This window comes from Brienomyrus brachyistius, chromosome 17 (genome assembly GCF_023856365.1).
Source record: "Brienomyrus brachyistius isolate T26 chromosome 17, BBRACH_0.4, whole genome shotgun sequence".
Lineage (NCBI taxonomy): Eukaryota > Metazoa > Chordata > Actinopteri > Osteoglossiformes > Mormyridae > Brienomyrus > Brienomyrus brachyistius.
The window spans coordinates 17,296,982-17,441,160 of record NC_064549.1 but is presented as its reverse complement, the minus strand read 5'-3'; the positions used below and the strand labels follow the sequence as shown (position 1 = coordinate 17,441,160).

The window sequence follows — 144,179 nt, the reverse complement described above, 5'->3', positions numbered from 1 at the left end:
GAGACTCAAACCTGGGTCCCAGAGGTGTGAGGCAACAGTGCTAACCACTGCACCACCATGCCGCCCCTTTATTTATATATATATATATATATATATAAGCAAACCAAACCAGCCATGACAGAGGCAACACTGACTGCGTGCCAACAGTGAGCTTGGGACACAGCAGTGGGAGAGTCTGACAGCACAACAGGCACCAAAAGGAGGAATGTGAAAAAATACAACTTAGACTGTACCTTCAGCTAAATGAAAGCCGCGCATCAAGGGATAAAAATAAATCGATTAGCTGTTTAGCTGTAAAACACATCCACTTATGTACGATCATACCAAATTTGTTGTAATAACAACAGTTGGCACAGTATTATATATAATATTAACATTACAGTGCAGAACAATGTGACTGCTTAACATTACCATCAAATGCTGAAAATAAATAATATATAATATTAATATATGATGAATAATGAGCATAAGATTTATACTTGTACTTACCCATGAATACACCAAGAATTTTCAACCCTTTTTCTCTGCAGTTCTTATACCCAACCAGCAAAAGGAAATAAAACCTCCATATGTCATTTGCTTCAGTCTTATTCGTGACGTTGAAAAACCAAGTAATTAACGGAATCCTCTTAATGCACAGTAGGTGGCTTTCAATGTGCGTGGATGACATCCAACAAAATCCATTCTGTCTTTGTATAATTTGCTTTTATTTAGCTTTTTTTATATAACATTTTATATACCGTCATATAATTTCACATCACCATCTGCTGTGTACTGAATATGACTGGAATGACAATAAAGCCGTATTGGAGTTGCTTGCATCTGCATGCTCAGTCCTCCTTTACCATAGCAGTGTCCCATTTGAGGGGCTGCGTCCTTCTAAAGCTGCATTCAAAGGTCGAATGCGTCACAGCGGCGTGACAGATCTGTCCCATTTTGAAGGATCCTCCTGAGTCCTTCTTTTCCCAAGCCGCAAAGGATCCATTGCCCACCTGTCTAAAGATTGATTGTGTGGATTTTTATAAGGACGCAGCCTACAAAGGCTATGCACCACATCCTTTGCAGCCCCTGAATTGGGACACAGCTCATGACTGCCAATGCACCAATGTGGCATGTAATTGCGTATTACTACTAAACCCCTCTCAGTGGTCTGACGCTCCCTGCCAAATTCCAGGTTTGCCTGGACCACACACCATCCCTGGCCAGTACATGCATTTATTGATGTCATATCAGCATGTTTTTGAGTTACAGGAGGAAATCTCTGGGATACTAGCACAACATGCACATTCCGCATGCCCAGAGCAGGGGCGGCAAATGAACCCCCAGCACTAAATGTATGATGCAGCAGTACTACTCATTTAACCATTGTGCTGTGAACTGTTTGGTCATTAGATACAATTGCAAAATATATCTCCCAATTAAGCTACCACTGACAAGCCACTGAAAACTGAAAGTATAAGCTGTAACACTGTTAGTTGAAGCCAGGGGGAGATATAGGCCAGAGGAAGACAGAATACAACATACCTGTACACACATTGATACAATTAGAGTGCCATGTCCATTTTTGGGAATTATAAAAAAATTATGTTAAAAAGTATTTAGTACCGAAATACTGATTATAGCCCTACAGTCCTTAATGTATTCAGATTTTTATTCTGACTCAGTAATCAAAATGTGTAACTTATTTTGAATACTTTTTGAGTACTTTTCAAATACTTTCAGAAATTAATATTGTCAACTGAAAATGCACCTTTAAATATCACAAGAAACAGAAGCTCTGTTCTTAATGTTCATCAAAAACAAGGGAAACGCATCCCTTCTTTGCATAATCCTGAGCCAAAATGAATTTTAGACATAATGTTTAACTGAAAATGTTTGATAAATTGATAAAAGATTTTTAAATCTTAAAATACATTTTTGTATGCTATTTTGTTACATAGCCAGTGAACTAAGAGTGTGTTTTGGCAATTTCACATTCTTGAGTTGTCCTTCTTATAAGAAACAAACTTAAAAAATAAAATTATCTTAAAAATATTATACAGTATTCACATGGCAGACTTGCTTAACTAACCTGCCAACTAAATTCACTAAAATATATTCTTCAAATGTAATTGCTATTGATTACTGGACACAAGAGAACAAACACTCATATGGGCTTCTAAACAGTGTCATGTGATCAGATGAGTCTCGATTTCTTCTGCAACATTCAGATGATAGGGTCAGAAATTCATGTAAAAAACAGCATGGGGGGGCCCGAGCCACCTCATCTGACTCCTCTCCATGCGGAGGAGCAGCGGCTCTACACTGAGCCCCTCCTAAATGACCAAGCTTCTCACTCTATTCCTAAGGGAGAGCCCAGCCACCCTGCGGAGGAAACCCATTTCGACCGCTTGTATTCGTGACCTCATTCTTTCGGTCACTACCCATAGCTCATGACCATATGGAGGGGGTCCTTCCCCAAGTGGAGGAGTTTAAGTATCTCGGATAACATGTCATATCATAAAGTTCATATCATCTCAGACTGGTTTCTTGCACATGACAACAAGTTCACTGAACTCAAATGACCTCCAGTCACCAGATCTCAATCCGATAGAGCACTTATGGGATGTGATAGAATGGGAGACTCTCATCATGAAGGTGCAGGTGAGAGATCAGCAGCAACGGCATGACACTATCATGTCAACATGCACCAAAGTCCCTGATAAATGTGTTAAACACCTTGTTGAACCTTTTCCATGAAGAAGAATTAAGGTAGTTCTGAAGACAAAAGGGGGTCCAACCTCATACTATCAAGGCAAACCTAATCAAGTGACCAGAAAGTGTATTTCGCTGTTATAGCATAGTTATGGCAATTGTTCAGACTAAAGTGTCCATCACTCATCCAGTCGCACTGGGGAGCAATGGGGAGTTGAATACTTTGGTCCAGGCAGGACTTTTGTAATTGAAAAGCATAACTGGCACCTTTTTGAGTTTGTCTTTAATTTGAAATGGTCCCGATATCAGCAACAGCAAAACGGCATGATGATTACTGCTGCACCTGATCTCCCAGACCCGCACAGTGGAAATGTTGCACACAGGAGGGAAAATGTAGGGTCAGAAACAGATCTATTATTTAAAAAAAAAACAACTTCACATTGGAAAAACATAGACAGTGGTACCTCAGTTCTTGAACTCATTAGAACTCCATCCATCTGGAGCCTATCCCGGAAGCAATGGGTATGAAGCAGGGAACAACCCAGGATAGGGGCCAGCCCATTGCAGAGCACACTCACACACCATTCACTCACACATGCACTTCTATGGGCAATATAGCAACTCCAATTAGCCTCAGCATGTTTTTAGATTGTGGGGGGAAACCGGAGTACCCAAAGGAAACCCCACAACGACATGGGGAGAACATGCAAACCCCGCACACATGTAGCCCAGGGGGAGATTCGAACCTGGGTTCCAGAGGCAACAGTGCTAACCACGGCACCACCATGCCACCCCCTCATTAGAACTCAAATTTCTTAAAAGTCATACCAACCAGTTAAAAAAAATTACCTAGAACTCAATCTGAATCTCAGAAGTTGAACCGTGAACGCCGACCTAAGATAACTTGTTTTAGCGGGGAAATGAATCACGCGGCACGTCTCTCAGCGGAAACAAAGGTTAATGCTTCAGTCTCAGCCTCGCTGTGATAGCATCATTTGTTGGTTTTTTTATTTTACTTTTTTTATTGAAAATATCAGGTAATCATTGCTCATCAAAAAGTTACGCAATAGTTGTACAAATGTTACAACCTAAAAGTTTGCGATTTACGAACAAATTAACAAATGCAGAGTAATAATAAAAATAAACAATGGCCCACATAACATAGTCTAGTGTTGGGACATGGCTTGGGGTTGTTACGATCTGCCGAGTCGGGAGCAGGGAAGCAGCGACAGGACTGAAATTACTAATCTGCAGGATAGTAAGGGTCTTATAATAGTAAACGACATTGATATAGCAAATGAGTTCAATGATAGTTTTGCACGGGTATTCACTGTTGAGGACCTTAGTAATTTACCAGTTATTACCTATCCAGCATTGTCTATAGCTAATATATATATAACTGAAGCAGATGTTTTGCAAAGCCTAGCTAAGCTCAAAATAAATAAATCACAGGGCCCTGATGGCATCTTACCTATAGTGTTAAAAGAGATGAGGGATATTATTTGCCGACCCTTAACTTTACTGTTTCAAAAATCCTTATCTGAAGGTGTGGTACCTTCTGATTGGAAGCACGCCTTCATAACGCCTATTTTCAAAAAAGGGGATAGAAGTAATTTGTCTAACTATAGGCCAATCAGTCTAACTTGTATAACTGGTAAAGTTATGGAGGCTATAATCAAAGAGAAAATGATAGATTACCTGGACTCCAATAACATTTTGCGGGATAGCCAGCATGGATTTAGGAGAGGTAGATCCTGTTTAACAAATCTGTTGGAGTTTTTTGAGGAAGCTACTCAGGAAGTTGATGATAAGAAGGCCTATGATGTCATCTACTTAGATTTCCAAAAGGCTTTTGATGTTGTCCCCCACAAGAGGCTCCTACTTAAACTCAAAGCGACTGGTATTTTAGGTACCGTAGCGACCTGGATTGATAACTGGTTAACAGATAGGAAACAGCGAGTAGTTATAAGAGGCACAATGTCACAGTGGGCTTGCGTTCATAGTGGGGTACCGCAGGGTTCGATTTTAGGACCACTATTGTTCCTAATTTACATAAATGATATGGATACCAATATATACAGTAAACTGGTGAAATTTGCAGATGACACCAAGGTGGGTGGTGTAGCAGATACTAAATTAGTGGCTCAGCAGCTACAGCGGGATCTTGATTTAATTAGTGACTGGGCCGATACCTGGCAGATGAAATTTAACGTCGATAAATGTAAGGTACTCCATCTAGGGAGCAGAAATATAAAGTACAGGTATTTCATGGGTGTCACTGAAATAAAGGTAGCTGATCATGAGGAAGACCTTGGTGTGTATGTTGATGCTTCCATGTCCCATTCTTGCCAGTGTGGGGAAGCAATAAAAAAGGCCAATAGGATGTTGGGGTATATCTCCAGGTGTGTGGAGTTTAAGTCAAGGGAGGTAATGCTAAGATTATACAATTCCTTGGTGAGACCTCACCTAGAATATTGTGTGCAAGTTTGGTCACCATATCTTAAAAAGGACATTGTGGCCTTAGAAAAGGTGCAGCGTAGGGCCACAAAAATGATTCCTGGTCTTAGAGGAATGTCATACGAGGAACGGTTACTTGAGCTAAATCTGTTCAGTCTCAAGCAAAGGAGATTGAGGGGGGACATGATCCAGGTATATAAGATTCTAACAGGTTTGGATGCTGTTCAACCAAATAGTTACTTCAGCATTAGTTTAAATACACGAACTCGTGGCCATAGGTGGAAATTAGCGGGAGAACATTTCAAGCTGGATTTAAGGAAGCACTTCTTTACGCAGCGTGTAGTCAGAGTATGGAATAGCCTTCCTGATAATGTAGTGCAAGCTGAATCCTTGGGTTCCTTTAAATCAGAGCTAGATAAGATTTTAACGACTCTGAGCTATTAGTTTAGTTCTCCCCAAGCGAGCTTGATGGGCCGAATGGCCTCCTCTCGTTTGTATAGTTCTTATGTTCTTATGTTCTTATGTTCTTGACTCAAGCAATCGGGAAACACGGGGTTTAACTGAGAACAGGCAGAACACAATGACCGGACTGGGGAAACAAACTGAAATGCGGACTAAATACAGAGGACTAATAACAACAACCAGAAAAAGCTGATCACATGGGGATTCCACACGAGATTAACGAGGGGGCGTGGCACATGGAAGGAGCGGACGATGGGGGCAGGACAGGGGTAGTGTTGGGGTACATTCTTAATCGTTTTGGAAGCCATTAAGAAAAAAAATATCCTGTTTTATCCTGTTCATTTTGTGTTTAAACCTTAAAAAAATATTTAGGCATAATTTTCTGGGCCTGGGAACCAATTAATTGGTTTTCCATTATTTCTTATGGAGAAAATTCGATCAGAACCTAAACTTTTTAGGATTCGAACCCGAGTTCTGAACGGATTAAGTTTGAATTCATGATTTTTAGGAGATATCATTTAAAAATATTCAGTATTCAAATTTTATAAAGTAGCTGTATTCATGAATATAACTTTTAAAAAGTACCACGAGCTGAATCTCAAATACTTACTCTTGTATTCTGAACACATAACACCAGTGCTGGTATTCTGGTGCAACCCTGGTCATGTCTTACCTGCATACTCACGCTGCTACTAGCTGGTGCATAAAAAAATTGGCTCACTATATTCAGTACACTGCGTGTCACTTTGGACAAAAGCATCTAATAAATAGCAGTTTTACCTAAAAAAAATAAATAAATTTAGTCAGTTAGAAGCTCAATAACTGAAATGAGATTTGAGATGTGGGTAATAGCTACACTGAATTTGAAAACACTCAAATATTGAAGACACTCAAAATATTTTTAGTTTACTGCTCATAAGAAGCATATTCTGATGTGAACCTTGCCTCGCAGTGACAGCTTTCTATCAGACATAGTTGATTTGCATAAAGCTGGAAATGGTTAGAAAATCACCTCAAACAATTTAGATATTCGTCAGTCTACATATAGACAAATAGTCTATAAATGGAGACAATTTAGAACGGTGATTACTCTCCCTAGTACCACGTCAACTGCACACTCTACAGTTTTACTGGGAAAATGTTCTGTGGACTGCAGAATTGCTTGACAAGAACATGCAGCATTACATATGATGTATAAAGGGCACCGCATACAAACATGAAAACATCATCTCCACAGTGAAGTACGGTGGAGGGAGCATCCCGATTTTGGGCTGCTTTGCTGCTTCTGGGCCTGGACAGCTTGTCATCATCAAGGGGAAAATTCATTCCCAACATTATCAAGGTGTCCTACAGGATAGTATCGGGGATTGTCTGCCAGCTGAAGCTCAGTGAAAACTGGGTGATGCAGGAGGCCAATGTCCTGAAACATCAAAGTAAATGTAAGTATTCCTATAGAGAGCAAGTTGGGGGAGACATAAAGAGAATTTCCCCACAAAGACCAACAAAGTACCAATTACTATTATCATTATTATAATAATAATAATAATTATTATTATTATTATTAAAGGTAGTCCGAAACTCCTGAATCTTGTGCACGTTCGATCTGCAGTTCCCCGTTACTGATACCAAAGGAGGTTTGACCAGTTATTAAGAACATAAGAAATTTACAAACGAGAGGAGGCCATTCAGCCCATCAAGCCCATTTGGGGAGAACTTAACTAATAGCTCAGAGTTGTTAAAATCTTGTCTAGCTCTGATTTAAAGGAACCCAGGGTTTTAGCCTGCACTACTTGAACAGGAAGACTATTCCATACTCTAACTACACGCCGTGCAAAGAAGTGTGTTCTCAAATTCAGTTTAAAATGGTGGATTGGCTCAGCTGATGGGAGAGAAAGTCGACCAGGCCTGGCAGGCCCAAGAGTATAGTGAGGGTCTGCCGGGAACGTCTGGCGGAATCCCCTGTCAGGAGAAGCTTCAACTCCTACCTCCGGCAGAACTTCACCCATATCCTGGGGGAGGCGGGGGACATTGAGTCCGAATGTGCCATGTTCTGCACCTCTATTGTGGAGCTGGCTGACCGGAGCTGTGACCGGACTTTGAGGAGGTTCTGATCCACCATCAGGAAAAACGGGAAAGGCAGGAAAGCAGTGCAGCATCAACACTGTTTATGGTGGGGAGGGGACACTGCTGACCTCAGTTCAGGACGTTTTGGGGCCGTGGAGGGAATACTTCGAAGACCTTTTCTCCGAAGGGTGGCTGGGCTCTCCCTTAGAGAGTGAAGAGCTCGGTCATTCGAGAGAGACTCAGAGTAGAGCCGCTGCTCCTCCACATTGAGAGGAGCCAGATGAGGTAGCTCGGACATCTGCTTAGGATGCCTCCTGGATGCCTCCCTGGTGTGGTGTTCGGGGCATGTCCCACTGGGAGGAGGCCCTGTGGAAGACCCAGGACACGCTGGAGGGACTATGTCCCCAGAGGAGCTGGAAGAAGTGGCCAAGGAGAGGGAAGTCTGGGTTTCCCTGCTGAAACTGCTGCCCCCGCGACCTGACCTTGGATAAGCAGAAGATGATGGATGGATGGATGGATGTTCTCCCACTCATTTCCACCTATGGCCATGAGTTCTAGTATTTAAACTAATATTGAAGTAGCCATTTGACTGAATAGCATACAGACCTGTTAGAATCTTTTACACCTGGATCATGTCCCTCCTTAGTCTCCTTTGCTAGAGGCTGAACAGATTCAGCTCAGCTAACCTCTCCTCATAAGACATTCCTCTAAGACCAGGAATCATTCTTGTAGCCCTACATTGCACCCTTTCCAAGGCAGCGATGTCCTTTTTAAGGTATGGTGACCAAACCTGCACACAATATTCTAGGTGGGGTCTTACCAAGGAATTGTATAATCATTGCATCACCTCCCTTGACTTAAACTCCACACACTTAGAGATGTAACTTAACATCCTATTGGCCTTTTTTATTGCTTCCCCACACTGGTGAGAGTGGGACAAGGAAGCATCAATATACACACTGAGGTTTTTCTCATAATCAGCTACCTTTATTTCAGTGGAAAATATCTGTGCTTTATATTTCTGCTCCTTGCATGGATTACTTTACATTTATCTACATAAAATTTCATCTGCCAGGTATCAGCCCAGTCGCTAATTAAATCAAGATCCTGTTGTAGCCTCTGTGCTGCTAGTTTAGTATCTGCTACACCACCCACCTTGGTGTCATCTGTAAATGTAACCAGTTTACTGTATGTATTGGTGTCAGTATCATTAATGTAAATTTGGAACAGTAGTGGTCCTAAAACTGAACCCTGCTGTACCCCACTATGAACACAGGCCCACTGTGACATTGTGCCTTAATACTGTAACTACCCGTTACTTCCTGTTTGTTAACCAGTTGCTCTGGTTCACTTATTTATTTGAAAATTTGAGCAATGTAATGTATATGTACAAAAACAATAAAATAATTTGTGTGTTATTAGTTAAAACATACATATTTGTTTATTATTATATTAGAAATGTGTCAAATCAAATTTTCGGACAAATTAATGCAGAAAATCAAGTAATTCTAAAGGCTGTACATAGACTTTCTTGCAACTGTAAATTTGCTATTTTTAGTCAATTTTATGCATTTGAAGAGTAAAAGTTAAATGTGACATTAATCCAATGAATAAATAAATAAATAGCTGAATAACTTGACTTTTTTTGACATTGTTTGTAATGTTACGTTTAACCCAGGGCTGTGTTACAGCTATCCCTGACTATGGGGTAAATTGTAACATTTCACTCCATATCTTCTAAATCATTTTCTGTTTGTTTGTGATACAGAGATAATCCTGTGCCGCTTAATAGAAGACATGTGTAGATAGTTTGTATCAAATTCTGAATGCGATTCCATAAAATAGAGTAAGATAAAATGTATTGATCCCAGAGAGACATTCTTGTGCATTAAACATAAATGAGTAGAATAAAATTCACTTTACAACAAAATTAGTATTCATTGCTCCCATAGATTCTGACTGACCATGTTTGTTGGGTCTCAAATCAATAATTTTTTTCCAATATTTCCATGCAACTTAGACCAAAAATACACTCAGCTGTTTTAGTGTCATTTAGAGCAATGTGTTGAGTGTCTCAGTTCAAACTTTACAATGAACAGGACTATAAAGCATTTAAAGTGGTCTATAAATAGTTCCCCAAAGCATGTGTTTAGTATTGCATCTGCTACGTGTATTACCCCTTTCAGTCACCTTAAATGACCATTAAGCCAGGACTGGAACTTCTTTCCTCTTAAAGTACTAAAGTATACCTTTTCTGTATTACCTTTATAGCATAAGGCTAACCGTTAAGTATCTCGTCAGGCATGTGCTACTTAGATACATTCTTCAGCAGGATGACCATAGCCTTTTGTCTAAAAGTCAGCAAAGCATAGTTTTATATTAATCTCATTGTTGTCGAAAGGATCCCAATATTCTGTTTACTGTATTCTTAATTCGATCTGCAGATTTGTGCTGTGGTGGGCAGCATGGTGGAGCAGTGGTTAGCACTGTTGCCTTGCACCTTTCTTGCCAGGGTTTGAGCCTCTGCCGTGGCTCTGTCTGTGTGAGTTTGCACATCCCCCCTGTGTTTTGCTGAGGTCAGTTGGAGTTGTCAAATTGCCCATAGTGTGTGAGTGTGCCCTGTGATGGGCTGTAGCTTCTGGCATAGGCTTGGTGCCCCCTGCCCCTTCTGGGATAGGCTTTGGACCGCCCTCTGCAATCTTCAGACATGCAGCTAGGCTCACTGGCTTCTTTATAGTGCCCTGCGATGGGCTGGCATCCTGTCCACGGTGTAGTCCTGCCTTGTCCTCCGTGCTGCACTAGCGAGCTCACTGAACTCTTGACTATATTTGTGCATCTGAAGTGCTAGTGAAATACATGTATTTGAGTGTATTTAGTTCTGAAAGTATTATTTTTAATTTTGTTTGTCTTAGTCAAATTCCATGTCCATGAATCGTATTTAAATGTGTTCATGCTCTAAACATTTATTGGTGATAAGTTTCAAGAGACTTCTCAGAAATATAGTGTGCTACAAGTGTACTACTTATCTATAATGTCTGTCAAGGAGGTGGAAACTAAAAGATCCAAATGCAGGAATGCTTTTTTTTACCAGTCTTAAGCTTTTTGATTTATCTTGATACAAAGGTATATTTAATTACCTTGTTAGACGCTGATGTTTCTATGTGAATGTCTTACTATTTTTCCGTGCACTAAAGCAGAGCCTCACATATGGTTTAAACCACAACTCATTCATGTCCCTGACATGAGTGAGGGCAGTGTGTGGCCCTGTGAGCTTTGCCTCTGTACCTGTGATTTGAAGGTTGTTGGTTCAAGCCCAGCCTTGGCATGTTTGTAGGTCTTTGAGTAAGGCCCTTAACCCCCCAGCTCCCACCTACAGAGACTGAGTGTGGGGGCGCGTAATGAGAACCTCCCAACAAGGATCAATAAAGTATCAATTATTATCTTACACCTGCCATGTCGGGAAAATTGAAAAAGAGCTATTAAAAAGTGTGGCAGTATGTTTTTTTACATCTTGTTTTTTTCAAAAAGTATTCATTTTAGTCTTGAAAGGACTTTGACGTGAGAACAGGAGTTATACTGATTTTTTTCTTTATTTTTTTAAGTTATTGATCGTTTCTGTACTAGCTACCTGGCAGTTAATGTTGTTTTGGACAGGCAACTGAATAAAAACTTATTAATAATCAAATATATCACCTGATAGCAAAATTTCTATATCAGAATGTCAATTTTGGATATACACAATACAGGGAAAATTATTATTTTGGGCGGGCTATGTGAGAAATATGAGGAAGGACATTACGATTCTGTTGTAGGTGAGATTCATGTTTTAGATCTTTTCACTTATGGGTTTTATAATATAATGTCACTCTCACTCCATCCCAGACTTCAGATTTAGCCTCATGGAGTCACCAGTGATCCCCCTCATTCAAACACTATGTGGGCTGTTTGAGTTTCTGATTATATGCACCCCTGTTGCATTATGGGTCATACACTTCCTCTTGCAACTGGTTGCGTTTCTCCTCCTTAAAATAAGGCCCATGCGTTTTATCATTACGCATTTTACCCCAACGCTCTCCTCGCAGCTTATATACTGTACCTTTCCAGTTTCCACAGCTCTCCACTCAGATCTGGGAATAGGTTTGGGGAATCAAAATCTGCAACCGGATCTTCATTTAACAGCATCTTATCTGTGTGACACTGACTATCATAAATGTACAGTGAATTTTAATATATGAATTTTTAAATCTATTTTTATTATTATGGACTCACGTGTATATTTCAGCAATGATGGGGGGGTTGGCTTTTTGAAGTTAACAGACTCTGTTAAATTGCAATCAAAACAGTAGGATTCCCCCCAATATCTGTATGAAACTTGTATCCAAAACTATAAAAAATGGATGCATGGATAAAAGCAGAAACCAGAAACCGATGACGTTAGGGGTTATTCCCATGATTTATACACATGCTTCCAGATTTGGCAGGAGTGTGAGTCAGCGACACAATGCTGCTTCACAAGTGACACTGCATAGGAAGGCTGAGGCCAGTTTGGCAGGCTTTTATTTACCATTTTAAGAAAATAAAGAACAATACAAGAAAAAAAGCCATTCAAAGAGAACCCAAAAATGTAAACTACGTCAAAAGTGAGAGTCAGTTTGATTAATCACAAGTTAGATGAAAAAAGTGCTTAAAACATGCTGTAATGTTTTTGACTATATGAAACAGATACTCCTACTGATGATTCTGTATGCTTTTGTTGACTGCCATAATGCACTTATTTCTTCTCCTCGATGGTGGGCTTGGTCACTGTTACAGGAATGTTGACCTCAGCTGCCTGGATTGCTAGCTTGGGTAAGGGCACTTCCACTGTCAGCATGCCCTCAGGAGACAGGGATGATACAACCTTCTCAACATCAACGCCAGGGGGTAATCTAACGCCAGAAGAGAGGATCATAAACCATTCCTGGATACTGTTCTTATAACCAGTGTAGACTGTCAATGACATGATAAGCTAACCAAAGAAAAATGTGGGTCAGTATTGGTCCAAAGACTCCCCCAGAGGCAAGTCAAGCTGAATGACCATATAAAGTCAAGTGTGTACTGTTGATAGGCTCCAGCTCCAGCTTACATCAGATGAATGGAATCTGTCTTTCTACCTCATAGCTCTTTTGAGGTTCGCTGCTTTAGACAGCAATCTCATAACATGCTCCTAGTCTTAGGTAAGCCCTGTGTATGCTAATTTGAACAGCCGAAAAGAAAGGCTTATTGTATACTTTTGGCCAGTGTTTCTCAGCCCTGTCTTCGGGGACCCCATAGTCCACATTTTTGCTTCCTCTCAGCTCATGATTGGGACCATGGACATGGAATAATCTGAAGAACAACCTAAAATTAGCCAAATTTATTTCCATTGATTAATTTATGGGCATCATAAAGAATTTGGCAAAGGAGACAGGTAGTTGTTTTTTTTGCGAGGTGAGTGTGTTTCAATGACTCTAATGTGTGGATTTTTATGTCATATTGTATATGCTGTATTTTTAACACGGCTTGGCCAGGTCTCTCTTGTAAAGAAAATTTTTTATCTCAGTGGGACTTCCTGGTAAAATAGAGGTAAAAATACATATATAAAACTGGATGGGAGCAAAAATGTGGACTATCTGGGAGTCTCTGAGGACCAGGTTGGCTAGGAGAGGTACTTACGTGTATTTCCTGGTGAAGCATCTGGAAATAAATCCATGCTCATCCCTTCTCTCCTCATGCTTCCCTGTAGATAAGGTACAATGGCACGGCTTCCATCAGCACAGTATGCAATATACTCAAGATCAGCAGCGATATGTGTGTATGTGTGCAACCAGCTTCCCTGCTCTTTGGGTAATGTCCCTCCCAACTGGCTCTTGCACAGTCCCATCAGCTGATGCAGAAATGCAGCCCCTGGTAACGCTTTTGTTTGCTTTGACTACTGGCCCCATCAAGAGTGACATTACTGACCTCTGCCACCTGAGGCTTTGAGCTAATCTCTTGCCTTCTCTACTAAGCTCCTGTGAGCCCCATGGAAACCTTAAGCACAAAGAGGTTGAACAAGAATGATATAGTCCAGCAGTTTTATATTTAGTTCAGTTTCCATATTTGTATCAGCTTTCATTTGAAAAGCACTATGACTTGTTTTCTCTCTGCCATCCATTTAAGTATACATCTAAAGCTGCCATACCTTCACAGTTGTTAAACACAGTGTTCGGTAATTGGTATGAAGTGGGTTATATGTGAATTACAATATGAATTCACTTCACATGCTGTATATGAGAGGATTTCAGGAACAGTGAATTGTTGGACTTTTGACAGTCATCAGAAATCCTTTACAGTAGCAGTGAATGAGTTGCCGGCTGCCAGTTAAATTGCTCTGCTTTAAACCCAGTGTATGCAGGAGGATTGTGTTAGATAGCAAGAGAAGTGAAGTCACATCTATACCAATACATAGTGTGTCATCACCTTCTCGCCAGTGTATTTGAAGTGGTTATGCAGAACAAATGGCAGAACAACTGGCTTATGAACCTTATTAGGTACACCTGCCTCCCAAAAAGAGTCTCTGGGCCTCAGATAATTGCATCATATGAAAACCATTTCCGTATACAAAGTATACAGTGTGGGAATAGGTCCATTACTAATCTGCAGGAAAACCTTGTCATGAGAATGATCAGAAGCACACAGATCAGCATGGAATACCAGAGTACATGACAGCATGCAGAACACTGAAAACAACTTTCAGACTATACAAGAAAAGTAACACTGTCTACTCACCGGTGATCTCCAGCACCCCATCCTTGGTCTTCACAACCAGTTCCTCAGGGGAAAAGTGGTTGACGTCCAGGCTAACTTTCCACTGGTCCTGTGACTGCTTGACCTCAGAGATGCCACTGCTGAGTTGACGGGACAGGGCACGAGAATAGGGGGACAACAGCAGCGGAGATGTGGGGTGACTTGGAGGATAGAAGGGGCTGAGAGGACCAGGAGAAGCCCCTACCTCAGAGGTGGAGGCTTGGGGACGGAGATAGCCAGGCCAGTGTGTGCTGGGCCACTGGTGCCAGTCCTCAGGGATGGCAGGCAAACCAAAAGACTGGTCAAAGAGGCGGCTTCCGTGGTGCCAGTCCCGGAATGGGTCCCAGCTCGGGTGACGCAGGAACGAGAGGGGCACGTGTCTCTCAGACATGATGGTGAAAGGACTTCCTCAGCCTCTGGCGACTCTGGTGATTGCCCCTCATTCGCTTGCTTTTTATACTTTTCCACAGCCCTCCCTAACTATTTATGGAAGGGTCGAGTCTAACTATTCATGGTGTATGTACTACTGGAATGGAACGCGACTGAAAAGGCCACTCCAGCGCAGCAGCTTGACAAATCTCTGTCTTGGCTCTAGTGCTACAGAAGGAGTCCAAGTCTCTGTCAGCCACAGCTTCTCACAGCTGTACTGTAACACAAAGAAGGTTACATGGCTAAATGGAAAGTAGCATTTGTTTTTCATAAGCACTGCGATGGGAGTGCAGCAGCAGAATGTAAGAACTTAATTTGGAAGAAGGCAATGAGTCTTAAGATGTTTTTGCCCACAAACATGACTACTCATCTGGGTTGCCCTGCAGAGTCCTTTCCATGCATCAAATGCAACTGACCACCACTGGTTGATTGTTCTGGCTCTATTTTCATCAGTTGCCAAAAACACACAGTAAGATAACACAGTTATATCACTTGATCATTGACCTTTTGCCTATGGTGTGCTGGTACACTAATGAGCAGGTTGTTTGTTATGGACAATCCAATACTTGCACAGAAATGGTGGGACTTGTAGTTGTGTAGAAGCAACTCAGTTGGAAAGATTCGACCCCTGACCAGGAAGCCGACATTTTGCATAAAGGTAAGGCTTAGTATATCTATCTCATAATCTTGCTATCTCCTGTAAAAGCCTGGAAGAGAGGTGATGTTCCTTTATTCCCAAAGCAGGTGCCCTCTACCATAGTAATGATACTGTTTTTTGTAATTGTTTCATCTCATTATAACCATTTTGGAGGTTAGTATACAAATGTCTGCATATACAAGCAGTCCTCTGGTTAAGATTGTTCAATGTACAGACAATTCATACCTGTGAACTTTATGGACTGCCATTAAGTCTATTGCACTAAAAATTCAAGTTAAATATAATGGCGTGTAATAACAAAAGCACGCATTACTTTGTGAAACTTGTGAAAACATTGTGCGCTTTCAGCAGTTTGTCAGTTCAAGGTACAGTGGAGTACTATACAGTATGTAGTTACTTTTATTAGTACTTTATTATTATTGTTATCATTATTATTATTATTACTTTTATTTTGTACTGTATTATTCTTTTTCCAACTTACCTACAAATTCGACTCCAAGACAGACTTAGGGAAGGGATCTTGTTCGTAACCTGGGGACTGTCGGTACATACTATTTATACAGGCCTGCATGCTGAATGAGAATATAAGAATGTAATTTGCAAGAAGGTAATGTGCCTTCACATATTTGTGGCCATGAAGACGTCCTCCATATGAACAGGTTTGCTCATCTAAATTCTATGAATATCAGCACAGGTAATGCGTTCAGAATGTAAAATACACATCCTTTTTTCCTTTTTTGTATATTTCATTTTGTACAAGTGCATTATCATGCTAATAATAACACCAGGCTGAAACACTCAACTTTGGCAGCTTGGAATTCATCTGACATATTGTATTTCTATTATACTGTAGCTCAAAGGTGACTCTTGGCTCCAGTGTTACAACGGCATGCAAGGTGAGAATCATTCATCCAGGTGAAAAAACATTTGCAAAAAACATAACAAACACATTTACTGTAACATCATTACATTAAATGTAACATGACTAAGATGAGCCTCATTTTTAAATAGACATTTTCAGTATAATTTAATTTTAGCTTAGTACTATTTACGGTATAGGGAGTGGCGCGGTGGTTAGCATTGTTACCTCACTCTTCTGGGACTTGGGTTCAAGTCTCCGCCAGGGTTCCATGTGTCTGGAATTTGCTTGTTCCCCCTGTATACTTGTGGGGTTTCCTCTGGGTGCTCAGGTTTCCCCCCACAGTCCTAGAACATGCTGAGGCTAATTGGAGTTATCAAACTGCCCAAAGGTGTGAATGTGCCATGGGTTGGCATCCCATCCTGCGTGGGTCCCTGCCTTGTGACCATTGGCTCCAGGACTCCCCCCCTCCCCCAGAACACTAAATAGGGCAAGTGGTTTCAGAAAACGGATGGGTGTTCAAATAGCATTTTCTACAGACCAGTAGGGGGTGCAATTGCACCCCCAGTAATATTCACCTATATTATAGCTACTACTACAGTGAATTTATTAATGCTTTTTTGTTCGCAATCATAAAAATATGAGAAGGTATGAAAAATTGACAGTGATGCTGTGATTGTGGAGTTTGTAAGATGGAAAAAATAGGGGCGTAATATTTGATGGTTATCAGGGAACATGAGTAAATGCTCTTATTTTATATATATATAAATTTTATAATATTTATATATTTTATGCAGTCTAGTCTAAAAATGAATTCTTGCAATGTTCCATTGATAAGATACAAAACATGTTCACAGTCTTATCAGTCATGCAACAGCTATTACCATGGCAACATACTTGCAGCGCAGTTCCATTTCTTTGTTATAGAAGTAATAATGTCTGTTTATTGAATGGAAAGGGTGATGGATATCTTTTTTAGAGCAGGAGTCCAAATTGGTGTTTTGTTCTTTTTTGGAAATTGCTTGTTTTTTATATTATAATTGTAAATAACTTTTACTATTATTAATTCTCCAGGGCATAATTTTAGTTAGAGCATTATGACGTCAAATTTGGAGGTGTTGATTCTCATCCCTGTGTGTGTTTGACGCCTTGGTCAGATAAGGCCAGCAGCATAACATCATCTGCAAGTAGCAGGGATATCAAATTCGGCCCCCAAGCTGGACACCCTTCCAGGCGTTGCTGTACCTTGATGACCTGTCCATGAAAATCATCAACGACACAAGACACACCCATGCTAGAGGGCATCATCCACTCTGCATGGCTTTTATTTTGTGCCAAGGATGTGAACAAAAAAGCCGCATAACATTTCAGCACCTCCCACAGGGGCTGTTTAGCACACATTAGCACAGAGGGACGGTATGTGCTGGGGCACACATTCATAAACCTTCTCCAAGTGTACAGCATGGGCATTACTGGGTTGGCATTTGTGTCAGAGCACTTGAGGGGTCTCCAGGGGGATTGTGCCAATGTGCCTGATGGGCAACTGATCCGTTTGTGTTGGCACTGCCCATCCCGTGTCCACCCATAGCCATACATACTCTTTACATGTATGCACAGTATATATACTTTGACAATGAATATTATATACTTCAGTGAGAATATACAGATGAGGAGGCATCCTGGGATTGCTGCGAGAGATTGCTGGGATACTGCGAGAGAGTGGTGTTGAGCTGCGGCGATTGTTTTGGGATTGTTTGTGATTGTTTTTGGGGTGTTTGGAACGTATTTTCTGAGTGTTTGTGTGCTTTAATTGTTTAGTGGGTGGCTGTGTTATTTCTATTTATTGTTCTTATTTTGGTCGGCGTGAGTGCTTGTCTGTCCTGTCTGTTTATTAACAGCGCGATTGTTACGGGCAGTGAGCTGCGTTTTCTGTTCGCGTTTAACTCCATAAAAAACACCGGCGGGGCGAAATAGCTAATAATATCTAACGTCGGTAACGTTACTCAGCGCCAGAAAAGGACAGTTGCTCCTGAGCTTTGCTCGGTCGCCAGTCGGGGCCGGGAGGACATTTTCCACTTTTTTCCCCGCTCCGGCAGTAGCCTGCTGTGAGGGGGTTTTTGTGGTTTTTCGACCTCCCAAGAGCAATTTCGATTTCGTTTTGTTTTTAGTTCATACTTGGTTCAGGCAGAAGTTCTTTTGGTAAGTAGTAGTAAATTTATCGGATTTAAAATTTTAAATAAAAATAATAATTAAGTTCCGTTTCAACCCAAGTAACTTATTTTAGTGTACTCGGCACTTTATTGCATTTAACGGTACGCTAATTAATCTTTAAAGTTAAATACGCTATATAAATTTACTGGGCTGGGAGTACGGGGTCATAGTGAGTTAGTTAATTATGGGGCCGGCTCAGTGTGGCGTTTGCAACATGTTTGCCCTTCTGGACGTTAGTGTCCAGTCGGACTTCATCTGCGAGCGATGTAAGCTAGTGGACTCGCTCATGGTCAAGGTTCGCGACCTTGAGGAGCAACTGGCTCTCATCCAATGCAACAGTGAGTTAGAGGAGCAAGTTAATACGCCTTTTAGGGAGAAGGTGTGTACGCCACTAGCCGGGAGGGGGGAGAATGAAGAGCAGAGAGGTCGAGAGAGCTGGGTGACCGTAGGTCGTAGACGCAGGAAAGGGCGTACACACGTTGCAGAGGCGGCATCACCTGAGGTGACTGTGTCGAACAGGTTTCAGGTTCTTCCAGCTTTAGAGCCGGAACGGACTGGGGAGGCAGGTGGGCCCTTGGGCACTGAGGAGCCCCCTCCCCCCAGGAAGAGGGAGGTTGTGGTAGTGGGGGATTCCATTATTAGGGGAGTAGACAGTTATGTGTGCACGCGTGATAGAGGGTCCCGTACGGTGTCTTGCCTGCCTGGTGCCCAGGTAGGAGACCTTCCAGATCGTGTGGATAAGCTTTTGGCCCCAGCTGGGGTGGATCCAGTTGTCGTGGTGCATGTTGGCACCAACGACATAGGCAAGGGTAGAAGGGCTGTTCTGCAGGATAAATTTATAGAAGTCGCCAATAAGCTTAGAAGCAGAACGTCCACGGTGGTATTCTCTGAAATACTCCCCGTGCCACGTGCAAGTCAGGCTAAGTTAGCTGAGATAAGGAAATTAAATGCGTGGCTAAAAGGATGGTGTAGGAAAGAGGGGTTTAGGTTTATGGGGCATTGGAGGACCTTCTGGAACAGGTGGGACCTGTTCAAGCCGGATGGGTTGCACCTGAACCAGAGGGGAACCAGTGTATTGGGGAGGCGTATGTGTAGAGTCGTTGAGGAATGTTTAAACTAGGGACTGGGGGGGCAGGGAGGTTAGTTAACTATGTCAGTGGGGGGAAACGGAAAGCCCCAAATAATCATATTGTAAGTGGGCACCGTAATAGGCCTACCCTTTGTTGTCTGTATTTAAACGCCAGAAGTATTAGGAATAAAATTCATGATTTAGAGGCTTTTATCTCATCGGACTCTTATGATATTATAGGAATAACTGAAACGTGGTTGAGTGAAAAGGATGGACAAGAATATAATATGGATGGTTACACGTTGTTCCGTAAGGATCGTATAGGAAAAAAGGGAGGTGGTGTTGCAGTATATGTAAAGGAAAACTTGCAGGCAAGGGAACTTACTGATATAAATAAAACTACGGAAGCAATATGGGTAAAATTAGATGCTAAAAACTCAAATAGCCTAATTGTCGGTGTTTGTTACAGAACACCTAATATAGCTGCTGAGGAAAGCAGATTGTTATACAGTGAGATTAGGACTATGAGCAATAAAAATGATGTGGTAGTTATGGGTGATTTTAATCTACCAGGAATGCAGTGGGACATTGTCACTGGCTCTTCAGAAAATGAACTGGAAATGGTGGAATTAGTACAGGATTGTTTTTTTACTCAGTTTGTTAACACCCCTACCAGGGGAGATGCCATTCTTGATCTTGTTCTCTCTAATAACCAGGACAGGATTGGTAAATTAGACGTTTTAGAACCACTTGACAGTAGCGATCATAACATGGTCAAATTTGAGGTTAAGTTTAGTGTTCGAAGAGCTAAGTCCAAATCAAAAATATATAATGTTAGGAAGGCTGACTTTAAGTGTATGAGACTAAAACTAGAAACTGTGAACTGGATGGAGTTAAATAACAAAACTGTTGAAGAGGCCTGGGAATTTTTTAAAAGCACATTATTGCAAGTGCAAGAGGACTTCATACCTGTTTCCAGCAAGAATAAATCTAGGAAATTGCAACCTAGGTGGTTTACTAGGGAAATAAAGCATAAAGTAAGGAGGAAAAGGGCTTTGTTCCAGCAATGGAAAATAACTGATGATGACAGAATTAAGCAGGAATATCTAAGTCTACAGGCTGAGTTAAAAAATGATATTAGACGAGCTAAAAGAAATGTCGAAAGGATGGTTGCATTGGAAGCTAAGGATGACGTTAAAAGTTTCTTCCAGTATTTTAACTCTAAAAGAGCTCTAAAACCTGAAATTACTAATCTGCAGGATAGTAAGGGTCTTATAATAGTAAACGACATTGATATAGCAAATGAGTTCAATGATAGTTTTGCACGGGTATTCACTGTTGAGGACCTTAGTAATTTACCAGTTATTACCTATCCAGCATTGTCTATAGCTAATATATATATAACTGAAGCAGATGTTTTGCAAAGCCTAGCTAAGCTCAAAATAAATAAATCACAGGGCCCTGATGGCATCTTACCTGTAGTGTTAAAAGAGATGAGGGATATTATTTGCCGACCCTTAACTTTACTGTTTCAAAAATCCTTATCTGAAGGTGTGGTACCTTCTGATTGGAAGCACGCCTTCATAACGCCTATTTTCAAAAAAGGGTATAGAAGTAATTTGTCTAACTATAGGCCAATCAGTCTAACTTGTATAACTGGTAAAGTTATGGAGGCTTTAATCAAAGAGAAAATGATAGATTACCTGGACTCCAATAACATTTTGCGGGATAGCCAGCATGGATTTAGGAGAGGTAGATCCTGTTTAACAAATCTGTTGGAGTTTTTTGAGGAAGCTACTCAGGAAGTTGATGATAAGAAGGCCTATGATGTCATCTACTTAGATTTCCAAAAGGCTTTTGATGTTGTCCCCCACAAGAGGCTCCTACTTAAACTCAAAGCGACTGGTATTTTAGGTACCGTAGCGACCTGGATTGATAACTGGTTAACAGATAGGAAACAGCGAGTAGTTATAAGAGGCACAATGTCACAGTGGGCTTGCGTTCATAGTGGGGTACCGCAGGGTTCGATTTTAGGACCACTATTGTTCCTAATTTACATAAATGATATGGATACCAATATATACAGTAAACTGGTGAAATTTGCAGATGACACCAAGGTGGGTGGTGTAGCAGATACTGAATTAGTGGCTCAGCAGCTACAGCGGGATCTTGATTTAATTAGTAACTGGGCCTATACCTGGCAGATGAAATTTAACGTCGATAAATGTAAGGTACTCCATCTAGGGAGCAGAAATATAAAGTACAGGTATTTCATGGGTGTCACTGAAATAAAGGTAGCTGATCATGAGAAAGACCTTGGTGTGTATGTTGATGCTTCCATGTCCCATTCTCGCCAGTGTGGGGAAGCAATAAAAAAGGCCAATAGGATGTTGGGGTATATCTCCAGGTGTGTGGAGTTTAAGTCAAGGGAGGTAATGCTAAGATTATACAATTCCTTGGTGAGACCTCACCTAGAATATTGTGTGCAGGTTTGGTCACCATATCTTAAAAAGGACATTGTGGCCTTAGAAAAGGTGCAGCGTAGGGCCACAAAAATGATTCCTGGTCTTAGAGGAATGTCATACGAGGAACGGTTACTTGAGCTAAATCTGTTCAGTCTCAAGCAAAGGAGATTGAGGGGGGACATGATCCAGGTATATAAGATTCTAACAGGTTTGGATGCTGTTCAACCAAATAGTTACTTCAGCATTAGTTTAAATACACGAACTCGTGGCCATAGGTGGAAATTAGCGGGAGAACATTTCAAGCTGGATTTAAGGAAGCACTTCTTTACGCAGCGTGTAGTCAGAGTATGGAATAGCCTTCCTGATAATGTAGTGCAAGCTGAATCCTTGGGTTCCTTTAAATCAGAGCTAGATAAGATTTTAACGACTCTGAGCTATTAGTTTAGTTCTCCCCAAGCGAGCTTGATGGGCCGAATGGCCTCCTCTCGTTTGTATAGTTCTTATGTTCTTATGTTCTTATGTAGCCACTTGAATTTTCCCCTGCTTCCATGATGGCGCCTTGGCTGGTCCTTGGCTGGCCCCTGCTGGGTTCTGGGTGGGACCTTGACTATAATGAGATCCCCCACGATTATGTAATGAACAAGGGGGCCGGCATGATCAGCCCCTTGCCTCTCTCTGTGTAAAGTACTTGCAATGATTTATCCGTCCACCAGGGAGAGCAGTGATTATGAAAGCTGAAGTGACTTACCTGAAATCAGGTACAATACCTGATTTCAGGTGTCTTTTCACTACAAGAAATGAAAATCTAAGCAAGTATAATTTTCTTATATTTAGACAAAATTCCAGTTTCATTAATAAACTGACTACACTGCAATAAATGGCCTGTGAAATTCAAGAAATTGTTTCTGTTGTGAGGCAAAGATGGCCTAAAACTAGCAAAATGTGTTTTAGTCAGTTTATTGATGAAATTAGAATTTTGTATTTGTATTTTATTTATTGTTTTCATATTTTCTATTTTGCATGAAAGTTCACCATAGCTCAAAATGTGTTTTGATGAATGAGAATGTGTTTCGAGTTTTGCAAAAAGGGTGACTGAGATCTGCAAATTGTGTCTAACTAGGTGAGCATGGTTTAAAGTTTTGCAGAGTGACTGATTCAATAAATTACTTTTGGTAATTGGCATTCAGTTTTGTTCCCAAAATGATTTTTAATATTTCAGCAATTCAGAAAAACTGAATATTTCACTTATCTAAACAAGATTTATCCCAAAGTGCTACAAATAATTTTATTCAACACAAATTCAGCACCAATAATCTGAGATAAATTTGAATGTGATTATTCTATTTTGTTAAAATCTACTTTAAACATACACTTTTCAAAAACCTATTTTCAGTGGTGCTGACAAATTGTAAAAAATCACATTATAAACATTTCTAGCCAAGACTTTTGAGCTCTGAAGCTTATAGACATAGGAGCTGGCTACACAAAGGTAAATGAGACATTCAAAGAATTGTATGAGGTTTGATTACTAAAGTGTTATAACTTTGAAGTGACTTTGGAGTCACCACACCTTTGCATACTGTCAATGGCCCATCAGTCTGGAATGTCTGTCACTGCTCCTCACACTAATCAGTTTGGAAAGGCAGTGTGAATTTTACCTTTTTTTTTCAATTGCTAAGACAGATACTGCAATACTGAAGTTGCTTTCTCAAAACTCTTCATACAGTCACCACAACATTAGCTTACTGTATGTGGGCTAAACTGTTAAGCATTTTGTTTTGCTTTCATACAAAATGCAATCAATAACTAAATGCTTCAAAAATCATGGATTCCTGTCTCACTCACAACATAAAATTTTCAGAGGCCATTTTGCACAGTAGTACATACTGCTAGTAAAAAAGTCAAAACTGAAATATGTCATTTTGCTAAATTATTATCAAGACCCTTTCTAAAATAGATGGTAAAAAGATATATCCTACCCCTCCTGTTAGATTGTATTGGATCCTGTTAGATTATCCTGTTAGATTCACAATAGATTGTATGCTCTCCTGTAGATGGCAGTGCCACTCTGTTGTTAATACTGAAAAACACAAAAATTATTGTCATTCTTTAAACAATGGATTTCATTCTTTGCAATTCTTTTAACAAATTAAGTTCTGTCTCCTTCTTGTACAGATGAGATGCTAAGCTTTCACTGGTCTCCGTGCATAATCACATGAAATTCAGAAGAACATTCAGTGATCAGGCCTGATAAACTACCATCATTTTAGCTTTAATCTGGTACAGATTAATCACAGTACTTTGAGACCGCATCTATAACTACACATCCACTTATGCAGATCTTTTCCTTGCAAATGATAAAACCATTTTTAGCTGACACAAGAAATAATTAAAAAAGACATGTTTGATCATTTTCACCACTGCTCTGTGCTGAATTATTGACTTTATTTGTCCACAGGTACAGTACTAACATGTCAGGGTCAGCTCCTCTTCTCCCAGTCTTTCGTGTCCCTTCCCTGTTTGGCCAGCAGGCGTTGCTGACCATCCTATCCCTCCTGTTGTCTGCCTTTGTCTCCTGTGTTTGCCTTTGGTCTTTGTTAGCTGCATGGCTCAACTCGTTGTGCCATGCAGCTGCCTATGAACTCTTCTGTTGTGTGTTCTAATCCTGCCTCCTCTGTTTTTTGTAGATTTTGTTTCCTTGTGCTTCAAGAAAAGCAAATTTTAATGTCCTCTCCAATTCTGAGACATATAGCCCCACAGTGACAAAAGGGAACATCCACCATCAAACAGTTGGAATGGGCAAAAACTCTGCTGAACATTTAAGTAACCCAAATTAATTTAATATAAATTGTAAAAATAATGTTTGTAGTATTTGGCAAATGAAATGAATTACGTTTGAATAAGTTCAAAATTAACAAATAATAATGAAGATAAAAAGTCAATGAATTTCTCAATTTGTTTTACTGTTTAACCATCTTAAAATCAATGAATGTGTATTTATTTTCTTTTAGAAATTTGTTTAATTTTTAAATATATATATATTTTTTATTTCAGTTCAGACTTTCCAGTGGCTCATGATTTTATACATGCTATATATGCAAAGCCAGACACATATCAGTCTCTGCTTCTCTCTCCTCAGGCTGCAGACTTCATGACACACTGGGAGCGCGACGCTGCGCCATAGCTGACAGGGGGCATTGATGCCGAACAGCGAGAGGGAGTAATGCCCAGCAATGTAACTCACCAGAGGGAATACAAGACCATTCCATGTTGCTTGGGCCTCTTTCCAGGGATAGATATATGACAATGTGTGTTCATGTTCTTTTTAGCTAGTGGGTGTAGAGGTCCCCTGGACTCCTGATGTGTGAGTTTACAGACAGGGCTATGATGTTTTTCTGTTGTGTTGATGTGAATACTGATAGCTCTGCAGGGCTGCTGAGATATGCACATAAAGGTACAGTATACACTATGCATGTATTATAAATTATAATATTCTGTTATCCTGACCAGGTTAAAGTAAGTGGTTAGTTGATGGATGGATGGATGGATGGATGGAAGGGTGGATGGATGGATGGAATGGTGGATGGATGGTTACTGTTGAGCTACATATCTGACCAATTTTTGAGACAAAAGTTTATGATAAAATTAGAATCAGGTCAAAATCTTTGACCAACATCAACATCATCCCATTGCTGCTCTTTATGGAGTCAGCATGTTTGTCTCTCTGTTAGCATCTCTTTTGAGAGGTAGTATGTTCCTCCTGCGTTGCATAGTCTCATCCAGTCCAAGCATGTGCTATTAGGTAATTGGCATCTCTAAATAACCCATAGTGTATGCATGTGTGCTCTGAATGGACATGCCACCAGTCAGGGTGTATGTATCTCATGCCGCCTGGAATAGGTTCCAGACCCCCTAGTTATCATGTGATAAGTATCTTTGCAGCTGCTCCCTGCATTCTGGTGCCCTTTATAGACACCACGCTCATTATGACCCTGCATTCAATAATCAGTTAAAGAATATGGCTACATGGATAACTGGATACATTTATTGTTATGGAATAAATAAAGCTTCGAAACACAGAGCAGCTGTGGTCAGGAATTCCACGGGGGAGAAAAGTGGTGAGGACCTTTTGAGCAGCTGGTGGTGTGTGCATTCTCAGAGCTTGGTAGTCTTACATTACATTTTGTATGAGATATTAAGCTATGTTATATTAGACAATGAATTTTTGAGACAAACGTAAATCATTAAACCATCAAAGAGAGGGTTTACACATCAATTACAAATATTATTACAGTAGATGATCTGGGCCTATTTCATTAGGTCCATCACCCTCTTCATATTAACAAACTGCTCCAAAAAAATAATTTAAGCTGAAAAAGGGGTATCAAGTGAGTAAATAATAGGGACATAGAACAGCTGTGTGCAAAAAGAGCATCTCAGAACATACATCTCCTCCCTGTCATTGTGGTCTGTCAAGAAAACTGCAGCAGTATGACAACAGAGCTCCAATCCATTCAGGTTAAAATGAGAAGTGGCTTGAGTGGGCAGGTATTCACCAATTCTGGTCAAAGGAGTGGAAAAACACTGATTCGTCTGATGAATCCCAGTTCCTGTTGTTTCATGCTGAAGGATAGAGACAGATTTGCCATAGACAGCATGATTCCATGTTTCCACATGTGATTGTGTGGAGAATGTTTTCTGGAAACCTATTGAGTCTCTCCATATGAAATGACATACGCTGCATTCAACAGTGTACCCAGGCATTAAAAATGACTAGATGTATCCCATCATGGTTGCAGTTTACACATTCTAATACATCAAGCAGGGTAATATGTAATATTACTAAGCATGCCCAAGAAAATAATGGGAATATTAGTTTATTTGAGTAGCATGCTAGGAACCCAGACCTCAACCCAGCACAGAATCTGACTGCAGGAAGAAAGTATTACTCTCACAATGCCATTGCATCAGCATAGTTCCACACCCCCATGACACTATTCCTACACCCTGCATAATCCATTGAGCAGAATGTAGGGGTCCAAATATCCACCAGTTATAGAAACTATCAAGACAAGGGGTCAGCCCCTTCAGTCCTAGAGCACAATATATATCATTCACAGCTGTTTTTAGTTTTATGGAGATAATTATTGAGTTACCTCATGATTCAAGGGTAAGTTAAATTTAAATGTACTCCAACTTTGGCACCTGAGAGCTTGAAGCTTCAGGTCTCAGTTTATTTTTGGGTCCTATCAGTAACAAAAAAGAACACAGTGAGACAAACACAGATAATACAAAAGTAGTCCTATCATGTTTCAAAAATGACAATTGTAAATATGCTTTAATAGTAAAGATCATATGGCACCAAGGAGATAAAACAGAATTCTAGTAACAGAACCCAGGTGCACAAAGGAAAGCTTAACTTTATTGATTGGTACATGACTAAATAAACTAAATTAGAGAACTAGCAGGTATCAAGATTTACAGACACATATACACATACACACCTTGCAAAGATGTTTGCTAAAAACACCTTTAAATCACTATATAGGAACCACAGTCCTTTTCACAGTTTGATGAATGCAGCTGATAAACAGTTCAGTTATGGATCACTGGATCAGTGAGTATGAAAAATTATATTAGCAAAATGTCAAGACCATTATGCAGTGTTAATATACTTAAATATGCAATATTTAAATATGAGATGAGAAATGAGGGGATCTTTGAGAACAGGAGAAGATTGGCTCTTCAGGATGTGGGCTCATCTTCTTGACGTTCCTCCAGCTCCCCCTCCCTGCTCCCACCACGGCTCACACTTCTGGCTCTGTTGGGGCAGAAATAGAAGCAGAATACATATCTGCAATCCCCACAGAAATCCATGGTCCACCAAGCCTCCCTGACTAAATGCTTGCTCTACCTCTATACCTGTCTGTGTCCCTCATAAGCCAATGTGTCTATGCTGCACATTACACAAAAACCCCAAAGCCAATCCTGTTCTCCACAGAAGGCATGACAGCTACACATTTACTCTACCTCCCAGCTGAATGGACTACTGGCAGCGCATCCAGTCACCTTAGTGAGGGATGGAGTTTCGAGGAGGAACGCAACAGCCGTGTGTCTCTGCAAATGAAGGAAAGAGAAACATGCAGACAGGTCACCCCAGGATCCCTCTATGGAACTTACACAGCAGATGTGGCACAAGCATAAGACTCTTGAAACAAACAGGATATTTTTCTCCAGCACATAGGATGGAAGTTTCTGTTTTTCTGACCTTTTCTGCAATCTTGCTGCTGCCATGGGATTACAGCTATGAAACACCCACTTCTTTCTGCCCTATGGGCAAGCAGGCTATATCAAGCAATATATCAGGTGTTATTCTTTCTTTAAGACTCCCCAGCTAGCTCCACACTTCAGGACGCACTGTGTTATGGCAGCCAACCACACTTAATATTATTTAGAAATTAAATGAACTGCTATTGTAAGTCTCACCGTTCCTTAAACACCTTTTTGGGTAACTATATTAGGAAAAGCACTAATAAAAATAGGCACTATAAAAATTATAAAGCAAGTAAGGAAAGGGGAAGTTTGGAGTTCTACCAAAGCCAGATGAAAGGGATCTTTATGCAACTCGAAAACCCCCCCCAAATTTATTTTTCAAGATCCATATAGGTACAGCTGCACAAGCATTTTGACCAGTAGGGGGTAGAATCTACATCTCACGAATCACAAATGTACAGATCACCATGGTAATGCACAGGAGTACAGCAATTTCCTAGTTTTGTAACACTTGGCACATGGAGGAGAAGGATGATTGTCCTCAGGGCATCTGTCAGTGGAGCTATGGGAAAGCGTAAGTGTCTGGAATTTCAGTTTGCTGCTTGGAGTAGGAATTGTGTACCTTAAGTCTATACTTACGCAAGCAGGTTCCCGGGAGCAGACATGGATCTTATCCTTCTCCCAAAGTTCTTGTAGGGGTTGCTGAAGGAATGCTTCCTCAGCATGGCTTTGACCAAGATCTGTATGGAAAAGAATCTGCATGATTTGGCAGAAGCAGAGAAAATTTCAGGGAGACCAGAGTGAAAGTGACAAAGAGGGGAATGGCAATCAGGAAGCATCCTCCATTACTTTTGATAAGACTAAAAAGTCATTTTCAATGTATATTTTAACGCCAATGATTATCATCATCATTCCAGTCTTAGAAAAACTATCACAATTGGTAAAAATAACTTACTGCCCGAATCACTACAATAAGTAACTTCCAGTGCTAATGTTAGTGTTTTATTGAGACAGTTCACACTTAAAACTTGTAGCTTGTGCCAGGGGTAAAGTTGCATTGTACTGTAGTCCCACCGTAGCAGACAGGCCGGCGATGAGCTTCACAGAGTTCTGCACCTCCTCCTCGGTCACCTCCACAATGGTGCAGTGCTCCTCTTCCAGCGGGAGGGGATCTGTTTCATTTCTGGTCACCCAAGGGTGCAACTGCCAGGAGAAAGTATAAAATGACATTATGTGGATAGTGTGGTGGATTATGGAATAGTGTCAATGGGAAAAACTTTGAAATGAACATCTATGACATAATGTGCTAATGTGTCATTGAGGGCTGGGCGATGTGCGATATTAATACCAACATTGCATGATATGCATATGTAGTTCTCACATTGCAAGGATGGCAACATTCAGCAGGACTGATATCAGGCTTTTTCATACCTTCATTATGCAGCGTTTACGGGGGGGGGGGGGGGGGGGGGTTAAGTTTCGCTAAAACGTTTTTGTTCTGTCATAGGAAACAAAATTTAGCAATCTTTGCAATTTTAATGATTATTCCCTTTCAATTGTTAAAAAAATGTGTCCTGAAAGTCTTTACCGCCACTTTACGAACTTTTACCACCACTGCTTTTGCATGAGTCCTGCATACACTGTCCGAGCTCAGCATAAAAATTTTCATCCGTGCAATTTAAATCACTCATATTTTGTGAGAAATTAGTGGAAAGGAGAAAAGGGAACAAGAACTGGTCACTATAATCCATTCACCTTTCGTTGTATGGAAATATTTTGGATTACATAAAGATGATATTGATCAAAGGCGTGTGATTTATTGGCAGAACTAGTGGCATCATCACCACCCTATTTTATGTACTCTATTATAGATAATTAAATATATTTGGCTTTAGTTTATTTGGGTAAAAACTCCTTATTTGCTTTATAAATTTCAGAATATTTCTAGCAAAAAATTCACCTTGTGATAGTTTAAAAAAAAATCCATTATCATGCAACCCTAGTGTCATTGGCTATCATAGTATGGAGGAATTATTTGCCTTTCAATTAATACCTTCAGAAACATTTATAATTAACCAAATAACCTAAATTAACATTTCATTGTTCCTTAGATATTTTTAAATAAATAACTACAAATGAGCTTATGGACAGTTCTGCAATTCAACATTCATGGCTGTAAATTGTCAGGATTCGAGTTAAGCGAACGGGCAGGCTGGCAGGGAAAGATCAAGCAGGCAGGCGAAAATAGGGGAAAAACTTGGGATTTATTAAGGTACGGGCAGGACAGGACGGAACAACGGCACTAAGACCAACTACCATCAATGACGGACAAAAACCAAGGCAAGACGTGGACTGAAATAGACGAGACTGGGCGAAAATAATCGGACACAGCTGGGCAAGATCAGGGAAGCACACGTGGATAATCAGGGAGCGTGGCACACACGAAGATCGGACGAGCCGGGCATGACATAAATGTCCAATCTAGACATTTAATAATCAGTCAGTTCTAGTCAATACACAACAACATCATGCAGAAATATTAGCCCTGTCAGACCTTGATTTCAGGAATTGTAATCCTCATATTTGGGTCCTTATCAAGCATCCTTAATATCAACCCCTTGAGACTGCCCCTGATAACTGGCCTGGAAAATTAGATAATTTCAGGTTATGTGCTACCATCAAAAACGACAGGAGGTGACAAAAACCGAACTGCTCCAAATCCTGGATTAAGAGTCATATGGAGATTTGAGTAACTGTAGTTTGTGAGAACATCCTATAAGCTTTTACAGGCAGCATAGGGACTTGTGTTCCAGATGTGTTCAGTAGCTTACATGTCTGGGAAACCCACAGGCTTAGTCCTGATCTGTTTGTGCAGGACCAGAATGTTCTCATCTATAAACGGGCACTGCAGACACAAGGGGATACAGAAATATCCTGTTAGAGTGGTAGGAGTGCTTGAAATCAGTGGTACTAGCACTTGAAATGTAATCAAAGGACTGAAAAACTGAGCCAATTAGAGCTGTGCAGTGAAGCTGCACTCCCTCCATAATGAAATGGGTAATCTGTCACCAATGACTTGTCTTCCCAAACACAAAGCAGTACAGAGTTATTCCCAGAGCCCATACATCAAGAGCCTGGGGGAAAAGAAAAAAGTTCACATAAAAATTCCATATTGGTCATGGTTAATGACACACTAGTGTAGCATACAATGATGTCTACATGGCCGTTTTTCAATATTATGGTTTTCTTAACCATAACTACAAAGTACTTCCATGGTACTTACATACCATTATTTAGGATTTTTTTTCTCAGATTGTGTACAATTTGTAGTCATGAACTATCTAACTATTACAGTTTTGTTGGATTGCTTACGCACTAAAGTTAAAAGTACTACACTATTAGCAAAACCTCACACTCAACAAGCAAAACATCAGCCCATATTTACACAACTATAAGCACATTGTCAACCTCACACTTGTTGCAAAACTCTACACACAGTGATTTGCAAAACACTAAACACACTTCACATACATCACACACAAATATCTATCGTGAAGTCACTTCCTTGCAATACCAAAGCACTGACTGTCAAATTACCGCACCGTCAAACCAATTGGTTCAACACAGTCATCAGGTGTGCAAACACTTGTTTGCTTAATTGTAGACACACCAATCAGGTGTGTAAGCACTATGAAAAGCAGCAGGTGAGTTCATCAGTCGTCAACCACAATGGAAGGAGTCAGAGAAAGAGTAAGACGACAAGGAGGACAACGAGGAGGAGGACGAGAAGGAGGAGGAGGAAGGGGAGGAAGAGGAATCAACAGAGGAAGAGGAAGAGATGGAGGCCATGCTGGAGGTAGAAGAAGAGGAAGACGAAGACAAGAAGGTGCTCAAAGAGGACCGAATCTGACAAATGAGATCCGCGCAACACTGGTTAACCACGTTGTCAACCACGGCCTGACGCTGAGGGAGGCTGGACTGCGAGTACAGCCAAATCTAAGCCGATACACAGTGGCAAGTGTGATAAGAACATTTCGGCTGGAAAATAGGTATTGTACAAATATCACCATATCAAGAACATCTGCACGGTTTCAGTAACTGCTTTACAGTACTGTATTCTATGCAGTATCAGCACTTCTGTTACCTTGTCCTGTGAATATACTGTACCATTGTTTACTGTTTTTTTTCTACATAGGATTGAGGGTCAGGAACGACAAGGGGGAAGGCCTCCTATGTTCACAGAACAGCAAGAGAGGGAGATAGTAAACATGGTTTTGGCCAACAATGCTATAACACTCAAACAGCTCCAAGCTAACATTGTCAATAAGCATGCCAGTTTCAACGATATCCATCAGGTCTCAATATCAACACTGGCACGCATCCTAAAAAAAACCCATATTCAAATGAAGCAAATTTATCGAGTGCCGTATGAGCGCGATTCCGAAAAGGGTGAAACGACTGCGGCATGATTATGCAGAGCTATGTATTCACTTTAGCAGTGTGATCTTGCATACTGTCTCATAATCTTTTACTGTACTGTAATATGTATACTACATCTACACTGAACTACACAATTTTGCCTGACACTGTTCTTCAGGTAGTTTTACGAATGGATGGAGAGGAGATCCAGCATGAGTTCATTTACGTAGATGAGGCTGGGTTCAACCTGACGAGAACACGAATGAGGGGAAGAAACGTCATTGGCCATGGGCTACAGTCAATGTCCGAGGGCCATTACACAGAATGGGGTCCTCCACTGCCATGCCCATATGGGCCCTTACAACACAGCACTCATACTTACATTCTTGGACCAATTGCACAACATAACAGCAGCAAATCAAATCGATCATATGCAATACATTGTTGTCTGGGACAATGTGTCTTTCCACCGCTATGCTCTGGTTCAGAACTGGTTTCAGCAACATTCACCGCCCTATATCTTCCACCATACGCTTCATTCCTCAACCCTATAAAAGAGTTTTTCTCGGCATGGCGGTGGAAGGTATATGATCTCCATCTCCAGGCTGAGGTACCCCTCATCCAAGCCATGGAGGAGGCCTGTGACCAGATGGAGGTAGCAGCAATACAAGGATGGATTCGTCATTCAAAACGTCTCTTTCCAAGGTGTCTTGCTAATGACAACATTGCCTGCGATGTTGATGAAATTCTCTGGCCAGATCCAGCTAGGCGAAGAGACAATGTCTAGTGTTTTTTTTGTAACAGTAAACTTACAGTACAATACGTAAAGTGACATGTTGTTACAGTACTATGAATCTCCATGTCAACATTTTGGGCATGTTGAGAAATAAATGAGTTTCTTCAGTGTGTAACATTGGTCTTGTGTAGTGTTTGGTGGATTTACTTTACATTTGTACTTTGTTGATGGTAGCCTACTCTAATCATAGGGAAGTAGAAGTGCTAAAAGTGTTTTAGGTTTATCATAGCAGAGTGTAACTCGTGCAAACAGAGTATGGTAAATGTGAAACGTGTGTTTCTTATGGTAAAAAAGTGTGGTTTTTAAACATAAGTATATAGTTTTTACAAGAGTATTTCATTATGCAAAGGATCTGTAGTGTTTTGCTAATTGGGTGTGTGGTTGTGCTAATTGTGTGTACTGTTTTGAAAACACGGGCCCTGTTTTGAAAATCGTGCGTAAGCAATCCAAAAAAAATGTAAGTTCCATAACAACCTATAAGACACACAATTCACTTTGTAATGGGATTACAGTTTTTGTCCATTGCTTGAACACATTTTGCAAAACTTGGCTCATGGTGCCAAAACTCTACACACAAGGAAGTAAGGAAAAACACTGGGAAATAAAGCATTCACATCTATGCCAAATACAAACTCTGCCATCAAAACTGAACAATCCTTTGTCAAAACCTCACTTTGATGACTAAATGATGCCCACTTCCACATGTCAATACACTCTCATATCAGCGGCAACACACTAGTCTACTTTATATAAAACACTGCAGTCTTTCACTTTTACTGTTTTTATTCAGTTACAATTCCAAATGTTTCACATAATTCCAAAAATAAAATACTGAAATCAAAATACTGCAATTACATTACAGTAGTGAAATTTATATGACAGGAAATTCAGTTAAAGCAAAAATAAAACAAACTGAACTTCACACGGGGTGGCATGGTGGTGCAGTGGTTAGCACTGTCGCCTCACACCTCTGGGACCCGGGTTCGAGTCTCCGCCTGGGTCACATGTGTGCGGAGTTTGCATGTTCTCCCCATGTCATCGTGGGGTTTCCTCCGGGTACTCCGGTTTCCCCCCACAGTCCAAAAACATGCTGAGGCTAATTGGAGTTGCTAAATTGCCCGTAGGTGTGCCTGTGTGAGTGAATGGTGTGTGAGTGTGCCCTGCGATGGGCTGGCCCCCCATCCTGGGTTGTTCCCTGCCTCGTGCCCATTGCTTCCGGGTTAGGCTCCGGACCCCCCGCGACCCAGTCGGATAAGCGGTTTGGAAAATGGATGGATGGATGAACTTCACACAAAAGAAGTTACATGTATGGATCCTGCCGTCTGTCGGGGTCGGGCCACAGGACCTCGTCCACATCGCAAGCAATATTTTCTCTGGCTAAACATCGGGGAAAAAATCCCCTTGTGTGTCTAATCCATCCCTGAATTGACCTGATTTCAATATCCCCGCAGGCCTGTTCCATTGCTTGTAAAAGTGGCATTCGGGCGTGGGGTTGGCGGTCATATACGCGCCATCTCCATGCTGAAAAAAACTCCTCTATAGGATTCAAAAATGGGGAGTAAGGGGGCAAGTACACCACTTCAAATCCTTCATGATTAGTAAACCAGTCTTGGACCAGAGCAGCCCGGTGGAAACTAACATTATCCCACACAACAACAAACCTGGGCTGCTCTGGTCTATTCTGTATGACTATGTCATGAAGACCATCAAGAAATGTGAGTATTTCCTGTGTATTATAGGGCCCCAATTTGGCATGATGGTGCAGTAGCCCTTGAAGGCTAATGGCAGCACACAATGTAATATTTCCTCCACGTTGCCCAGGGACGTGCACAATTGCCCTTTGGCCAATAAGATTACGCCCCCGTCGTCTGTTTTTTGTCAGATTGAATCCAGCCTCATCGATGTAAATACACTCATGAGGCTGAGCAGCTCCATCCATGGCGAGCATTCTCTGCAAGAAAAAGTACATATTACTGTACTGTACAGTACTGTATGGATGGCATTACTCAAAGTACACAACTACACTGATACACATACAGAATTGAACCACCTCATCACACAGGGGCCTGTTTAGCTTTCTGAATATACAGTGTCAATGTGGTACTGATCCAATGGTACAGACTCAGCTATTTGACTGCTCCTCTTTTGTATTGTAAATGTAGAGGACTGAAACACTTACCTGTACGTATTCACGTCGAAGTTCCTTCACTCTGGCATTGTTCCTTTGAAATGGAACCCTGTACAGTTGTTTCATTGTAATATGGTGCTTTGTCAAGATGCGTCTAATGGTGGTAATGCTTACTGTATTTATATTGCCAAAAACCTGTCTATCTGCAATTATGTGACTCTGTAGCTGGTGGAGACGGATCGCATTATTTGCCCTGACCATGTCCACTAATACAAGTTCTTGTTGTTCAGTAAATAGGCGTTGACGTCCACCGCCAGTAGGTCTTCTAATCATTCTGTAGAAAAAATGCAACCAGAATTTGTAATTGTTTTCTTCTATTTTTCAGTACTGTACAAACTGTATTTCACTGTATTTACTGTACTTGTATTACAGTACTGTAAAACATCTCAAGACATGATTATATGTTTCACAAAACAAGGAGCCACCCTTCAGTACAGTACTGGTGTAACAGTACATGTACGTAACATATACATGTAAGATGAGACAGTACTGTAAATACTCAAGCTACATTACTGTAGTAGAGGAATTGAAGACATACCTGTTTTCCTGTCGGAATGTCCTTATGATGGATGCGACCGTGAAACGGCTAAGATTGGGGTGGACTCTCTGTCCAGCTTCCCTCATAGTCAGACCGTGGTTTATGACATGGTCCACCAAAGTTGCCCTAATGTCATCAGAAATGATGGTCCTTGCACGGCCTCTTCGTCCACGTCCTCCTCTTCCTCTGCCTCTGCCTCTAGCTCTCCCTCCCTCCATGCTGGCAAGTTCTCCAAAATGGCTTAGCTAAGGCCTTTTTGTAGCTGACTGATTGGTGTTCAGTTTTGTTAGTAAATGTTTTCAGGTGTGTTTCTAATTGTTTTCAATGACAGACTGTGTTTTGTATTTTGAATAGATGTGTTTTCCCAATGGTACTGCGAGATTTCATTTTTGAACAAAGTGTCTTGTGTATGAAATAGTGTGTTGTGAGCAGGAGCAAGTGTGTTGTAGAAAGGAGCTAGTGTTTTGCAGAATTGCAACCAGAGTGCAAAGCAGCACTTTTGTTTAAGGTATGGTTACACTTTGTTTAAGGAACAGCCACAACAACTTCAAGTTGGGTTCCTTTGGTTTTAGCATCTGTCAATAGTGTTTAAGCAATTGGTAAAAACTGTAATATACATTACCGTATAACTGTAGCATTTTTAGTACAAATGTACCTTGTATTATAAAACAGATTATGTTAAATCAATACTACTCAAGTGTTACTGCTTAACTGGATTTTTAATGCAACCAGCGCAAAAAGAGTGATGATTGTGGCTTTAGCAGTAACATATCAGAGACCCTTGTGACTCACACCTTCCCGCTGAAGTTCTGGACATGGTCAGTCAGCATCTCTGGGGCCATGAAGGCTGGTGTCCCAGCTGTACTGGACAGCTGTGCATCACTGCCCTCAAATTCATTACTGACCCCCAAATCTTCACATGCCTATTGTCTCCAAGAAGCAGGTTGGAGGGTTTTATGTCCCGGTGAATGATCTTCTGAAAGTGTACTGTGATTGACATGAATGAGGTGGGCAAAATATTAGTACAGTGCTAATCACATGTAAACAATCATTATCTGCTCAACAGAAGCATCATTAGATATTTATGAAAAGGGTGCTATACCTTTACTAGGGGGGGTCTGTTTTCATGAAAATTAAACTAATTATATATATATATATATATATATATATATATATATATATATATATAAATATTTTTTTTTTCTTATTTGAATTGAAAGACGACCACATGAGGGTGGAAGAACACGCATGTTCTCACGACACCAGGAGACCCTTATTGTGGATACGGTCCATCAAAGTAATGCAATTCAACTGCATGTAATAAAGCGATGGATTGTAGAAGACAACATACATTTGGAGGGAGTAAATAGTGTTAGTCTGACAACAATTGACCAGGTCCTGCAACGTAACATTATATGGATGAAACAAGTTTATCGGGTACCATTTGAGCGATTCTGTGAGAGAGTGAAAGAGCACCAATGTCAATATGTGGAAGTAAGTTTTACAGTAAACTCAGTGCTAGAATGTATACTGTATTGTCGGGGAAGCAGCACATGTATATATCATACTGTGTCATTTACAGAACTAAATGTAGTTTTTCACTGTGTACAGAGAATCTTTGAGCTTGACTCAAGGGTTAGGCCTCATGAATACATCTTCGTGGACGATGCTGGATTCAATCTAGCAAAAAGAATTGCAAGGAGGTCGCAACATCATAGGTCAAAGTGCCATTATTGAACTGCCGGGCCAGCGTGGTGGAAATGTAACTATCTGTGCTGCCATCACCAGCTATGAGGTTCTCCACAGTCATGTTATTGTTGGGTCATATAACACCGAAATTCTACTAACATTCCTGGATGCTACGGGATGATTTGCTTGAGCAGAGAGATCGCGAGCAGGCAGAGCATCCCATGTATGTTATCAATTGGGACAATGTGAGCTTTCACCATGGTCCAAGAATACGCGATTAGTTTCACAATCAGCAGCATTTTATGAATTTGTTTCTTTCACCATACTCTCCCTTTTTAAACCCTATTGAGGATTTTTTTTGGGCATGGAGATGGAAAGCATACGACCGAAACCCATACACAGTAGAAAATTTACTTCAAGCAATGAATTGAGCATGTGGTGAGATAGGTGTGGAATCTTGCCATGGCTGGATTCGGCATGCTAAAAGATTCTTTCCTCTTTGCCTTGCAAGGGAGAACATAGCATGTGATGTGGATGAAGTCCTGTGGCCTGACCCAGCACCGAGGCGTGATGCTGAGGCTTAATAAATTATCTGAATATGCTCTGAAAATATAATTTTTTTATATGAAACTTTTTTTGCTGCAGTTCTTTTTTTGTTTATATCTGAGCTTTTTTGTTTAAATGTGTGATACTGGCCCAAAGAAGGAGACTGGAATCCAGACGTGCGCACAACCAGTGGGTTTATTCTTTGCAATGTAGCAGAGGTACCAAAGGGGTGAATCAAAGAGAAGGGTCGAAGTCCGTGAGCAGGGGTCCAAAGCCGAAAGATCTGTCCTACACGTAACCACGGGACACGAGAACACAGGGGAAGGGGAACAGGAGAGGCTGGTCTCGGCAGGGAAGGTGGGTCAGGTTCGGGAAAGAGTCTAGGGAAAGGAAGAGGACAAGGCAAGGTAAGTACAATTGGCAGACGGAACAGGTTAGGAGAAGGGGAGAGACGGAAGACAAGAAATTGCTCAGCAAGGCGCATTAGCATGGCACAATACTTCGCACTGAATCGTGAGTGCTCCGGGCTTATGACTGTGTTGCCCTAACACGCAACGCGGAGCACCTGGTGAACTCTGCCTACTTGGGCGGGGCTGACGTGGAGCATGCGGAGGGCTCCGCCTGTCCGGGTGTGACAAAATGTGAGTACGAGAACAAATAAATAAATATTATTTTACCGCTATCCCACAGTGTTTTGTATTTATTTATGTAGTGTGTAATCGTTGCTAAGTTGTGTTTGCACATTGGCTGGTTTTGTGTGGTTTTTGACAGTAGTGCTTGATTTTGAGTAAAGTTAAAATAGTGTTTGGTTTGGCAAGACAAATCGAAGGTTTTGTGAGTATAGCTTGAATTTTAGAGTTTGTGTTTAATGTTTTGAGACAAAGAGATGAGATTTCAAGAAATGTGCTTTAGCGATTCAGAAAAACTGTAAGAGTGGTGAAAATGGTGTCTCTGATGAGGAAATTGCATGAAAGCGACAGAAACTGTAGTTCATGAGTTTACATACTGTTGATTTTGGAGCAGTGCATTTGAGAAAAATAAAATATTTGGAACATGATCTTGCATGTTGTGTTTTTGTACACTTTCAATATTGTATGTTGAGTGAGGAGCTCGGTCATTCGGGAGGGACTCAGAGTAGAGCCGCTGCTCCTCCACATCGAGAGGAGCCAGATGAGGTGGCTCGGGCATCTGCTTAGGATGCCTCCTGGACACCTCCCTTTTGAGGTGTTCCAGGCATGTCCCACTGGGAGGAGGCCCCGGGGAAGACCAAGGACATGCTGGAGGGACTATGTCTCTCGGCTGGCCTGGGAACGCCTCGGGACTCCCCCGGAAGAGCTGGATGAAGTGGCTGGGGAGAAGGAAGTCTGGGTTTCCCTGCTGAGACTACTGCCCCTGCGAACCGACCTTGGATAAGAAGAAGATGATGGATGGATGGATGTTGAGTACTATGAATAGAAACCCTGATAAATTTTAAATATATGGTTCTGGTTGTATGCAGTTTTAAGAGTAGTGTTCTGAATTGATCCTTGTGTTTTGTGATCATTGTGTGTGTGATGATTTTTGCTTGTTTGTGCGTGTCATTTGAGTGAAATGTGTGCTTTAAGTGACATTGTGAATGATTTTGATTTGACTGTCTGCTTTTGGGGTATAAAACTGGGATTTGCACAGTTGACTGAGCGTTGCTATGTTTATGGTTCCCACAGTATATGATGTGTTGTCATTTTGTTGTGGTTGTATTGCCATTTTGCTGTTTTTGTGTTATACAGTACTGTGTTTTTGTTCTGTATTGTACTGTCTTGAGATTTGAAATAGTTACATGTGCATACAAGTGGTGTCCTCGACTGAGGTAAAATGATCAGTCAGTAACAATGAGAAAGTGGGAACAGATTATCATTTAGAATTGTGGAGCTCTGGAGCATACTGACACTGATGTACTCACAATATATCTGAGCATTTTGATGCTGAAGATTAAAACAATGCTGATTGTACTTTTCATTTGGTGGCACTGACTAATTCATCGGTAGAATTATTTGCTTTTGAGACATGAGTTAATTGTTTTGGGTAAGTTAAAGGCCTTTGTAGTTAAACCATAGTATTGTGCTATATGCATGAACTGCTTAGATAAATGCTCATATAGTTTTGAAAATATTAAATATATTTCATCAAATGTGCCAAAGCAACTGATGACAAACTGTAGTTAGGGTTAAAGATTATAATCACGCATTGATTCACTCCTGTGATTCACCTGGCTGATAATATATGTTTTACTGTATATGTATGAAATGAACACCCTCCAGATTCGAGAATTCAACAGTGCCGTGGCATAAACGGAAATAAGTCATCTGGGAAACACAAATGCATCAAATGCTATCAAATCAAACAAGATATCATATAACATAGTGAAAACTGCCACCTACAAGAAAATCCACACAGCTTCATCATCTTATTTCTCGATACTGCTTTCATTGCCTGAGAAATGGAAAAATGGAAGACGTGGTGAAAACATTTGTACTGTAGAGGAACAACGAAAAAGCCATAGTTGAGACTAACTACACTGCAGTTATTCAGTAAAGAACATCAATGATGGGAGAAAGACAGATAATCTTACGAAATAATCTAAATAGTCTGGTAAAGTCAAGCTCGTTAGCAAGTATTACAATAGATACAAATTAATGTGATAAATTTTCTGGTTGTGCATATTAAAATCTGTATCTGCCATAGCATCTGGTCAGTTACAGTATATGTCATCCAAGGCTTAGCAATTGTCTAGTTAGGTGTCCATCATCCGTCGATCCATCCATCCATCCATCCATCCACCCATCCATCCATCCATCCATGAACTGTTTGGTCAGGCCTATGGAGGGGCCGGGACCCTATCCTAAGCCATATAGTTCACAAAACATGAGGTAAGAGACATTCATCAAGTAATGAACATAACTTTTGTTGCTTATAGCAGGAAAACTGAACATTACCAAGCCCTAGCAGAGCTGATGTCACAGAACCAACAACAAAACTCACATAATAATGGTTGTCATCTTGATTGTATGCCAGTTTTACCATCCCATAGGATCCCTGGGAAAAAGCAAAAGGCATCCAAATGGACAACATGAAGATGTACAGTACTGTGCAAAAGTCTTAGACAGGTAAAGAAAATTATGTTTAGATTATCCTCGTGTTGGTGTAAAACTATGATATTATGCCTGTCAAAGTGTGTCAGCTTACCCATTTCAGAACCTCTGCTAAAATCATTCTAGTATTTGCAGCGACCGTCCAGTGCAGCCATGTATTTTTTAACTTGGTCACTAGCACACCCCATACAGCTAGTCAATCTGTCACTGACTTTTTAAACAAATATATTTAATTATTTAATTGAGCTGTTGGTAAAATTTAACAAAATCATGGAACGGCTGAGGTGCCCCTGAGGAGAAGTTTGGGAACTGAAGCGGTGTTCATCTAGCCATCCAACTAGATATCAGTAACTTTTTAGAAAACAAAAGAAATTATTACTAGTTTTTATTGCGTTACTCTTAATTTGCACATGTTATAATGTTAAATTGTATTTTTGTTCTAAGCCAAAGTACACTTGCTACCCAGATAAACAGCTTTAAACATTTCTTTGGACTGCCTAAATCTTTTGCACAGTACTGTATATGTTGACCTGCAAAGTACTTCACAAACAATACTAAAAAGCCTATACTGTATCTTCTTTGATCTTCTTGTTGGATAATAATTTTAAAATCTGGACATCTCAACTTTCCAATTTCACTGTTCAGCTTGTACTGGTTTAGCTGAACACAGTCCTAGGGAAGATGAGAGCTATGTGATTGCAAGGCTACAATGATTTATTACAGTTTTTCTGAATTGCTGAAACACTGGACTTCATTCTCGGAGCAAAAACGTCAATTGCCAAAACTAAAAATTAAAATAATTTATTGAACCAGTCACTCGTTTGATGAAACTTTAAACAGTGCTCACCTAATTATACACATTCTTATTCATCAAACACATTTTGCACTGTGGTGACGTTTGATGCATTTGATGTGGTGAACACAGACCGCAAAAGTTAAGCACATCCATCACACAATAATCAATGATACAATAACGCAATAGGTACAATAGGGGCAGTGTGTGGCTCAGTGGGCTAATCCTGTGTGCCTGTAATTACAAGGTCACCGGTTCAGCATGTCTGCGAGTCCTTGAGCAAGGCCCTCAGCTCCCTGGGTGCCGCTACGGGTGGCTGCCCTTCGCGGACAGCTTACTCTACAAAGAGCAAGTTGAGGGAGGTGTAAAAAGAATTTCCCCATGGGGACAATAAAGGATCAATTATTATTATCATAAACACAATGAAACATTCCATGAGGTGCCTCACCAGAATGAACAATGCCACAAAACTGTTGATACATGTTTCTAAACATGAGAAGAAGCCAGAGAATGACTAAAACACAGAATACGTGCTAAGGTATATATGGGTCACAGAGGATTCTTGCCACATCGCCCAGCAAGGGAGAGCATTTCCTGTGATGTTCACAAAGTTCTCTGTCCTTATCCAGCCCTGAGATGGTTAGACAGAATGAATATTCATCCTTGACTCTGGCTTGGCAGTTGCACAACATTTTACTGTAATATGCCTCTCAAATGGATTTTTTACTGTGCCCTATAGTAACTTTTTTGGAGTACTTAATACTGCAGACATTACATATTACATATTACCGTTGGTTTCCAGTTTTGCAGCTCAACATGCATGAGACCATATCCACAGTAAAGGTTCTCTATAGCAAAATTTTTTCTACCTGCCAGTAACAGTTTTGACTAGTAGTGTTTTAAATTTTTCGCTATAGTGTGTAATGACTGCTAAGTACTGTTTATGTATGTCCGCAGATTTGAGAGATATATTCACATATAGAAACGTATTCACACCCCTCACCCACTCCAGCCCAATGATAAAGGCAACCGGCACACCTCACACCCCCATACCATCTCTCCCAGGAACTCAGGTCAGAGGAACTCAGGTCCCAGGAACTCAGGTCCTAATTGAACCATGGCCAGTGTGTGGCTCAGCAGGTTCCCTTATTATTTTAAAACAAAGGTACATTGTGTAACACAGAGTACTCCTGACCTGGCCATCTGAGATGGACACTCGCTTGGACTGTATGGTTGGCCTGCGAAGGGCTCTTTGATACTTCCCTTTTTCCTGAAGAGACATCTTCCTTCTGCTAGTGTACTGCAGTTGGGGAGGTCTCCAAGCCAGGTCCGCCACCCCACAAGACATGCTGTCGCTGGCGTCTGGCTCTCTGGCAGGAAACATGCTGATGGCTGCCACCATTCTGGTGAGGCCCAGGTGGTCAGATTCCACCTCCTCCTTGGAGCTGCTGTCTTCGCTCATGGCATTCACAGCTCTGAGACAGAGAAGATGCCCCTCATATTGCTGCTGGAACCAGAGCACCCTCTGCAGGCTGAAATGCAAGAAATAGAAGAACTGAGGACCAATCAGTTACATAGACAGGTAAAAAGGTGTATGGGCCATGTATGACTCGGCTGGTTAGGAATGCCTGGAATCAGAAGGCCATTGGTTCAAATCCCGTAGTTGGCAGAGTGATTAACCTGTTGACCCTTGAGCAAGACCCTTAATCAAAATTGCTCCAGGGGCTGCCTAACCCTGCTTTCTCAACTGTAAATCACTTTAGATATAAGCATCTACTCAAAAAATAAAGGATGTAATAATTTCAATACAGATTTGTACCCATTAGCTTTCACAACAGGCAATGTAGGATCCATTCTATTATTTGTTTATTAAACACAATTTAGCTTGTATTTATATTGGAATTATTCATGAATATTATTTATATTATTTATTTATTTAATGTTTATATTTATGTGTATTTATTGTTTATAATAGAATGTTTATATATATATATATATATATATATATATATATATATATATATAGTATTGTAATAATTGAAACGAGAGGTACTGCCTGTTGTTATAGTGATTTTTACTATTGTCTAAGTGTATTCCCACCTGTAGGAGGCGGCAATGGTTGTTATTAAAGGTGCTGAGATTGCACCTTCAGCCCTGAGCCGCGTAAAGTGAAACAGTCATTGACCGTATTTGCCGTGTGTGATGGTGTCTGCATATCGGCCCTTTCGCGCCAAACAAACCAGCTCAAAGTATTGTGTGAATAAATCCACTCATCAAGAACTAAACTCAACATCGTATCCTCATCATTCAACGCGTCAGACTTTTGCACCTCTTACCATTAAATGGGGAAATTACGACCAAGGAAAATTTTACCTGTTTTTCCACTACAGGCAAGCTGAGATCAGGAATACTGAGCAGTTACAATCATTAACTGCAGGTCAGCTTCATGTTTCTGGTTTATTGCTTTAGTGGTGAACACAACACTATCCACACAATTTTGTTGTCACAGTGACCGAACGCACATTCATCCGCATCATTATGACCTTTATGGTGAAAACCAGCAGTGTGGAATCCTGGAGATTATTTATCGGTTAATTGCTAAATATTTTACATATCTAATCACAACTATATTTTAGTATGCATCTTTGAAGAACTTGTTCTTTATATTTTTAAGTTTATTGGATGACAAAAAAGGTTGTGCTTAAAAAGGTTTTACAAATGGTATAAATGCTATAAGAAAAATGTAGACATACTTTCACGACAATACCTTAAATAGCCGGTTGAATTAAACTACAAAAATTCATTTTCTTTTCAATGGATTTGTGCTCAATTTTTGATTTGCCACCTCCAACAGATTTAATGCATATACATTATGTAGACAAAAATATAGGGAGACCTGGCCATTACACCTACAGGAACTTTTATATCTCATTCCATATCCACAGGCATCAATATGAAGTCAGTCCTCCCTTTGCAGCTATAACAGCTGGCACTCTTCTGGGAAGGCTTTCTACAAGACTTTGGAGTGTGTCTGTAGGAATTTTTGCCCATTCACCCAGAAGAGCATTTTTGAGGTCAGGCACTGATGACCTTCCCCAAACTATTCCCACAGAGTTGGAAGCATAGAATCATCCGAAATGTCTTGGTATGCTGAAGCATTAACAGTTCCCTTCACTGGAACTAAGGGTCCTAGCCCAACCCCTGAAAAACAACCCCATACTATTATCTCTACTCCACCTTTACAGTTGGCACAATGCAGTCAGGCAGGTAACGTTCTCCTAGCATCCACCAAATCCAGACTCGGCCATCAGTCTGCCAGACAGAGAATCGTGATTCTGCACTCCACAGAACACATTTCCACTGCTCCAGGGTTCAGTGGCGTCGTGCTTTATATCACTCCATCTGATGCTTGGCATTGTGCTTTGGTGATGTGAGACATGCATGCAGCTGCTAAGCCATGGAAGCCCATTGCATGAAGCTCCCAGTGCACAGTTTTCTGTGCTGGGGTTAATGCCAGAGGAAGGTTGGATCTCTACAGTTATTGAGTCAACAGAGTGTTGGGACTTTTATGCGCCTCAACACTCAGCAACCCACTCTGTTACTTTATGAATTTCTGTTGTCCCTAAACGCTTCCACTTTGCAGTAATACCACTTGCAGTTGACCATGGAAAATCTACCAGTGAAAAACATTTCACAACCTGACCTATTGCAAAGGTGGCATCCTGTGATAATACCACACTTGCATTCACTGAGCTCTTCAGAACAACCTATTCTTTCACAAATGTTTGTAAACCTGACTGCATGGTTAGGTGTTTCATTTTATACCCCTGTGGTAATGGGTCTGAATGAAACACCTGTATTCAGTGATTGAGAGATGTGTCCCAGTTACCTTTGTCCATATAGTCTAACACAGCATGTGCATTCTGGAGCATTTAACATAAAGAATGACAAGTCTTCCTAACCAAATCTAAGTTTTAAAATGAGTTTAGTTCATTTCATCGTGTTTGTCCACCAAAACAATTTACTTTAATTGACACTTTTATTGATCCCCGTAGGGAAATTGTCTTTTACGCCTCCCACAACTTGCTCTTTTTTTTCATAGAGGAAGTTGTCTGCGAAGAGCTGCCACCTGTAGCGGCGCCCAGGGAGCTGGGGGTTAAGGGCCTTGCTCAAGGACCCACAGGCTGAGGCTGGGTTTGAACCTGTGACCTTCTGATTACAGGCACACAGAGCCCACTGAGCCACACGCTGCCCCGTAACTCACTTTACTTAAGTGAGTACTGTTGCATATTTTAACTTGAACAGTTACTAGCATTCAGCCTCAGCCAGAGTAAAAAAAAAATCAATGTAGGCTATTTTCTTGATGAAGTAGATTTGGAGCGGTCAGAACCGACAGCATTATATTCTTCAGACACCCCTGTCGTTTTGATCATTCTATCTAATCTGTACTTGTCCCTCACTCACCAACTAGTACAATTTCTAGAAAATATTTCTAGAATCACCAGGAAATGCCAAAGTTAGTAAATTAGTTTTTACCTGAATGTTGTGAGTCCCAGTTGTGATATCTAGGTCTGTTAAGTATACTTATTCAATTAGGAATCTATTCTTCCATCAAATGCTTAAGTCAAAGTAGTACATAAAAAATTAAGCACTTCTGAGTTATGTCTACTCTCCTCTCATAAGTATGAATACGCTCACCACGCTTAACCCGAAAATGAAGGTGTGGCCATGTAATAAGTATAATTAATTCATCAAACAAGAAAAGGGGGTCATGCTCTCAATGCTTTTGGCAACAAACAAAACATGGAACATGGACTATTTAATTTACATTGTGAACCTAACTGTGTATAAGTTCGACAATTGTCTTCTGACGGTTAAGAATGCATTGCTGATTAAATAATATAGCAATCAATTGCAAACAAGCTCATACGTTACAGCGTAGGTCGCAATGTATTATTCCAAACCGATTGTTAGTCACTGCCACTAAAAACTCACACAGCTACACCATTAAGTGCAGAATGGTTACCAAGTAGGTGAGTGTATCAGGTAATTCTGTTGGGGACCCTTGGCTTAGAGTATGTATGAAATGTGTATATGTGTATGAAAATATGAGACAAATCCTGTTCTGTATTAATTCAAAACAGAGTGTTTTACAATCCATCAGAAACATGTGATGCATTCAGTGTCGGTCAGCTGAAGTACAATGAGGGTGGAATATTCTGACTGTCTGTCCCACTCTCTCAGGAACACAAGTAAATGCACGACGGCTTAGGAGTGTGAGGACACTACTTCTGATGAACCTGCTTTTTTTTACTAACTTTGAAACAATAATTTTTTAAATGAATGAGCCAAATTGTTTCACCTACTAGGTGTGTTGACAAGGCAGATATCACTTAAATCTAATCATAATATATTCATCCATCCATTTTCTGTAACCACTTGTTCTATTCAGGGTGGTGGGGGAGTCTGAAGCCCATGGGTATAAGGCAGAGAACAACCTAAGATGGGGTGCCAACCCACTGCAGGGAACAATTACACATCATTGACCCATATATGGGCACACACCATTCAATCACATGCTGGCACACTCACACACCATTCACTCACACATGCACACCTACGGGCAATTTAGCAACTCCAATTAGCCTCAGCATGTCTTTGGACTGTGGGGGGAAACCGGAGTACCCGGAGGAAACCCCACGACGATATGGGGAGAACATGCAAACTCCACACACATGTAACCCAGGAGGAAACTCGAACCCGGGTCCCAGAGGTGTGAGGCAATAGTGCAAAACACTGAACCACCTACTCCGGTTTCCCCCCACAGTCCAAAAACATGCTGAGGCTAATTGGATTTGCTAAATTAGATGTGCGTGTGAGACTGAATGGTGTGTGAGTGTGCCCTGCGATGGGCTGGCCCCCCATCCTAGGTTGTTCCCTGCCTCGTGCCCATTGCTTCCGGGATAGGCTCCGGACCCCCTGCGACCCAGTAGGATAAGTGGTTTGGAAAATGGATGGATGGATGAGTTTTGTCATTGTACTCATTATTATTGTTTAGTCGATTTTATTATTATTATATTTTTCCTTTCTTCTGTTCTATGTTTCCTTCTGTATTTGGTAGAAAAGTAAGAGTCGATAAGATAGATATCCACGTCAAAACAGGGGCTATGGTTATTTGTCTCATGTTGCTATGTAATCAATTGCTAATTAATTTTATATGTGACTTGACCCTTATTTATACATATAACTATGTGTATGTAAGGTGTATGCATTTTATTTTATTTAAATAATCTTCAGACAAAACAGCTGGGTTCAGTGCATAAACCTCCTGAGAAGTGAAAATAATAGATGAATCTCCAGTCATATGAGAAAGAAGGCCAAAGACCTGATTGCTTGTATGTTTGCAAGGAATGAATGTGGTGGGTCTTTTATGAATTGGGGTACATTCTACACTCATGGCTCAATCAGACCTTTAGAGAAAAGGCAGATACCAATAAAGACAATAGCAAGAAAAATAAATTCATTTCATGTCATAACCTCTGCAAAAACATTACCATCTTGATTGATATGAATATCCCAAGATGAGAGAATCCATATTCACAAGCATAAGAGGTCAAAATGTGTCCCTAGTGCTACAGCCATCCCACTCACTTAATCTCAATCATGCTAAACACTTACAGAAGATTCAGAAGCAGCATCTCCATTTTTCATTACCAGCAAAATAAAACATGAGGGACAAGTTCCAGGCACTTCTGGAATCTATAATCGAATTCAGTGATATCAGCTATTCTGCCGGCTCATAGTGGTTCAACACTTTCATAAGAGGGTTCAACTGACATATCAGGTAGCTGATAAAATGAATAATAAGTTCCACAAATTCAATGGAACTGGCTTTAATAATACTAATAATCTCCACAAGTTGAAATGCATCCTTTTATATATATATCCATCCATCCATCCATTTTCTAAACCGCTTATCCTACTGGGTCGCGGGGGGTCCAGAGCCTATCCCGGAAGCAATGGGCACGAGGCAGGGAATAACCCTGAAGGGGGAGCCAGCCCATCGCAGGGCACACTCACACACACCTATGGGCAATTTAGCCACTCCAATTAGCCACAGCAAGTTTTTTTTACCCGGAGGAAACCCCACGACGACATGGGGAGAACATGCAAACTCCACACACATGTGACCCAGGCAGAGACTCAAACCCGGGTCCCAGAGGTGTGAGGCAACAGTGCTAACCACTGCACCACCATGCTGCCCCATGTGTGTGCGTGTGTGTGTGTGTGTAGGGTGTCTTTATCTGTATATCAGGCCTCAAGAAACAGAAACAATGAATGCACAGCTGAAGAATGAACACAGTTTGACTCACATGCCATAGCTGGGCCATATGCAGATCGAGTCTCAGGAGGAGCTGCATGTTTCCAGACCTACAGGACGCAGGAAACGTTGATGCACCTCAGACAAGGAGGGATTAGTCTTTAACCCTCTGAGACTTTACTGACAGAAGGTAATAGTCACTGTGGATGAGCGTTGCACTACACCTAGCAGCCATGCAAAGTAAGGTAGGTCACTTTTTTCCTTTAACAGAAGCACTGAAAATCTAATCCCAATCATTTATTTTTAGAAATGGGGCAACAGGAGGACATGCTGGTCTGGACACGTACGTCTGACAGTGCTTATCCATAAATCTCTTAAAGCTTTACACGGCTAAAACATTATGTAACCTTGTTGGTAGCAGAGAGCTGTTAGCAACATCCCATTGTAAAATGAGTAAAAACAAAAGTCAGGCAAGAGTGAGATAAACTGGGAGGTTGAACCTGAGACAGGACACTAGTTTGTCACTGATAAACATCAGAAAGACTATATATTGATTTGCATTTATTTGGTATATAGGCCATAAGGATTTTGTTCATTTTTAAAATAGAGGTTTGAAGGCAGTCGTTTCTATACATTGCAATCAGAAACAAAAAAGATGTGAGATTCCTGCAAAGCTCAAGCATACAGCTATATACAGTACTATCCTATATGTAATGCAGATTATGAAGCACATAAGGGCCAGCTCTACTACCACTTCAGTTCACACTAACTCCTCCGAAAGCATGTCATATGGACCGCCTATTCAGCATGTTTAAAATTATTAAAATCTGATTACCTACATTTCGTCAGTATAGTCTGTAAAATATGCAACTATATGCATGTAAAATCTATTTAGAATGGGAACTTCGGTAATTAACAAATTCTTCCTTATTGGGCTTTTACTTTAAACATCCTCCAATACACTCACCACCTTTCGTCCATCTTTTTTATATCCTAGTGAATAGTATAGCCGTAAATCAGGATTAGTGTGCCTCTCTGAACACAATTCATTTAGACGTATTTAAAACTGACGAGTCTCAGCAGAGATGAAGACGCAACTATTGGAATAGTGAAAATTAGGGCTGTCAAAGTTAACGCGATAATAGCTCGTCAACGGGAATTCATTATAACGTGACTAATTTTTTTGGTGCCATTAACGCGTGTCGGATGGCAGTTTGGGAAAAATAATAAACAAAGAAAAATGTATTTTTAATGGCAGCTTCAAAACTCTGTCAGTTGGGTCAATCGACAAGACCAGTTACTGTCGATGGGAAATGAGTTACCACCGAAGTACATCTAGTCTTAAATAACGTACCAGGTTGCGGATCTTCTCAGAACTATAGACGCATTCGCATTTTCATGTCTTAACATATTATGATAATACTTTCGTAAATAGAAATAATTTATTTATGGGTTAATATTATTACTTTTTCATTTAGGTATTTCTCCAGCTATATGTGAATGAGGCGGTCCGTCGCGCACTTGTGTGATGTTTTACCTGCATAATTTACATCTTCCTCAAAGTCATTCTCTACGAGATTACGCCTCCGGTCAAATGGTATGCTTTCCGGAGTTTTCCAGAGTTTTCTTCAGTGTCTGAGATTGGATGTAGGTTTATTAAATTCATTGGGATTCCTAATTGTTTCCTAATTGGCTCATTAATTGTTTTCGTAGTAAATTGTCACCATTTACAATAAAATGGCTTTTTGCTTTAAAAAGGTTGCTGATCTCTGATCCATACTTAGTTATATAACTAAGTAATATGTAATATTTAACGGGGTCAACGTGCCCATCTGTTGTTGGGATTAAGTTTTTCTTAAGTGATGAAGGGTTTCTGATGACCTTTGGACAATCCTTGTTTATTTTTGGTAATTCCAACAATAAATGCATACATTTGCATAAAGCAATCATGCTTTACTAATACTGATAAGAAAATTAACACCTGAAAAAAATCCCTTAATGGTAAATGTTGAATAAATTCATGATTTAATTTGTGATTAACTATGGACAGTTGTGCAATTAAATATTTTAATGTATTGACGGCCTTAGTGAAAATACAAGAACTCTCACTCTAATTCAATATCTTTTATTCGCCATTAAAAAAATCAATCTTTCGGTCTGATTTGAATACATTGCGTATTAATTAGGAAAAAATTCTGAGATATTTTTGGTAGTTTCACTACCATTTAAGAAATTGAATATAGAGAAATATTACAAAATAATTTATCAAAGCCATTTCAATTATCTGAAATGTAATTTACGATTAACATTTTCAATTTCTAAAGCTCTTGAGCTTGAAAAACAATATAATGCAACTGGATAAATGTAACATTTATTTTGTCTTCCCAGCAGAACTGCCTTACAAATAACTGTTCCTTAATTCAGAAAAGTTATCAGAGTACCATTAAGGTAAGCAACTGTTGATTAAAAAAAAAAAAAACACACAAATACTCACCTGACAGTGCTAACATTTTTTATTTTGAGCTCTTACTTACTGCCCCTCTTTACAGCCTATCTGCACCTAAGTTTGTCTTCATAATATCAGAAAAATGTGCACATTACGTGGATCTTGTCCATTCTTGCATTGTTTGGAAGCCTAAATGTTTTTTTCGTATTTATTTTTTTTCTGAATTTCATTTTCAGTTTTTGTTTCATTCTAAAACACATCCATACCCGTAATGCATTTGATAATACTCAATTCTACATTTTGTTCTGAGAAACATGTCATGTTATCAACCAACTTATCATACAGTGCCTTTTCAAAGACACATACAATTATAATTAAAGGCTGGAAAACACAGCACAGTAGTTGATATTCTATAGCAACCCCATAAACATTAGTAAACATTTAGATCATTTAGTTCACATGCAGCATTTTGCTGCTGGGCGATACGTACAGGTGAATACCTTTATTGTACAGGCTGACTCACAAACTTAAGATCATTGGTAATATTTTCCTATACGAATAACAGAAGAGCAGAAGACAATAGCCATGATGTTCTGTGCCAAGAGGACTGGTCTTCTGAGAATAAATGTCCCACATGCTTTTGTTATACCTGGAAAAGGGAGGACAGCACTGCCCCCTGCTGAACAAAAGCAGAATGAAATGGCTTGTGATTAACTGCTACTTATTTTTATGCACCCCATGACAGTAGAATCTAATGATGTCATTTATATAGTCCGTATTTCATAACGTTGACTGATCATTCTGGAAACAGTGTTGTGGTTAATGGTCTAAAATTTCTGCTACAGATGTTACGAAAAAATACATTATATGAAACAGCATCCAAAACTAGAATAAATACATCTGCAAATATTCTGCTGCACCAAAGCTAAATATGAACCTATACCCATCTGTCAAATTACAAAGGGTGGACTATCCCTTTAAGACATCACAATTATGGCAAAAAAAATCTTGAAATAAAAAATTTACCTTTAAATGCATCTTGGTCAATCTTTCACTGAATATCTAACATCATATGTAAACAATGTCCTATTCCACAAAAACATTTCACTGCTGGAAAAAATGAATCCACTCATGTCACAGAACATCAATTCATCCGTCCGATCAATAAAGGCATGCAAAGTTTAGTAATGGATTTCATCCAAGTCAAATTACAACATTCTCATAGCAGTAGCTTTTGCTGTATCATAAAAAAACCCATCCATCCATCCATCCATCCATCCTATTTATCATGGTTGTGATGATAACACAAGTTAACAAAAATGATTGAATTTACAGAAATTATATTTTGGAAGAACTTACTACACAGAGGGGGCCAATTTCCATAGCATCAAAAATATACATCACTTTTGTTTTGCACATTATGCATGAAACCTGTAGCAGTCCATCCAAAAGGAAAAAAAACTGCAAATACTTCTGAACATCAATACATACTTACATTGCTGTGGTAATTTAACCCAGAAATGTGAAAGCGAATCAAAGAGGAAACACATGGTTCATGAAGCCCAAATGGGCACCAGTGAAAACAACACTATATATCAGGTATCCCAAATCCAGTTTTATGGCACAGATACAGGGGAAAGTGCACCATTTGCTTAGGAAATTTATGTGTGTGTTTGTATTATTGCTACACCAAATGGCCATTTTAATATACCAGCTCATTCTAATTGGAGCACAAATCGTAGAAAAAGTTATGGGACAGTGTGCCTAGTAACGGACACTGTTGATTTATTTACCCTGAAGTTATGTTAATTACAATGCATTTACCAAGCAAAGAGAGGCACTTTTGGGGGGAGGGCACATTAGTAAAAATAAATCTAAAGAAAAGGAAATGACAAGAGGAGCATGCAACACGACATGAGCAGGCCATCTGAAGCACCCGGACCTGACAGCACGCCATGTTGAAGCCACCAATCCAATCAGGTGCAGCTAAGCACAGCCAAGGAATCATCACGTTCCCTCTTTTTCCAATGGTTTAAGGAAGCCAGCAGCAGAGGATTACACGCAAAAATGCTTCAAAGTGGGTTACCAATCATTTCATTTCCAACATTTATGATAATAAGAAAAGGGTACACATGCAAAAATCAGGATGACTGAGATCATAATTTCAGAGCCAATCAGTCTGGCATATTATTAGTCGCTAATGAGAGCCATAACCAATTTTTCTGTTATAATCCTATTACAAGGCTTATGTTCAAAACAACACATAAAAATCACACTGATGCAACTGGATTATGGAGGGTGAGGGAAAGGGCACCAAAATCCACCGAAGTGTGCAACGCCCATGTGATGACTACAGAAGTGCTGTTTATTTGGTACTAGATGTTCCTGTGTGAATATGAACAGTTCGTATATAACATTTTATATCAGTGCTATGTACAGGTGTTTCCCATTCTTCCTGAAAATTGAAGTAAATCACTGGACTTCAGAAACTGTCTTTTTTTCCACTTGCTTTTAAGTTGGCACTTGTTGTGCGTTTCAGTCAGAGTTCATGTCATTGTGGCAATGTGTTCTATCACAGCCTGTTTTGCCAGCCTGGGTCAGCCATAGCTCACTAGGGCAAATCTGGCAATAAGTGGGGAGAGTCCATCAAGGTAGTGCCACGCTGCTTGTCAATCGGAGACCTGGGGAAAAAAAAAAAAATTACTCTCCACTAGGTATACTACAAATAAAGCAAACTATTGCATCTTAGTAGATAAATACACATTAAATATTGCTTTAAAGTCTGTCAAAAGTAGCAATCCAAAATTCAGGCAAACAACATAGGGAAAGCTTTAACTTGTTGTGAATGGAGGTGGGGTGGTTAAGTAACGAATGGTACATGCAACTAAATTAATTGTTTAACAAAGTTACATTTCATTACATGGTGATATATTACATTATTTAGTCTTATAAAACCAGGGTTGCTGGTTTTTGTAGGAACAAGGTACATTAACTTCAATTTTTTCAATCCAAAGTGAGTGAACAATAAAGTAATGACTACCGTACATACAGAGCTGTATCCTTCCTAATCTGGGCTGCCAGACTGTCACCAAGGCAATACTGCTGTACATTGTTTACTTGTGTAGGCATTGATGTCAACCAAACAGTGAACTTTTTGACATACAGTGAATTAGATCATGTACCACTGGAATATTTTTGCAACAAAAAAACGAATAAAACAGAAAACCTCACTACATTACTGGCTAAATACTAACTAATATTCACCATTCATAATAAAAAATTAATGCTAATGGAAAGTAATATAACAATTAAGGTTTATAGCTCTTACCCTGAAAACTGAAGCTACTAGGTGTTGAACAAACGTCAGTCGAAAGCAGTCTCTTGACTTTTTCTTACACAACGAGCAACTTTCCTTTTGAATTCGCCGTGTCTGTCTTCCCTCCACTCTTTCTGCCAGGGTTGAAATGCAGAGTTCATCAAAATTTAAGAAAAATTCAAACTAGAAGATAATGGTGTTTATTAAAAGAAGAAATTCCCTCTGGCACTAGGAGTTTTGAATTTATATTCAATATATATACCTCATATTTAGGATAATGCCAAAGAACAATTTACATAAGGTAAATAAGTAAGCAAACATTTATGTGGTAGCGAAGGGTGAAAATGGAACATGGGGAAAAATATTTTAAACTGAGTTTCTAACACTGAACTATTTACTAGATTGATGAAGACATAGCGAAGCAAAGTGGATGAAAGGTACTTACTGCTGCATCTACATTAGCAGGGGAGTCACCGTTAGGATCCGCCAGCATGGAGATCACGCTGATCATGATGGTCTCTACAGTGTGGATGGGAAGCCAGCGCTCCTCCGGCTTCTCGTACCCGTACTTGTCCTCCCCAGGCTCGTGCAAAATAGAAATACACACATCACCATTCTTGTCCACTGGAAATGGGACACAGATAAAAAATAATTAGGTTTGCAACTGAATGCGAGGAGGAAGAAAAAAATAAATAAAATCAGACCAAAAGCTAAGTTAGTGCACTCACCATTAGGATGCCAAATATCAGTGACAAATTTCATTTTGGGTGGACGAAGTGGATAATCTTTTGGAAATGTGAGATGAGCTTTAAACACACCACCTTCGCTGTGAGCAGAAAGGGAAAAATATTCAATGTAGAACAAATTCATACCACAGGTAAAACACTGTACTGTTACCTTTTTTAGAAACAAGACATTTCATTCTTAATCTCATTCTATCACTTCTGTATTCCACTTGTGACCAACAAATCCCACATATACCTGATTTCAAACTAAAAATGAGGGAAATAAGTACCTTTCCCTATGGACAAATACTCATACTTACTAAAGTGTGTCTGGCGGGCCAATGATTAGAACTTCCCACTGATAGAGATCGTTGTCATCTATTAATCCTGCAGAGAAACCTTCCACTGGATTTTTATTCAACTCTGGAATCAACACGAAAGCACATTAAAATTGCACACTGTGAGTGATTAATTTATCACAAACTAAAACAGCTAACATAAGGATTTCCAGAGAGAAAACAAAGAAAAAACAGAATTCTCAGATGAATGACTAACTTTTAGCAATTGCTGAAAAATACGAGGTAGAGCATCTCTTGAAACCAATACGGAGATCATCAGACTGGAAATCTGCCCCCCAGACACTTATCGGGAATGCTTATCAAAACATCATTAAATGTTAACAAATAAGTAGGTAAAACGAAGGCTATCCATAAATTTAGACATGCGCAGTTAAACCAGGCCTTCAATTCTATTGAATTGAATGATCGAGTGAACCAGGGAGCAGAACATACACAGGATGTGCACAAAACAGCTTTCTGGACCTGCCGTCCTCTTTCAATATCACACTGATAAGCCGACATGTATAATAGACGTGGGGGCTTATTTTCTGAGCCTATCAGTGTTTAAACCATGTCAAGGGATCTGCTCTGTAATGCAGCTTTAGCTGGTTTGCAGACAAAAGGAAAAAACAAAGAGGGGGCAAGAGCTACCCCGAAGTGGCTAAGTGCCGACACCGAAACCAGAAGCCATAAAGCTGCCTAGCTCGCGGCTAATGTGTTAACTAGCCCCAGCTACACGTCTTAACAATTCAGTTCACATCATGTCAACACGCAACAGTTACTCAGCTCGTACAACAGCCACGCACAAATAAACCTACTGCTAAATGCACCGACGACGGAAGGAAAGAAAGCTGCTTTAGGGCTGTTAGCTAGCCGAGTATTGAGTCAGTTTTAGTAAAGAACTCCAACGTAAACTATTTACGTAAGCTAACTAGCTACATTGTTGGAAAACATTTTTTCCAAACACACGGCTACTTTCTAATGTAAAGCAACATAACGAGCCCCAATCCACTGCGGTTTGCTCCAGCTGATTAGCTACCAATGCACACAAAACTAGTTCACCTAACTAATGTAGCCGTCTACAATAGTAAACAAATGCGTTTTGTTAGGTGCTAGCTAGTTAGCACCTATTTTTTAAATTTACCTGCTAGCTGTCGTCTGAGTAGTAAGGCTGACTGTAACTCCGTCATGGTTTTTGCACTTTTATAACACCGAAATGGCAAATGTACTCTAGTAGCTGGCAAAGACACGACAGATAAATAAATAAAATAGCAAGAGCCTAGGTCCGTCTTTTCCTCAGTTTTACTCTACTGTACTGCTACTCGCGCATGCGCAGAGCGACCAAACGCAACTCTACTTTCGAGGGCATCAAAATTGCGCATTGCTGGTCGAGTCGTCGGGCAACTGATTTGTATAAACTGCCTTGATATGCAGTATTACCTTCTATCTAGAGCAGTAGTGTAGACGTATACAGTCTGTCACTGTTCATGATTATGCAGCTCTTATGGTTTGCAATGTTAGCCTTCCGGCCAATGATGTGTAACCCCCCACTGCCCGATTAAGCCTATCAAGAAGTAATTATTGATTATGCCGGTTATCAAAGGGAGCATAATGGATGAGGATGGGGTTCACTGCTGGGTACATATGCATACTTACCAATGGCAGCTGCTGATTAAAATGTTAAATTACTCAAATTCTACATTGAGGTAGGTGTGGGCCTATGTCATTGTGTTGCAGTGAAACATGGAGGTGGATTGATGATGGAATTGGGGTGTTCTGGAGGCGTAGTCCAAATTAGAAAGAAATTATCAATCAAATTGTCAGCATCACACAATTCCTACTGGTTTACATATCATTGGACAAAAAAATTCTTCAACATGATAATGATCCCAAGCATTCTACAAAATAGTGCCAATATTATAACCAACCCAAAGAAATGCAAAAAGTTTTGAGCATTGTTTCTTGCCGTCCCCAGCCTGCAGATCTTTCTCCCATTGAGCTGGCATGGGATGATCTGGACCAAAAAGTTCAAAATGATTCTCCAGCAAATAAGACGGAACTGTCTGCATGCTTGGCAAGGAGCTGGGAGGGACTGGACATAAATTATTTCTAAAAATTGCTGGAATGGATGACATAAATCTGTGCTACTGTGATAAAGGCAAGGGGTGGTTATTTTAATGAGTCATACTTGGGTATTCACATTCATTAAATTGCACTTACAATGTATATTGTCACATTACACTTCAAAACCAAACAGTTACATTTAAGTATTTCAAATTTTTTCTTGCAACAAAAGTGTGAAAATGCAGTGTAACGTTAATATTTGAAAAATATATTTGAGTGAGCCCAAACCTCTGGCCTGTAGAGTGTGTGTGTATACACACACACACAACCCAAAATTTTTCAACCCAAAATTGAAAAGGAATTTTGAAAAGGAATATATATATATATATATATATATATATATATATATATATATATATATATATTCATTCCTTTTCAAGCCACCTAAAATGCTTCACAGAACCAATGGAGAACCACTTCGACTACCACTGTGTATCACCCATCTAAATGATGTCATTCTGTGCCAGTACGCTCACCACATAGTAGGGAATGATACATGTGCTTTATATCGTTTGTGACTTTATAATGCACTTTCAGGCCCAGAAAATAAATGGCACTGGTTGTGGCACCATGCTTGCCAGCACTTGTATTTCACAGTGAAGTTTATCTTGCCTGTTTACCTCTGCAGTGGATACACAGGTAGTGATTGAGGTCAGATAGCATGAAGCTGCCATGGGCTACAGAAAGTTCTTTCTCTGGTGTAAACAGGCATACACATATTGTGGGAAGATGGTGGCGCAGGAGGTAGTGCTATTGTTTGGCAACCGGAGGGTTGCAGGTTCAAGCCCTGGTTCCTCCTGACCCCATGAAAGTGTCCTTGAGCAAAACACTGATTCATAAATTACTCCCAGTGTGCATGGGATTACTCCGGCCTTGCATGGCAGCATCCGCCACCGGTGTATGAATGTGATGGGTATGTGAGGCATAAAAATCTAAAGTGCTTTGAGTACATGCAGGAGTAGAAAAACGCTACATAAATGAAGTTGATCAAATATCGACAATTAAGTGAGAGGGCAAATTATCTGCTACCACAAACATGTAACATACCAGTCTGTAAATTGTAGGTGTGTAATACAATGAAATGTAAAGAGCTTTGAGCATTGTGTCTGGCCGTCCCCAGCCTGCAGATTTTTCTCCCATTGTGCTGGCATGGGAGCACAAAAGTTCAAAATAACTGTCCAGCAAATAAGACAGAACTGCGCACTGGCACAGAATGACTGTCATCACATCACTTAGATGGGTGATACACAGTGGTAGTTGAAGTGGTTCTCCAGTACATGGCAGTCTGATGCTTTTTCTACATGTGGAGGTCAAGAACTATGTAATCTCACACTTGAACATTAGCATACTTATTTGCTTATCATTGAATATGAGGTTATACTTCAGGATGAATTAACTGGTACCACTGAATATGAAGAGCTCTGTAAGTTCTCAAAGGGGATGCTGGGATCTGGAGAAAAGGGTGATTAAAATGTGAAACTATTCAAAATGATCAACAATGTAATGCATGTCTTTGTTACAAATCAGTACAGAGGAACAGTCAATTAAAATTATAAAAAGTCAGTTTGCGAAAGCTTTAATCTCTTGATGTAGCATGTGACAAAGTAATACTCCATTAGAAGGCCACAATGGCTTTTTAAACTATCATAACAACTGAAATACTCTTTTGGATTGCTGAAAGATGCCTTGAAGGATTTATACAATGGGGAAATTAAGTATTTGATACACTGACGATTTTTCAAGTTTTCCCACATACAAAGAATCGAGAGATCTGAAATTTTCATCGTTGGTATACCTCAACTGTCAGAGACAAAATAAAAAAAAAATCCAGAAAATCACATTGTATGACTTTAAAATAATTGATTTGCATTTTATTGCATGAAATAAGTATATGATCACCTACCAACCAGTAAGAATTCTGGCTCTCACAGACCTGCTAGTTCGTCTTTAAGAAGCCCTCCTATCCTCCACTCATTACCTGTATTAATTGCACCTGTTTGAACTCATTACCCGTATAAAAGACACCACACACTCAGACTCCAACATCTCCACTATGGGCAACACCAAAGAGCTGTCTAAAGACACCAGGGACAAAACTGTAGACCAAGGTTGGGATGGGCTACAGGACAACAGGCAAACAGCTTGGTGAGAAGGCAACAACTGTTGGCACAACAGAAAATGGAAGAAACTGAAGATGACTGTCAATCTCCCTCAGACTGGGGCTCCATGCAAGATCTCACCTTGTGGAGTATCAATTAATCAAATAAAAATCGGAATAGAAATGAAAGATTTTTGGTACACTGAATCGTTCCCTCAATAATCGTAATGGAATCAAACTGCTTTGGGGCCAACAATTTGATAAAATTTGATAAGAATTGCTTCAAAAATACCTATTATAGATACAATTAAACAGTTGCTTCTAAATTTAAAATACTCCCAAACCAGAACAAACCGGGAGTTGAATTCTAACAACAGGCCAAAATCAAAATACAACCTACTGGTACTTTAGAGCTACAGGAATAATATTATTTGCATAAGTAGAAGTGTTAGAGGCTTCCTGTAACAGAGAAAAAAGTTATAAATAAAAAGTTAGCATAACATTGGATATTTCTATAACACACAACAGTGCTACATTGCATCGGTAGCAGTTATAATAAACAAATTCAATCCATTGGTGAAAAATAAATCACACACAAATTTATTTATTTATAAAAATGTACAACTTCAAAATAAAAATCTAGATATCCACAATCTTTACACTAAGTTCAGCCCATACATATTTACACACCATACTTGGATGCTTAGATGTACCAGCCAAACTGTACAGAGGTGGCAGGGAGGGTTTCAGTCACTAAATATATTTTCTGTTGTGGAAAATGAACTAAAGTCATTTCAAGTCAGAAAACTTAGAAGCAAAAATCTTTGCAATTCTTTTCGTTTCCTCTTTCTTCAAAGATGATATACTGGGTCTTGGTCGTGGAGCCCTTCGGGAGGATATTCCTGGTCGAGCTCTCGTTTCTGCCTGAAACAAACATTGGTTTTTGACAGAATTGAGAGACTGTCGCTTCAACCACTGAAATGAAGGTCTAATGCACATTACTTTTACAGACCTCCCCCAGAACATTAAATAGCCCTCTTTTCACAGAAAACAGTACATTGAAATTTCAGATGATCGGTTTGTTGAGCTCTTTTGACGACAACCTCACAGGAAAAAAAAATGGATTGTTAAAAAAGAGGCAGTTCTGAAACCTTTTTTTCAGTTCCTACTCCAGACAAGGTCATTTTCATTTTATCGCAAACTACTGATTGACCACAACCACCAGCATTAAGTTGGAAATTACGCAGAAGTGCTACAAAATCTGAAGTAGTGGCGCAAAAATTGAGCAGATGAAATTATTTTTATGTCCGAGTTAAATTAAATGCATTAATGAATACCTTTTTTGCTTCCATCTTTAGATTTCTGCATTGGAATATTCGATTGAAAAATTATATACTTCTGTCTAATATCATCAGTGCCGGCAGTGAAACTTCCCAGCATTTACTAGTGGAACAGCATTAATTTCTTTTTTATTCTATGGCAAACAAAAGAGCAATCTGCTGCCCAGATTTAATAATAAAATATAATCATATTGCAGGCAGTAAAAATAAGACAAATAAAATGCCAGGTCCTGTTTCGAGCCAATACTTATTTAGCATAAAGATTATAGGGTCCGTTGTGCAAATATGGCTAGGAAGTACAAAAGTTCCTGGTTAAGATGAATCAGGAACTAGATTCTTGAACTTCAGTGGGAAAGTGACTCTACATTGTGAGTAAGACTGATCAGAATCTACTGATTAGTACAAGTATAATAAATAAAATGGGCAAACTATGACACTACTACCACCATGTCTGACGATTGGGCCCATGTTGCTGATAAAATGACATGATTGTCCATAGACTAGAGATGCTCCATTTAATCAGCTGATTTAAATCAGTTGATTTTCATTCTTAATTGCTTGATCGGCAGCCTTTAATTTGACAGATCTTAAATATGTATATTATATGATTTTGTGGATGATGTACAATATGTGCATTGATTGCTTAAAATATGTGAATGAAGTTTCGGACACTTGCAGTTTTATCCATTAAAGATGGAAGATTTGCAATTTGCAGCATATATGCAAAAGAAGTTACTCACAGATTATCATCTGATAAAACGTCCTACACCACAAACCTCATTAAACATTTGCGTCTTCACTGAGAGGAGTACGAGAAATAGGAGCGCCTGAGTTTACCTATGTGCTCCGTGAACGAGTGTGGAAAGTGAGTGGTTGTTCAGTACAGCTCTGCAAACTATGAATAAGAAGAGGAACAGACTCTCTTAAAAAATGCAAAGATACTTATATTTCGCAAAATAATATATTACACTGTATATACATACATACAGACACATACACCCATTCCTTTCTTGGAAAAGCACAGGCATGTCACCAAATTCTGGCCTTTTTTGTGGTAGTAAGTTGCTACTGTTACATATTGAAAACATTTATTTTATCCAATTTGAGATCCATTGTAAAAGCAAACCACTTAATTATGCCATCTTGTTTTTCCAGAGCTCAGTTTCAGCCAGTTCTGATTCCAGTGACTGGCATTCAGTGATCAGCCCCAAAAACCCTGAGCAGAGCATCACCATAATGGTTTCAGCATTGAAACATACATAGTTTACAAACCTAACACAAATACCCCCATTAGTGCTGGGTGGGTCTGACCGATATTTTCAGCATCACAGTATTTCCAAAGATTCTGGTTTTACAGTATATCACAGTATCACAAGTTCAACCTTACCATGGCAGCAAGTGTTTATATCAATTAAATACATTTACAAATGTTTTTCACTAGGCTATCCTAAAAAATCATTCACATTTAGATTGATAGTATAACCAACATGTTTTATTATGTTATTAATGTATTATTCAGCTTGTTAGCAACAGGTTTTTTTTTTTATTTTAACTTTGTGTAGCCCAATTAGAATTGTTTCACTGACATATTTTATTAGATTAATAATGTATAGATAATGGCATTTTTCTGATTATTACTGTATATTTAGCTTAACGATTTTAGGATTTTAATAATTATTACTGTGATAAAATCAATTATATTACGGATTTTTCTTTACCGATATATACTTAATTGCAGACCAGACTGAAACAATAGCTATAAATCATGGCTGAACGATTTATCAATTCCAAATTGAAATCACAATTTTAAACAACGTGATCAGCAACTCACAAAGGCTGCGATTTAGGACATGCAATATACAACACATCTGACTCAAGGATTAAAACTGTTGTGAGAATAATTTCATAAATCCATGCCATGCTCCTTGTGTGACAGTCATTCTTACCAGACCACAAGTCACAGTAACGGTGTAAACGGAATAACAACCCATTTCAGCTGAAAACATTTTTTTCAAATAAAATAAGAACATAAGAAATTTACAAATGAGAGGAGGTCCATCAAGTTTGTTTGGGGAGAACATAACTAACAGCTCAGAGTTGTTAAAATCTTATCTAGCTCTGATTTAATGGAAACCAGGGTGTTAGCTTGTGCTACACTAGCAGGAAGACTATTCCATACTCTAACTACACGCTAAGTAAAGAAGTTCTTCCTCAAATTCATTTTAAAATGTTCTCCCGCTAATTTCCACTTATGGCCACGAGTTCTAGTATTTAAACTAATATTGAAGTAGCCATTCGGCTGAAAAGCATCCAGACCTGTTAGAATCTTATATTCCTGGATCATGCCCCTCCTTAGTCTCCTTTGCTCGAGGCTAAACAGATTCAGCTCAGCTAACCTCTCCTCATAAGACATTCCTCTAAGACCAGGAATCATTCTCGTAGCCCTAAGTTGCACCTTTTCCAAGACAGTAATGTCCTTAAGGTATGGTGACCAGACCCGCACACAATATTCTAGGTGGAGTCTTACCAAGGAATTATATCATCCTATATAATGCGTTACCTGCAAGATCGCTATTGTTTTTCTTTTAACTGGAAATTTTTTTTGGTATCATTATTATGTAATTTACCATAACAGTTACAGCTTTTGTGATTATTGATTTATGTCTGATTGTTCTCTAATTTAAAAAGTAATAAATACATGTTGGAAGCAGTTCATATCCTTAAGTTCTCATCCTTGTATTAGAATATAGACCAGTTAATATTTTGATGGCATTTCATGTAGTTACATGTTTAAATCTTTTACCCATTGAATATTGAACTGAAGCTTTACATATAAAAATATTTCATGTCAAATTGTAACTCCAATATCTGTCAGAAAAATCATGATTAGATATTTTCTCCAAATCGTTCAACCCTATTATACGAGTAATACTATAATGCTGGACAGTTATATATTGAGAATTGTTGTTACAAAGAAGGGTACACACAGTTAACAGGGGTCCCATCTCAACACACTTTGCACAGCGATCCATAGCGCTTCTAGTTACAGCTGTTGTTTCAGTTATGCTGTGGTAAGGAGATATATAAAAAATTCGTAACACACGGGAAATTACAACTGGAATAGCACTAATCCGCACTGAATACTTTGGAATGAGTACTTACTGTGTCAGAGTCAGCTGATGGAAATACAGGGGCTAAGCATAATGCTCTCATGGAGGCCTCCATTTGTTCAGCTGTAAGGAAGAAATTTGGGATTTTGCCAGGTTCAGGGCTAAACAAGTCATGTTAAGGAAGAAATGGAGGTAAACCCATGAATACCGCACACAAGCAGTAAATCTTAAAGCTGTCCCAGACAATGGGACACTGGATTAAATATTAAGTATGTGCCCAATGAAGACAGGATACAGTTGGGTTTCTGGTTGACAGCCATCAGTCATGTGCATAAGATGTTTTGGGACGTGCAACACTGAGGTCTTCTCAAATTCTTCACTTCTGACCACCATATATTTGCTATGAGTTTCCTCACTTTCTGAAGGCTGATCTAGCTGAAGGGTCTTGACGGCTGATGATTCTTCTGCCACAGACTTGGCGCATGTGTGCCCTTCATGACCACCCTGTTGGATGCTGGACTCTAGGGCATCCTCTTGGTGGGCCACACTGAGCACTGCTTGTGGCAGGACTTTTGCAGACTGCTCCTCTGGCAGTTCCAGACTACTCATGGAAGAGAGATCTGGATCAGAGAAAAGGCTTGTCCAGGGACTAGTTTTGTCCGTCAGCGAGCTTATTTCATTTAGCTGTCTGGGTTCAATTACAGTCTCTTCATACTCTTCTTCTTCTACCTCTTCACTTACACTGTCCTGATCATCTTCCTCGCCATTACTATGGGCTTTCTCTACAGTCAAAGGGGCATCTTCAGGTCCATCACTCTCCAGAAGAGGAGATAGGGAAGCAGAGGTTTCATCTTCAATGCGCTCAGGTGCATCCAAGAGCTGCAGTGCCTGGGTAGTTTCAGATTCTGCTTCAGGAAGAAACTGATTTTCAGTTAGGACTGGATCTCTAGGAAGGCTGTGGGATCCCTGTGGACAACTTCCATGTAGATCTAGAGTAAAGGAAATATGCGACTTAAAATACAGAAACAAGATAATGACCCCAATCTTAATTCAGCTGACACTTTGAAAAACTCTAATACATAACTCTCTATGCGCATTAAACCCCGTAATAATAAACCACTGCATTGTGCTTAAATGTAAAAGGGCTTAATGTTTAGTAAGAACAAACAGTGAATAAAAGGCACTTAAACTGCATAACATTTCCAGAGTTGTCTGGTAAATGAATATATATTTAAGTTCAGGGCAACCAGTGCATTAGCTGAAGAAAAAATGTGTATAATTGATACTTCAAGGCTCATAAAATGCATATGGTCATACAGTTTAATTATTTACTTTCATGTATCTACAGAGCAACAAAATGTTTCAATGAAAAGAACATAATTTTGGTGCCATGCTGGTAAACCTACAATAATCCAAAAGGTTCTTACTGGTTATTATGCTGTTAACCTTTCCAATGAGTTGGCTTGACTTAAGTTGGAGGTGGTCTGGTTCTCCCTCAGAGTCCCTGCACCTCTGCATTTGGGGTTGGCAGTCTGACTGGCTCAGGAAAGTGGGAGCGCAGAGTTTGTGGCTGAAGTACCTCTGCATATCATCCAGCTCACTCAAGTTTTTCCTGCACACCAAAACAAAAACAAAATGTCACATTTAACCAATGAAGAAAAAAAGGAGAACTTACATTCTCTTTATGTAGGACATACCTGAGTGCTGAGAAGAGAAGAGAACTTGAGGGACGACAGTCTTCAGAACCAGTGTCATATGTGACTCCCTCACCTGCTCTGAGGCTTTCGTGAAACATGCGGATGTTGGTGACATGCTCTTTATGGCGGTTGTCATAGCTGGACCTAAAGACAGCAAGCAGCCACTGGTCACAAATCCGATTATACTAATTTAAACACAGACAGCTACAGATGAAAAACAACAGTATTTACAAATCCATATATCAGATCTATCAAAGGGTTTTGGAGTTGAGTTATCGCCTGGGTCTGTAGGGGCAGAGACAGCAGCAGCCATGTGTGTGTGTGTGTGTGTACACATGCATATGAGTATAACGAAATTTCATACTACAAAATTTCAGGATTCAGTTAAGTTTTGATACTCACAGTGTTTAAGCCGTGTGGCACTACGTTCGCCAACTGTGCCTTTTATTGAATGCTTGTGGAATTCGGATGGATGGATGACATTTGACATGACAGCTCCACTGTCAGAATATGTTGCACTGCTGTGCAAAGAGCTCATGGGAGTTTTACTTACACAAAAATATTCTGAGAGCTGAGTGAAAAACAACTGTTTCAGAGAGATAACCAATCATATTGTAGAGGAGGTGGCTTAAGACATTTGCTAGAAATTTCGTGAAGTGTATCGAAACGTGAGCTGAGTGCATACGTGTGTGTGTGTGTGTGTGTGTCCAAGTATGTAAGAAAAGGCGAGCGATTAACTACATTTAACCATCAACCTGCCACCTGTACGCCAATATTACTTCTTTGTTTATGGACAAAGAATAGGTATACGAGAGTAAAAAATACTTTTATTTGTTAATATTGTTCTTGTTGATTGTGACTAGTCCTGCATATATATTGTATATAAAACAGTTAATTTTTTTTGGCATCCATCCTGTATATTGCACAATAAACCTGCATTGAAAAATAAAATCCTGCTGTCTGATTTTCAACCAATATCGAACGCGATTTAACTTCGCCCGCACGAAAAAAAAAAACGTGGGAGGCACATATACAAACAGTTGTAATTCCTCCACCATTCACCTAATTTATATGTAAATGCCCTCAAATTAAGGGTGAACGTTTGCAGCTTCATTTCAAATCCATTGTGGTGGTGTATAGAGCCACAAAGATTAGAATTGTGTCGATGTCCCAATATTTATGGACCTGACTGTATATATTGTTGACTGGGGTATGGGTGGGTAGGGAGGCAAAATTTGATGACCAGGGCTAGAAAGTGGCGGAAAAATTTGAGGCAAGGTTGCCAGCTAATTTTACCACTGCTGAACAGCAGAATGACAGATGTCTGGGTCATCATTTATGGGTGTCAGGGAGCTGCTATGGGCAATTCCCCGCAAGTCTCTTGGCAAAGTCTCGCATGAGTTGCATGCATGTCCAACGATGCTTAGCATTACAGTGAATCACATTGCATCGCAACAGAGGTGAATAGAATCGTATCGCAATATTAGTTGATTCATATGTATGGGAAGAGATAAGTCTCAATATTATTGACAAATGCATGTAGCAGGATCCATGCATAAGAGACACAAATGTGTTTTACTAACCACACACAAATATCTCCCAACACGCGTCTTATAAATTTTTATTTGAAAAAGGCAGGGTGATTTATACGGTCATATTTTTGCAACATATCTTCTGACGTACAACCAGTCTATGAATACTTAAGTGCATTTGTGCATCATGTTGCATGCCTGAACGGAGTGACGTATTTTTGAGACTTTCTTCAAACTGTTCCCACGAACACAAAGCTAATGATCTGCGCATAGCTGCAGGATACGGCTAGGTGGCGATAATGTGTCACCACCTAATGGAGTAGTGCTGGGCAGTATACCCGTTTTAATTTCACATACTACAGTATAGATTTTTCACATACTGCCACACCGTGGCATAGCTGAAACAAGAGCTGTAACACTTCAAGTGACAGCAAATTATGTAATATTGTTTGCACTAGAAGCTCTAAAAAAACAGAGCTCCCTCTAGCATTGAGCGCTTCTGTAGGAGAATTCTTACCTTCCAGAGAATATTTCCTCTAGCTGCTCTGGGGATGTACTGATCCTTTGCTCAGGGTAGCGGCTGATGTGTGTGGGGAAGGCCTTGTAAATGGCTGAGGTGCAGTACAATGGAGAGACCTCAGAGAGGGCCTGCCACAGAAAAATAGGCCACGCATGTCAGTATGCAATACTACACCAAGTTCTTGCATGCCCCACTAAAACATACAAAAACACGTTCCTTTCACTGCTCTGCACTGGACACTCACAGTCGAGTCTTTCAGAGTATCTTCTTTAGCCAACTGCCTCTGACCCCGCAGATCCTGAACATTCTCCCGGGGCGAGATGGATACCTTCAGCTGACCCTGGCACTGGCCACTGAAGTCTGTGATGTTGTACCATCCACACACAGACTGGAAGCCCGCCAGGAGAGGTGAGAGGTCTACGGAAGCAAACCCAATCACCCTCTCCAAATCTGCAGAAAGACAGGATGATACAGCTGACTCTAAAGCACAGTGTGAAACACACCACAGGGAGCATGATGTTGCTGAATTACCTCCTTTGTGCCAAACTTTAAAAACAAGGGTCTGCTGTGGATCCACCAAAATTTGCTTTAGAAGTCTGCAGTAAGAAGAGAAAAAAAACTGAAAAACCAAATTCTCAATCTGGAGACAAACTGAACTTACTTGCATCGTACTCAGGAATCTCACAATACAACTACAGATACATTAAAACAGTGGTATTGAAATTGTATTTTGACAGCCCCCCCAACCCAGATCTGACTTATTTTTCCTGATGAAAATGAACTCATCCATTTTCACAGGCATGCAGTAATACATCAGTTAACTCTAAAAGAGCTCTAAAACCTGAAATTACTAATCTGCAGGATAGTAAGGGTCTTACAATAGTAAACGACATTGATATAGTAAATGAGTTCAATGATAGTTTTGCACGGGTATTCACTGTTGAGAACCTTAGTAACTTACCAGTTATTACCTATCCAGCATCGTCTATAGCTAATATATATATATATACATATATATATATATATATATATATATATATACTGAAGCAGATGTTTTGCAAAGCCTAGCTAAGCTCAAAATAAATAAATCACAGGGCCCTGATGGCATCTTACCTATAGTGTTAAAAGAGATGAGGGATATTATTTGCCCTTAACTTTACTGTTTCAAAAATCCTTATCTGAAGGTGTGGTACCTTCTGATTGGAAGCACGCCTTCATAATGCCCATTTTCAAAAAAGGGGATAGAAGTAATTTGTCTAACTATAGGCCAATCAGTCTAACTTGTATAACTGGTAAAGTTATGGAGGCTATAATCAAAGAGAAAATGGTAGATTACCTGGACTCCAATAACATTTTGCGGGATAGCCAGCATGGATTTAGGAGAGGTAGATCCTGTTTAACAAATCTGTTGGAGTTTTTTGAGGAAGCTACTCAGGAAGTTGATGATAAGAAGGCCTATGATGTCATCTACTTAGATTTCCAAAAGGCTTTTGATGTTGTCCCCCACAAGAGGCTCCTACTTAAACTCAAAGCGACAGGTATTTTAGGTACCGTAGCGACCTGGATTGATAACTGGTTAACAGATAGGAAACAGCGAGTAGTTATAAGAGGCACAATGTCAAAGTGGGCTTGCGTTCATAGTGGGGTACCGCAGGGTTCGATTTTAGGACCACTATTGTTCCTAATTGGTGAAATTTGCAGATGACACCAAGGTGGGTGGTGTAGCAGATACTGAATTAGTGGCTCAGCAGCTACAGCGGGATCTTGATTTAATTAGTGACTGGGCCAATACCTGGCAGATGAAATTTAACGTTGATAAATGTAAGGTACTCCATCTAGGGAGCAGAAATATAAAGTACAGGTATTTCATGGGTGTCACTGAAATAAAGGTAGCTGATCATGAGAAAGACCTTGGTGTGTATGTTGATGCTTCCATGTCCCACTCTCGCCAGTGTGGGGAAGCAATAAAAAAGGCCAATAGGATGTTGGGGTATATCTCCAGGTGTGTGGAGTTTAAGTCAAGGGAGGTAATGCTAAGATTATACAATTCCTTGGTGAGACCTCACCTAGAATATTGTGTGCAGGTTTGGTCACCATATCATAAAAAGGACATTGTGGCCTTAGAAAAGGTGCAGCGTAGGGCCACAAAAATGATTCCTGGTCTTAGAGGAATGTCATACGAGGAACGGTTACTTGAGCTAAATCTGTTCAGTCTCAAGCAAAGGAGACTGAGGGGGGACATGATCCAGGTATATAAGATTCTAACAGGTTTGGATGCTGTTCAACCAAATAGTTACTTCAGCATTAGTTTAAATACACTAACTCGTGGCCATAGGTGGAAATTAGCAGGAGAACATTTCAAGCTGGATTTAAGGAAGCACTTCTTTACACAGCGTGTAGTCAGAGTATGGAATAGCCTTCCTGATAATGTAGTGCAAGCTGAATCCTTGGGTTCCTTTAAATCAGAGCTAGATAAGATTTTAACGACTCTGAGCTATTAGTTTAGTTCTCCCCAAGCGAGCTTGATGGGCCGAATGGCCTCCTCTCGTTTGTATAGTTCTTATGTTCTTATGTTCTTAGAAGGGTGTAACTCAGCTGCAGGGTCTGGACGATGCTGACCTGCACTCGTGCCGGTGGTCCCACACAGGACAGTTACTGCTCTCCACAACAGGCGTAGTAACAAGGCTTGTAGCATCGGCGGTGGAATATGATACACAGCAACTGGGACTCTCACCAGTGCGGTCCGCTAGGGGGCAGCCTGCCAGAGATGAATGGGGAAATGGCTGATCAAATAAAAGCAAAGGCTTACACACATAGCATGACTGGTGTAGTGTGGGCTGTTTCGGTGAGATGCGAGAGAGATGTCGTTCAGTAATATACCTTTAAGACTTAGATGCATGGCTCTCTCCACAGTGATGCTTGCTGTGAAGGTGTTCACAGTGTCTATTAAGGCCTCAGGAGGAACTTCAGAGGTCACTTCAGGCTTCTCCTGGTGTCTAGGCGTGTGTGGTGTGGCTGGTAAATTATGGTGCTCTTCCTCTTCACTCCCCTCTCCTTGGTTACTGCTGTCATCTCCACTTTCGACCACAGAATCTGGCTCCTGAGGGTGTGAGGCGCCCTGGCCAGAGGACATTGTGCCAATGTGTACCCTGAGTGCAGCGCCTGACAGGTTGGCGGATGAGCGTCTGAAAAGGGGGAAAACACCTGCAATGCACAAATATGCACCATAAGAATTATTGTGTTCTCCAGTTATAACCTAAACAACACAATGAAAATAGATCAGCTTACATTACATGTTAAAAGTTCCTTTTCCATCTAGTCCTTCATCTCTCATAAATCACCACTCATGAGGATTACACTGCTGCAGTAGTTCCTAGCAACCCAGAAGAACAAACACAAATGGTAGCACCACCATAGCATCCATGCCCATACGAAGAGTGATCATGGCACAGGATGTTACCACTACAGGCTCACACCTCCAGGTTCAAAGCTGGCCGCCTGCTCTTTATACGGGTACAGAACCCAGCCATTTCTCCCCTCCCCCCACAAAAAAAGTGGTTATTTTGGTTTGTCCATTGGTGACCAAGACAAATCCTGGGCACCCATGTCATATGTGGTTGCTGCCAATCAACGTTAGAAGGATGCCTCAAAGGAAGCAGAAAGTCCATGCCATTTGCCATTCCTAGGATTTGGCAAGAGCCAACCGATCATTCGGATAACTGCTACTTTTGTATGGTGGACATATCCAAACACAAGAAGCCGTCTGATAAAAATTCTATAGTTTATCCAGACATACCATCATCCATTGCTCCTATGCCACACAGTGATGAGCTACCTATACCAGTACCTCCACGTCTGGGAGTAGGAAGTGACACAGGATCTGATGATCAAGAGTTTGGTGGCACAGACTGGCAACGTGACAGCGTCTGTGAGCAAAGTGAACCACCCTTTCCTAATCAAACTGAATTAGATGACTTAGTGAGAGATTTGGGTCTAACAAAGGGTGGTGCAGAGTTACTAACATCACCTTTGAAAGAATGGAATCTCTTAGATTCATCATGCAAAGTATCAGTGAACAGAAGCCGACATGTCCAGTTTGCCAAGTTCTACACTATGAGTGATTCATTGTGCTACAGCTGTGATGTTTCTGGACTTCTTGATGCAATTGCAATGCAGCATATTCCAGAAGAATGGCGTCATTTCATAGACAGTTCATCAAGAAGTTTGAAGGCCGTTCTTCATAATGGCGATGTACGTCCTTCAATAGCCATTGGTCATTAGGGAACAGTTCCTACAGTCTAATAAGAGCCTTTGCAAAATTTGAATGCATCTGACAACTGACTATGTTTAACTCTGGCTTATGTTTACGACGTAAGAATGTAAATTGCATTATAAAAAATAGATTTTGTAATTTTGCTTTTGTGAAAAGAAAAAAACTAATGCCATATTTGAATTCAGCATGTCAAAATTAGTTAAGAAACAACAAAAAATGCAGCCAGACAAAAAAAATGTGTTACCCAGTGTAATGGATGCAATTTCAGATTGATATTGTAAATACATAATTAATACTGATATTGACAAGATATCTACATGAGAAACTGAATAGAAGAGAATATGCACAAAAGTATCTCTCAGCAAAAAATCTGACCCAAATAAATAATGCACAGAGGTAAAACAAACATGCTCGTAAACACAAAATGTGCATTATTTAATGCAAATGTAAAATTACAATGATAGCTTGGTTAGTGTCCACCAAGCCGTCCACTGCAGAGACAAAAACCATCAAGCAAGTGAATGACAGTATGTACAAAGAAGCATTTGAAGTTCTCAGTTATATGTGTCAGGGAGATGAGCCTATGGGTAATGGTACTGGAAGCCCCATTTATGAAACTTTCCATAAATTTCATTGTGGACAAAAATGCGTATGAACAAAAACAAAAAAAGGGGTACTAACAAAAAATGTTGCCTTATCAAACCTAGCGTACGCACATTTCCCTGCAGAAATGTCAGAAATATTTTGTAAATGTGCGTACATGAATCAGCCTGAGATCCTGCCCAGCTGTCACCCACAAATAACCATGCAGGGTCAACGCAATGGAACTGTATGCTCATATATTATGCAAATCAAGCATTTCTGGTTGCAAAGTTTAAAGTTAGCAACTGTAAATAAAAAAATAAGAACAGGAATTGTGAACAGTACAAGGTAGAGGCACGACAAAATGTTTTATTTGGAGGCCTAAGCACATTTATCACAAGAAAATGTACCGACTTACATTTTATAACAATTTATCACGTATGTGTACATTGTACAGCTATGGGTAGCACTTCTGTGGCATTTTGCACTTTCAAATCCATCCATCCATCCATTTTCGAAACCGCTTATCCTACTGGGTTGCGGGGGGTCTGGAGCCTATCCCGGAAGCAATGGGCACGAGCCAGGGAACAACCCAGGATGGGGAGCACTGCAGTTAATTCCATCAACTCTACTAAACTGCCTGAAATAAAACGGTCAGATCAGTAAATAGAGGGAAATGACTTGTTGCACAAAAGGCTAGTGGGACTGCAACCACTGGGGACCAACTCACATCTTCACCCTCGTACTTTGACATGAATATATAATCAATGATAGAGGATACCCTATAATGCGTTGTTATGTCAGAGAAGTCAGCAGATAATTTTGTGTTTTGTGAATCTCAAAATGAACAAATCACAAGCTGACCCAGACCATCGACCTAGTATATTTGTCAAAGTCTGCATCACAGATAAGTGGCACATCAATATGAAGAACCTGAATTAGCACTTATTTCAATGTAATAAATAAACTTTGATCTGAGGTGTCACATGACTCCACTCCATCCAGTCCATGACATACAACAAGGAAGCAAACTCAAACACCGAGCGGACTGAGCAACTCATCGCAATGTCATTGCAGTCGATTGTCCCAAGTGCATTAGGAGCACTGGACCTCATAGCAAATGTAGTTTTCATATTTCATATTTCACAGTGCACAGACATTATACAAAGCTCAAACAGTAAACAAATAATTAAAAATAGTCTTGGTGGTGCATAAAAACTCATTCCCTTCTACTCCTTCCACTTATGAAATCACTAGCAAGAACACAAATATGCCACAGCACATTCTCGTGGCAACTTAATTTTTTTTAAATAAAGGCGTTCATTCTTACACAATTAAGCCTACAGATCGTTCATTGTTACACAAATAACCCTACAGATTCTACACGGTTGGGTACGTGAACAATGTGATCTTGAAACCTTTATAGAAGGAAGGCAGACTAATGTACAGTGTACCCAAGTATGAGTAAGCACCTTGTGTTAGTTTAGAAGTTTCTGTATCTTATATTAGCCTTGGTCATATGAATATGCACTTCAATAAGTTTCGTAGCTTATCACTATTTTGAAAGCCCAGAACAGTCAGGTCTCTGGCTAAGCATCTCGGGACCAGCTAAAGCCGCCAAAACTTGCTACTTTTCAATTAATAAAACCTGGGAACGTTTTTGCTTTCCCACTGGAGTTCCGGGCGTTTTGTTATAAATTTACAAAAACATTGATAGGGCAATTCTGCTACAATTGTGTTTTCTAGAAGGTTCAACCAAAGAAATGACTGGCAGCCCTATCATATAAGAGGCGGGGAAGTAACTGGATGCCAAAACATAAAAATAATAGTAAAGTCACATAGGAGCAAAGAATACCAGAGCTCCAGAAGGGGGGGGGGCAGATTGCTAGCAATTGGTCCAAAAAGATGATGCTTGGGACATCCCCTGTGATGGTAATAAGAGATTATAAAAGCGTATAAAAATCAGTGTAATCCAGTATGTGACGCACTCCTGCAGGGTGTCCAGCCTTGGCTGTAACCTCACTGTTGCAATAAAGATTGAACCTGAAGTTTTACACAAGCGGGTCATTCGATGCATTCCTGATCTGGCTCCAAGGGAATAACCATGACACTGGGATATCCTGCATCCTGGGCAAGAGTCAAGTCACAAAAAGCTAGAGGTTTCAATAGTACAAAACATTCAGGGTGCAGATTATATATATATATATTTTTTTAATACAATAAATTATAATAAAATATAGATATGAATATAAGTGCAAAGTATGGTTCTGTGCAATACGAGGCACTCCGTGGCTTAAGGTGCAGACAGGAAGTACAGAGAGAGAATGATTGTATTAGGAAACATGATACAAGTGCAAACAGGAGATATATAATGTGCAAAATGAGCAATTAGTACAAAGAAATGAGCCAAGATGAGTCAAGGTACCAAGTTGTGTCAGGAGGGGAACAGGGTAGAGAATCAATGCTGTACTTTTGAGCACACTGATAGTTGTGGGGAGGAGGCTGCTCCTCAGCTTAACCTAGGGCTGGGCAATTGTATTAGGATGAACTCGCGGACCATTACGTCGTCCATGTAGCGTAGAATTAATGAGTTGTTTACTGTCCTCTTGTTACTGTAATATGCTGAGCAGTTGTGAAATCCACCTAGCAGGCATACATATGAGGTGATTGAGGTGTGGATTGATTCTGATCGTATATGGACTGATCATCCTGAAATTCACAGACGTCGCCCATGATTCACCCATAATATTATTGTGTCAAGGTTGAATTGCACAAACATGTTTTTTACTTCACTTATATAACTTGTTTCTCATGAAAAGTGCCAAGATGCTTGTCTTGTCCTAAAGATCTTTGTCCTGTGATATTTATTCTGGTCAAGGACGCTTGTCTTGTTATTTTGTTATTCTGTTCAAAGATGGTTACTTTGTTTTTCTGAGAGGTTTTCATGGGGAACAAAGGGTGGTCCAATATGTTTTGTACCATTGGTCGGTGTGTGAAGCTTATCTCGTTTTCAGAAGAAGAGGGCAACGTGTTGATCATGGGAACTTGTCTTATTATTTTTGATTGAAACCGCAAAAAGCATTACCCGGACAAAATTGGAAAATTAAGAGCGCATTGCCTGATGGGAGGGGTGAGCCTGGCCAGCTCATCCCCTGTCTGCACGCAGCACCCAAATTTAGCACCCAAGACTGTTGGAAAGCCATTTCAGGTGAAATGGCTTTCTTGAAGCTCATCGAGAGAATGCCAAGAGTGTGCAAAGCAGTAATCAGAGCAAAGGGTGGCTATTTTGAAGAAACTAGAACATAAAACATGTTTTCAGTTATTTCACCTTTTTTTAAGTACATAACTCCACGTGTTCATTCATAGTTTTGATGCCTTCAGTGAGAATCTACCAATATAAATGGTCATGAAAATAAAGACAACACATTGAATGAGAAGGTATGTCCAAACTTTTGGCCTGTACTGTATGTGTAATAATATATATATATATATATATATATATATATATAAAATTTGTATCTTTGCACCTATTATTATTGGCTATGACATATAATAATATTTGATATTACTTGTAATACGAGGTTAATTTTGCATTGCTTTTCATACAATATCTTGGTATTGATTTTAATGCAAGGTTATTTTGTATTACTTTATTAAAGTGTTTTTGAGTGAACCTAAGTCTGCTTGTTTATTCCTTCGAGAGCCTTATATCCCCTTCACATTATTTTAAAACAGCAATTAATCGAAATTTAATCAAATCAAAATCAACATTCAGAACATCTAATCGACGTAATCTTGCCCATGTTGGTTACTTAGTTTTATTTTTTTATTCTGTTAATATTACTTAAAAATTATGTTAATTCTTTCCCTAGTGCGTGTTCATGTAATGTCCCCTTAAAAACATACTACCACATGACTCCACCCCATCCAGTCCGTGACATACAACAAGGAACCAAACTCAAACACCAAGTGGACCGAGCAACTTGAGCAGCTTGTACCAAAAAAAATGCCATGTCCATCGTTTGGACACATTGTGGCTTTAGTGAAGACGACACCAAACAAAAAAGCAGACAAATGTAAACACTGTGAAAAACAGTTTCAGCTACCAAAGATACATCGAAAGATCATCTGCTAATAGTGATCAATTTCACCCAGACAGGCATGATCACTATAGATGGTTTATTTTGTTTTCAAGAAATGCAAACTATTTCAAAATGTTGGAATAGTGTTATTCTTTTGAAAATACCATATAGATACATATAATGTTTGGATGGTTAAAAAATGAGAAACAACTGCAATGTGACAAAATATGAACAATCACAAAATTAAATGTATACAAATACACAAAAACATTAAAGTGCAACGTATGTGCAATGTTCTTGTAGTGCAGGAATGTTATTCTCTTTCTCATTACAGAAATTCTGTTTGTTGATAGACTGACAAACCCCTCAGTATCACATCCTCCTGAGCTGTTATCCACCAAATCATGCAATGACCTGCGATGTCACCTGCACCTCTGCCTAATACTACTTTAGTTAACTTGGCACATATTCAATGACCATGCAACTTTGCCTGAAATTGCTCAATACTTTAGGCCTACTACCTGCTGCCTTGACACTGCCTACAAGGTTGTTTAAAGATGTTTTTAACTGCATAGCTACAAACAGTTTATTGTTCTCTTCAGTCAGGCCTTTTTCAGAGCGCCCTGAAAACCACAGTTATCAAACCTTTTAAAAAAAAAAAAAAAAAAACCCAACCGAGATGCCTCAGTAATAAGCAACTACAGACCTTTTTTAGTCGTTTCTTAGATTGTGTGGAAAATGATGGATCAGTGGACCGGCTTTAATTATGGTTTAAAAACATAACTCAAAACTGGACTCACTATATGTTACTTTATTGTATTCTATCTTTTTTTTCTCCTTAAATTTTCCTTAACTTCTATGGTCTTTACTCAGGCTGCTTTAAAAGGATTCAAATGTCGTACAGTGACAAAAAATATATCTTATTACATCACAGCCTGCACCCCTCACATCCCCTAATTTATGTCACTCACCCTGTGTGCAGACCATATTGGAACTGACCTTAACAATTAAGAAATGCTACTCACCTGAGATGGTTCGAATTCTCTGCCCACTCCTGGCCAATGAAGAGAGATCCACATAGGCTGAGCCAATCAGCCGGTCTGTGCCATGGGGGCGGGGCTTCTTATGGTTGCTAAATGCCACCCATACCTGCAGCTCCAGCCTCTCTTCCTGAAGGTACCAGCGCAAAGCAGGGGTGACCGTGAGCTCCACTGGCCTGCCACTTCCAAACACTGCAGTAGCCACAGTGCTCCCCCCCGGCTCCTCCTCCAGGGAAGGATGCTGCAGTGAGGAGCAGACAGCTTTGCCTTCGTACAGTTTGTAACGGATGTAGCAGTAAGTGGACCTTTTCGGGCTCTGGTGACCAGGCAGCTGAAGGCAGTGAAGGGGCAGCCACAACTTTGGCACGGAAATTGCCACAGACAAAATCGGTGCCTTCTCCTGCCACATCTCGCCTTCTCTCAGGTCATCTTTATCGTCATCTTCTTCTACCCCCTCCATATCCAGCTCCCAGCCCAGACCCCGGGCAGCCTTCATTACCCGCTCTCTGTCTGAATGATGTCCAAAGTTTAATGATATCTCCAGCCCCCCGACCGCACTACGGTGGGCCTGCAGTTTCTCTGAATCCTGGGGCAGGGAAAGGCTGAACCAGCCACAAATTCCTGGAACACAGTAAATGAATTAGTCAAAAAGTATGACAAGTATACATTTGGTGGGAGACAGTTAAAATGTAATGGGACTGGAAGCCGGGAGCTGCGTGATTCATAGCAATAATGCTGCTGAACTGCTGCACACAATTTTTCATGTTTCTGACGAGTCACTTTCAGCAGGCCAAGTAGCCAGAGCTGTGGCTATGATGTAATGCCTATGCTTGTTCTCATGTTCCCGAAAGCTCTTACATCCTATCGGCAGCTCCTTCACCTGTAACAGAGCTCAGTTCTGCTATATCATATCATTTAGTCCAGGATGTGAGGTCTCCTCATTCCCATTCAAACTTTTTCAAAGATGACAGGGAATTCAACAGAAACAGTGTTACAGAAACATCAGCTTTATCGAGTGTGCCTGAAACGAGTCATCATACCTGTCCTTTTGCGTACCAGATCCACCAACTGGACTGTCACAATTCCCAGTACAGTGTCCCTGGCAGCTGGGCCTTCTAGCACTAGGAAATGAACACATAATCAATAAATACCAGACAAGGGGTGCAAGAAGTCCACTGTGATATGCATTCCTGTATTTTTATTACTTACTCCTGCGACTATGCCGATGGCGCAGGGTAAAGACAGCAGTCCCCCCATCCAGCAGCTCAGCTAGACTGCAAGTGCCCCCATGTGGCTTGTGGACCACTAAGTTGCATGGGAACTCGGAGTGATGCTCAAATTCAGGACAGAACGACTGAGCTACCACACGTGTGCTCCGCCTCTCTCTCTCAGGCAGGAAAGAGATGTCCATGGTAACGTACGAGTTCACACCTGTGTCAGCATAATACTGGAAAGTGTCATCCATCTTTGCAATGGACCTAATGGAACAGGAAGCGGGAGACAGAGTTTAACCCAATATTAATATCTGCCTTTTTTAGTTTTGAAGCGAAATGAGAAAGCAAGAGACTGACTGTGCTGCTGCCTGCAGTCCTGCTGCTCTGTGAACCTGAACCGCCAGCATCACCACCCGGGGGGCCACGGCCCCACCCTTGGCACCCACTTCTCTTATTGGTCGATGCATGTAATGGACACATATATCCATCAGCCCTGGAAGAGATGTCATGTTAGGCGCGTGTTACCTGAAGGCTGAGGCTGATGGCCAGCGAAGGCCATAGGTAATGCCAGGCGCGTGTTACCTGAAGGCTGAGGCTGATGGCCAGCGAAGGCCATAGGTAATGCCAGGCGCGTGTTACCTGAAGGCTGAGGCTGATGGCCAGTGAGGTTCTCCATCCTTGGAACGAGAGGGAGGGAAAAGACCTGGGTGTCCGACGGCTCCTCTCTCTGCATGGTCACCATGGCGCACAGTTTGGCCAGAGGCAGCAAGCATTTAGCCACCAGCTGCTCCCTGACATTTGGGTAGTAATATCTGCCAAAGATATTGTACGATTTAAATTCCTGAATGTTTCACGGTTTCACAATTTTATAAAAGTAGAAATTGTTTTTGTGCTGATTTTATTATTAAAACGTCTATAAAATGTTCACCTGTAAAAATTAAATTTGTGGCATGTAGGCGATATGGCCAAAATATATCACAATAGTTTTGGTAATAATCAGGATCTATGATTTTAGAATGTATGTAGTGATGTTAATTGATCTTTTTCTAAAGGTTAATTAAGTTTTTAGTTCAGCATCTAGTCACTAAGTTGAGATCCACTGAGACCGATAATTGCCAAATGAGATAAACAGACAGCGCTGAGATGTTACGCAGGATTCAACTGGTTTGTTTCACATTGGTCTGTTTTTGCTGCAGTACTGCTGCAGCTTGTGAACACACGGGTACCACATAACAGGCACTTGCCAGACTTTTCTGTCATTATAATAATAGTGTTAACAATTCACTTTTAACTGGGCATTCATTGGAAAATCAGCTTGGCTGCACTTATGCCTAGTTGACTTCTTGACAGTAATGTTTGCAATGTGCAATTTACCTTACTCGTGTGCGGCTTTGGACAGAATTGTCTGCTAAATAAAAGTTAATGTAAATGTAGTGTGATATCACGATTTGTGAGGTACCTCTCAAATGTGAATCGTGGATACAATTATAATTGATACGATAAAATATCGCCATATCACCCACCACTAGTATGTGGTGTAGATGAGGGATTACATGCTAAATGATTTTGGGAAGCAACGAAAAAAACTTTCCTGTCTGCCTTTTTTGGTGACTGGCTGATCTCAGAACCAGAGGTCTGATACTGCCATTACACTAAGCTATTAGAAACTGACATTTGTTTATTGTTGGTAAGCTCTTGGGGCAACCATGTTGGGAAATGTGCCTTAAAAACAAACTGAATTTCAGTAAATTCTCCTTCAGAGCAAGACACATAGGAATGCACTGTAATTTTTGCTGCCCTCTGGTGGTCATGAACAGAATCACAACCTTACCTACACCACACTTCAAACTGCATCCCCCCTCTAGCTTCTGGACCCTGGCTGCAAAACGAGCCGAGCAGTAACCTCTGCACCGGGATGGCTGAGGGGGCTACCAGCACGTGACTCTCAGTGTGATCGAACACAGGATCAGGAATGCAGAGCGTGGTGGCAGTTCGGAACATTCTCAGACACATTCCTACAAAGGGAACGAAAAACAGACTCACTGGATCACTGACCATTTAGCCTCGCAGACAAGCCCTTAGTAAAATCATAAACCATACCACTCTCAGGAAAACTCAGATCCATTTCCCAAACGGCGTTCTCTCTCTGAGCAGGAAAGCAGTACTGCACATAACAGTCGGCCTCCCCCCACACAGTAGCCTGCAGAGGCATCAGCCCCTTCACTCGCTGCACCCTGACCTCAAACACATGCTCCATCATATCCTGTGAGTTACTCACTTTCACCTGCAGGGACAGATTTTATCACACAGTTAAGGCTACCTCTGCTTCCATTTGCATTATGGCAGCACTATTGCACAGCACAAAATTGCAAATGTTTATTAACAATTATTAGAAACTTATCAAGCTAAAAACCTTTGATTCTGGCTGTGGAGTTTGATCCAGTAGGTGGGGTGGTCTAATGGGGTGGGATACTGAGCAGAGCTCAGTATCCTTTATTCGCTGCAATGTGGCTATTTGCTCTGCCAGTCCCATTGCCAGAAGGACCCGCAGGTGACCATGGCAACTGCCCGAGGAAATATCCAGCACAGGCATGTAGCTGTCCACCCCCACTACAGGGTACTGTGCCTGTAGGAGGAGCTGAGAGATCTTTGGGTCTCTGGGGAGGAGGACAGGTTAAAACATATAATTTGATATATATATATAAAAAAAAAAGAGGTAAAAGGTGATATTTCAACACCAAGCTCAAAACAGAACCATTAATCAGAGAAACCAATAACAAATCAACAAGTGTTTTAAATACAAGAGTTAACAAGAAAACCCACCGTTTTAATTTTTACATATACATTTACTGGTTAATCAGCCATACGCTAACAGTGCTCAGAGCTATTCCATTCCTACCTGAAGGACAAATAGAACTGATGCAGAGGCAGTTTGACCAATCCGAGGGGCCGATCCTGCTCTGAGCCTCCTCTTTTCTGCCATACCTCAATTACCATCATGTTGTTTTTCAATCTCTCCAGCAGCTTGGAGGTCAGAGAAACTGGGGCCACCTAAAATGTACGCAGGATGCAAAAAATCATGCTCCTCTCTTACCACCCACTAGTCTTGTGTTTATAGCAGCATAAGAACACATTCGGTTGTACACATGGCTTACAGCAGCCCCGGGCAAAAGCTGGCCTAAGGAGCTAGTTTTATACGTCTGTGCAATCATTCATTCAATTTCATGTAACTATTTTTGGCCACAAATCTTTCTTTAAAGTTAATAGTAAATGTATAACTGAAACATTAAAAATGCACAGGTTCTACCGGATTTTGAATATTAAATTTAATAGAAAAAAAGAGAAAAGGAAAATCTTGCAAGCCTAATATCGTGGGTGTCATGGGACATTGAAATAACATGAAAAATGCCCCCTGCTGACACAGTGAAGCTTGGATTCAGCCCCCCACAGAAAATAATTTCTCAGACCTGGCTTTACAACTAGGGCTGTCACTATCGATTATGTCAATAATTGAGTAATCTACCAATAAATCTGTTGATTCATCAGCTAAATCTAATGTAATGTAATGTAATATAATATGCATTACAATTGGTGTACACTCCAGAAAATGTACACCCCCCAATTTACTTAAGTAAATTTCTCAAAGTGCCAGTGTGCTGGCACTACCCACTGTGCGACTGTACAACCCTGACATGGTTGCACGATGTGCTATGCTAAAGGGTCATTTCACCCCAAAACTGAAAGAAAAGACGTTTTAAAGGGGCTTTAGTGTCATCAATTCATCTAGGTTGTTCTACTAGGTGTTGCCTAGTTTTGGAGATAACAGCTGTAGAAACTCCGGGCTTCCCTCGAATATAATGGGAGTAAATGGCATTCTTTCTGTGGTAATTAAAGCACCAGAAAAATACGTTTGAAAAATCCAACAGCAATGTCTCTTACCAGAAATCATGGCCTGGTTATTGAAGATAATCCTCAGACTATGCAGTGAGCAATGTATGAACTACTTTCTTCTACTGCACTCCATACACGAATCGTTTCATTGTGCAGAAGGTATCACCAGGATGCTCGTGTCTTCTGCATAGTGGTACGATTGGTGTGTGGAGTTGGGTAGAAGAAAATAGTTCCTAGATTAAAACTGCTTACTCAATAGTAATTGTATCACTGGAGTAATAATATATTGATTGTTAATGCCTTTTATCATTAGTTAGGTAGGTAGATAAGTTTAAATAGACAACCGTGTGGGGCTCTGGAATGGATTAAATTCATTTACATTATTTCTTACAGGGGAATTTGACTTGGACCTCAACCAAATCACAACTCAACCAGCCTTCTGAAAGGAATTAAGTTTGTGTTCCAAGGTACCTCTATATACTATAAACAATTACTCGATGAATCATCAGATTACTTGATTACTGATATAATTGATAGTGACAGCCACAGAATGAATAATACTATATATCCATAAGCAAACAACTAAGAAACAAATTAAATGAACCATTTGAGATGCCGAACCCTGAAACATGTGCAACGTGTGCAGGCGGTGCTGTTGCTCCATACTTGTGCGTGTAGTTTATGCCAGTAAGGAGGATGAAAAGTTATGTCCACCAGGGGGCAGTGTGAGAAAACCATCTTGGTTGACTCATTTCCGGTCTTAACTTGTTCATACGAGGTTGCGGTATGAAATGTTTTACACTAGCTGCCTCCAGAGTAAATTGCTGATCTTGTAATACTGTAATACTTCTGCAGCATTCTTTATATTCTACTCACTGCCCCACTTTATATTGGTATTTCATTGTGTCATATCACTTTACTACCTCAGGTTGAATGTTGCAGTACATGTCGTTAGATATCTTGTAGCAGTTAACATTTCATACTTAATATTACGGCTGCAAAAATATTTTTTATAAAATTATTGCAATATTTATAAAGCAAAAGGAGTTAAAAATAAATCAATTTCTAACAAAAACGCTTCATTTAAAACGGCAAGGATAAAAATGGCCCAGAAAGCTAAATTTGAACTAATTTTAAACATATGCTAGATAATCCTGAACAGTCATAAAAATTGGAAAGCCAGACAAGTTTTTCATTATTTAAAAAAAAATAAATAAAAAATGTTCTAGTGAAACGTAAACCTCCTGTTTCTGGCGAATTTTATCACCAAGATTTATACATACCAGAACTGCATCGGAAAATAATGTAATTTATGAAAAGACCTAATACTGATGTAAAATGTTTGCATAATATGAAAGTATGCAAAAGCTTCATCTCAAAACAGGTGCAATGTGAGAATTGCAAGCGCATAACTTGCGATGGCGATATTAATAGGGGCTTTCACACCACCGGAACTTTTTACTGGAACCAGAACCAGGCACTTTTGTCGTATTTACACCGCAGGAACTTGGTCTTATTGTAGAGCCTTGGAAGCAGTTCCATAACCCTTTTTTAGTGCCTATACTACAGACGACATTCAAACACAACTGGGGAGGTGCATATAGTGCCAGCATGCTGACTGGTTGACCTCAAGCACAGGCACTAACTTGGAAGTTATGAGGAAGTGCAGAAAAAGATATGTGGCAGAGCAAAAATTGAGCAGATGGAATAATTTCTGCACCCCAATTACAGTTAATGCATCAATTAATACATTTTTCTGCATCATAACATTTGATCGCTAATGAATATGCTTTTGTGTAATATCACCGGTGGTAGCAGTGAAACTTGCAAGTGCTTATTAGCAGAATAATGTTACATTGTTTGTTTTTTTGGAAAACAAAAAGATTGATCTGCTGGCCGGAATTAATAAGAATCATGAACATGTTGTGGGTTATATGCGGAAAAAAATAAAAAGGATGTGTCCCACTTTGACCATGATCAATCCCCCGAATAACTGAGAGAAAAAAAAAAAGATCTTCCATTGTTTTGGCGTGGCCGTGTAGTTTCGTATGAAATTATGTGTGAAGTTTAACCTACAAACATTTTATTTAAATAAACACATAAATTAGATGATACTTTAATACTAAACATACCACATATATAAACACATAGTCCCTTGAGTATAGGTCACCAAACTGTCCCCAAGATTTATGATGGTACTGCCTCTCATGTATGCATTGAGTTAATTTCTGGCATAGGTGCACAAATATGTGGAATCAATGCAGGAAACACGACGGCCATGATACGTACACGGACACATTGTGAGAATGGTTTTATACACGTGTGTGTATAAAACCGGCCCTTAAATTACCATTCCTTCCAAAACAAAGCACCACCCACTAGGTACCTGAATAAAGTTGAATGTCGGATGGGTCTGGCCCCAGCTCACCGCTGACCTCGTGGCCTCCTCGGATGCAAAAAGCTTACAGTTGAGGTAAACATTGGGGAGCCTCCCGGAGCCACAGCTGAGGTCCTTTCCATGCGACACCATGAGCAGGACGTGCAGCAGGAGGCCAGGCCCGTCCTCAGAATTCTGCTGAGCTTGGGTGTGCAGCTGGCCGATGGGAGGGCTATCTGAGGGTGGACGGTGAACTTCTCTTTGGGTCCCCAACACCGGAGTTATCTTCATTCCCCCTTGGACATTGGAAGCCACAGGCTGACTATTTTGGCCCAAAGTAGCACCCTGTAGTTGGGTCTCTGAGTGCCCCTTGGGCAACAGAGCCGACTTCCTATCAGGGATGCTTAGGGGCTGTAAAGGTTCTCTGGATGAGCTTTGTTTAGCTACTTCTAGTTCAAGCGATACCTTCAAAAGAGAGGGAAAAATACCTCATCAAAGTTGTCTCACCAAAGCAAGAAAACACCAGTGCATTTTTCATACATTCTTATAATTTGCTTTTTCAGACAGCTAACTTTATTTTTGGCTGTTGGCCATCTGTGAACTGTAATCATTCTGCTACTACATAGGACCCCCCCTATACCTTGAGAGGACCCAGGTCTGGTTCTCCCTGTCTTCCCCCTTCTCCATCCTCCAGTCCTAGTACTGGCAGGGCTGTGGCTTTGCTCGGCTGGATGCCCAACAGGAGCACAGAGCGTAGTGGAAGAAAAGCTTTGCCCACGGGCAGCGGCTATATTCATTCATAAAGGAAGACAGGGACGGTAGCTCAGAATGGAGATCCACTGATCAGAAATAAGTGGACAACGGCTCCCACTCTACTCTCGCCATGTCTGAGCCTCACCTAATGAGTCACATTTGTGTGTAACGTGTTGCCTGTTCCTGAAGGGTGGATAGTAATACATTCACTAATTTTATAACAAATCAAATAGCTTTTTAATATGGAGATCTTTTGGAGCACACCTTAACTGTAGAGTTTAATTTCATTTTAAATGCCCAAAATTAACCTTTACAAACATTCATAGTGTTATATGGCAGTGTTCTGGTATTTGGCCCACACATCAAAAGTCAAACATCAGACAGAAAGAGAGATAGATATACATTGCAAAATTTGAAATATGTGACTAATATTGCAATATACATTTTTAAAAAGAAGCTGAAATTTACCCCCAAAAAATAAAGCTATACAGCCCTACCCACCATTCCCAAAATTATTATATGATTACTATGTATTATATAAGGTTATGCAGTGAAGCCACTGGGCTTACCCTCAACAGAGATTATTTTTACACACAGGAGTCAGTTAGTAAATTATGCAAAATGACTTGAGTCAAAGTGACGACAAAGACAAGCTAGGCTACTCCGACAGGTTAAATGGCACCTGTCTATGGCTAAACCTGCAATTATTTGGCGAGTCCATCAAATTTGAATGTCTTCTTTTAAGACAGGGGTAGCCAGTCTTATCCGCAAAGGGCCGGTGTGTATGCAGGTTTTTGGGGTAACCTGTAGGTCAGCTGTTCAAACCCAGGTGTGAGGACTCTTCAGCCAATCAGTCCTCTAATTAGGGAGTTTCAGTGAAAACCTGCACACACAACGGCCCTTTCTGGATAAGATTGCCCACTCCTGATCCAAACAATCTGTTTAGGAGGAGCTCTTTGACCGTGGGTTTTGGAGTATGACACGGCCAAGAGGATATCAGAATAATCCTACTGGAATAGCCAAATTTTACCTGATGTCATTCAGAGTTATTTTAATTCCTATCACCTATGGAGTAACATATTTTAGCTAAAGATGCACCAATCGATCAACTAATGTCAGATAATGACAATTTTTTTACAGTTGGCACGTCAGTCTAAATATGGCCAGTTTTATAAGCCAAACAAGCAGTTTACCAACTAATGTTTTGTTCCAACTCAGTTTCCATCCAGAGTTGTGTCCCCACCCCTCACATTCACCAACCCCCCCCCCCCCATTAATGTTGTATGATAGGTGAAGTAAACACTTATAGGAAACATGTCTGTTACTTGGAGATTCTTTACACTGTTACATTCGCAATACATTCACAAAAACTTGTCTGCGGAAGAATTACCCCATAGCCATTCGGAATGACCAAATTAATTTCAAACTCGCGGAGCCATTTTTATTTGGAAAGGTCATTCAAAGTGTTTTTCTTGCAGAAAACGAAATTCATCAAAGAAGAGTTAAATGTTTAGCTAGCTAATTAACAAGCTAAGAAAATCAGAAATTGGCCAGGATTGTTATTGGCAACCCAGGATTAAAAACAACAATATGGATAGGCCAAAGTAAATGCAACTGGTGCATCACTGGTTTTAGCGCAACTTATTGTGTCTTAACCCAGCCCACTAACATAGTCCTTGTAGTATGATAATTACATGTGTATGACATACAATGTCGATATTAATATTGCATTGTGCAACTCTACTAAAATAATAATACAGACGCTCCTCTACTTACGAACGAGTTACGTTCCGAACCACGCTTCGCAACTTGAAATGTTCGTAAATAGTTATTCTCATATTATCATTTTAAGGGTATACGCGAGTACAAAGAATTAGGATGCTGGGAGTAAGCACGCTACACTGCTGTGCGGCAGCAGTAGCTGCCAGAAGTCAGTCTAGGCGGAATTAAAAGGACAAAAAACTGATGTTGCTGACAGGAAAAAGGAGCCCAAACAAACACACTTTGGACTAACAGTCCTCTTCGTTCATATGTCTGAAAGTTTGTAAGTAGAGGAGCGTCTGTAAACAAAGTCTGATCTGTTCAAAAATGTTTAGCACTATGTTTAATACTGTACTTTAAAATGAAACTAAAGAATCATAAAACCAAATCAACATACCTTCTTCTCAGAATCTTTCCTTGAGTAGATGGTAAATTTCAAGTCTGTGTTCCACCAGTGCTTAATTACTGAACTGTCAAACTGAACTGGGAAGACACACTGACGGTGGAAATTTATAACTGAAATAAAAACACAGGGGAAGAACAAACATAGCATTTCAAAAGTTTGCAGCTGAACATCTGACAGACAGGAAACGGACTAAACCTTCACCAGAGCAAAAGTGTTAAAAATAAATATAAAACATACCCCCTTCTGCAACTTTAGAAGAAGCAACTCTGGTTAGTTTTGTACTCGGTGCACTGCTACTGTGTTTGGTGGAAGCCACAGGGAAGAGATACTCCACAAAATAAGTGCTGGAAAACAAACACAGAAGGACACCCTAGCTCCAGAATAGTAATCCTGCAGTCACAGAATTCTCTGTGTCGGGCCAGAAATGTTAAAAGCACACAGAACTGTACGCCTTACCACTTCCTGTTAGGAAAAGGTCGAAGTGGCTTCCCTTGGCTGTCGGTCTTCTTGGAGCCTGACAGGCCGGCCTTCTTAGGGACATTTAGAGTGTGGATGACCAACCTGGCCGTTTCCACCTGACTCAGGAATGTGATCTGCTCCACGCTCAGGCTGGGTATGCTCTCAGCCTCTGTAGTCTCTTCTTCCAGGCTGTTAAGAAATACCATTTTTTCAAAATATAGGTTGTGTCTGATATTAAGAAGATTCATAGACATAATGTCTAGTAATTGAATAATTTTATATTTGGTACATTCCCAGTTACATAATACACCAGATAGGGACAATTCACCCGCTACATATCTTGCCAGCAGGTTTTCTCAGCTTCTCTGTCATTGGCTCCTTTCCTGATGTGCCCTTCTTCTGTTGTTTTTTCCTCAAGAATGTACTTTCCTCCTCACTTTGACTGCTGTCCAATTTCTATGCATCAGGGAAAAGAGAATTACCTTCATAAAATCTCAAATCATTTAGGACACGTTTACCATAAAAGTTTATTATGTGAGAAATCATAAAAATCTTTAATGGAAAAAGTGGAAATACTAAAATTCACAAAACCTCTGAATTCCTGTTTCTTGGTCTGACATCCTGACTGCAACAAGTATGAAGCTAAACTGCCCTGCAGCAGTGCTGTGAGTGAGGTACAGTCCCCAGAGCAAGACGTCAGGGGGGCGTCCACAAGGGGGCGACATACTCACAGGAGCTTTGTAGAATAGGTTTTCCAGAAGACTCTGGTCATACTGAGGGTCACCCAAGTCACTGTCTCCAGATACACTACTGGCCCCAGAAAAGATTTCAGGGGGAGAGCCCTCTCCATCCCAGACTGGAAGTGCTGATACACTCGGGCTGAGAAAACACACAATTGTCAAGAAACATCAAGAAGTTCTATAAATTAGAGTTCAGCTTCTTCATGAAAAGAGGTCATGGGACAGAGAGTAATGCAAGCTGCATAGAAAGCGAAGGCACCTGCCCAGGATGAGTTCAATAGCCCTATTCTCTGTGTCAGGGGCCCAGTCATGACTGGGGTCCTCAGGGAACAGCAGGCCCCTCTGAGTATATGAGAAGCTGGAGTCACGGTGTGGGGCATCCAGTAGCAACTTCCCCGAGGGGGTCAAGGATGGCCTTAAAATAAATATAAGCAAACAATATGTTGCATATTGAAATGTAAACTCTTATAAACAGTAACCAGGACGCCATAAAATTAAAGAAACGTGCTTTTTTGAAAAGTCTTGCTTATTTTAAACTAAGATTGGTCTATTTGTTTTTATTAAATCAGAATTTATCATCAGTCTGGATACAGTCATCAAAATGGTATTCATAACTCAGATCTAGAAATTCAGCAGGACTAAGGCTGTTCAGAACAAGAGCTTTGAAATTACAGATTGAAGCTTTTTGTACATACAACGCAGGCAGGGTGCCGACATTGTCCTTTGGCACGTCCTTCAGAACAAACTTAGAATCCAAGTCAGACTTCAGGGAGGACACCACCATGGCATCTCTAAGCCTGTTACCACGCTCCAGAAGGACTGAGAAAGGAATAATGTAGATGCATCTCACTTTTAAAGAAAGACAAAACTGATTTTAAACCTCATTGTACTTCTTCACATCTTCCCTCAATACATCCATAAAGTCCAATATAAAAATATTCCAATGTAGATAACAAAGCCATCCAAACCATCAGCAGGAAATTAACAATGGTGTCTGTGCCATAGGCTATGAAGCCAAACCTGAAAGGATGTCTGTGGAGTTCTCATGACCTGCGTCAGGCCTGTGAAGAGATTCCTGGACTGCCGTGTAGCCCAGCCCTTCTTCTCGATTAGGAGACCTGTTTGACAAGGGCCTTAAACTGCCCAAAACTTCAGGTTTGGTTTCAGAAAACTGAACCCCCTTTTGGCTACAGGTTCTTTCTTGGAAGTACAAGTGGTCCTTGCCTCTGGAAAACACATAGGTAACACTTTACTTAAATCTGTTATCTATAATTCGTTACAGAATCAGAATCAGAATGTGCTTTATTGCCATGTATGTTTCCACATACTAGGAATTTGTTGTAGTGACATAAGCTCCACAGTGCAATAGAATGACAGTGACAGGACCAGACACGAAAAAAGACGTAATAAAAAAGAACAATATACAGTTATACAAGACATACAATGTGCAAAAATAGCAATAACTTTACAATATACCAAATATAAAGTAAACAATTAGCTATGTACGTAAGGTGCAATTAGAAGTGTAAATAAGTATGTGTGTTAAATAAATAACTGGATAAGTGAATGTATGATAGTGTTGTGTGTTTCACGTTTATTGTGAAGTGTTCATGAGACTGATTGCTTGAGGGAAGAAGCTGTTCCTGTGCCTGGCTGTTCTGGTGCTCAGTGCTCTGTAGCGTCGTCTGGACGGCAACAGTTCAAAGAGGTTGGATGTGAGGGGTCCAGAGTGATTTTGCCAGCCTTTTTGCTCACTCTGGATAAGTACAGTTCTTGGAGAGTAGGAAGGGTTGTACCAATAATTCGCTCAGCAGTCCGGACTGTTCGATGCAGTCTTCTGAGGTCAGATTTGGTAGCTGAGCTGAACCAGACACTTATTGAGGTGCAGAGGACGGATTCGATGATGGCAGTGTAGAACTGTTTCAGTAGTTCCTCAGGCAGGTTGAACTTCCTCAGCTGGCGAAGGAAGAACAGCCTCTGCTGGGCCTTTTTGACAATTGCGTCAATATGTATGTCCCACTTCAGGTCCTGAGAGATGGTGTTGCCGAGGAATCTGAATGACTCCACTGTCATTACAGTGCTGTCCATGATGGTGAGAGGGGGGAGTGCCGGGGGGTTCTTCCTGAAGTCTACTGTCATCTCTACTGTTTTGAGCGTGTTAAGCTCCAGGTTGTTATGGTTGCACCAGACAGCTAGTTCATTAACCTCCTGTCTGTAGGCAGACTCGTCACCGTCCTGAATGAGGCCGATGATTGTAGTGTCGTCCGCAAACTTCAGGAGCTTGACAGAGGGGTCTTTGGAGGTGCAGTCATTGGTGTAGAGGGAGAAGAGCAGTGGGGAGAGGACACAACCCTGTGGAGCGCCAGTGCTGATTGTGCAAGTGCTGGATGAGAATTTTCCCAGCTTTACTAGTTGCTGCCTGTCTGTCAAGAATCTGGTGATCCACTGACAGATGGAGGTAGGCACGGAGAGCTGAGTTAATTTTTGCAGGAGTAGGTTTGGGATGATAGTGTTGAAGGCCGACCTGAAGTCCACAAACAGGATCCTCACGCAAGTCCCTGATTTATCCAGATGTTGCAGGATGAAGTGCAGTCCCATGTTTACTGCATCATCCACGGACCTGTTTGCTCGGTAAGCGAACTGCAGGGGGTCCAGTAAGGGTCTGATGATGTCCTTCAGATAAGCCAGAACCAGTTTTTCGAATGACTTCATGACGACAGACGTTAGCGCCACATAGCTTCATAATGAATTATAATGGTCAGTATAAGAAAGGATGCTTTGCACTGCATTAGAAAGGGACTCTATACTGCATTATAGATGTGAGCTTCACAGAACATTCATAATGCATAACAAACATGACTATAATGTGTTACTCCTTTTCATAAATATTTATAGCCATGTTTATAATGTTTTATGGATAAGGCTGGGCGATATATCAATATCATATCGCGCTTGAGCAATAATCACCAGGGCTTCAAAAGACAGACCCCAGCTTTTCGGTTTTATACTGATATTTATGTATGTCTATAAAGTCTGTGTGCCTGTAATCAGAAGGTCACAGGTTCAAACCCAGCCTCAGCACATCTGCAAGTCTTTGAGCAAGGTCCTTAACCCTCAGCTCCCTGGCCGCTGCCATTCGCAGACAGCTTACTCTACAAAGAGCAAGCTGACGGAGGTTAAAAAAGGCAATTTCCCCACAAGATAAAGTATCAATTGTTATTATAATTATTATAATTTGGTATGGAGATTAGCAGTATGTCTTAAATATTAATGAGATGCCTTTTGTGATACCCAAAAGTTAGTAATCTGTAAAAACTATGCTTATTAAATTTGATTAGCGGAGCACACCGCATAATACTGTTTTGGTATACTATGGTTTGGCATACCTCAGTATAATATACACTGAAGTCGTGGTGAAGAAGAGCAGAGACGATATCTTTTAAAAAAAAAGGAGATCTTGTGGATAAACAAGGTAAAAAGACATCGGCAGTGTGTACTAGTCAAAAAAGGTACCAGTTAAAAAAAATTCAAGACTCGTTCGATATCCGAGTTGGTCAAGTTGAGGCGTTTAAGTTCCAAGGTTCTACTGTATTCTACTGTCAGTCATAGAAGGGGTTACCAACACAAACTACCAATTAGATAATACCCAAGTATCTTCATAGCTAATCTGAAGAGGCCAATACATTTTTTAAGCTACATAATATACCCCCATGCAATTCTGGTGTAGTCATTCTTTAGCTTAGGTCTCTAAACAAAAGACTGGATGCATCCATCCTTAGATCCTAAAGCAGTAATGGCCAAAATGATCTGGGGGCTATGATGTGAAGTACAGAATATAATGCAAGGTATAATATAAATTATAAGCCATCATGGGGACGACTATAGCCTGATATCAGGACAGATAAAATTTTATTACCTTTACAGGGGGAAGAACTTTTAATAACATTTTTTATTGGGGAACATGAATAGCAAATATATTGAAAATTTACAGTTGTTACTGTAAACTAGATTTGGTACAGTGTGAAAATGACAGCATTGTATTCCTTTCAAAACTTTAGCAGCAACCATACAATCAATCTGCAAAATTTTAACAATATCTACCAAACAGTAATTGCGCAATTGTCTTAATGGCATTGAATGTCAAAACTGACATCTTTTGCTATCAATATGAAGCAATGCTTCAATTTTGAAGGGATCAGACTTAAAATGCTAGCAGTTTTAATTTCTCACCCAAGGCGGCAACCTGGTGCTAAAACCATATGTATTCCCCAAAGACCAGGAATACAATAACTACATAAAAAAAAAAAAAGAGTCAGATTTGGATGCACAAATCTATCAAATGGTCCACGTAACACTGTATCAGTGCAAATGTTGTATAACCTGCATCATACGTATCAGTAACAGAAAAAGGTTCTTCAACAAAGCATGTCCTACCTGGGAGTGTTGACTGAATTGGCACTTCTCACGTCCTTAAAGCTGCCAACAGACAAGTGATGGGATAAAGGCAGCACCACTCTTTGGTCTGAATGAGACACAGGCTTGGGTATCGAGCCCAAAGCCGGAACTGGTACATCAACATTCGTACCGATGGCAGGTACTGAGCTGCTGCCATAAGCTTCTACCAGAGGCTCTAGAGCTAGGGACACCTAAGACAAAAGATTAGGGAAATACATCGTTCAGACATGACACTTTTACAAATAGAGTTAAACAAAAAAATGCATTAATGAGCAATATCTGTTGGTTGAGGAAAAGCTTAGAGACTATGGCTTCTTTCGGCTCTCCTCTAAAACTACATTTACATTACTAATTTGTCACATATTAAAAAGATTAAGTTATTAAAGAAAGTAGGGGAAAAAAAGAACATCAAACCATGTTCAAGCAGTAGTATGCACAAGACAATGCACAGAGAATTGAAAATTATGGAAAAAAAATAATAAACCATCAGGATATCAGGAGTTCGATCCAAGATATCAAGACAAGGGGCAAAAAATTAAGAATTCCACAGAAAATATATAATTTTTATTATATTACGTACCTGTAACTCTCCCAGTTTTTCAGTAGTAGGAGAAACAAGTGTGTAAAGCCCACTAATTGAATGATGCAGGGAAAGCCGGGCAATGCCAGGAATCTGAACCCGACCTACTGGCAAATGATCCATCTTCGACAATGCTTCCAGGACCAAAGTACCCATATCTGTAAAAAATATGCTGGCAATATTCATGAAAATCGTATAATTAGAAGTATTTTTTAAAAAGGCACTATATTAAATAATTCCATGTACATACGAACTGAACCTAACAGGGACTAGGGAGTTCAGGTGCTCAATTTTAACCAAATTCAGTTATAACTTTTAACTTAATACAAGTTTAGACTTGCAATCCATGTAATCTGCTTTGCCTGAGAGCATACTCTACAACACCAGAGTAATGTATTCATGGAAAAAGAAAGGACTGACAGTAAACTAATTTGTGCAAACATAACCTGTCAAGAGGGGCGGCATGGTGGTGCAGTGGTTAGCACTATCGCCTCACACCTCTGGGACCCGGGTTCGAGTCTCCGCCTGGGTCACATGTGTGCGGAGTTTGCATGTTCTCCCCGTGTCGTCGTGGGGTTTCCTCCGGGTACTCCGGTTTCCCCCCACAGTCCAAAAACATGCTGAGGCTAATTGGAGTTGCTGAATTGCCCGTAGGTGTGCATGTGTGAGTGAATGGTGTGTGAGTGTGCCCTGCGATGGGCTGGCCCCCCATCCTGGGTTGTTCCCTGCCTCGTGCCCATTGATTCCGGGATAGGCTCCGGACCCCCCGCGACCCAATAGGATAAGCGGTTTGGAAAATGGATGGATGGATGGATGGATGGATGGATAACCTGTCAAGTAGGACGTGAACTGCTTTGGTCCACAGCGGATGGCAAAGCGTGCTGTGGTCTTGACACCCTTCTGCTCCAACCGAGATCCATCACGTGGGTAAAAGTGGGTTCCATTAGATGACTCACCCCACCATCGCAGCCTGAATACAGCTGCCACGGGGGGCTTTGAAATCCAAAGGACTCGATTTACAGTTACCCTTAGGAAACATCGGAGCTGACCCTCCACAAGAGGAGGGAGGCTTGTGGATGGGGTCACATCACTGGGGACTGTTAAAAGATCAATGCAAAACTGTTTTCAATTCGATCTGAAGGATCCTAACGTAACTGCGGTTAATTAATAAGATACGATCTGTTAATAAAGAAGCGGTGATTGATGATGCAATCAAGAATTTTACAGAGATCAACAAATCTTCTTATGATTTGCACCGATGCTACACCTGATAACAATCGACATTTATTGACTTCATACTCAGTATTAGCATGAGACGTACTACCCATGCAAGTTTACCTTTACAAGGAAATGGATTTCGTATCGTCCTTACAGAGACCAGAGTACTTAAGCAAAAACTCAGTAATACTTAGCATTCTTGACATCTACATATGCTCATATAACGCAAATAGTCTCTTGACATTCGTCCAAATTTACAATGCACGTTAAAACTATAAAAACAATATAAAACAATAGTACCTTAATGATATCCTTACTCGGTAACTGAGCACGGACGCTTTTCATCGTTTCCTAAGAGCTGTATTTTTATAACTATGATAACTATCTCTGTACTGACAGGAAAGTGGTTTAATAACCAGAAAACGGGTGTTCGCAAAACTCTTTATACATGCATTACTTCAATTAACTCAAAACACCCCAAATTCTTACTGCAAGTGATTTTATAACCTTAAATCTGAACGTCACCGCTAAGTGGTTAGTAGGAGCAGTTCATGAACATTTGTTGTTTAGCTACTTAAGCAGCTCGCTAACAAGATCAGCCCTACTTGGTAACCATAAACAGAAGACCATCTGTCATCAGTAGTTACCATGTAACATACCTTTCTTTTTCTTGCATCCAGCCTTGGTGGATTGCAGCTTCTTATGCTTCATTTCGCCAGACTGCCTTTGACATAAAAAAAATTAAGAAGAAATTTCCACGGACTACGAGTAAAAGCGTCCACGGCATTTTCTTTCGTCCCGCCGTCATTCATGTAACTGCCGCTGCTTGTTTCCAGGTGCATTGTGGGATATGGGGAAGAAAACGCCTCTGGCCACTACTTTTACTTTATTTATCAGATACCTTTGTGTAAATGAGGCGAATAGTTTGTACCAAAATGTTAAAGGCTTTTACACTGGCCACTTGGATTTATGATTAGTTAGTTACTAGAAAAAGTGCAACAAAAATTGTGTATATTATATATATAATATATATATAATAAATATTATATATGTTTTTTTTTCTTTGGGGGGGGGGGTCGTTATCTAACGTGATTTAAACGGCTGAATTGGTATATTATTCTCCAATATACGATTCATGTTACAGCGATACTGTACCAGGACAAATACCACTGTACCGCACAGTTCAGAGGTATAACATTACTTTACAAAACCAGCTGTAAAAAAATACATTGATGTTAACAGGGCTTTCCAGATATATGTATTAATCCCGAAGTGTTTCGGTCCAATTTGTTCTCACTTCCCTCACGAGAACCCAACACGTCACATTTTCGAGTCGACGTAACAATTTACAAAGCATCATGGTAACTGTAGTGGATTTAGATTCATAGTCCGTTTGTTTTAATGGAAGTTGTGCCAGTGAATTAATACAGTTCCTAGAATTCCGCGCTTTGACGACGGTGTGGGACGATACTTTGGCTGTGTACGGAAAAAATTGTCTTCTGCAACTTACGTTGGTAACGATATACCTTGTTAGGTGGAATTCCAGTGTTGTGGAAAGAAAATAGTTTTTATTCATGGAAAAACAATTGCACTTAAATTTATTGGCATCTAGACCACCAATGGCAGGTGGTCTGCAATCCGGATCTAAAATGCGAATGGGGTGAGTTACTTGTGTATTAGACGAAAGTGATCAGCTGATTAATAATGATACTGGAAAATAACTTAGAATTTTTTCGCGTGCTACATAAAATATACCCTAAATATTACTCTATAAATTCTCACAGTATTTAAATTTTGCAGCTGTTTAGCTGTCTCCGATTAATTGTAACTGCATTGAGAGTTTGATTTTTATAGAAGGTAGTTTGATAAATACAGTCCTCGAGATAATCCAAAAGCATCTGAAATCCACACATATGGTTAATAGTGCTTTACTGGTTGGTAACAGTGGGGAGCTGTGTTAAACAGTTGTGTAAACTTCAAGCATTCGAGTGTATTCCTTATATTCGTACCATGGTTCGGTTATAAATATCCTTCCCTACCTGGTTGGAGATAGGTGGTATGTAACATATATTGGCACGGAACACCAAAAGTGAATATATTTAAAGAATTTTCATGTCATCATACTCTTGGTCAGCTTGCAATCTGTCATTCCTGATATATTTTGCATGAGCATTTCCTTAGTCCTGTTACCGTGGTAAATGAATAAATATTGCAAGTACTTTAATTAACTGGTTTACAGTGATATCCAATGCACAGCATTATAGACAATGACCGTTTTTTTTTTAAAACTAATATTAGAATTCCTTTCATACCTCTCCTTTATCAACGTTACAGACCTGGAAGGAAGAAAGACTTTTCCCCCCTGCCCTGGAATAAGTACTTTGAAGCAATGGATGATGTGGAAGTGCAAAATGACAGTAGCAGAGATATATCCTTTTTTGTGTTTTCCTATGTCAGTATTTGCTTAAATATGATAGTTTTTAGGCTGGAACACTCTACACCCTTGTTTGTAACCTTGACAACTCTGTACACTTTTCGTGTTTACAGCAGCGGCTCACAAGGGCCTGTACTTCTGCTGTTACATGGTGGTGGGCATTCTGCCCTCTCATGGGCCGTGTTCACAGTGAGTTACTCTCCTTTCTCCATAAAGACGTGAAGGAGTTCTTTGGTTATCTGTCTGGGCAGAAATAATTGTTAGATAGCCGGAAGAGCTAAGAGTAAATGATAGGCTCCTAACCTATGGTGAGTGAAAGTACAGACATGTAGAGTGCCGCTAGTGAAACATGCTGCTGTCAAAACCAGGGACTTGTTATTTTGGGACGGACAGTGTGGACCCACTGTATAATCTGTCAGTGTAAACACTGTCTTCATGGCTGTGTTATTAGCCTGTACTGCATATGGCTGTTTGTGTCTGTGGATATGTATTTGTTTTCTCTAGTCTATATATATTTAATTTATCTTGTATTATATTTGAATTCCTTATTTGTTTGTTTGTCTTGGCATAATGCACACTCCTCTTTGCTCTTCACCTCTAGTCTGTAATCTGTGCTCGCATCAGCTGCAGAGTGGTGGCTATGGACCTCAGGGGACATGGTGAGGAAACCGATCTTCTGGTCACCCTAACTTTCCCTTTTTTGGTGCACTTGTCATCTAATGGCTTTTTTGGTAGTAGAACCTCCCACTATGTATTGTCCTGCTTTGAAATGGGACAGCAGTAAACTATGTTCAGATAATATCCAAACACAGTGTTGCATGCTCCCCACTCTGAATTTCGATGGTCGATGATAGTTTTGCATTAGCCTAAGACTTAGTAAACAGGATAGTAGGGAAATATGTGTTTGTGTGACATTAACTGTAGGGATTATGTGCAGAGAACTGTTACGTATTTGAATAGTAACTCTGTACTATTCTGGGGGTGTGGGGGACTCCTGTACCCTTCAGTGTTAATACGATAGATTTGCATGCATGGAATACCTCATATACATCTATATGAAATCTCTGTGTGGTTATTATAGAAAGATCTTGCACATAAATAGTCTCACTTTAGCCATATGGACTGTAGAAGGGATTTCTGAGATTAATATGACTGTGTTCATTTGTAACAGGAGATTCAAAAGTGAAAAACCCTGAAGACCTTTCAGCAGAAGCCATGGCCAAGTAAGTCATGCAGGTTTATCTAGGTTGAGTATATTTAGTTATTTATGAAGGGAGAATGGGGCACATGGCAGGCGACAGATTCACCTTTAGTTTGAACAGTCAGCAAGGGTGACAATGAGGCTTTGGCATCATATTTTCCTGGGGATAATGAATTCAACATATGTTCTGTTTGCCATAGGCTGTGGATGCTTCCTGGTGTGTTTATTAAATCTTTTTTTAAAAATGTAATTTCCACCAAAATAGCCTTGTTTACACTAAGCAAACCAGAAGGGGGGCATATTGTATATTACTGAGGCTCAGATGATGCACTTTGGAGGGATAAATGCAAATATGTGACTTATAGACAGAAATTGATTTGTGTCTTCCAGGGATGTTGGAAAGGTCATTGAAGCGCTATACGGAGAAAATGCTCCACCAATCATGATTATCGGCCACAGCATGGGCGGGGCAATAGCAGTCCATACAGCAGCAGCCAATCATGTGCCGTCTTTAATAGGCCTTTGTGTGATTGATGTGGTTGAAGGTAATTTCTGTGCTAGTAAGGAGTAAAGGAATTTTGTGAATTTTATTGTGTTTCCATTTTTGTCTATCAGCTTTAGTCAAATATTCTGCTTTTCTGTGCATTTGGGACTCATTGCTGCTCTCAGTACTTGCTGTTACCTTGAGGCAGTAGTGGAGGCAGTAGTAATCATTGCTTTCATGATGGAACATACTTTACAGGCACGGCTATGGATGCCTTGAACAGCATGCAGAATTTTTTGAGAAGTCGACCGAAAACCTTCAAGTCACTGGAGAATGCTATTGAGTGGAGGTGAGGGTGCGAAGCTGGTTGTTCAGTTAAAAAAATGCATTTTTGTTGATCTTTTTTTAAATTCATTTTAAATGTTTCTACTAAGGGGCGGCATGGTGGTGCAGTGGTTAGCACTGTTGCCTCACACCTCTGGGACCCGGGTTCGAGTCTCCGCCTGGGTCACATGTGTGCGGAGTTTGCATGTTCTCCCCATGTCGTCGTGGGGTTTCCTCCGGGTACTCCGGTTTCCCCCCACAGTCCAAAAACATGCTGAGGCTAATTGGACTTGCTAAATTGCCCGTAGGAATGCATGTGAGAGTGAATGGTGTGTGAGTGTGCCCTGCGATGGGCTGGCCCCCCATCCTGGGTTGTTCTCATGCCCATTGCTTCCGGGATAGGCTCCGGACCCCCCGCGACCCAGTAGGATAAGCGGTTTGGAAAATGGATGGATGGATGGATGTTTCTACTAAAGTTTATCTTGTCTTTTATTTTGAATAAATACCCACCAACATTCTGATGAAATTTAAACGCACAACTTCCTAGATGCCTTTTTTTTTGTCTTTTCTGACAGTGTGAAAAGCGGGCAGATCCGAAACATAGAGTCTGCACGTGTCTCCATGGTGGGACAAGTCAAGAGGTAAGTAATAGTGGGGAGGAGAGCCAAGTTCTGGGGTACAAACCTCAGTGTGCCCATTTTCACTGAGAACTATGACTTTTTTCAGGTGCGAGGAGCCTGTTCCCAGTCCTGGGGTATCAAAGTGCATTGTTGAAGGAATAATTGAGGAAGATGAGGAGGACGAAGATGGAGGGGAATCTGATCACAAAAGAAAGAAGGAGGATGACCAAGAGGTAATGCTTCCACTATTAATTTCCAATACCTACAAATACCGTAGTAAAAGAGCAAGCCCATTAGCTTGCTTCATTTTCTCTTTTCATTGTGATTTTACAGTTTTACAGACGCTCCTCTACTTACGAACTTTCAACTTATGAACTTTCAGACATACGAACGAAGAGGATTGTTAAGTCCAAATTGTGTTCATTGGGCTCCCGTTTCCTGTCATTTTTTTTCTGCCCACCAATTCCGCCTAGTACGACTTCTGGCCGCTACTCCCACCGCGCAGCAGCGTAGTGTGCGTCCTAGCATCCTAGCTCTTAGTACTTGCGTATACCCTTAAAATGATGTTGAATAAGGACTTACGAACATTTCAAGTTGCAAATGGCCATTCTGACCATATCTCGTTCGTAAGTAGAGGAGCGTCTGTACTTTATGTACAGTACCAGTCTAAAAGTTTTTTTTGTACTATTCTCTCTTTTTAAGAATAATTATAAAGGCATCACAACTGTAAAATAACATTGATGGAGTTATGCATTGACCAAAAAAAATAATTTCTTAGGGTGGGCAGCTCTGTGGCTTGGGACTCAGAAGGTTCCCTGGTCAAATCCTGTGGTCGTCAGAGTAATCTCACCATTGGGCCCTTGAGCAGGACCCTTAACCTCAGTTGCTCCAGGGACTGGCTGATCTTTCTGCAGTTCCATGTGGTGGCCTCCTGGGATGCTTTTCCAACAGTTTTGAAGGACATCCCACATCTGTTGAGCACTCATTGGCTGCTTTTTCTAACTCCTCCCAAACCATTTCTGCTGAGTGTAGGTCAGGTGGCCAGGTCATGTGAGCGACACTATCACTCTCCTTTCTAGGCGGCTTGGCGTGTCCAAACTTGACTGGTACTGTACACATACAGCATTTATGATCTGTGCTGTGCACAGGTGAAGAAGGAGTGCTTGTACACCTGGAGGATTGAGCTCTCGAAGACTGAGAAATACTGGGATGGCTGGTTCAGAGGCCTCTCGGCCCTCTTCCTCAGCTGCTCCATTCCCAAATTGCTTCTTCTGGCAGGTAAGAACTCTGTGAAGTGTGAACATCCGAAGCTCTCAAAGGTCGCAAGCCTGATCCCCGTAATATGGATATAATATTCATTCCTGGGAAGGCTGATTGTTACACTTTCAATAATGTGTGTGGGAGAGAAAAAGGTACTACTGTTTGAGCAGGGTGTATGCCGTCTCATTCTTTCAAATAAACAATAAATTGATATCCTGTTTTGAGGGTTAATCTAGCATCCCTTGGTACTAAGGGCTAAAAGGCTGGGATTCAAAGTTTTGGCTCCTGGCAATATTTAGCACAATTACCTGATTAACTTACTGAGTCCAATCCAATAATTTAGGAATTGAAGTGTAACTAATGGGGAGAGGGAGGGCTGGCATCCCTACTGAGACTGCTGCTCTGACGACCCGGCCTCGAATAAGTGACGGAGCTTGAATAAGTAATTTTAAACTTGCATTTTGGATTTAGTTTGTACATTTTAATGTGGCAGGTAGGCAAACATTTCAAACAATATGATAAACTAGTACGGCAGTATAGTGGTTCAGTGCGGAGCCCTATTGTCTCACATTAGGATTAGGGGAGCCCCTATGGCTCTGTATGTGCAGTTTACACTCCCATATTGCATGGAGTATGATTATATACGTGAGTTTATGTGACTGGTATCCTATGCAGGCTATATGATTATATAGTGGTACCTCGGTATACGTCCTTAATCCATTCCAGGTCCTTGGACGTATACCAAACAGGACGTAGACCAAACAAATTTTTCCCATAAGAAATAAAGGGAAAATGATTAATCTGTTACCATGAAAAAAATCCTATTGTTATTGGCATATTATACATTGATGGAGTTATATAAAATAATTTAAACACTGCTTAATACTAAAATACATAAATGCAAAAGTAATTAGATGAAATAAACTCACTACCTTGCTGAGAATAGTCAAATGCCTACTTTCTTAGAACTCATGGTTTATCAATTTACTAAGAATTATGCGAAAAAACACAAAATCACGTGAAAATGAAAAGTTATAGCGCGGGTTGCTCACTGAATAGTAGCAACTGGCGTACTGACGCTCGTGGGCAGCCGTGGCTTTGTCTCGAGAGGTACAAGAGGGTGGCGCACGGTGTTGTGACTCATTTTGACCCATACGAATTCTAACACGAGTCTTATTCCAAACAAAGGTCATATACCAAGCAAAATGTTTCACATCCAAACAGGACATATACCAAGTTGGACTTATTCAAAAGTGTTACCGAGGTACCACTTTATATGTAAGTTTATGTGACTGGTATCCTATGCAGGGTGTATGATTATATATGTAAGTTTATGTGACTGGTATCCTATGCAGGGTGTATGATTATATATGTAAGTTTATATGACTGGTATCCTATGCAGGGTGTATGATTATATATGTAAGTTTATGTGACTGGTATCTTATGCAGGGTATATGATTACATATGTAAGTTTATGTGAGTGGTATCCTATGCAGGGTGTATGATTATATATGTAAGTTTATGTGACTGGTATCCTATGCAGGGTGTATAATTATATATGTAAGTTTATGTGACTGGTATCCTATGCAGGGTGTATGATTATATATGTAAGTTTATGTGACTGGTATCTTATGCAGGGTGTATGATTATATATGTAAGTTTATGTGACTGGTATCCTATGCAGGGTGTATGATTATATATGTAAGTTTATGTGACTGGTATCTTATGCAGGGTGTATAATTATATATGTAAGTTTATGTGACTGGTATCCTATGCAGGGTGTATGATTATATATGTAAGTTTATATGACTGGTATCCTATGCAGGGTGTATGATTATATATGTAAGTTTATGTGACTGGTATCCTATGCAGGGTATATGATTACATATGTAAGTTTATATGACTGGTATCCTACGCAGGGTGTATGATTACATATGTAAGTTTATATGACTGGTATCCTATGCAGGGTGTATGATTACATATGTAAGTTTATGTGACTGGTATCCTACGCAGGGTGTATGATTACATATGTAAGTTTATGTGACTGGTATCCTATGCAGGGTGTATGATTACATATGTAAGTTTATGTGACTGGTATCCTATGCAGGGTGTATGATTATATATGTAAGTTTATGTGACTGGTATCTTATGCAGGGCGTATGATTACATATGTAAGTTTATATGACTGGTATCCTATGCAGGGCGTATGATTATATATGTAAGTTTATGTGACTGGTATCCTATGCAGGGTGTATGATTATATATGTAAGTTTATATGACTGGTATCTTATGCAGGGTGTATGATTATATATGTAAGTTTATGTGACTGGTATCTTATGCAGGGTGTATGATTATATATGTAAGTTTATGTGACTGGTATCCTATGCAGGGTGTATGATTATATATGTAAGTTTATGTGACTGGTATCCTATGCAGGGTGTATGATTATATATGTAAGTTTATGTGACTGGTATCCTATGCAGGGTATATGATTATATTTGTAAGTTTATGTGACTGGTATCCTATGCAGGGTGTATGATTACATATGTAAGTTTATGTGACTGGTATCCTATGCAGGGTGTATGATTATATATGTAAGTTTATATGACTGGTATCCTACGCAGGGTGTATGATTACATATGTAAGTTTATGTGAGTGGTATCCTATGCAGGGTGTATGATTATATATGTAAGTTTATGTGACTGGTATCCTATGCAGGGTGTATGATTATATATGTAAGTTTATATGACTGGTATCCTACGCAGGGTGTATGATTACATATGTAAGTTTATGTGACTGGTATCCTATGCAGGGTGTATGATTATATATGTAAGTTTATGTGACTGGTATCCTATGCAGGGTGTATGATTACATATGTAAGTTTATATGACTGGTATCCTACGCAGGGTGTATGATTACATATGTAAGTTTATATGACTGGTATCCTATGCAGGGTGTATGATTACATATGTAAGTTTATGTGACTGGTATCCTACGCAGGGTGTATGATTACATATGTAAGTTTATGTGACTGGTATCCTATGCAGGGTGTATGATTACATATGTAAGTTTATGTGACTGGTATCCTATGCAGGGTGTATGATTATATATGTAAGTTTATGTGACTGGTATTTTATGCAGGGTGTATGATTACATATGTAAGTTTATATGACTGGTATCCTATGCAGGGCGTATGATTATATATGTAAGTTTATGTGACTGGTATCCTACGCAGGGTGTATGATTATATATGTAAGTTTATGTGACTGGTATCCTATGCATGGTGTGTGATTATATATGTAAGTTTATGTGACTGGTATCCTATGCAGGGTGTACCTCTGCCTTGAATCCTGCGCTGCCTGCGGGTGACTCCCAGCCTCCTTTTGACTTCTACCAGGATTGATGGATGGATGAATTCTACTGGATAACTGCTAATCACCAATCTACTTTATTTTAGGTGTTGACAGACTGGACAAAGATTTAACAATTGGACAGATGCAAGGTGAGGCACTTTATTTCTTTCCGAGGGGATAAGGTTTACTTCAGCTTAAGCTCTTGTATAACGATAATGTAAATCATTCTGAATTTGTCTGCGGTGATTTGTTGCTTTAAAATTATTTTGACCAAACTAGCTGATTGATATTTCAGGTCTACTAAGATTTACAAATTAATTTACTTTAAAAACAGAGTCGGTTCAAATTTTTGTTTGTATCCCTGAAAACGAAATTCCAGTCCAGTTTTCAAATGATCTGATTCCTTAATGAGAATTGTATATTTAATTTTGATGTGCATCAACATCTATCTGATTACTAAACTTATCAAAGTAATAATTTGGTGTTTTCCATCAACCAGCTTTGGAATTTTATGTTTTATGGGCACAAGTAAACCAAACAATTGCTTTTAATGTAACTTCCATGAAGAACAACCTCAAGAAATTTTAATGTGCATAACATTTGAGTACGTATTCAGTTAAGTGAATTTAATTGCAGTTTTAAACCAAAGGCTAGGTACCATGATTTAAATGTTTGCCCTGGGAACAGTACCCGCTATAGATAGAGGGCTTGAGAATTACAGGCTAACTGAGGCTGTTTAATTTGAAGGCTGAAGATCATTATGTGGATTTCTTTATAGGGAAATTCCAGATGCAGGTTCTTCCCCAGTGTGGCCATGCTGTTCATGAGGATGCACCTGAAAAAGTGAGCAAATACTTCTGCACTATCAGTGCTGACATTTATTGTGTCTTTAGTTCAATAGAGCAGTGCTTCTCTGCCCAGTCCTTGGGGTTCCCCAGACAGTTCACATCCTACTGGAAATTGGGAGGGAGAAAAAACATGGTCTGTCTGGCAGGGAGCTCAGGGGGAGGAAAAATTTGGACCGCCTGGGGTCGCCGGGAAACAGGACTGTACAGCACTTTCATGTCTCAGCATTTTTTACAACCTACAACTCATGGATACTGTCTCTGAAGCATTTCTAAAGTATTTTTGTTTGCATAGCATTTCTTTTATCAGTGTCTTAAAACATAAAATAATAGTCACCCTCAGTCTGAGAGATTGGATGGAAACTTGAGAGATTGGACAAAACCAATTGGGCTAAATTCGGTATTGAAGGACCCGATAGTCCTTGTTGTCTTTCTAGACCGCAGCTGTATATATAGCAGTTGCTTTGGGTATAAGATGCCCTTCCTATACCAATTTTAGATTTGCAGTGACCTTGTTCAATATCTGATGACAGTATTATTATTTGTCTGGTCGTTGGGGTTCATCATTGCCATGGTTGTTGCTGTACATCTGACATACATCTGCACACACTATGCTTCTTTGTCACCTGTTCTTGCCTCTGCAGGTAGCAGAGGCCCTGGCAACTTTCATGGTTCGTCACAAGTTTACAGAGGCCAAAGAGGGATTCCAGTGGTATGGCCTGTCTCTACTTTTCTCAGCTGTTCTAGATTTTTAGAAATTAGTCTTGATACTATGTGTAGTATGACCTAGGAAAAAAGATGATTCTTTTCAGTTTATTTTATTCAATAAAAAGACCATGGTGACCAGTGTGACATTATAAAGAGACATTTTATCCATTGTTGTTGCAGTGTGTTGCCAGGATGCTAATAGCTCCTGAACCAAGTAACTGACGCCACTGTGACATCCCCATGCCTTGGCTCAATCTAGCCACTGCAGCACAGCCTTAGATTTGGAGAAGAATTCCATCATCCCATGCTCATCGCTAGATGGAAAGACAACCAGTACCATGCAGACATTTCAGCTACAAGTGTTCAGAGCCCTTAAATGGGGGAAAATAATTTATAAAGTCATTGCTGTTATTTTTAATATGATTATTGTTATTGTCATGACAATACCCTGACCCTGTAGTGCCATATCCTTACTCCGGTTTTCGCCTTTGTATGAATGCAGGGATTACTTTGCTTATTCTTCATCTTTTCTATTTCCCCCTTTGCAGTGTCTTGTCATTTTTTTAAATTGTTTTTGCGTTCTGTTGCAATTGGTGAGTCTTTATGCATTTTTCATAGTTGGTTTTTAAGAAGAAAAAGACAAAATACATTATAAAATTATGAATAAAAGTTAACTCATTTGGAGCCACTCCTGAATTTTCAGGGTCTGGAAGTCTTTCCCATAAAACAGATTTCAGATGGTGAGAGCCTTTAGTGCAGTATTTTCACCATACGTCTGTAGAATTTTTCTATATAATTTTACAGTGTGATGTTGGCCTCAGTGTAATGCACTAAAGGCTTCATATTCAGAAGAAAACACATCCGTTTTATAAAGTGTAAACTCTCTAGAGTTGCTTTTTGAGTTGTATAGCAAAAGAAAGTACCAAAACAGTCTTGCTATCTTTTGTAAAGACTTCTTGTATCAAACATTGTCCATTTATGTTGAAGTAGCGGAAAATAGACAAAGTCTAATGAAAAACTACCTAGTTGCTTCGAACACTATGTGCAAAAACAAAGTTAATGATGTGATAATGGTATGGTATCTAATATATACTTTTATGTAACACCTCACTGTTGAGTAAACCAAGAAATTGCAAATGTCAAAATAAACTGCCATGTGGACTGTCTTTTAATTTTGATCAACAAACCACATGTAGCAATGGTTGTTAAAGGTAGTGAATCTCATTACTAATACCTTCCAAAGTGTTATAGTTCTAAGCAATAAACTCGTACTGAAAGGAAGGTCTTCAAAAGGACATCTAGGCTTCAGTTGATGTAACATTTCATCCAAAATTGCTGGTTCTGTTTTCATATTTAAATAAAATCATATTTCTTAAGTATCCAGTTCTTCAAAAGTAAATGTTATATAAAGACTGATAAATTAATTTCCAGCTGTCCCACTTTCTTATCCTCTTTTCTCTAAAATGTAAATACAGTGAATTCAACGTGACAATTAAAGACCTATTCATTAGTAGACTAAGGGTGAATTTATATCACATTTTGAAGGTTCTGCTGAAGTTTGAGGGAATTAAACTGGCACAATAATGATCTGTTGGGTTTCTAAGCCATTTGTGTCTCCCTGAGATTATATTAAAGTTGACCTGAGCATATTGTATCCCTATTAAAAAAAAAATCTTAAAGGTATTGTTAGTATGTAAACAAAATTCCTATTCAACTTTGATTCTTCCTCTGGCATGAGCCCTCATTACAGAAAAAATTTGAAATAAAGCAGAAAGTTATTTTGCTTTAAGTAGAAAATGTAGAATTCAAATAATAAATTTGTAATTTACCGAAAATTATTCAGGAAACAAGAAGTGCATTTTATGAAAATAGTAAAATGAATGAAGAGGGATTTCTCCCTGGTAGGCCCGGGACATACTCCTGGGAATGTGGCTGTGTTTGGGTCGCGTGGGGAATCATACGTGTCTGGGTCAGGGAGTCTAGTCACAGACCTTTCTGAATCTCTCCAGGCAGCAAACTTTCCCCCTCAGCCCTCTATGCTGTCACTGGTCCAGTTGCAAGCAGCTTAAAGCAGGCTATCCAGGATCCCTTAGAGGTTGCATATCTGGGCTTTTGCTGAGTAATGCTGCTCTGGCAGGTCACTCACTCTGATATCTATATATTTAACAAAAATGTGTTTTGACAAGTGGAGAAATGGATCCCCCGTCTCTGCGTCAAGGTCACTGTCGAACAGCACAGTATGGAACGTTCTCTTGCATAGTGTAGAGGAAAAAGTATGGCAGTTTTCGCTTTTGTAAGTAAGAGCAGAGCCCCCACTTTACACTGAGTTCTCTAACCAGTTTTTAGATCCTTATCATTATTCAAAAGCCACAAAACAAAAGTGTCAGGTTTGTTATGCAAGTGTATTCAAAGTTTTGTTTTCAATGAAATTTATAAACAAAAGCAGAAAACAAAAACAAAATCGGAGCTCGAGAGCCATCTTTACAAAACTGCCACAGAAACCAGCCCAGTATATGACAGGACAGGCTGTGCTGGGGCACAGTTACCAGGAAGGAGGAGCTGATGTGGGGGCCAGCCTGCTGGTCTGAGCCTCTCCCTCTGCTGTCCCCCCCCCGCTCCCTGCACTGCTCCATCACAGAGGTGGACTCTTGTTCCCCATGTGGTCCCAGATGGAGGCCCCCCTCTCTCTCATTCATTGCAATCCAAGCTGCAGCGATGCTGGACCTCCTGACCATGTTCATGCATCGTCTTACTGGCCTCTGTGTGATATGGGAAATTTACTGGACAGCATCAATAGACATCTGCTTGTCAAAGGGAAATGATGCAGTTACAGGGCACTGAAGGTGCACAGCAAAGATAAACCATAATGGTGCTGTCATTTACATTTTGAAACAATAATGTATTAAAAATAATGCTTAACAATTTTGTTTACTTCAGCTATAATTCACAAAAAAACTTGATATTTAACTGAAACTCCACTGAATTTCCTTTTGCTCTGTGCTTTAATGTTTAGCAGACTGTACTGACCTGGTGCTGCTTCTATAGTGCCACCATATCTACTGTAGCTTATCCAACATCTGCATCAGCCATGCTCATGACTGTAAGTCATTAATAGCTGAAAACATTTCCAGTGCACAGCTTACATTGGACTAGAACTTGTCATTCTATATATAGTGTATTGGTGTCTAAACTTCAGCTGGATTTTAAGCAATCAGGTAATTATGTTCCTAGACCTCTCTAATACCTTGGTCATACACTTAATCAATACGGTTAATTCCAGCTAAAACTCATTGCTTAGTCATCCATCTGCCTCCCCACTGAGATTTCTGTGCCCAGGGTTAGTAATCCCTAGTGCCCAGGGACTTGTAGAGACTTTTCCAGGGCTAGGTGCTTGTTGGCGATTGTTGGTGATTGAAAACAGGCACTTGTGAAATTTTCTGGGGGAATACCCTCAAATAAAATACAAAAAGGGTCACTCAAACTTTCAATTGTTCATGCTGAAAGGCCTGCCCAGCCCAGCCCACCCCATACCCCCGCCCCACACATGCATGCTTTTCACTTTATCTTAGCATATACATATCATCTTCTAAAGCAAGAGAACTCTCCAAGGTTCAGCTTGGTTCCATATCATCATATCATGGATATGATGAAACAAATTGGGAGGTCTAGGTGAGTTGTATTGGAATGACCCTTAACTCCTCTCCAGTTGGGACTGGGCAGTCTGCATGTAACATGTCATCATCCCCTTCCGCCATTCCTGTGTAAGTTCCACCAGACGAGGGCAGCATTCTGAAATATCAATGATATAATATCAATGGTAGGGGTGGAATGAATAAACAAACAATCAAAAACTTTGGAAAACAAAATTCAATTTATGGATTTTATAGAGGCAAAAAATGTTAATGGATGATCTATAACCTCTTAGAAGAAACATTATAAAAGTAAAACATAATGTACAGTCATACCTGTCACGACCGTGAGTTGGCAAGGCGACGATCATGCGGGTCGGCCGGCAAGGAGCAGGTAAACAGGCGGAAATCGGGGCTGAACGCAGGGTTTATTAGGGTAGACAGGGGACAGGAGATGCTCACAATAACCATCCACTGCACAATCACTATGACTACAATGACGGACAAGGCAAACAGGAAAGACCAGGACTTAAATCAGACAAGACTAATCAAAGTAATCGGACGCAACAGGAGACGATCAGGGAAGAACACGTGGGTAACCAGGGGGCGTGGCACACACGAGGAGCGTACGAGCCGGGTATCACAATACCTCAATGCAAACATAAAAAATTAGTAGTGCATGGCAATAGGGGATAGGGTAAGTCTGCCCCCCCCTTCCCATCATCCTATGCAGTCACCTCCCCCTTGGTAAGTGAGTAAGCTATGAGTTGACTGCGATGTGGGAAAGGTATGAGGAGCTTAGTCTAGGAAGGCAGAGGTATGAATGCCCAATTATCTAAATATCTAAAGACTTTAATGTTAAAAAACAAAATGCGTCTGTCTCCATCTTCCACAACCTGCCTCTCCCGCTAATTGGTAATGCTGTAATGTACTACTTTATACCACAATGATACAACACAATTCATGAGATTAAACACCTTGAAGTGTATCTATTCATCCAGGGTATAACATTTGTTCTGTACTAAGTTTAATAAAAAATTTTAAATATTCATTTAGCTCTACCACTGGAACATGCCATACATGAAGGCTTGTGCATCCCCTAGCATTCTGCCCTTGAACTTGCATACTGGGTAAGGTTCTGACAAATAGCTAACAATAAAGCAGCACACATAAGTTTTCCTTTCATTGCGTTTCTTTGTAACACAGAGGAAAATACAAAAAAAAAACATTTAAATGTAAATAAAAAATGTAAGGCATTAACTTGTATTTTGCAGCTCACCATAGCTCATTAGTTAAACATTAAGACTTGTTTTTTAATTAACAAGAAAGGCGGATGCATTTTGAAAACAAAATAGCAAGATTTTTTATGTATTTTTTTACGTCAGTGAAAATGTACCTTTAAATTCTTTCATATTTATAGTTTTGCATGTAAAACCACAGATTGTTCTTTATCATATTTATTATTCAATCTCATGCTTTATGGATAATGAGACATAACATACTGTTCCAGCAGAACATACTGCTCATTTTTCAGGAACTGGTCATATTTATACAATTTTACTTATACTTAGAGGGCAGCAACTGACCAAGAAGTTATTTTCACAGAGTATGTACCACTTTTTGAGAATTTAGAGATGTTTTTTGTCTTCAAAGTCCCCCACATAGAAATAATATTGTCAGAATTAATGTTTTAATAACATGTAGTCCAGGTTTATCTTTGCAGATATGTAAACATAAGGAGTGGCAAGGTGGCTTAGTAGGCATGATGTAAATTTACATGAATATTTTTACAGTAACCCAGCATTATTTCAATACACTGCATGTTACTGTAAAATAACAGCATTACTGTGATTTGGAATACATGTTTATAAATACAGCAACTTCAGGAACTTCAACTACAGGAACTTCGTCCACGAGGCGGGAATGCCAGAAGAAACTGAAATCGTCCGTCGTCTTTTTTGTGGAATCCACAATTTAGTTTTTTAAGTATGAAAAACAGATAGTACTTTTGAAAAGTTAATCTGACGCATTAAAAAAAGACTTACCGTTGCTGTGCGGCAAATCTACTAAAGTTATTCTATGCATCCAAAGCAGCCCAAAAGGGTGCCGTTTCTGTCCGATGGTAAATGTATTAACATGTAGTTAAACTACCCACTGCAATCGTGAGGGCATGGACAGTGCCCTTTTCGGTTACGTGTAATCAATACTGTAGTACACTGTTACATTTTTTTTTTTTTAACGAAAATTTGCCGTGATTTATTTAGCATTTTGCCAGATTTTTTATTTTACCAGAATACACCTATAAAATACAGTAAATCTTGATTTTTAAATTTATGTTTCATAAAAATAGGATTTAAATGTGTAATTTTACATTATAAGAATCTACTGTTTTTTTACATGGCTGTGCTGTTTTTAAATGATCTTGAATGTAAAATTATTATGCATTGCTGTTAAAAAGACAACACAGTACAGTCTTTTCCAACTAAATGCATATGCCTGTAAAAATACAGAATTGTATGGTATTAGAAAATGGTATTAGAAGCATGCATTTGCTGTATATCCAAAGTAACGATCACACAATAATATCTAATACAATTAGTTTGAAGCAGAAATGTAATAAGATACAGATTAAATGTTCACTTAGATTTATTACATACCATTTCTTCATAGAAAAAAATTGTGACAAAAACACTAAAGCATTGACAAGCTAGGAGTAAGAGCAGGTTGGAGATATAGATGGAAATGTCCTTAACCTTATGAGCTACAGAAACATTACTGTGCAGTATCAGGTATGATTGGCAGTGGGATGCAAAGGGTGTGGAAAATTTTACTGGTTTTAAGAATGTGGCTCAGAACCAATGTAAAGATTTAGTTTTGATCTTGTTTTTGAGGTTTAATGTGGTACACAGTTGTCTCAAAGTATTCAGACCCCTTTACTTTTTGTATTTTTGGTAAATGTAATTTTAAATAAAAAAAAAAAAAAGAATTGTAAATGTGTTAAATATCCATCCATCCATCCATCCATTTTCCAAACCGCTTATCCTACTGGGTCGCAGGGGGTCCAGAGCCTATCCCGGAAGCAATGGGCACAAGGTAGGGAACAACCCAGGATGGGGGGCCAGCCCATCGCTGGGGTGTTAAATATTAAAAACTAAAATCTTACATTTACGTAAGTATTCAGACTAGCAATGGACTATATGCCAACGCTATGTATAAGATATGTAAAAATCTGTCAGCAGATTTCAAGGACTTCCCTGACACTACAGTTATCCCTGACTGCACTGAGCTGAGGTGTCAATGCCCATCTTCCCCTGTCCTGCAGAGTCAAGTGTTTTCCTCTTACACGTCCCACTACACTCTGAAAGGGTTCATTAGAATTGCGGGGCAGTGACATTCATATCTTCACTGTATGCCGGGTCTATCAGCAACAAGCAGATCACACGTCTTCCTGATAACGTAGTGCAAGCTGAATCCTTGGGTTCCTTTAAATCAGAGCTAGATAAGATTTTAACAACTCTGAGCTATTAGTTAAGTTCTCCCCAAGCGAGCTTGATGGGCCGAATGGCCTCCTCTCGTTTGTATAGTTCTTATGTTCTTACGTGAATGTGGTCTCGTTACCCTCCTAAAACCTGGGATGGCTGTCATGGTAGACCGAGGTTTTCTTACAGATGACGTTGTACCATGCAAGATTTACATGCCAGCATTCCTCTCTGGCAGGTCTCAAATGTCAGCATGTGAAGTTAGGGAGACCCAGGCCATAGCATGTCTCAGGGTGCATGTGGAGTGTTTCATTCGCCGGGTCAAGGAGCACTAATTCTTTGACTCTGAAATTCTCCTACGCCTTTTTGGAAGCATCAACCAGCTCTACACAGTGGCTTGTCTCCTAACAAATTATGAAAATGGGACACTGGTAAAGGCTTGGGCAAAAAAGCATGAAGACTAACACTAGTCCAACAGAACCCCATTTTTTGAGAAAGGAAATTATCTACAATTGTTGATATATAGCAAATATCTACATTTGTTTATATGTAGCATTAACATTTATGTATATAGTAATATATAGTATAATGAAGTGTGTATATATGTATATTACTACACATTATACTTACTATATATATCTGTGTAGTATGTATGTTTATATGCAAACAGATTATGAAAATACAATGTTTTTTATCCTGCCTTTTTAAAATACTTTGTCAAATTTAAGCAGTACTCTGGCTTAAATAGGCCAGCTCATATTTTCCCTACTCTTGTTTATATTTGCATGAAATTTGTTTGTACACAGTTGAGGTCTTAAAGTGCTACCTATTAAAAAACTTTATTAAATTGCTTTTGTTTTCGTTACCCATTTTTTAGTTCTAGTCATTTACCTTAATTACTTAACCAATACAAAGCATCTAAATGCTTAAATCCAAGTCATGTGTTACAGTCATTCTGCATAAACAAACAATGCAGCAACATTTTACTCACATCTATTATATTCAACACAGTAACTTCAAATACATTCACACTGCCATGAACTCACTAATTATCCAAGAAGACGTTGAGTTAAAAATTAAAAAAGAAATGGTCAGTTTTTTCTTTAATGGTTTCAGTGACTTCCATGTCACGGGGAATCCTCTGAATTAACATGTCGTCTTGTGTGTAAATGACAAAGTCACACCAGTCACACCCAGAAATTAACATCTGGCCCTGGTTCTGCCAGTAATAAGGATGAGATCGCCTCAGTGTCTGTGTACCCTGCCTGATCTGAATGGAAGGGCAGTCCACATAGCTTGTTACATTTGGGCATTTGATCTCCAACAGGCCAAACACTGGCTGCCCCTCAGGATCGTACACAATCCCATCAGGTGATGAACCCATCCATGGTGCATCAGGGTGTATCAGAAACCACATAGATAGTGGTTCACCTCCCCTACCATGCACACTCAAAAAAATGAAACATGGCATTTGTTGGTCCAAAGAATGTAATTATGTTTCAATTAATTAATTAAATTTCGTTTGTGCATTAAAATTAAAAGAGTTGTGTTGACAGAATTAAAAGATGTAATTCTTCAAATTTACACAGTTCAGTTAATTAAAATGAATGAAACAGAGTTAGGGGCGGCATGGTGGTGCAGTGGTTAGCACTGTTGCCTCACACCTCTGGGACCCGGGTTCGAGTCTCCGCCTGGGTCACATGTGTGTGGAGTTTGCATGTTCTCCCCATGTCGTCGTGGGGTTTCCTCCGGGTACTCCGGTTTCCCCCCACAGTCCAAAAACATGCTGAGGCTAATTGGACTTGCTAAATTGCCCGTAGGAATGCATGTGAGAGTGAATGGTGTGTGAGTGTGCCCTGCGATGGGCTGGCCCCCCATCCTGGGTTGTTCCCAGCCTCGTGCCCATTGCTTCCGGGATAGGCTCCGGACCACCCGCGACCCAGTAGGATAAGCGGTTTGGAAAATGGATGGATGGATGGATGGATGAAACAGAGTTGTGTTGCTTCTGCAGTACCGCATATTGGTCAGTAGGTGGAGTAAAATCTGCACATGCGCAGTTGGAAAACACCACAAGAAGGAACGAAGCACAACGGTCCCTCGTCAGCTAGTTTAAATCGGAGCAGTTTTATTAGAATCAGAGACGGAGAATTACACTGCAAAACAACAACGCGTTTTCCTCTATGTAAACAGACAGATGAGATTTTCACGTTTATGAATTTATATTGATGCTGTAACAACATTTGAATCATTACTCACGTGTAATACCTTGTGTATAGTATTGTCACAAAATTGGCATATGACTCGTGTCTTCTTTCACATTATAGTTAGACACATTTTTTTATGCATTTATGTGAAATTTTATACTTGTTGAACATTTACATCACCCAAAACAAAGTTGTAAATGACATTAAATTTCTAGTAAGGAATGGTTTCTCCATTTTAACCGATTGTTTTGTTTTTGTACAGCAGTTTATCAAGGGGCTGATGGACAGAACGTTTGCTCTACGGAGGCACGAGAGGTGGTAGAAGATTCACCTTTCATTGCTGAATTCAAGAACAGATGGCCAGCACTCTTTACTGAGCGAGAGGTATATGTCTTTAATGTCATGTCAGTTTGCTTGGATGTTGTTATAATTCTAAACTATGATTTGAAGTACTTTAGATGTAATTCAGGTTTGTTCATTTATCGTAAATGTGTGTTATCTGTGAGTGCTGGTAAAGGAAGTGTATGATTATGTTCTGTCAAAAATTTACGAAGCACCCTGATTTGTCTCTCTCTCTCTTTTGTTTTGTTTTGTTTGGAAATTGTACCAGGTATCTGCGGAATTCAGCAGGATTACAACAATTCCTTTGGTGTCCAAATTCATTGGTCAGCTTGATCGTTTCTCCACCCAGCTACTCAAAAGTTTCAAAAAGAAAGGAGGAGCAGCCGCACAGAAGATCTCAGACATCCTGTCAGTTTTGAATCAGGTATGTTCTCTAAATTCATCACCAATTCTCATTCATAATAGGCCAAACTAATATTTCATCCAAATATGATTATTTTGTTATTTTTAACTCATCCTTCATTTAATCTTTTTTATACTAAAATTATGGATTAAAAGTTAAAGGTGAATTGTCTTTCTTCAGCTCCAAATATGATTTATTTATTTTGAAGCATCAATGACTTTCTGCCTCTCTTATACTTTAACAGAGTTGTTTTTGCAACTACAATTAGAACAGCTCAGGCGTTCAAGATAATTGTGTATCCTATGCAGTGCTTCTGATTTGGGACCATTGGTTGATGGACACACTTTACTTTCGTAAAATAACGCAGTGGGATAATTTGCGTAATGCTACTTAAATTTAAGATGTACAGCAAAAAGTACTAATTCTCATTTAATTTTGATTAGAGCATCATCATTGAAAAAAAGCGTGAATGCATCCTGAAAGCCTTAGTGGTCTACCTAAATGAAGATCCTTCAAACCTAGTGAAGGAGTACATGGTAAGCTATTAAAAAAAAATTTTAAAAACTTTTTTGTATTTTTCTCTAAAACCAGTTTACCCTTGATCTGTTGGTAATTGTTTTATTTTGTACTTATTATTTGTACTTGTCTTTTGTTATTTTTAGGACGCTGAACATGATGAAACCCAAATTTTGATGAGCAACACCACTCTCGGAGTCTATGCCATCAAACATGAAGGGGCAGATGTTGCAGACCCATACGAAGATGTTGGTGTCATCATCGAAGGCATCCAAGTACTTGAAATCTTGGACAGTGTAGCTAATGCATGTTCCATGATGGTTGGTCTAATTTATGCATTAAACTTGGCTTACCCCCAGGATCTGAGATATACTTTTGAATTGTTTCAAAAGATTTTTATGCAACTCGATGCCAACAAGCTGCCAAACAAAGTCCAGGTTTTAAAAAATAAACTCCTTTTGTTGGCACTGTAACTTGAAACAAGGGCTAAGAGGCAGGACCTATGTTTTGTCCATAATGTTGCACTGGCTGTTGCAGTACTTTTTTTTCAGTGCTAACCAGGTGATGTCCTTAATAATCTTTACTTCATCTTTACTTTTGCTTTACTGCAATGTTGTTTACTGCTTTATTTTTTTTAAGTTTACTAAAGTATAAAGTATATTTTTGTAAATCATTTAATTTAAAGAGTATTATTTTATTTTACTTTTTACTGGTAATATTATTTGTGTAACTTCTTGTAATAAGTAAAGAAGTTTTATTTTGAAAATTGAAGACATTACTTAGATTTTGTAAACATGTTCTTGTTTGAAAAAATTTCAAACATTGTAAAAATGTTACTTTGCTTTCAAATGTTAATCTTCCTTTGAATAACAATTGTTGTTAGCTGATTTTTTTTAATTTCAAGGTGTTAAAGAAGGCTGTTAACTTTTTCCAAGTATAAAAAGCATTTTTGTCAATCCTTTCATTTAAAGGCTGCATGCTTTTATTTTACTTTATACTTGTATTGTTCTTTTAATAGTATTAAAATTGTAACTTATTGTAATAAGTTAAAATTATTATTTTGAAAACTATGACAGCATGTAGATTTTGAAAAACATTTTATGGTTGGAAAAACAATAGAAAGTGTTCATTGTAAGACATTGTAAAAATGTTATTTAATAAACACAATGAAACTGAAACTTTTTTCTTATGTCTTTGAACATAACAATATAAATTTTAGAGTAATTGAAGTTAAATAACCAAATAGATTAAAACAAAATCATGAATGTTACGTTGATTGAACTAAACAAAATTACATTAACTTTATGTAATTACCTTATGTTCACTGAAATAAATATTCTTTCTTAAAGGCAACTTAACAACTTACGTGGAACCTGTTGACATAAAAAAGTGAAGTAATGCTAACATATGATTTTTTTGAGTGCAGTACTCCCCTATTGCTACAGGCTCCATGTCAAGCCCCCGCCTCATGTTAGCAGTCTTATGGCAAGGTCTCAGAAGCCTTTTGGCGAGATTTTCAGCAGAGCTTTCCCCCCTGGTGTGACAGAGCTCTTTGAATTTGGAAGAGGTGATGCGGCACCTCCTTAGTTGGTGCCACTCAGCACAAGAACTCTGTTCTCATGTGCTGTGTTCAATTTTGTGTGCTGTCTCCAAAGATGTGTCAAGGGATGCCATGTGATGGTGCTGATGTTCAGAGCAGACAAATGCACATGTAGAGGGTCCCATCCTGTAATCTGAGAGTGGCAGCTGTGGGGGAGAAGGGGCGTCTGTGTGTGGACGGGTCCTTGGGACAGTCTTTGTTGGCATCTGATAGGACAGCACACTTCCCTCTTGCACTTGTCCGAATATGGAGTCAACCAGAGGTACATCACTGGAAACAGCCATTGTTGTGATCATGGGAGCTTCATCAGCAGGAAGGTCATGGTACACGTCATGAACTTTAAGCAGTGATATTTCCAGCAGAGATGAGCTAATGCCTTTATACAAGCTGCTTCTGTGAAAAAGACAAAAGGAAACAAGTGTGCTATAAATAAGAAATAATTGTGTGCAAAAGTGGTGTGTAGGCATGCACGCATGTATGTAACAATGAGTATTATGTGTGAGCATGTGTGGTTGTGGGTCTGCGTGTGTGTGTATGTCCATAGATGTATGTAAGTAAGTGTGTGTGTGGGTAGGTGGGGACAGGAGTGCATACATATGCATGTGTAATTGTGCATGCCAAATGTCACTGGGGGGCATTGGTGGTCTATCATTTCAAACAATGGAACTCATGACTGGAGGGTTGCGAGTTCGATTTCTCGCCTAGTTGCCACTGAGATGCTCTTGAGTAAGGTACTGTACCCACTCACTGCTCCAACACTGAAAATTTCACTGTGCACTCTGTGCTGTGGTGTGTTACAAAAATAGTCACTATTAGTTTTTAATTTTTTAGTGCCCGTGTGTAGTATTGATAGCAACACAAACCTGATTCCTTCTACCAGTCTTCTTTCTCTTAGTCTGGCTGACAGGATAACCATTTTGTTTCCTGGACCAGGTTTAATACCCTGTATACAAACAAAAACATTTTTTTCTATAAACATTGAACAGATATCCATAAATAAAATCAAAGCATCGGGTTACTTACCATAGTCCTTGGTTTATGCCACTTTTGTTCAGTCTCTGTGCAGCTGAACACTGGGGGAACTGATCTGAGCCTAAGCTGGGAATAGTGGGCAGTCTGATAAAGAAGAGCTGCCAAGTGGCTGCACAAGGATGTACCTGCCACACAGGTACATTGGCACTCCTGTAACTCCGCAGGAGGTGAATCCCTTAGCACTATCTGTTATAATACAAACATCTGTTAGAGAACAAATTGTACCTGTTGCAAGTACAGTTAAAGACAATATTTCACATAATAAATTAATGAACTTATGTTAGTGGAACTCTGTTACTGGAGCTCTGTTAGTGAAGTGTTATGGAAAAAAAAACAAGTACATAGAAATTGTGACCGGAGGCAGAGTAACCAGGCGAGGATCCAGAAATGCGCACAGCCAGATAGTTTATAGTGATCGCAGAAAGCAATACAATAACAGGGAAATCCGTAAAGGATGGTCGTGAGTCGTTAGCTGGGGTCGAAAGCCAGAAGGATGGTCGTAAGCCGTGAGTGGAGGTCGAAAGCCGGAAGGTCAGTCCTACACGGGCACACAGGACACGACCACACAGGGGAAGGGGAACTGGAGAAGCCGGGATCAGCAGGTAAGCGGGGTCAGGTACGGGAATGAGTCTGGGGAAAGGAAGAAGACAAGGTAAGGCAAGCACAATAGGAATACGGAACAGGGAAGGAACAGCGGGACCACGAGAGACAAGTAATTGCTTGGCAAGGCTCATAGTAATGGCACAATACTTCGCATTGAGCTGCAGGTGTTCCTGGTTTATCTAGAGCTTCTCATTACTGAGACATTTGGAACACCTGGGAAACCCTGCCTACTCGGGCGGTGCTGAGAAGGAGTGGGCGGCGGGTTCCGCCTGAGAGGGCGTGACAGAAATATGTAGTTCAATGATAGTCTTATACCGTATTTAGTTCACAGTAATGACTCAGAAACTTGATCTGACAAACAGGAACCTGTTTCTTATGAACCTGAACTGAACTGAACTTGCAGGATGACTTTCCCTTACACTCAGACAGTGAGGCTTTTGGCTTTTCCTCATACACCTGAAGCACTCAGACGTAACTGTCACCGCTCCTGACACCTTGTTTGAAACTGAGATTAACATTGGGGTTAGGTTAGGATAGTACAATGCACAAAAACAACATATTCATGACGTTAACCTACTTATCAATATGCTAACATTAGCTAGTAAATAAACATTGCTCTATTAAGTTGCTAACTTCGGCTAGTAAACGACTAGCAAGTATCAGAGACAGTTTAGAATTCAAAACAGAGATTTACCTTCATAGTTGTGTATGTAGCTGGACACATACAATTTAAAGCCTTTGTCCTTTTTTGACGTAGGCGTCTTCGATGCGGCCTGAATGATGCGATTCACGTTGTTTACAGGTCCTGCATAACGCTGTGAAAAGTGAAAAACGCCATAGCTAGTGTGCACCGGAAATACTGCAGCTGGCTGGAACGTCAGAATGGAAATCCATTCATTTAGTCCATTCAGTTCTATATGAAAGCTCCATTATCAGCAGTTACAGCTGAGAGGTCTTGGAAGCATATTCACTAAGCTTCTCACCCAGTTTTATATAAAAAAATTACATAAATTTGCTGAATACTAAAAATTTTTTTGTCATTACTGCAAAAAAATGCATTTTTTAATGTTTTATGCATTTAATCTTATTTTATCTATTTTATCTACAATGTAGTAAAGTATGGAGTACTTTTTAAGGCAACTGTCTTTTATATAACTGTCATGCCCGGCTCGTCCGCTCCTCGTGTGTGCCACGCCCCCTGCCTTCCCCCGTGTATTTCCTTGATTGTACCCTGCTGTATCTGCTTACTTTGATTAGTCTTGTCTGGTTTTAAGTCCTGGTCTTGCCTGTTAGCGTTGTCTGTCATTGATGTTAGTTGGCGTTACATGTCCCATGCTCCCTGTCCGTATTAAATCCCTGGTTTGCCCCGACTTCCGCCTGTCTGCCTGCTTCCTACCCGTTCGTCTCGCACGATCGTCGCTCTCCCCGCGCCAGATCGTGACAATAACAACAATTGAAAAATGGTTGGATGGTAAAGTAAATTTACATGATTTGTCTTTTGTTTTAATCTTTAAATTTTATTTTAAAACAGTATTATACTGTAATTTAAAAGATATCAAACAGTGCAAATCTGCAATTTTACCAAAATTTGGCAGTAAAATTACAGCACACATATGGGATAACCTCTGTAAATTTTTACAGAGATGTACTGTAAAATAACATTTGGTATTTAACAGTAACTGTTTGGCAACTTTGCTGCCAGATTTGTTACCGTTTTTTTTAACGATTTTTTTTTACAGCGTACTTTGCCATCATTCCACTTGCGTGAATTTTATCCGAGAACCTAGAACAGACGCTGAATGAAGCAGTTAAAGCTGTTCTGATGAGAAGCAGCATCAGTGCACCACCTCCCTATGTTCTGCAGATACTGATGGCTCACTTCAAAGAGCAGACTGATGCTCTTCTCCTACAGGCAGATGTAAGTGTAAAGAATATAAACAGTTATCTTTGTCTTTGTAACAGATTGGTTAATATTGTAATGTGGATTAACATTTACATGTATTGATATTTTAAACAAAATGGGATGACTTTTTTTTAGGCAGCTGCCTCTGCAGCTGATATTGAAGGGTCTCTGACGTTGCCTGATGGTCCTGAAATGATTGTCCTAGGTATGAATGTATTTATATCATTTTTTATTTAAATAGATCGATATTAGTCACATGCTTGGTCAAGAACAATATTATATTGCTCTGAATGTTCATATTGTAGGCCCAGTGGAAGGGACAAATCACTGGATGGTGTCCACTTTTATTATTATTTTGTCAATATGTAGATGCTTTATTGACATTAACCCAGAACGTGGACCAAAGGCTCACCATGGAAAAGTCACCAGCAAGCAAACTGGCAAGGTGGTGCTTTTGGGAGGAAACCGGATCCCCCGGTGGAAACCCACACAAACACGGGGAGAACATGCAAAATCCACACAGAAAGGCCCAAATGCCGTTCGACCAGGGGATTGAACCCAGGACCTTCTCATTGTGAGGGGGCAGCGCAAACTACTGTGCCACCATGCCACCCTTATATTGATATATTTACAAAATTCATCACCTGTATTTACCCATATATTTAGTCAGTGAATGAATACTTTTAATGCATTATTATATTCACTTTCTTAGAGATTCATCTTCAAAGTCGAGTGCCAGGCTTACAATAAAAAGGTCCCCAAAATCAGTGGGATTAAACATCCAACAACCTTCAACCCTCTTCTGATTTCATGAAAATTAGAAGAAAATGCATTAAACCATATGTGGTCTCTCTCTCTCTCTCTCTCTCTCTCTCTCTCCTTCCAACCTTCAGATGTCTCTTAGCAAAGGCTCTAAACAACAAAACTCCAAAGACTGGTCCAGTGTTACCGTTGTATTTATTGTGTACATGAAAACAAACCTGTGCAAACTTGAGGAAATGATTCATGTTGTTTTAAAAGGCTTTTAAAAAGTTTCTAAAAAGTAGTCTGTAAACAACTCTGTTGAATTGTTGCTTAGAAATTAAAAAGGCTTTGCATTTTTGAACATTCTGTGATTTTTTGACATATTTAACAGAATTACAGTTTTTGTGACTTTTGTGATGGTGAGTCAAATAAATGCTTTGCTCAGTTTATAGTGTCTGTTCAAATTAATGCAATAAGATAATGCAAGTTACTGTAATGTAATGAAAAACAGTATATTTAATTACAGTAATAATCTGTTTGGGGAATAATATGCTGTAAAATGACATTTTATTTGGTAAATATTAACTGCTAAACTGTAAAAAGTACAAAAGTGTGGTAAAATCCTGCATAACTGATTACAGCAAAGTACTATAATTTTATATATAGTAAAAATACTGCAAAACTGCTGCCGGTATTTTACTGTAATTTTACATGCCTTTTTTTTACAGTATGGATAACTGATGTAACTGTTGGAGGTCAGCCAGTGAATGGGTTTTGAAATTGTACATTCTTCCTTTCTCCAGATATCTGGCTAATATTATGGTGGAGGAAGAATTGCAAAATAGAAATAGATCCTCACCTGGGCTTTGAGCCAACACTGGAGAAGTCAGTTTGGCGGAAGTCAGTCAAGCAGAAAGACCAGCTCTGGGTACGTATGAAGTACAGGGCTACTGTTTGCTGCCGCTGCTGTGAGGAGGTACAATATGCTGTTTCATCTTTCCTAGTGGGGGATGCCTGGATGGTGCCCCAGTAAATTTCATTAATTGTACCCCTAGTTAAAATGTGAGGCTTGAAATGTCTTAGAACAGAGGATAGGTTTCTCATCAGTTATTACTTTTTCATTCTTACTGAACTGCTAGCCTGAGGGCTGTCATCTTTGGGGGTTGATAATAAATTACCTTTATCATAAGAGTTGCCAGTGTAGTAGTGAGTCATGTTCTGTAACCTGACCCATGTATGTCCGTGTCCATATGCAGGTGATGGCCATCGTACCCTCCCACTCTCTGTGGAAGCAGGAGCCTCCCGAACATCACAGCGGGGCTCAGTGGCAGTACCGCAGCACATGGACTGCCAGAATCAGTCACAACTGACTCTGGAGTGTCGAAAGGGCAAATCCAATCTTCATGGTGGCACCCGAGATGCACTTAGTAGTCAAATCTTCAATAGATGCTGAAATGGGCCATCACATTCCTTACACTGTCAAAGTGTCATCTTCTCCGGAAAACTTCTGCTGACAAATCTGGGAAAAAACATAGATGAGATCTTCTATAGACAATATCACATTTTTTTTAGCACTGCTCTAGCGACGACCTCTCTCTGGGAGAAATGCAGGAAGTGCAGAAGGATGCTTCTTGGAGGATGATTCAGGGTAAGACTGGGCGCCAGGACTCGATGGGCACGTTCAATTCCAAACAGAGGAAAATCATAGACTGAAGAAAGTCCATGAGGGGAGTACTACCCTCAGCCTTCTGTGCGGGAATGATCTTCAAATTCTTCCCCTGCCTGTGGTTTTTCAAATCATGAACTTTTAGTAGGGCGGCATGGTGGTGCAGTGGTTAGCACTGTTGCCTTACACCTCTGGGACCCGAGTTCGAGTCTCCACCTGGGTCACATGCGTGTGGAGTTTGCATGTTCTCCCCATGTTGTCGTGGGGTTTCCTCCGGGTACTCTGGTTTCCCCCCACAGTCCAAAAACATGCTGAGGCTAATTGGAGTTACTAAATTGCCCATAGGTGTGCATGTGTGACTGAATGGTGTGTGAGTGTGCCCTGCGATGGGCTGGCCCCCCATCCTGGGTTGTTCCCTGACTCGTGCCCATTGCTTCCGGGATAGGCTCCGGACCCCCCGCAACCCAGTAGGATAAGCGGTTTGGAAAATGGATGGATGGATGAACTTTTAGTAGTAGTCGATCCATCATTTTCTGCATGATGGCTAAGTGGATGTAATGAAGGTCATAGCCATCTTTCATACTGGAGATTCCACTCCTGGAGAAAGATCCTAATTGGTCTAATGCCTGGGGTGCAGCAAATTCTTAAGCAAACATCTTGCTCTGGGTCACGTGATCTCCCCCCAATGTTGTTTTATAGTGTTTAACACTATAAGAGTTAATAAAGTTTAATTGACGCCGCAGTTTGTTAAATCAATGCAATTCCACCCCTCCACAAATTTCAAGCCCATATGGATCTCACACAAGTACAAATGAGGTAGCTTTGTTCAATTTTGCATACATTTTCTACCATCCACCCATCTGAAGACAAATTGCCTATGAACTTAAGAACATAAAAAATTTACAAACTAGAGGAGGCCATTTTGCCTATCAAGCTCGTTTGGGGAGAACTTAACTAATAGCTCAGAGTTGTTAAAATCTTACCTACAGTACAGCATTTGGCACATAACATACTTGATATCTCATTGGGAATATACTCAAGAAACAGAGCTGGCCTTCTGCTAAGAACCTCTGCAATGAGTGGCTGCTCTCCAATGATTTCTTGCCTGCATTGTGAAAATGTTAGTTCATCCACAAGCTGAGGATCAGGATCTTTTTTCTGCATTTCAGCCACCATCTTCTTCCACTTTTCCTCTCCATTTTCTTTACTCTGTCCTTCAGGTGGATCTGGCAAATAGTTCACTTCACCCTTCTTTGACTTCACACGTTTACCCTTTGCATCTCCTCCTTATCTTTTGTTGATTACCACCTCAGTACATTCTGCTGCAGCTAACTTTTGCTGATAGTTTCCCAGCTTAAATTTCAGGCTGTGAAACCATGAGTACCATCCTTTTCCATACCCTGGCTCTTTCAGACAGGGGTGCTTCTCTACTAGTGCTTTGGCTACACTCTCATAATGATGCTTCTGAGGATAGACACTAATCTTTGACATACTGTCTGCAAGTGTGTCAAGGATATCAGTCTTCAAACCTTTAGGAATTACCATCACAGATCCATCCTTAGCGTACTTACAATTTGCTTCTTTCAGCTGAAGTTCCACATCATGTGAGAACTGTGGAATCAAGAAGGGATCAGAGCATTCCCCAGAATCCCCACTACAGACAGATGGTGGGCTGTACAGTATGTGTCCAAGGTAGAATCTAAAAGAAAGGCATCAGCAGTGAACAATACGTTTAATGTTGCTCGCTCCAATGGAAGGTCTTTGATGTCAGTCAAGTTGTACAGTTCATTATTGAATTCTGGATCAGCGAACTGTAAAATGAATCTGCCTCTCAGGCCAAGCTTTGTTCGTAACACTTGGCATAGCTCCTGAATGCTTGGTGGGATGTTTTCAATCGAAAGGCATCTGATTTCACTTTCATTTATGATGACACACAGTAGCTTTGTAGACCACTTTACCCTGAAAAGGATAAAAAAATAGTATAGTAAGTAAAAACATTCAGTACATATAAAGACACCCAATTATCCACAAAATATGATTTCAACCCCCCCCCCCCCCCCCAAAAAAAAAATTATATCATACTATTTAGGGTTAAATCATGAAGCACAAGTTCATGCCCAGCTCTGACCTCCATATGCAATATATTTTTGAAAACGGCACAATGCTGGGGGTGAGGCAGGAGTTGCTCATGGTCAGTGTCATGGTGCATGCATTTTAAAATAAGCACAGTTTCATAGATTCCCATTTAAAGTCATTAACTAGGGGAGGATTGGACACCCACCTCTGCTTTATTAGGCATTAACACTCAAAATAAATATGTAAAGAATGTTAATGTTATGATGTACCAAACAGTCAACTCTGTCTTCATATGTGTTAGGTAATTATAAACAGTAGGGGCCATTGAGCCATTTCCAACCATAAAAGTCCAATGTTTGTAAAAATGTTGATTTTATCAGCAACACCAGCATTGATGCATTTCATCACAGTAGTCACGTCATCTAGTTTCATAGTGAGAAGTGTTGTTTTAGGACACCAACATCTGTGACTCCATTAAGGTATGTGGTCATCTTGACAAAGGAGAAGATAATAAAAAAAAATACTTACAGCAATTTTACTTAATCAAGAATGTTCTGGGAGTCACCAAAACACGTCCCTGAACAAGGTATGACACAAGCAACATGTAGTCATTGAGATCCTCTGGTTTTACCAACAGATGTTCCGCAGGGTTTTTCTACACAAGATGGTAACTCCGCAGATGCTCCACATAGTACGGAGTAAAAGGTTCAAGAATAAAGCTAATGTGACTATGAATGATGCATATTTCCAAAATTCTACTCTCAGCAAAGAGAATCATTCCCTTTGAATACTTTGTTCCATGGAGGAAGATCTTGTGAGTCAGACCAACATCATCCACATCACTGAATTTATTCAAGATTGCTTGTCTGATACCACTGACGAAGATGTCCAGAGACACAGCAGACACCTTATCAGTCTCAGGCTTGAACATACTTGCCATTTCAAAATAATATCCCAACCAGGGGCGCTGCTAAGGATTTTGGGCCCCATGAAAATAATCTTGACAGGGCCCCCAACACATTTATTGGGGGCTTCTCTGGGCCCCCTCTCAGTCGTGGGCCCCGAGAATCGTCATCGTTTACCCTCCCTTTACAGCGCCCCTGATCCCAACATAAGCTAATGCCTCAGGGCCAGCATAAACAAAATGTTTGTAAAATTGTTGGGTTCACGTCCAACCTTTTTAAAGAAAGTTTGCCTCAAACCTGATTGTCCGACACTCTATTAGGGGTCAGAACTGTTGTATGAGGTGCAGATAATGCTCAATAAAGTGATGTTGGGACACAATTTGAAATCTAAGAAGACAGTCAGAAGTAACTGTCTGTGGTCTGATATTTTGGATTTCATATAACAAAGAGAGTCTGCAGTGAAAAAGGATGTCAACAATTACGCCACTAAGTCCTTGAGCTCAAGAGCCAACTCCCATCTTTCATCACCTTCCGGAACACGACCAATGATGAAAGGAAGGACCCGCACAAGACTCAAATTTTCACGTCCATGACCGCCTGTAGTCTTATTCCATTGAAAAGTTGATGGAACTTTCTGAGGACGGTTTGTTTTATCTGAAAACTTAAAAGGGAAGCCTTGTATTTCATGATTATGCTCATCCAGTGTGAAATACTTAAAATCTGCAAGGCACAGACTTAGTTCCACGGCATGTCATGTAAGAAATCGGGTGGAAAGCCTTTGCATGTGTGAAAACCTCTTAATTTGTTTAGAGGGCAGTCTCTCTTCACACCATCAACGCACTCAAGTCCACTCTGCTTTAACACATTTACAGATTCATCAAATGACTCAGGTGACCTTAGAACAAAGTTCCCACTTCTAACATCACTAGTCTGTATGTCTTCATGACTAGCCAAACAAAACCGACAAAACTTCCGCATATTGGAAGACTGTTAAAATCTACCTAAAACATGTGCGGACAAGTTGTCTGCAGTGACATATAGCACTGTCCCTTTTACATTACAAGCAAGTGTCTCTATGAACACAACAACTATTTCTAGATATAGAATATCTTTAATCAGTGACTCCAAAACCCTATCATATCCATACATCTAATAAGTTCAGTGTTGCACAGTAAAGCTAGGTAGATTGATGTCAGTGATGACTTGTATCTTTTAGGCAAGTTTGGTATAACCCAATACACAGCACAGACTTTGTGTTTCTTTCTGGATGTGCCTGAAGGGTTACAAATTTCAAAATCGTCAATGTACAAGGTTATGGATATACTAACATCTACACCGGAAAGAAATTGATCACCTTTATAAGAACATAAGAATTTTACAAATAAATTCCTATTCCAAATTCCTATTAAGTGTACAAGTAATAGGAAGACTATTCCAAACTCTAACTACAGGCTGTGTAAAGAATTGCTTCCTCAAATTCGTTTTAAAATGTTCTCCTGCTAATTTCCACTTATGGTCACGAGGTCTAGTAGTTAAACTAATATTGAAATGGCAATTTGGCTGAACAGCATCCAGACCTGTTAGAATCTTATACACCTGGATCATGTCCTCCCTTTATTTCTTTTGCTAGAGGCTAAACAGATTCAGCTCAGCTAACCTCTGCTCATAAAACATTCATCTAAGACCAGGAATCATTCTCTTTGCCCTACGTTGCACCCTTTCCAAGAACCCTGTCCTTCTTAAGGTATGGTGACCAAACCTGCACACGATATTCTAGGTGGGGTCTTATTATATAGGAATTATATAATCGTAGCATCACCTGCCTTGACGTAAATCCACACACCTAGAGACAACATCCTTTTTTATTCCTTCCCCACACTGGCGAGAGTGGGACATGGAAGCATCAACATACACACTGAGGTCTTTTTCGTCATCAGCTACCTTTATTTCCATGGAACCCATAAAATATCTCTACTTTATATTTCTGCTCCCTACATGGATTACCTTACATTTATCTATGTTGAATTTCACCTACCAGGTATCAGCCCAGTCACTAATTAAATCCAAATCCTGTTGTAGCCTCTCCGCTGCTAGATCAGTATCTGCTACACCGCCCACCTTGGTGTCTTCTGCAAATTTAACCAGTTTACTGTATGTATTGGTGTCAATATCATTAATGTAAATTAGGAACAATAGTGGTCCTAAAATTGAACCCTGTGGTACCCCACTATGAAGGCAGGCCCACTGTGACATTGTGCCTCTAATAACTACTCACTGCTTCCTGTCTGTTTTTCGATCCAAGCTGCTACAGTTCCTAAAATCCCTGCAGCTTTGAGCTTTTGGTGCATTCGATTATCTCTTTCCAAGTCAGAACTCGGACGAAAACGTCACGAAAAACATCACTTCCTGTCGGAAACACTCTTCTTTTATGATGTTGATGTCAGACAGAATTTGCTTGTCCGAGTTGGCCCTGTGTCGTCATTTCAATATGGCGGCTTACACAGTCAATAGTAAATGTTTCACTACTTCTCTACTTTATAAATATTTCAGAATGTTAATTTCATTAAATGTATCGATAGTCATAAATGTAATCACAGGCGGTCTGTTTATAGAATACTGTGTCATGAGCTAAACTTTATCCTAGTGTGCAATATCAATATGAAACTTACCTGGTTAGGGCAAAAGCCACTTTCCAATTTGCATCTGCAATAAGTACAGGTGGGTGGTGCCCACAACAATTGCAAGAAAAGTTGTAGCTATAATCTGTCAGGGCAGAAAAATTAAAGAAGGCCTTCCTCACTGTGTTATGATGTAGGCGGATATCAAGGTGGTCTTCCAGCACGGAAAGGAAATGATCAATGGCAGTGCTGTGCTGCTAAAAACACATACAGAGGTCAACAATTGAAATAAGTAATTAAAATGTCATAGTAGTGTCAGTGGATGAGCTACTTACCTTAATAGCTGTTGTAAGCATTGAGCCCAGTGGAATGCTGAGCAGTATATTGTTATTGAAGTTATGGAATCCTGATGTGTATTCTTGGAAGTGCACTTGAGTATGGCAGACCGGGCAAATCTTAGCAATTAAATGAACATTAAAAAAAAATGTTAAGTACTTAATTACTATGAAATACGTGCACGTGTAATGCAGATATTGAATATTCAAGATGCTAGTTTTGAAAATAAACTAAAAGTATCTCATAAACCTTTGGTGACAGAATAAAGGTCATATACTGTGGCCTTTTTGGTCAAAGTTGTGGACTCTGAAAATTCAGGTGGTGTTGGTCCTGGACAGTATAGACAAACTGTCTCTGCTGGCTGAAATACATAGGGGACATATCTGTGTTCTTTTTTCAGGTCTGGGGTAACAGTTCTGAAAATTTTTTGAATTTCCATAGGTATTCTGTCATCTTTTGTACTTCAACAGGAGAAAAGATCACAGGCCACTCTTCAAAATGTGCAGTGTTTAATTCTTCATGCTCTGAATCTTCACTGCTCCCCTGATCTTCTGCTGTAAGGAGATTTCCCTTCTCCTGGTAGAGCCACCACATTGACAGATACATGTGCACACATCTGTGACATGTATGGGTCCATCTGCAAAGGCAGTACCACTTTCCAGTCACCTTGTCAAAGGCAATCCCGGTGCAGCCAAATAAACACCATGATTCCTTTACAAGGGCAAATACTGAGACGTACACGTGTCTTCCTGAGTAACCCAATTCCTCGTAGAATATTGGTTACACTGTGCATGCCCCTTCACTGGATGCCCTAGTGTGGATCTTCATTAATGGAAAGTAACCCTCGATCTACCATTGTGTCACGCCCACATCGACGAACTCTGCCGGGGACTCCGCCGGGGGCTCCGCCCCGACCACGCCCCAGGGGCGGAACTCGCGGGGTGTGTCAGACTGATAGGGAAACAGATTTAAGCACCGGGCACCAGTAAGACGGTGCGAAGTATTGAGCCATGTTAGTGTGCCTTGCTGAGCAATCTCTTGTCCTGCGTCTACCCATTGCTTCCTTCCTGCTCCGTTATCCCAGTGTACTTACCATTCCTATTCCTCTTCCTCTCCCCAGACCCGTTCCCGTACCTGAACCGTGTTCCCCGCTGAGACCGGCGCCTCTTGATTCCCGCACCCCGTGTTCTCGTGTCTTGTGTTTCTTTGTAGGACAGACCTCCCGGCTTCTGAACCCTGCTTTCCGACCTCGACCATTCTCCTCGTTTATCCTTACTTGTACTGTTGCTACCGTGCTCCTAAATAAACCTCAGGTTGCACGCACGACTGGATCCCTGCTCCTTTCTGTTGGCCAGCACCACACATTGACTGTAGAGCCTCTGTTTTTAATTTTTCTGGGGAGACATTAGAGGGTGCATATGAAACCCTCCTCAGATGTTTACATTCTATGCCAGGTCTACCACTTAACTTGGCAAGGGCCATGTAATTCCTGCAGTCTGACACCTCACAGCCAATTATTTGGGATGTGGAAGACTTGCAGACATGAATGGGAACCCTCACACCACTGTTTTGTTTTGCAGTAAAATAGATGCCCTTCTCCACATAAACACAAAATATCGGCTCAGGGTCAATGTAAGGACAATCCATTCATCCATCCATTTTCCAAACCGCTTATCTTACTGGCTCGCGGGGGGTCCGGAGCCTATCCCAGAAGCCATGAAGAGGCCACTGATCCGCAAGCGCCTAGCTAAGGTACCCCTCCTGTGCCTTGTTTGCTGTCTGAGGTCCCTGCTGTGCCTTGCTCACCGCCAGAGGTGCCCTCTGTGCTCTGCCTGCCGCTAGATGTGCCCACCAGAGGTGCCTGCCATGTTCTGCTCACCAGCAGTGGTTTCCACCTTGCAGTTACCTCCTGAGAGAGCACTGGCTCTCACCTTGCAGTCACCTGGAAGGGCCACTCAGCAGTCACAGCTGCTCCTTCCATGACTTTTGCCTGCCCACCTGTGGCTGTCACTCAGACGGCTACTGCCTGTTCGCTTGCCTTACCTGTGTCTTCCACTTAAGCTGCTCCTGCTTTCCCAATGTCCACCACCTCGGTGGCTTCTGCCTTGCCTGTCATGACCCGCTCGTCCAATCCTCTCGTGTGCCACATGCCCTCATCTACCCCGTGTAGATTCCCCATGTTTACCAGCTGTTTTGCATTTTTTCCGATTAGTTTAGTTTTAAGCGCACGTCAGAGTATGTTTCCCCAATTGTGTCATTGAAGTCACATGTTCCCGTTTATTTGTATCTTTGGCTTCCCTGTGCCGATCATAACAGAATGACAGGACTCAAAAAGAAGACACCTCCCCTCAGCGAGGCAGAACACCTCGATCTTCTTGACGATGTAATTTACTGGCTCAATCAGCCCGAGATAATGGAGGATCCCGTGGCGGAAGCCATCTTGTGCCGGTCGAAGAAGATCCTAGAATGGATCTCCCCTTCCGAGGATCCACACCTCGCGGAAGAGGTGAAGACATGATCTGGCAGGCGAACATTGATTGTGGCTTCCTTCCCCCCTTGCCATGCAGGCTGCTGGACCTCGCAGTGCCAGCTCACAGAAGAAGGAAGCAGGGAGAGAAATGGGGGGACGCACTAAGTGTTTTTCTGGTGATTGTCTCGATCTCCGCTACTTCACCTACGTCATGTCAAGAGAAACTCGTCCCTGCTGTTTTACCTGCTTGTGACACCTGTCTGCCTGTTGCTGTTTCGCCTGCGCCCGTAACCTGTCTACCTGTTGCTGCTTTGCCTGTGCCCGCTGCCAAGGTGTGACCCCCAGCTCTGTTACCTTCACGTGGCAGACCCCGACCAGGACTTTGGCTCTCCATATCCAGCAGGGGGAGAGGTCACTTGCGCAGGGGTTGGTTCCCATCCGCCCTGCCCCCTGCCTCACCCTTGTTCCCTGTGGCTGGGGCACGTGAGGCGCCTGCGGGTCTTTTGGCTCCTGCTCGGCGGTCACCTGCAGTTCCTCAGATACCTGCTCGGCGATCACCTGCGGTTCCCCGGACTCCTGCTCTGCGGTCACCTGCATCCTCCTCCAATGACTCTTCGGCCCTGCCTCAGTCGACTCGTCGGTCGTCTGCAGGTTCCCCCACTATGAGACGTCGGTTGTCTGTGCCTGGACTGGCTGTGGCTGCGCCTTCACCTGCCACGGCTGCTGTTACCTGCTCCCCTCTGCCAGTGCTCCCTTCGTCGTCCTTCTTGCCTCCTTCGCCTGTCCCTCCGTCTGCCTCCTCGCCCCCTTCGTCGTCCCCTCTTGCTCCTGCCTCGCGGTCACCGAGGGTCCCTTCAGCTCCACCCTCACAGTTGCCTGCTGCCCCTGTGGCTTCTGCCTCTTGTCCGCTGGGGTTCCCTCGGGCTCCCCGTTTCCCTCCGCCCTTTGCCTCCTTGCCCTCTGCCTTTGTGCGACCCAATGTCTGCTCCTCGTCCTCCTGTTTCTCCTTCATTTGCTCCTCTTGTTGGTGTTCCCCCTGTGTCTCCGTTTTTGTTGCCTCTGTGCCTGTTTGCTTTTCCTGTTGTTTGTCAGTTGTTGTCTGGGTTGCAGCCTTTATGTCTGTTCTGCATGTCTGCCTTGTTCCCAGTGCCCCGTTGATGTTTTGCTTTCTAAGTCCCATGTCCCCGTCTCGTTCCTCGCTCCCCTTGGGCGCACCTGGTGTTCATGCCTCTGGGGGGGGGGGGGTGCTTTCTATCATGACCCACTTGTCCAATCCTTCCGTGTGCCACGCCCCCTCGTTCCATGTGCCATGCCCCCTCATCTACCCCGTGTGGATTCCCCATGTTTACCAGCTGTTTTGCATTTTTTTCCAATTAGTTTACTGTATTTAAACCAATGTCAGAGTATGTTTCCCCAGTCCTGTCATTGATGTTATGTGTTCCTGTGTTCGGTGTAAGTCCGAATAAAACCCTGTTTATTTGTATTTTTGACTACCTTCGCCTGCTTCCCTGTGCCAATCATAACATTGCCGGTCAAGCCCTTTGTTCCTTTCCTTTTCCTCCATTCCCCCAGTCCACTAAAACCTGGTCCTGTCTGATGTCCAACACTCTTGTCCCACACTCTTGCTGACGGCTTCTGCCTGCCAGCCTGTGGCTACCTCATCGGCCCCTGCCTACCTGCTTGTGGCTGCGTTGTTGACCCATACTTACTTGCCTATGGCTAACTCCTTGTTGTTGGTCCTCATCTCTCCCATGACAGTCCACTCAGCCCTAACCTGTGATCATGACTTCAGGTTGGCATCGGTTCCCCGCTGCCCCTGTTGCCATCTCCAGGACCCACCAGGAGGAGGTTGTTGGAGGAGGGGTGCGGTGGGACCCCTCATGGAGAAGCCTACTTCATCCACTGGCCCCTCACCAGGGTCCCTATGACATCACTGGTGGTCGTCAAAGTTTCTGCCTAGCTGTCACCACCTGGTGGCTGCCACCTGCCCTGCGCCTGACACACAGGCTGCCCTCAGCTCTGGTCCTGACTCTCTGACTGCCACGTGTCCTGTGCCTGATACTCCACAAGCCACCAGCCTAGAGGTAGAGCCTGGAGAACATTCCCCCAGAGGAATCAGAGTGGGACCCTCTGGGCATTACCCTGAGTCCTGCTTCATGGACCCCTGGCCTAAGAGCAGCTTGCACTACCTCCTAGTCCCAGATAGGTCCTCGGTATCGGGGAAAGACCCAGACAGAAGCAGGCCGAACCTCTGTCTCCATAAGAGAGAGGCAGGAACATGTGAGATAGGGAAGCTGTTCTTATGCTTGTCCCTGTTCTGGTCCCTCTCTCTCTTCTTGCCCAACTGGTCGTGGAACTCCCCCCGGTTCTTGCCAGGCTGCTCCTATGGCATCCCCCAGCACAGTGGTCCACATGGCATCCCTCAATTCTGCTGACCCAGTGCACGCAGATGCACAAAACAAGCAAGTCTCTCAACAACCCACAGCTTCCCCAGACCTACGGCACTCTCTTGCTCAGTCCACCTTCCAGGGTCATAAGGTCCACCCCAGCAAGGAGGTAGCCCCTCACCAGCAGATTGACCCTAGAGGTTCCACTTGTCCAAACTGCTGTCTTCCCTGGTCATGGCCTGATCTTACCCATAAAATACCTCCCCAGTTGTCAGATCTGTGTTTTTCCCCTACTACTCCCTAAATCTTTGTCTTCCCTGGTTCACTTTTTCTTTCTAACTTTTTTCTTTCTGGGGATTTTTCCAGTCCCTTTTGTGTGGTCAAGCCCTTTGTTCCTTTCCTTTTCCTCGGTTACCCCTAGTCCGCTAAAACCCGGTCCTGTCTGATGTCCCACACTCTTGTTCAGGGGTTCAGTGTCCCGTCTTATGCTATGGCCAGGTCTTGTTTCTCTGGTAGTGTCTCCAGTCTTGTCTTGGGGGGGGGGGGGGGGTACTGTCACGCTCTGCCTGCTCTGCTTGTGTGATCATCATGTCTCCTCCCAGGCGTGGCCTCAAATTAGCCATGCCTGGTACCTGTGAACATTATATTTTTTCCTGCTCTTCTGTTAATCCTTCACAGCAGCCTTGTGTCCTGCCCCATATTAAGCCCTGTATATTAGTGCACCTCAATCCCAAGTTCCTCATTCTAATCATTGTTCTCCGGTCACGACTGCTCTCATCCCCCAACTCTCATTGTTTGCCATTAAAGTTCTCCATCCAGGTTTTGCTCTCACACAGTTTTGTCTAAGGAACACCTCCTTATCTGCCCTCAGAGCTGGGAAGGTCTCCCACATCACATTAGAGTCAGCAGTCGCACCCAAGTCTGCAAGTTCCTCACACAAACTGCATGCAATCTCATCAGAAACAGCCTGAGGGCACTTGTACTGTCCTGAAAAGAATTTTCAGTTCCGTTCCTTTTCATTTTTATAGATTATTGCTCTTTCAAACACACTTAAAACAGTTCAGGGGACGCTCGTGTAATGGTTGCTTGGTAGACGTGTTTCAGATTAGATCCCGCGACCATGGATTAAACAACCACTTATAACAAAGTTTGTGAGCTTATTTTCGTTTCTCTTTACAAATCGTTTTTTTATTAAGTTACGTGGCACTGAAAATATTATTAATATGCCTCTAAAACCGACAAATCAAAACAACTGCAAATACAGATCTCAAAACCCTATAAAACAACCAAGATAGCTAACTGGGAATCTACAACAGCAATGGACATGGCAAAATCAGTGATAGATACCAAAGTGCTTATCCACGAAATTACTCAGACCTTTTTAGATGATGAAAGACAAATTTGTCCATCTAAACTCCACACTAGAGGCAGTCAACAACAAGTTGGACGCACAGGTTGAATGAATTGCATAGGCCAAGCAAAAAGTGTCAGACAGGGAGGATTGAGTGACCTACATGGACAACTTAGAGGCCTGGAAACAAATACAGACACTAACAACTTGCGGATGACATGGAAAACCGTAGCAGATGAGACAACATAAGGATCATCCACCTGAATGAGGGCATGGAAGGGAGAAATCCGGTGCAATTTTGAAACACAGTAATATTCTGATACGTTGGTGACGAGGCAAGCTGCGGAGGACTTGGTGAGTTAGTGAGGAGAGTTTGTTGAAAGGGTTGGCAGCCTACCATTTCTCAGTTTAATCCATTGAAATATTTCTTTATTTGGTTTCATTCTAAATGTGTAGTTTCTTGTTTTTGTTTGTGAAGAAAATACCCCTAGATGTTTCTGGTTTATATGTCATGTTGCAGAAGACTTTTATTGTATCTATGCTGATGTTAATTGTATTCTTGCAGTACTATTGTGGTCTTGAAATGTTTATACAGAATGACTGTGGATATACATGTTATGATCCGCGGGTGAAGACGGGCAGGTTGGCAGGCTGCAGGCAGGCAAATGACAGGGAAAACTGGGGATTTATTGGGGAAACAGCAACGAGGAAACATGTCAACGGGAACAGAACATCAATGACCAACAAGAAACCAGGGCAAGACACGGATTGAAATAGACAAGACTGGGCGAAAATAATAGGACACAGCTGGGCAAGATTGGGAAAGCACACGTGGATAATCAGGGGGCGTGGCACACACGAGGATCGGACGAGCCGGGCATGACAATACACAACTGATTATACAGTGTTCATTAGAATATGAGTGCAACAAAAGTTATAAAGCTGAATATTAAGAGCTTGTGGATTGAATCATGTAATCAAGAGGCATAAAGTTCTGACACAGTTAAAGAAAGATAATGTTAAAATTGCCAACGAGATGCATCTCGTTGATCTGGAACGTCTAACACTAAGAAGAGAGTGGGTTGGTCAAGTATCTTACTCCTCATACAATTCAAAAAGCAGGGGAATAGCTATATTAATCCATAAATGGCTAGTTTTTACAGTCGATAAAGTCCTGACAGATAAAGAGGGGAGATATGTTTTTGTATCCAGCTACCTGCATGAGGAGTCCGTTTTGTTGGGATCAATGTATGCCCCTAATACTTACGAGCCCTATTTCTATTCTAAACTCTTAGCGGATATTTCCTCCTTTTCGACAACCCTTACAATTATAGGAGGGGATTCAACTGTGCTTTGGATCCCATAATAGATGGGGCAGGCAGGGTAGGCAGGCAACCAAACTAAACACCACAACCCATACAAAATGTCTAGATCGACAAGGGAGCTTTGCTCTGACCTTGGACTGTTTGATGCCTGGAGGATTGCAAACCCAAGAGTTAAAGACTTCACATTCTTTTTTTCCATAATATCTTTATTTGATTTTTTTTGCAGTGATAAGTGATACATTCTTACGATATGTCGCACCACACAAATTTGCTGCTTTATTACATCCATCCATCCATTTTCCAAACCGCTTATCCTACTGGGTCGCGGGGCGTCTGGAGCCTATCCCGGAAGCAATGGGCACGAGGCAGGGAACAACCCAGGATGGGGTGCCAGCCCATCGCAGGGCACACTCACACATACACGCCTATGGGCAATTAGCCTCAGCTAAGCTGTGGGGGGAAACCGGAGTACCTGGAGGAAACCCCACGATGACATGGGGAGAACATGCAAACTCCACACACATGTGGCCCAGGCGGAGACTCGAACCCGGGTCCCAGAGGTGTGAGGCAACAGTGCTACCCACTGCACCACCATGAAAGCAAAACTAAACAAAGTCACATAAAGAACATCAACCAACATGCTTCTCCTGCTTTTTAAATTGTTAGATCCTATTAAATAATACATATAAAACATTTTGGGTCTTTGGGAGTAGTTTTAAAAAAAAAAAGTATTAATAATAATCACAATCCTGAAAACTGCAGTACAAATATCAATCAGTTGTTAAATGAGTCGTCTGTCAAATTCGATTCCTCGACATATTTAATAAAGGGCCTCCATATCCGTTCAAATATTTACTGCTTAGCCTTCAATATCTACGTTATCCTTTCTAATGGTAGGCGGCTTGACATCATCTGTCTCAACCATTGAGAGATACTCGGTTTATAAATCCATTTCCATATTAATGCAATATGTTTTTTGGCATTAAGCAAGCTGAGGTCTACAGTATAAATGCCTGTTAATATTTATTATAGTTATGTTTCTCTGGATATAAACCCAGCAGAAAAGCTTAGGGTCAAGTAGAATTGGTTTTGAAACTATCTTTTCTATTGTGACTCTTACTTCCTCCCAGAACTTGTTAATCACTCTACACTGCCAGACACAATGAAAGAATGTCCCTCTTTCTTCAGTACACTTTGTACCTAAGTGTAATATGTTGTGGTCATATCTATTCAATTCCACTGGTGTCACATAAGTCCACATTAACCATTTGTACTGTATTAATTTAAGATTTTTATTAATTTATGGATGCTACATGAGTGTCTGCACATGCGGTTTCCCAATCTTCCTTTGAAATATCAATTTCTAAGTTTTCCTTCCAGGCATTGAGCTTGTGGATTGAATTTTCAGGCGAAAAAGATACCAGCAAATTATACAGTTCTCTCAGGCTGTCCTTTATTACAGCTTTTTCTAAAGTTGTATATAGAGGTTTGGAGAGTGCATCATTTTGATTTACTTTAACATAATTTCTAAACTGGCGATATTTTTAAAAAATGACCATCATATTCTGTTTGGCGCTTGGATCATTCTACGTTCCTTGGATACCCATGACCACCTTTTACCTTTTAGTACTTAAAAGTCTCTCATTTAGCTCCCTCCGCTGTTTTTTATGACATCATTTTTAGTACTCTTCTGTAAAGTGTTAGAGATTTACATTGAGCCTGTGCCCCATATTTCTATATATTCTACCTTATAGATCTCTAGTACTGCCATTTTTGTTCATCCTACCACCTGTCAGTGCATTTAGTTCTCTCTGGCATCTTCCTGGATCTTTTTGATAAACTCTTGCGCCTCAGTAGGATTTTTAATCATGTAGGTACGGTCTTTATGTTTCACAAGTAGCGTTGCCGGCTGAATTATTCCATGTCGGATTCCTAATTTGCGAAGTTCCTGGTGAGCTCGGTCAAATTGCTTCCTCTGTTGATGCAGTCCTGCACCCAGGTCTGGGTAAAACCGCACTAGTTGGTTTTTGTACCGTATTTCCCTTTTAGCCCGTATAGCAGCCATGACTTTCATCTTGTCCTTTGTAGTTGTGCAACCTCATCATTAGTGTTCTCGGTGATGCTTTGGGGTCCCTCATCAGTTCGATCCGGTACGTTCATTCCAGAACAACCGCGGACTGTAATGCTGGATCGGCCAGGATTTCAGGAATCCACTTTTCCTAAAACAACCCTGGGTCCTTTCCTTCTACGCCTTCTGGTAGATTTACAAGCCTCAAGTTATTTAGCTCAGTAGACAGGTAACTTCGATTGCTTCTGGAACCTGCTCTTTGCTTTACTCAATTTGGTAACCCTCGACTTCACCATATCCTCTCAACCACTTAGTTGTGACTTTCTATAGGCAATGAGAGCATTTTTTGTAGGAATTAGAGTAGGTACAGCGGAGCGGTGTGAGACATGTCTTCTTAGGTGGTTGCCATAAACCGCAGACTTCACATTCTATTCAAATCCTCATAGCCATTCCAGGATTGATTACATTTTTGTCTCCAGAAAGGCCCTTGACAAGGCCAGGGCGAGCACTATTAAACCTTGCATGCTCTCTGACCATGCATCAGTAAGCCTAAAACTTCTCCATCTTCTGGATTCACTATCTAGATATTGCCACTTTAATCTCCATTTTTTGTGAAATATTTAGAAGAACAGTGGAACTTTCATATCTCAGAGAATTTCAGCATCAACACTGTGGGAAGCAGGAAAAACAAACATAAGGATAGCTATTATCTCATACACTTCTGCTAAGAGAAAAAAATTAACAACTCAACTCGAATTGGAAAAAAAAATGAAATTTTAGAGAGTTCAAATCTTCACGCAATTCTAATACAAGACATAAACTAGAGGCCATTCGCTCCTCTCTTGATCAATTTCTCACGCAAATAGCAAAAAGCTCTATTTTCAACGCAACACACATGTGTCATGTCCGGCTCGTCCGATCCTTGTGTGTGCCACGCCCCCTGATTATCTACGTGTGCTTCCCCGATCATGCCCAACTGTTTCCTATTATATTTGCTCTGTCTTGTGTATATCAGTCCGCATCCCCCTTAGTCGAGGGTCCGTCATTAATGTTATCTAACTTTGTGATGTTAGTCTGTAGCCGTCTCCCCCTCAATAAATCCCCGGTTTTCCCCGTCGTTTGCCTGCCTGCCTCTCCCTTCCCTGCTTCTTGCCTACCTGTTTGCCTGTGCAGCCCCGCGGTTCATAACAGAATGACGGACCCGAAAGAAGAAGCACGGCAGCATACCAAGAACTGGCGTCTCTGGTCTGCTGCAAGAGGTGTTATACTGGTTAACCAGCCCGAGGTCCAGGATCTGCATGTCTGCATTCCCTGTTCTGTGTCAGGTCCTGTCCTGGCTTCTGCCCTTGTGTTTGTTCTGTGTTTCGGTTCTGTTCCCTGTTCCCCGTTAATGGTCTTGTTCTTGTCTTCCAGGTCCCGTATCCCCGGTCTTGTCTCGTTCGACACCTCCCCAGAAAGAATTGAAAGCTCTCCAGGCTTAGTCATAAGATTTTAGGGTACACGTAGAGAGACCTGATCTAATGTACTTAGTGGTAGACTTAAGTAGGTGCGTGAATTCTGGGTTTAATTTAGTATGAGGTCCGAATGAGTAGGGCATTGATCCAGAAGAGCATTGGCGCCAGGGCATAACCGGCAGAATTCCTAAAAATGGAAACGCGACAGGGAGTCAGCTATTTGGTTCCTAAAAGCTGGAATGTATTCGGCCGTAAGAATAAAGTTATGAGAGAGAGACAACCACGTAAGACGCCGTACTAGTGGCATAAAGGAGTTCACTTTGGAGCGACCCTTATTAATTATGGAAACAACAGCTTCATTATCACATACTGTAACACTTTTATCTTTCTATGAGACCATTCGTTTTCCCATATAGCACAAACAACTACAATAGGATAAAGTTAATGGATCGGCGAGGATGCCAGCAAGGGATGTAAAGTCACAGAATCCAAGGGCGAATGTGCCGTGAACCAAGAGCCTTGATAATATCTGCTGAAACCGACAGATGGAGCGGCCTCTATATAGAGGCATAGCGAGTGGGACATATTGGTAAATTGGTTGTAAAAAAACAAAATGCCATTCTAATGATTGAGAAACGTCCAAGGAAGTGAGTGGACCGATGGAAGGAACGTAGGGCAGAATTTACTTTTAAATAAATAGACAATTTTATGATGTAGGCCGAAAATGAGCTTCCCCTATTTGACAGGCCAGTAGCCGCCACTGATACAGAACCGCCCCACCCCACCACACAGGTACCTGTGTAGCTTTCCAAATATATCTATGTGGTACTGGTCAAATGGTACATATTCAGCTGTTACTGGACTGTACCCATTCTGTATTGTAAATGTAAAGGACT

The 144,179-nt window shown here is 40.5% G+C and overlaps 5 protein-coding genes across 7 annotated transcripts; 1 reads left to right on the top strand and 4 right to left on the bottom strand.

Moving 5' to 3' along the window:
- Positions 1–12,217: 12,217 nt before the first annotated feature.
- On the bottom strand, positions 12,218–16,818 carry LOC125711705 (heat shock protein beta-1-like). 2 transcript variants are annotated; one of them, XM_048980911.1, is made up of 5 exons: positions 16,659–16,818; positions 16,053–16,109; positions 14,467–15,130; positions 13,372–13,435; positions 12,218–12,605 (listed from the first exon to the last, which is right to left on the bottom strand). In XM_048980911.1, exons 3-5 carry the CDS (start codon positions 14,873–14,875, stop codon positions 12,449–12,451), a joined length of 630 nt encoding a protein of 209 aa, XP_048836868.1. In that variant the 5' UTR covers positions 14,876–15,130; positions 16,053–16,109; positions 16,659–16,818; the 3' UTR covers positions 12,218–12,448. The 2 variants fall into 2 exon arrangements, with proteins under 2 accessions (XP_048836868.1, XP_048836869.1); XM_048980912.1 differs by having other exon boundaries at positions 16,053–16,143; positions 16,659–16,817.
- A 35,981-nt stretch (positions 16,819–52,799) lies between these two features.
- Positions 52,800–58,036, bottom strand: LOC125711706 (ubiquitin-conjugating enzyme E2 G1-like). Its single transcript, XM_048980913.1, has 6 exons — positions 57,836–58,036; positions 56,674–56,776; positions 56,357–56,454; positions 56,074–56,252; positions 55,641–55,762; positions 52,800–54,993 (listed from the first exon to the last, which is right to left on the bottom strand). Exons 1-5 carry the CDS (start codon positions 57,879–57,881, stop codon positions 55,676–55,678), a joined length of 513 nt encoding a protein of 170 aa, XP_048836870.1. The 5' UTR covers positions 57,882–58,036; the 3' UTR covers positions 52,800–54,993; positions 55,641–55,675.
- Positions 58,037–61,490: 3,454 nt separating this feature from the next.
- Positions 61,491–97,941, bottom strand: c2cd3 (C2 domain containing 3 centriole elongation regulator). Of its 2 annotated transcripts, none has more exons than XM_048980889.1 (33): positions 97,603–97,941; positions 96,556–96,822; positions 95,726–95,883; positions 95,125–95,336; positions 91,711–91,916; positions 91,386–91,539; positions 90,950–91,105; positions 90,682–90,829; positions 90,279–90,406; positions 89,948–90,139; positions 89,729–89,835; positions 89,483–89,601; positions 87,212–87,358; positions 86,581–87,036; positions 83,203–83,354; positions 82,717–82,960; positions 82,404–82,587; positions 82,135–82,318; positions 80,943–81,115; positions 80,661–80,796; positions 80,299–80,567; positions 80,130–80,210; positions 79,075–79,710; positions 71,993–72,316; positions 71,732–71,870; positions 69,644–69,708; positions 69,357–69,562; positions 69,110–69,240; positions 67,061–67,204; positions 66,791–66,975; positions 65,659–66,352; positions 65,416–65,524; positions 61,491–61,837 (listed from the first exon to the last, which is right to left on the bottom strand). In XM_048980889.1, the coding sequence occupies exons 1-33, from the start codon at positions 97,652–97,654 to the stop codon at positions 61,703–61,705; spliced, it is 6,693 nt and encodes a 2,230-aa protein (XP_048836846.1). In that variant the 5' UTR covers positions 97,655–97,941; the 3' UTR covers positions 61,491–61,702. The 2 variants fall into 2 exon arrangements, with proteins under 2 accessions (XP_048836846.1, XP_048836847.1); XM_048980890.1 differs by having other exon boundaries at positions 91,386–91,509; positions 97,603–97,940.
- A 448-nt stretch (positions 97,942–98,389) lies between these two features.
- Positions 98,390–109,551, top strand: LOC125711695 (protein phosphatase methylesterase 1-like). Its single transcript, XM_048980900.1, has 14 exons — positions 98,390–98,603; positions 99,278–99,372; positions 99,475–99,566; positions 99,979–100,036; positions 100,549–100,600; positions 100,969–101,123; positions 101,321–101,411; positions 101,962–102,027; positions 102,113–102,239; positions 103,155–103,284; positions 106,724–106,768; positions 107,398–107,462; positions 108,109–108,176; positions 108,353–109,551. Exons 1-14 carry the CDS (start codon positions 98,518–98,520, stop codon positions 108,369–108,371), a joined length of 1,149 nt encoding a protein of 382 aa, XP_048836857.1. The 5' UTR covers positions 98,390–98,517; the 3' UTR covers positions 108,372–109,551.
- Positions 109,552–119,829: 10,278 nt separating this feature from the next.
- On the bottom strand, positions 119,830–123,239 carry LOC125711707 (uncharacterized). The gene is made up of 6 exons (XM_048980914.1): positions 123,229–123,239; positions 122,675–122,795; positions 122,400–122,485; positions 121,369–121,563; positions 121,209–121,288; positions 119,830–120,738 (listed from the first exon to the last, which is right to left on the bottom strand). Exons 3-6 carry the CDS (start codon positions 122,430–122,432, stop codon positions 120,363–120,365), a joined length of 684 nt encoding a protein of 227 aa, XP_048836871.1. The 5' UTR covers positions 122,433–122,485; positions 122,675–122,795; positions 123,229–123,239; the 3' UTR covers positions 119,830–120,362.
- Between the last annotated feature and the right edge of the window lie 20,940 nt (positions 123,240–144,179).

Coding starts and splice junctions, on each gene's coding strand:
- LOC125711705 (XM_048980911.1), bottom strand. CDS start 14,875: ATGTCTGAGAGACACGTGCCCCTCTCGTTCCTGCGTCACCCGAGCTGG. Junction 13,436..14,466: donor TGGGGTGCTGGAGATCACCG/GTGAGTAGACAG, acceptor CCTTATCTACAG/GGAAGCATGAGGAGAGAAGG. Junction 12,606..13,371: donor TGCTTCACCAGGAAATACAC/GTAAGTACCTCT, acceptor TTCTGGCGTTAG/ATTACCCCCTGGCGTTGATG.
- LOC125711706 (XM_048980913.1), bottom strand. CDS start 57,881: ATGACGGAGTTACAGTCAGCCTTACTACTCAGACGACAGCTAGCAG. Junction 56,777..57,835: donor ACTCAGACGACAGCTAGCAG/GTAAATTTAAAA, acceptor TGTTGATTCCAG/AGTTGAATAAAAATCCAGTG. Junction 56,455..56,673: donor GGCCCGCCAGACACACTTTA/GTAAGTATGAGT, acceptor TTCTGCTCACAG/CGAAGGTGGTGTGTTTAAAG.
- c2cd3 (XM_048980889.1), bottom strand. CDS start 97,654: ATGAAGCATAAGAAGCTGCAATCCACCAAGGCTGGATGCAAGAAAAAG. Junction 80,568..80,660: donor GGACTGCAGGCAGCAGCACA/GTCAGTCTCTTG, acceptor CTGTTCCATTAG/GTCCATTGCAAAGATGGATG. Junction 72,317..79,074: donor GAGAATTCGAACCATCTCAG/GTGAGTAGCATT, acceptor TGTGCATTGCAG/GTGTTTTCCCCCTTTTCAGA.
- LOC125711695 (XM_048980900.1), top strand. CDS start 98,518: ATGGAAAAACAATTGCACTTAAATTTATTGGCATCTAGACCACCAATG. Junction 98,604..99,277: donor GGATCTAAAATGCGAATGGG/GTGAGTTACTTG, acceptor TCAACGTTACAG/ACCTGGAAGGAAGAAAGACT. Junction 107,463..108,108: donor ATGAGGATGCACCTGAAAAA/GTGAGCAAATAC, acceptor TTGCCTCTGCAG/GTAGCAGAGGCCCTGGCAAC.
- LOC125711707 (XM_048980914.1), bottom strand. CDS start 122,432: ATGAGGAAAAGCCAAAAGCCTCACTGTCTGAGT. Junction 121,564..122,399: donor AAAAGCCTCACTGTCTGAGT/GTAAGGGAAAGT, acceptor GTATTATAACAG/ATAGTGCTAAGGGATTCACC. Junction 120,739..121,208: donor AGACTGGTAGAAGGAATCAG/GTTTGTGTTGCT, acceptor TCTTTTTCACAG/AAGCAGCTTGTATAAAGGCA.